At 45.7% G+C, this 144,179-nt stretch overlaps 1 protein-coding gene and 2 long non-coding RNA genes across 9 annotated transcripts in view; 2 read left to right on the top strand and 1 right to left on the bottom strand.

The window, feature by feature from the left end:
- Positions 1-28,902: 28,902 nt before the first annotated feature.
- On the bottom strand, positions 28,903-119,289 carry Atg5 (autophagy related 5). Of its 6 annotated transcripts, none has more exon segments than NM_001399021.1 (9): positions 28,903-30,246; positions 45,956-46,073; positions 67,407-67,501; positions 88,129-88,291; positions 95,476-95,554; positions 100,739-100,866; positions 103,209-103,373; positions 116,997-117,086; positions 119,047-119,289. In NM_001399021.1, coding segments are annotated over 7 exon segments (828 nt in total). In that variant the 5' UTR covers positions 103,317-103,373; positions 116,997-117,086; positions 119,047-119,289; the 3' UTR covers positions 28,903-30,109.
- An 82-nt stretch (positions 119,290-119,371) lies between these two features.
- Positions 119,372-126,861, top strand: LOC102554815 (uncharacterized). 2 transcript variants are annotated; one of them, XR_015645950.1, is made up of 3 exons: positions 119,372-119,717; positions 125,417-125,483; positions 126,394-126,861. It is a non-coding gene; the product is annotated as an uncharacterized LOC102554815 (long non-coding RNA). The 2 variants fall into 2 exon arrangements; XR_015645949.1 differs by having other exon boundaries at positions 125,290-125,483.
- Positions 126,862-135,662: 8,801 nt separating this feature from the next.
- Positions 135,663-144,179, top strand: part of LOC147998746 (uncharacterized) — a 125,583-nt gene continuing 117,066 nt past the window's right edge. The window contains exons 1-2 of the long non-coding RNA XR_015645951.1: positions 135,663-135,855; positions 140,561-140,700. This is a non-coding gene — a long non-coding RNA (uncharacterized LOC147998746). The remainder of the gene's footprint in view (positions 135,856-140,560; positions 140,701-144,179) is intronic.

Here is a 144,179-nt window from a genome sequence, read left to right as displayed (position 1 = left end):
TACATTAACATGTTAATTTAATAAATGTTGGCTAAAGAGAATTCATCAAAATTCTTGATGAAAGACATATTAAAACTAGTCTTTCAATTAGTTTTACCATGGGAGGGTGTCACAGAGGCAGTGTCCCCCCAGGGCCCTTGCTGTAGTTGTGACCCCAGCTGCCTTCGTGCCCTTGGTACCCACAGAGATGTCTTTCTGGCTTAGTCCGGCCCCCACTGCACATTGCTACAGCACCCTCCCTATCTGTTTGCCTCCCATCCATTCAGTGGATCTAGGGATGGATGCCGACTCAGAGGAAGCCGCCAGGCCAGGCCGGGTGGAGCAGGCCTGACCTCCCAACTGAGGAAGGAGCCTCACAGGTTCAAAGCCTCCATGGGCTGTGGAGTGGAGCCAAGATTCACCTGAGTAACTGAGGCCCTGTCTCAAAATAAATAACTAAAAGGTGGGTAGGATTATACCTCAGTGGTAAACACGTGCTTAAGATGTCTTGGCCCTCAACTCCCGGCACCACAAAAATGAATGGATAAATGAATAGTAAATCACACCCTTCTCCTCAGAGCAAACGATTAGTACCAGCAAACCAAACTGAACAACAACAAACCCCAAACAACCAGAACAATTGTGCTTTGATGGAAACGCAGAGCAACCGGCTCTCTACGGTTTGGGATGGTTGAGCTGGGGGCAGAGACAAATAAATACCTTATGCTTCTCGATTTCAGGCCAAAGGACATAGAGAACACTGGGCCTCAGGCACTCTCTAACTCAGGTTCAGACAAAGTGGGCCAAATATTTTCCTTGTTGGGTGGTTATCACGGAGAGAAAACAGAAAACCACGGACAAGTAGCAGAACTGTTCAGTGCCACCCAAGCACATAAGCACCCCTCCGGCAGCCAGCACCGAGTCCAAGGAGAAGCTCTCATGAGGCACAATGCTTGCCCAACAGTGGTAGTTTACGAACAAGTAAAGTGTGTAGAGACTAAATAACAACAACATGGATGTCGAAGTCATTGTCGAGCTTAAGAAACCAAGACAGTGTGCGAGCCCTCTGAAAAGTCAGCGTCTGGCCATGCCACCATCGCGTGACTGATCTCCATCTTTGGCCTATCCTTTGACAGTCGTGTTACAACATACACGTTCCTGAGTGTATTTGAAAACTTGTATAAATAAAATCGTCGGGCATGTGTTTTCCCCATGACTTGCTTTTATTCACACAGCGTTGTGATTTTTGAGAGAGGTCCATTCTAAACTGAATGAATGCATTTGACGTTCGCTTTTGCGGGTGCCGTTTTATACACCTCAAATAGGCTTCCTATTCTTCGGAAGCTCAGACACTAGTTATTCCCTAAGAGTTCATTGTCGTTAGGTTTTCTTCCCCTCGTAGCCACTGGCTCTAAACTATTTTAATGGTCAATTTCCCGTCACAAGGGTTTAGCTTGCTGGTTGTGAGCAAGAGGAAGGCGGGTATCCGGCTCTCTTGGTGTCATCAAACTCTTCAGAGCACTCCCTCCATGACTAGCAGCCAAGTCTAGACGCTTGATTCTTGTTAAAGACAGTTAAACAATAGACCCTCCAAGGATTAAAATGTCTACTGGAATCCCACGGTGGGGAAGGGGAAGGGGAAGGCTGAAGGCAGGTGCCAGCCCTGGGGGAGGAACTTGCCTCCCAGGGAGAGATTTCACACAGTTCTGACAACTTGTCAGACCACCTTGCAGGAGAGAGGCAGCCAAGACGGTGATGGGTCATTGATGGGTGGGACCACACCTTGACCAGGACTGCTTAATTATGCATACCTCTAGCCCTCCCAAGTGTGTGCGGCCTGGGGGGGGGGGGGCAGCCTGCAGCCAAGGATAGCTCTGAGAACAGCACCTGACACAAAACTGTGAACTTATTTAAGATGTTAATGAGCTCTTCTGTTTCGTTTGGTTGGAAATGTCAGTGTTGGGCCACAATTTCTAAAGATTGGATAGATCTGACTCATGCCTGTTTCCCAAAGATAGACTTTGAGGGTCACCGGCTTTCTTTCTTTTATCCTTCCTCCCAGTGTTTCTGATTTTTATTTGTTTGCTTCTATGATAGGCCTACTGAGGACAGGTGCTGAGAACCTGGCCTGTTGCAGCTGCCACAGCCCAGCCCTTCTATCCTCATAACACCAAGAACATCTCTGACCAGAGCTTCCACAGGAACCAAAGCGCCCGCCGGTGACCAGTGGAAGGGAGGTCTTTTTGTTTTTCCTTTTTGGTTCTGTTTTAACCTCCTTTTGTTCCCCCTACACGTACACGCCTCCGGGAAAAATGTTAATGAATTATATATGTATGTGTATATATCTGCAGAGCACGCAGATGGGCCTTCACAGACGAAAGCTCTCTTTTCTTTCTTCCTTTCTTCTTTTATTTTTTTATTTTTTAAATCCTCTGCCAATCTGTGTGGCTCCCAAAGATGTGGGATTTTTTTTTTTTTCTCATTGTAGCCTCTCCCGAGTGCTGAAACCAACAACATGACTCTGTTTTAAGAGAGCAACCATTCGGCTTTGAGGTGTAATTTGAAGTGAGCATGGGCTCTCTGGCTCAAACCTCAGACCATCCCTTGCCACGATTCTTTCAAGTGAAGCATCTCAGGATCGCTCCTGGAGATCTTTAGGTAGTCGTGCCTGAGACTTTGAGAGTCTGGTGGCAAGCAGAGGAGAGCACGGTGGTACTTTACGCTCGCACGGGACGCTGCTGGTGTGTGTCCTTCGGTTCAAGTTTTTGACGAGCAGAACATGTGTTCCCGACTCACTTCTCCTTTGCGCGAAACCCTGACACAGCATTTCTGATTTCAAAGGAAGCCGTGTAAAGGGACAGAGAGGAAACCCCCACCACACGAGACCACCTTAAAATCAAGTTTACTGCCTGAATGGGATTAAGCTAGACTTGTGTTTTAAGAAGAATAAAACCAGAAAGAAACAGAGTCTTCCCTGCACGGTGCCCACTTCTATCTAAACTTTAGCTCTGAAGTCCAGATGCAGGCTGTCACTGGAGCATCTCTGGAGAGCGTGGGAAGTTAAAAGTCAGTGTTTTTGATTAATTAATAATCATCCTCAGCTGTGCTGGCAAATGATAAAAACAATTTGTCTGCCTTTAAAGCGAGGGAGGAAGACGCGTGCTTACCCAGAGCCGAGCGGGAGGAAGAGCACAGTTCTGCAGGCCTGAGTCTGTCCTTGACTGGTCTGGCGGTGAACAAAGGCGACATTGTATGTCTTTTACCCTGTGAAGTCATGACTCGGAAGTGCCAGCCAAAGCTCAGACAGTCAGTCAGGAAGGGAGGCGGCGAGAGTCAGTCTCTACAGAGCCCAAAGCACTGTTCTGTGGTAACCACAGTGGCTACAAGAACAACCCGACTAAGGAACGTGGGCTGTACAACTTCTTCTCTGTCCATCCGTCGTCTGGAAAAGCTTTCTGAACTGGGGACAAGAGGCTTTAGCTGAGTGAGTGAGTGTGTGTGTGTGTGTGTGTGTGTGTGTGTGTGTGTATACACAGGATGAGCAGAAGTCCTACGGATAAATGAGAGAATAATTAAAATACATAGACTTTTGCTTTTTATTATTAATATTTATGAATGTGTGTATTATATATTTTATTTATTTCTTTAGTCAAACCCAGTGTTTGATCCAGTCAAAGGACTTCAAATGAAAACAAAACAAAACAAAAATCAAGGAAACAACACCCTATGCTCCTCTCTCCCGAAGGCCCTGTGGCTGCAGCGGACTGCAGTTCCTCTCCCATCAAAGGGTGGGTCATTCTTTAGTCTTTACTTAGAACTGTAGCAGGTGTGAGAGCGCACACCATTAGTCCCAGCACTCGGGAGGCAGAGGCAGGAGAATCTCTGAGTTCTAGGTCAGCCTGGTCTACAGAGAGTTCCAGGACAGCCAGGGCTACAGAGAGAAACCCTGTCTCAAACATCATCAACAACAAAAGACTTGACAGTTACTACCTGGCATTAGTCATTCTCAGCTCCCCAAATGCAGTGACTTTTGTCTCTTGGGCCCTTGGTGGGGGATAACAGAACTGAGGTGAACGGAGGAAGGCTATACTGAGGGATGGAGGGATGCTGGGAGCCCTATTCATGTTGTCATTCAAAACTCTATGTACGCCATGACTGTGATCTCCCACCCCCGTCCCCCACCCCCGCTCCCCCACCCCATTGCCAAAGCTAATCTGAGGGCTCTCACTCTATCTTCTGTTTCCTGTTGCCTTCTCTTCAATCTACCTCACGTGTTCAGTTTTCTTGATTGCATCTCTCAGCCCCCAGGCCTTTCACGGATCCTCATTCCTAACCAAGCCACTCTGGACGTCACGCCACCTCTCCTTCAAGAGCCTTCACAATGTGGACCCAGAATGTATCATCATCCTAGCCTATGCTATCCTGATGTTGTCAAATGGCTGACACCCTGTCTAACTCAGCAGCATGGTTCCTCTGTCCTCTCAGGGTATTTTTTTCCCTGGCTTTTGCCCTGAAGCAAGCCTCAGTCAGCCTCCAAGGAGGGCCACCCCTGAAGGATCTGGTTCCACCACATTGGGGTGATTTCCTTTCTCTTCATCTTGACCAACATTTTGTTCAACCTCTCCCCCCTGCCTCGCCCTCTGCATGAGGCCTTTTGGGCATTGCTCTTACTGCAAGCGAGGAACCTCTGAGGAAGGAGAAAGCAGAAAAATAGCAAACTCAGGAAGGCCCAGTTCAACTCGGCCTCAGCCAGACTTCCTCGAGCTAAGACTCAGGGATCAGGGAAGACATTTTAAAAATCAACTGGGTGTGGTGACACACGCCTGTAACTTCAGCCTTCAGAAAGTCAAGGTGATTACAAATGGAAGTCAACCTGGGTTGTACGGTAAGACTCTGCCTGAAAGAAAACAGTTCATAACTACAAAACGGTTGACTATGTAGCGGTTACTGCCCGTCACCAGTAACCGAGTGGCTTAAGAAAAACACGTTGTATTAGTTCTCTGTCCTGTGAAGTTCAAAGTCTGAATTAGTATGGCTTGGCCATCTCTTCCATAAAACAGTCAGAGAATTCGTCTGGAGGGATTTGGGAGGAAACACCCTTTAAGTTCTTGTTCATAGATTCTGGCTTCCTGTCATCCGGGGTAAGGTCCCCAATAGTTAGGTGAGACCCATTAGAACAGTCTCTCTCCTTCCTTCCTCCCTCCCTTCCTTCCTTCCTTCCTTCCTTCCTTCCTTATTCTCTCTTTTCTTGCCTTCCTTCCTTTTTTCTTCCTTCCTCCCTCCCTCCCTTCCTGCCTGCCTTTCTTTTTCTTCCTTCCTTCCTTTCTTTTATTTTTTTCTTTCTTTTTAAACATTTTTGGCTTTTTTGAGAAAGGGTTTCTTTGTGTAGCCTTGGCTGTCCTAGAGCTAGCTTAGTAGACCAGTAGGCCCTTGAACTCACAGAGACCCATCTGCTTCTGCCTCCCTGAGTGCTAGGATTAAAGGTGTGAGTTACCACCACCCAGCTCAGTCTCTCTCTCTCTCTTATAGGGAGCCAGCTGTGCTATAAAATACAACTCGGTCACAGGGGTTAGATGCAGCTAAGTCCACAGGGGAGACATGGGTCCATCCTTGAATTCTGCCTACTCCATCACAGGAGTGGACAAACCAGTCCTGTACAGGAATAGTGAAAAGGCTACTGCATTTTCCAGCACGTGCAAGACTAGGGAAACCTTGGGGATTCTTGAAAACTTGGGAGGGGCCTAGAATTCCTGAAGGAGAGTTGCCAGTAAGGGGAGGTAGGGAGACGATAAAGAAGGTTTGGGGGGGTGGGAGAAGCTGGATAATCTAAAGGAACCAGAGATGAGTGTGGGCAGCATATACTCCAGGAAAGAAAGGTACTATAAGCCCCTGCTGGGCTGTGCTTTTGACCTGTAGTGTGGGAGTGTTGGGAGACCACCAAGGGCAGAGGGAGCCATCCACATGTGGCCATGCTGGGGTGCGTTCAGTCTGATGGGAGGCGTACATAGGCCCTCCAGGGAGGCCGACAGGGCTGTACAGGAATACTGAAGCAGACAAGGGCTTTGGCTGTTGAGCAGATGGGTTTAGGCTGAGACCCACAAGAGGGGCAGCCCACAAGGAGCCGCATGGAGGGAGCAGGATTTATTTGCCCCCAGAGTGGAGTCCGGCACAGAGCTCGATGTTGACCCCGGGGACATCACGCTTACATCTTGAACCCAGTGTACTTCTGACCGGCCCTGTGACTGTTGGCACCCAAGAGAATAAGATACGCAGGCCAATCTCCTTTACTATTAATAACTGGTTTATTTGTTTATCTGTTTTTCGGTACTTTAGGTCATATCTAGTGCTCAGTCCTGAGTACTTCAAATTAAAACCAAAACCAAAACCAAAACAAAACAACAAAATGAGCAAGACGGTGACTCAGTGCTACCTTTTCCTGGGCTATAAACCGGAGACTAACGACAGCTCTGGACGGCTCAGTCTATTCCTTGATAGAAAGCCTACTTTGCTTCCAGTAACCCGACTTTTGCCTGCACTGTGACTTCTGCTCTGTGAGTCACTGCTGGCCCTGGGAGCGAAGCCCAACTGAGCACAGCCTACTGGGTCCAATCCCAGATGACAGTTTTGTCCAAAGACTCCTTCCCAAGTCGGGCTCTGAGCCTGAGGAGCTGCAACCCCAGGTGAGTAGGACTCGAAGAGCAATTCTTGCTTAGAAGATCCTTTAAGATGTAGGGTATCTTGCTAGATTCCTTTCTAGAGGAACCGTGTGGGGTTTCAAGGATCAGGAATCGTCTACGGCCACATTTAAACTATCATTTGCTTCTAGACTTTTTGGATTCGTTTGTGAGGCAAAGTCCAAGTGTCGCTGGAATATTAAAAAAAATACAAACTGTGAAACAACAGTCAAGTGTGAAACTTCATCCCCAGATCCTCCACACTTTGGCTGGGTGGTCACCATGACTTTAATTTGCTCCCTTCACACGACAGTATCTCAAAACATCAAGACATGTCTTAGAAGTTTTAGGTCCTTTGGCAAAGTGCTTAGAAAGAACCAGGCTGCCTTTCAAGGACTTGGGGGAGCTGGCAATGGTTCGAATGCAGGATAAACCCAAAGACAAAGGTTTGATGACCACTCCTGGCTCCCAGAATACACTGGGATAAACCCCTTGAGGACTAATCGTGCTGAGAAGACCAGAATGTGAACCAGGTCTCAGACAGTAGTCAAATCTGATCGACAGATTTTGCTTAGCCTCACGGGAGCACACTATTGGTGGCTTTCGATACAGAGTAGGCAGAATACATCTTATGGTCTGAAGGTGCTCTGTCTCTGACAAGGGAGCTGGCCCTGCCCGGGGCACTACTTCTCTATGTAGACTTCCTGAGATAGCCCAGCCAAGCGATGCATTGCCACATGAACATCTCTGTAAGATCCCGCCGTTCCCGGCTCCCAGAATAACCATATAGCCTGTAGGGCTGTGCTGAGTGCCGTGACTGGCCAAGGACAGGCTTTTAAGGCTTTGGTCACTCGGTGTGTTTTTGGTTCTTCTAAAGTTCCTAGGAAAGGCTTAGCCTTGTTCTAAAGCCCAACTTCTCCTTCGAAGGAGGAGCGGTGACCATTAGCTTCCCATCCTGTAATCTATGCCTGAAGTAATGAACTTACAAAGAGAGAGGGGGTGAGGGGTGGGGTTTGTTTTGGCTCAACGTTTTCAAGTTTCAGTCTGTAACGTACTGGCCCCGTTGCTTTTGTGGTAGGAAAGCGCATCACGGCAGAGAATGCATGGCAGACAAAGCCGTTCGCTCACTCACGGTAGGGAAGTATGAAGGCAGAAGCAGTCCAATCCCACCATCTCCTTCAAACACATGCTCCCAGTTATCCAAAGCATCAGGCCCCACTCTTCAGAAAGAAAGGCACGTTGCAGCCTGAGGCTCCCTGCCTTGCTAACTTCTTCAGTACTGGTTTACAGAGAAGAAAATGTCTACTAATTCTTAGCACCGAGGAGCCACGTGGTCTTGACAAGCCAACGGACTGCTCGGTTGGACCTGCGGCTCCCTCTGTGAAATGAGGGCTACCCGGTCTATGGAGCAGACTGCATAATCTCTGATACACCCAGCTTCTTAGCTCCGATCTTACCACACCGCACCGCAGGAGAGCATTGGGTTTTACCCCGTGGATGTCTGTTCAGCAAGCAATGTGTGACGACTGGATCATGGACTAGGGGTGTGCTGTCCGGGACAGGCAGCCTCTGTTCTCAAAAATGTTACAGACTCATTAGAAAGAGGCTGCCAAACGTTAAAAACAAACAGATCCCACCTATTAAGCAACTGGAGCATGGTCTAACAGGTGAGGGCAAGCACAAGGCCCCTCATTCGTTTCCTGGTTCTCGGGGAGCACTGCTCTGTCCTGCCCGAGATCTACTGTTGTGAAAACAAGCGTTTTGTGTGTTCTGTCTGCTCTCCTAGTGAGGTTATTGTGGGAAGGAAGACGGATCGGGTCTGTTGCCCCATCCTGGCCAGAAGCAGAAGTCCCACCAGGCACTCTTGGTCATATGATCAAAGCGTTGGCCCTGCGTGCGTGTGTATCACGTTTATACCCGCTCGTGCCGCATACGTGCAGACTTGTGGCGGTGCACAGTAAATATTAGTCATAGCTGATGCTAGTCCCACTACTATACTACTATTACAGCTCAATTTCTTTCAGATTAAGTGGATATAAATGGAGGTTAAAAGATTTTTCCCCCTTGCGTTTCATTGTGTATCCATAGGTCTAAGACAAGGCTTCTAGGAAGTTCAGCTCTGAAACTTTCAAAACCAGTTCAAAGGGACCTAAGATAAGTACTCAGTCCGGGCAGCCTCACACATTTAGTTCTGACATAAAGACAGCTCGACGTGATAGACTGGTGCACTTTAGTGAGTATCAGTGAAAGCTACAGTTTCATAGAACTAGTTCCCCCCCTTCCTCCTCCTTCCCTTCTTCCTCCTCCTCCTCTCCCTTCTTTCCTCTTCTTCCTCCTCCTCCTCTCCCTTCTTTCCTCTTCCTCCTCCTCCTCTCCCTTCTTTCCTCTTCTTCCTCCTCCTCTCCCTTCTTTCCTCTTTTTCCTCTTCCTCCTCTCCCTTATTTCCTCCTCTTCCTTCTCCTCCTCTCCCTTCTTTCTTCTTTCTTTCTTTCTTTCTTTCTTCCTTTCTTTCTCTCTTTCTTTTTTTGAGACAGGGTCTCTCTCTGGCTGTCCTGAAACTCACAGAGATCCCCCTGCCTCTGCTTCCTGATTGCTGGGATTAAACGCGTGTGCCACCACCACCTGGCTGTCCTTCCTTAATTATTTATTTATCTATCTATTTTCATTTTATGTGCATTGGTGTTTTGCCTACATTATGTATTTGGAAGGGTGTTTGATCTCCTGGAACTGGAGTTATAGACAGTTGTAAGCAGTCCTGTGGGTGCTGGGAAATGAACCCCGGTCCTCAAGAAGTGCCCCCAGTGCTCCTAACTGCTGAGCCCTCTCTCCGGCCCCTAGAAACAGTTTTCTTTGAATTGTGTTTTAAAACCACATTCCCATGTGGCGTGATTCCCATTGTATTTTCCCTTTTCCTCGGGCCCCATTTGCACAGAGTCCACAAACATTAAATATTTCCTCAGCACCAGAACTGGGCCACTGCGAGATCTCTACCAACCTTCAGCCTTGTACTTCGTGGCTGCTCTCTGGCAGGTGTCATGGGAGGGTGTACCCATGGGAGGTGGCTTCCTTTCGTTTTGCCACTGTCATAGAATACCAAACTGAGTACTTGATACTGAACTGAATATGTCTCTGTTCATGGTTCTAGGGACTAGCAAGTTCGAGACTGAGGGGGCAGCAGCTGCCGAGGGCCTTTGTGACCAACATCCTACAGCTGAAGAAAGTGAGTGGAAGACGGCTGAGTGCCCCCTTTTCTGAGAATCCACTCTGCTCTCACAGCTCAATCATCCTTAAAGTAGCTTCCCGACTCAGTGGAGGCCTGACAGGTGAGTTTTAACCACCTGCACCTGAAGAGAAAGGAAGAGGATGCTGGATTAGGTGCAGTTCCTCTCTGGGCCTTGGAAAGTGGCCAAGAGACTTGGCTCACTTTTCTGTCAGCCGGCCTGTTGGGCCTGGCTCTGACGGCCTTTGCAAACAGGCCGGGGCAGGACATGCCTGCAGAGACCCGTAGGCAGACGGAGCTCAATTCGGAAGATCACTTTCACTGTGTTGGCTGGCTGCTGGCTGCAGCAGAACCCCAGGCTGCTGCCAAGGGTTAAGGTAGCAAACCAGCAGTAGACGAGTGCTTGGCAGAAACCCAACCTCTGAGACACAGAGAGGCTTAATTTCCACCCTTGGCCACCGTTGCAAAGGGACACTGCCACTCAGATCAACAAATCTGACTGCAGGTGAGACAAACAAACTTGAATTGTGAGACAGAACCTAAGAAGGTCCCATTCCCAGAAGCCTTGGCATCCGCCCCCATCAACTCTTAACGTCCAGGTTGCTCTAGGTGAACCCTGACCTTTGAAAGGGAGGTCTAATGCCTCCGAGAAACCCCAGACCTGACTTCAAGCAGACCTCTGTATAAGAACTGATTGCACAAGCCTGCATGTGTGGGGTTGAGGGAGGAAAAAGGGAAGAGTGTTTTCTGCGTATGACTGAGACCCCACTATTCGTTTGACTAGCATGTTTCATCTGAGTTCTGTCGATCGTGAAGACAGTCATATATGTCAGCACTAGAAACCTCTGCTCTCGGTTGTACAAGCAGCCTCACCCTCCCTGCAGCCCGTCATTCTACTCAGATCCCTCCCCGCGACCCAATTCCCGTGCTCTCAGATAGGAGCTGACCCCGGGGCTCATGCCCACTTCACACTGGCCGGCTCCCGCCAGGCGCTGTGAGTGATTTCTGTGGCCCTCCCACCTTCCGCCCCACCACCTTGCCCTCTGCAGCGGGCAGGAAAGCGGGACTCGGAGAGAGTTGGCTCTTGGCATCTGGGAAGTGGTGGGGCATCGATTCTGCCCTCGTAGCAGGAAGGGCAAGAATGCTGGCCACACAGAATCGGGAGACGGCTGTGTAACGTGGGAGGCAATGGGTTCCATGTTCCCACACTGTAAGTCATGATGACACTGTTAAAAACGACGGGTGGGCGGGGGGAAAGTGAAAGAAAAAGAACAAGAGGGAACAGAAACCTCCCAGACGCACAGAGGATCGAGCAACTGTAAGGGGAAGGCATGAGGATGGGATGGGGGAGGGCGGCCTGGAAGTCAGTCAGGGAAACAACGGGAAGGCAGGCAGAGGAGACTGGGTAGGAGGAAGAAACCAGACAAAGGAGCGCGATGAGGTAGACTAGACCTTCTGCTTGAGAAAATGTCCTATTCCAGCCGAGGGTGGAGCCAAGCTCGCCCTAACCCCTGCCTGACGACGAGTCACCCTGAGATCCCAGCTCCAGGCCGGAGACACCCCTCACCTTAAATCTGTCTCTGCTTGTTGAAGAAGGCCTGGGTTGAGACAGAAGGAGCTTGTGGGGCTTTTCTGGAGATAACACGAGGGAAAGTAGAGAGCCACGTGCTTGGCAGAACCTTCTCCGGAGTCCCCAAATGGGCTGTGTTCAGCCCGTCATGTCGGGAGTGGTGCCGAGCCCTGGCTTGGGTCTCTGGAAATCTGAAATCTGGGAGGGGGATAAAAGGTCCACACGGAGAGCACTGAACAGCCACGCTGCTGCTCGGACAGGGAACACAGTCAGAAAATGCCAATGGAAGATGAAAGGGAGAAAAAATTAAATGGAGAATGGCTTTCTTGACAACATCACAGAGTTTTCTTAAACATGGGGGATTAAGGTAAACAGTTTGGTCAAATATGAAAAATTGACAACTAGACTAGAACTAGGAAGGTCCAGTACGTGGTCTTGAGAACAGCACAGCAAAACCAAAGTGGAGAGTCCCCATCACTCAAGCCAATCTCCTGGCGAGTTGGCTTGATACAATATGGCATTTGACCTCACAAAGCTATTAAAATTAGCATTCCCTAGGAGTCATGCTTACCATTAAAAAGCAGCAAACAAAAGTAGACAACTCTGAAAGAGACCGGCTTGCAAGAAAGCCAGGCTTACCCTCATCAGTCAGGTTGGACAGAAACAGACTTCAGAGGACAGCTTGAGATCAAAGGTGGCAGGGAAAACTGAAGTTGGTGAAGGGTAGGCAGGTATTGGAGGAGACTGGAGGTTGTAGTGTGTTTCTTTGTGTGTGTCACTGTGTCATGTGTGTCTCTGTGTCAGTGTGTCAGTGTATGAGTATGTGTGTTTGAGTGTGTCTGTGTATCAGTGTGTGTTGTATATGTGTGTGTCAGTGTGAGTGTGTCTCTGTATGTGTCAGTGTGTCAGTGTGTGTATATGTCTGTGTGTGTATTTGTGTGTCAGTGTGTGGGTGAATGTGTCTCTGTGTGTCTTTGTATATGTGTGTTTGAGTGTGTCTGTGTGTCAGTGTGTATGTATGTTAGTGTGTCAGTGTATGTGTATATGTTTGTGTGTGTGTCAGTGTGTGTGTATGTGTTTGTGTGTGCCAGTGTGTGAATGTGTGAGTTTGAGTGTGTCTATGTGTCAGTGTGTATGTGAGCATGTCAGTGTGTGTTTGAGTGTCTGTATATCAGTGTGTAGGTGAGTGTGTCAGTGTGTGTTTGTGTGTGTCAGTGTGTGTTTGAGTGTATTTGAGTATGTTTGTATGTCAGTATGTATGTGAGTATGTCAGTGTGTGTTTGAGTGTCTGTGTGTCAGTGTGTGTTTGTGTGTGTCAGTGTTTGTGTATATGTGTGTATGTCAGTGTGCGTGTGTCTCTGTGTGTCTGTGTGTGTCAGTGTATGTGTATGTGCCTTGTTTTATGTGGTGCTGGCGATGGAACCCGGAGCTTTATGAATGACAGGCAAGCACAGACCAACTGAGTGACACCCTCTGCCTAGGACAGCCGGCATTTATGGGGTGCAAACTGTCATGCATTGTACCAGTTTCTTGTTCACATGAAGTCTTCTCTCCTCCTGCGAGGCATTTCCTGTTAATTGTGTTTTATATACGGGAAATCTGACTAGCCCACAGGAATTAGCTCAGGGCTCTGTGTTCTGCAATTCCTAAATATGAAGACATGTAAAGTCAGGGCGTTGTTTTTGTTGTTATTTCGTTTTGGGTTTTTAAATTTTTTTATTTCATTTTATTCTATTTATTTATTTAGTTTGAGGGTCTATGCCCCTGAGGCTGGCCTCAAACTCAGTATGAAGCTAAGGATGACCTTCAACTTCCGGTCTTTCCAAACGTTGCAATTACAGGCGTGCACCACCTTGCCTGACTTAGTCTGTGCTGGGGATTAAACCCCGGGGGCCTACCTATCACGTGCTGGGTGAGCACTTTGCTAATTTACCTACAGTCTTAGCCTGCTGCTGCTTCTTTGTTTGTAAACACTCACTTTTAAACCCGATTCTGGAAAGGCTGCCAATGATGAGACTTCTGAGAGGAGAGCATGGCTTCATTATGACAGCTTTTGTGCTACCATTAACGTGAGGATTTCCCCCAGAGAACTGGAAACGACTCTTGCTCAGGAGACCTTTGCATTAACGGAGGCCCATCAAACGAACAACCCCCTGGGTGTTCACAATGAGCAACTATGGTCTCTTTCTGATACTCCTCCCTTCCAAACTGTAAAATGCTGTGAAATGCTTGGGAAGAGGGTAGAGCTCTTTTCCTATTTAAAAAAAAAAAAAATGGAGGAGGAGGAGAAGGGGAGGAAGGAGGAAGGAGGAAGGGGAAGCGGAGGGGAAAGGAGGGGGAGGGAGAGAGAGGGGGAGGGGGAGAGAGGAAGAGGTGCCCTGGGCTCTGGAAAGAGCAGCCAGGCTCTTGTCCTCCGGAGAGCATCTCCCACAAGAACCAACGCTGAGGCCCAGGCTCTGGCAGAGCCTGGCTGTGAGTCTGGGAGGCAGCAGATGGAGAGAGAGATAGCGAACACATCTGTTTTCACAGGAGCCTGTTGTTCTCTGTACTAACTGCTATAAAAACAACACGAAACCAGCCACACTTCAGTTTTGGTTCTAGTGACTAAATCAAGGAATGGGGCGATGGTGCTGTGTCATTAGAAATGAAACCGGTTCTTAAACAAGAGAACAGGGGCAACACGTTAATAACCCAGCAGGTTCATAGAAAAATCAAAGCTGAAACTCTACCACCCCGGCCCTGAACACCTGCTGCCTAGGGTTGGTTCTGAACCGATGAGTCCTCTTGCTTGCCGTGAAGACACCGGATGGGCCCCGACTTGCCTCATACCCAACAAAAATACTTCATATCCGATTTTTATTTTTTCAAATATATAATCTCACCCATCCCCCCATAAGTACCTTCCTTCCTTTCTTTCTTTCTTTCTTTCTTTCTTTCTTTCTTTCTTTCTTTCTTTCTTTCTTTCTTTCTTTCTTTCTTTCTTTCCTTCCTTTTTTGGTTTGTAGACGGTCTCACAATTTAGCAGAACTCCCTATGTAGACCAGGCTGGCCTTGAAACTCAAGAGATCTGCCTGCCTCTGCCATGTAAGTGCTGGGTCAAACCTATATTTTGATGCATGAATGTAATCCTCACTAAGGGGTTGCCATTACATTTCTGTTTTTGTTTCGTTTTGTTTCGCAGATCAGTACTCACTCCGTAGCCTAGGCTAGCCTGGTGCTCAAGGCAGTCCTCCTGCCTCAACCTTCCGAGTGTTAAAATCACAGGCACGAGCCTCCAAGCCTGGCCTTCAATCACATTTTTTTTCAGATGAGGTGGCAGAGGTGACTTAGCCAGAAGTAGGCAGCGCAGGGGGCTCTGAACAGAAAGATTCTTATCTACCATCGGGAGCGGTGGCCATACCAGAATCCCAGCAGCACTTGGGAGAGCCAGGAAGATCGTGTTCCCCTACCCGAGAAGAAAGAAAGAATGACACACTCATCTCTGTACTACCCCTGCCCTACCTCGGCCTGTACTCAGTAATGAACCCACTTCTCCCTAATGTTACCAGGGAAGCGCCTCCCCTTTTTTTTTTTTTTTCTTTTTTCTTTTTTTCGGAGCTGGGGACCGAACCCAGGGCCTTGCGCTCGCTAGGCAAGCGCTCTACCGCTGAGCTAAATCCCTTTTTTTCCCTAAATATTTTATTTATTTATTATAAATTCTTCAGACACACCAGAAGAGGGCATCAAATCTCATCACGTGAGCCACCACGTGGTTGCTGGGGTTTGAACTCAGGACCTCGGGAAGAGCAGTCAGTACTTTTTTTTTTTTTTTTTTTGGTTCTTTTTTTCGGAGCTGGGGACCGAACCCAGGGCCTTGGTAAGCGCTCTACCACTGAGCTAAATCCCCAGCTCCGAGCAGTCAGTACTCTTAACCACTGAGCCATCTCTCCAGCCCAGGAAAGCTCCTCCTTACTTCCTCCCTTGGGAACCTGCAACGATGATGGCCATCACAGTATGCATCAGAACAGGTGATTGGTTCAGTTCTGACCAATGAGGTTTGAGCAAACATTTGCTAGCCTTTCTGCAAACGAGCATCTCTGGGTCTCCGTTGTATTACCAGAGGAGGTGATCTCTCTTTGTTGGTCCAGCCGAGGACTCAAGGTCCACATTCCCAAAATGCCCCTGGAAACCAAGCTAGCATACAGGAGAGGCAGTGCTCAGGCATGAAACAGACGTGGTGCCCAAAAACTAGGGCACTATCGAGTTTTCGGAATACGAGTGAAGGCAACCCCTCAATTTGCTTAGATAGTTTGAGTTTCTGTCGCACAAAAACCTGATAATCAGTAAAAACACTGCCAGAGGCCAGTAACATCTGGCTGCTGCCTGGGCCCTCTAGTAGCCTGAAACTAGTCCCTTAACATGTGGCACTAGTTTGGGGCACACACATCCCTCTCCTGCTTCGGATCCCAGAGACTCCATCTTTCTATTCCTGAGATCCGGTTTTGTTTCAGTTTCCTGCCTCATCTCATCCAAGCTTAGACAAAGGCAATGCTCTTCCGAAAGTCCCACCACAGCGACAGGTAAAGGCACTGTCCTCTGCGGGGGACACTAGTTGAGGGGGATGGTCAGACACCCGTAGGCATCGGTCTCCAGCAGTAACGAGAAGGGTGTCAAGGAAGGATCCTGCTTTGCTCAGTTCTTCACATAATATGAAGCCAGGCAGAAGGTTGTGTGGAACCATTATTTCCTTACCAGATCCCAGACAGAGCCTTGAGTCCCAAGGGTTTGCGTCCATCTCTTATTTGCTGGTAGAGGACTCTCCCAGCTTAGACATTTGACATCGTAACTTAGAAGTCATATAGGCTTGAACGTCTGTGAAGAGAACTGTTTTTTGAGATTTTACTCAATCTTAGTTTCTCTTGAAATATGGGCAACACATGTAAAGGAATCACTTCTCCCCTCCATCCCTCCATCCCCAGTCTATCAGCAAGATTTGCCGTTTTCCGAGTATGACTTAGTTCCTCTCCCCTTTCACTAGAGCCATGTAATCTTTTCACATCGAAATCGTTGGGATTAGAAGTTTAGCTCAGAAGTCAGAGCCTGCGTAGCACACAAGGCTCCACGCATGTTCGAGGGGCTCAGAGAACAAAAATATGACCTGGTGACTCCTCACATGACCATGATAAAAAGCCACTTACTCTGCCTTTTGCTCTCTTGTTCCCTTCTCCTATAACAACTGAAAAGATCTAAGACGTCCATATTTCTCTGTCTAAACTGTCTAACTGGGGAAGTGGAGGTGACTCAGTGGGTGAAGGCACCTGCCTTCAAGTACAATGACCAGAATTTAATCCCTGGGATCTACATAGTGAGCCAACTGGCAACACACACACACACACACACACACACACTCACACACACACTCACACACACTCACACACACTGACACATACTCACACACACTCACACACACTCACACACACACTCACACACACTCACACACACTGACACATACTCACACACACTCACACACACACTCACACACACTCACACACACTCACACACACTCACACACACTCACACACACACTCACACACACAATTAAATGTAATTTTAAAAGAAACAAACTGTCCCTGTCCCTGGCTGGCTATAGTGCTCAAGAGGGCGTGTCCCACACCTCGTCTGTGGAGCACAGGAGAGCTGGCACCTGGTAGTGTGGGCATAAACGAGAGGCTAGAGAGCAGGAGAGTTGGCCCTGCCCCTTTCTGGCTGCAGCATTGGGTGAGGTAGCCAGGGCAGTGCTGGAGAGCTTACCCTGTGGTGGGTGTGTGAGAGCTGGCATTGACCAGATCAACCACCACCCAGGCCATATCCAGGTCTATGAATTGGCCACCTCAACGTCTGTCTCATCTGTGAATGCTGGAACACACGAAGGGGCGGGTCCTGCAGATCCAAAAGCTGTAGGATCTCCACGACACAGGGCAACAACAGGATATCTGAAAGGAGTCTTTCATTTTGTCTTATTTTGATGGGGAGGTTACAAGGGCAGAGGGAAGATGACGAAGGGACGGGAAAGATGAGTGGGGTTGGGGTGCATGATGTGAAATTCACAAGGTGTCAATAAAAAGTTAAGAAGATATGTACTAAAAATGGCTAGGTATGGTGGTGCATGCCTTTAATCCTAGCACTCGGGGCCAAGACTGGTGGATCTCTGTGAGTTCAAGGCTAGCCAAGGCTACATGTTGAGTTCCAGGACAGCCAGGGCTAGAAAACTGAAAAGCCCTGGCTTGAAACAACAATGAACAACAAGCAGAACAAAGCATAAAACAACAGCAATAAAAATGGTTCAGTGGCTTCCTTTTTCCTCAGCTTAAATCCCGGTGTGGCCTCTGTGGCCACTGTCTCCCTCCATCTTTGGCTTCTCCTTATCCATGCTCCTCAGAAGCACACTGGCCTTTTTTCAGACTCTCAAAAAAGCCTTTTCTCCCCTCAGAGCAGTCTGCCTATTCTTATTGCTGCCTCAATAGCGGCTTTCCAGCTTTATTATTATTTTTAATCATAATCTCTTTAGAACAAAACATAACTGAATTTTACCACCTGTGGTGGTTTGAATAAAGCTTGGCCCAGGGAGTGGCACTATCTGGAGGTGTGGCCTTGTCAGAGTAGGTGTGGCCTTTTTGGAGTGGGTGTGGTCTTGTGGAAGTGGGTGTGGCTTTGTCGGAGTAGGTGTGGCCTTGTTGGAGTGGGTGTGGTCTTGTGGAAGTGGGTGTGGCTTTGTTGGAGTAGGTGTGGCCTTATTGGAGTAGGTGTGCCACTATGGGTGCCCGCTTTAAGATCCTCCTCAACCTAGACTGGAAGTCAGTATTCTCTTAGTGGCCTTCAGATAGAGTCAGAACTCTCAGCTCCTCTTGCACCATGCCTGCCTGGATGTCGCCATGTTCCCATCTTGGAACTGGACTGAATCACTGAACCTGTAAGTCAGCCCCAATTAGATGTTGTCCATATAAGAGTTGCCTTGGTCATGGTGTCTGTTCACAGCAGTAACTAAGACCCTAAGACATCACCTTTAACTGACACATCTACCCATAGAGGGAATAAGACTTTTTTGTAAGATAACACTTTGGGCATTTTTATTCCTTTTGAAAGTGCACTTAAGTTGTAAAGAACGGTACAAATACAAACAGAATACAATCTGTCTGCAAAGCAAAAGTAAAGCTTGCTGGAAAACAGATGGGATTAGGATGTGTAGTATTAAGTGATGTCACCTACATGCAAAGCTTCTTTTTCCCATGCAGTCTAGACTGTAGCATAGACTTGCTCTACGTAAAGAGCTGGCTGGGTATAGGAGAAGGTTTAGAAGGGAGACCAAAAAAGAGGGCAATGCTAGGTGACAAGGAAGGTTGGGATGCCGGCAAAGGGACAACTGAGTTAGGAAAGAAGACGTAAGGCTAATTGTTTCAACTCTGTTACAGTTTTTTCTTGGTGGCGTAAATCTATAAAAAGTGTAAGTTAGAGTGAAAGTGTAAAATCTCAGTGTGACCCAATGCCTCAGACTATACATTCTAACAGATTAGGAACCCATCGAGACACAGAGCTTGGGGCCAGGCAAGTGTTTGACTACCTTAATCTAGCTGTGTGATGTTCTCACTCATAAACTCATGATAATAAAGCGAGTAAGATGAAATTTTGTATCTGTGTGTATCTGGGCATGCTCGAATACGTGTGTTGGTGGGCAAGTGCAGGCCAGAGAACAACTTTCTGGAATTGGCTCTCTCTTTCCAACATGTAGGTCTCAGGGATCAAACTCAGGCTCCTCAGCAAATGCCACTACCCACTGAGCTATCTTGTCAACCCCATTCCTTTCCTTGAGAAGCAATTCTGACCTACTAATACTCCCCAGTCTGCTCTTAAATGACTTATCTTTCCTCATTTCCAGCTTCTCCTTACGTGTCAGCCATTCACCGGGACTTTCTCTAAGTACCTGATCTAAACTAGACCACAGACCTGGGGTATTTTGAATCTTTGCCAGTTGGCCCTTGTTTTTCCTTCAGAGAATATATCAGAGTTATAATTATGTATTTCTTGGCTAAGAGTTGTTCCTTGTCTATGTCACAGCCCCGAGTTAGCTTCCAGTGCAGGCATTTATCTGCTTTTTCCCCTCCAACCCCCTCCCCCCGGGTGTCCAGCTATTGGACCACTGATAGCATCAGAGGAGAATGCAGTTGTCACCAACTGAGTGAGTAGATGGGTGGGGTCTGGACTTAAAAAACAAATCTTCTCAACAAAAGAAACCAGGGTTCCTTGGAGAAGTGCTGAACTTTAGGGCTGAGGCGAGGATACATAATTAAACGTCAGAAAGTACGAAGCTGCTCGCAGGCAAAAGGACAGAGGTGCATGACAGGAGTCAACTGGAAACCTCCTGGTGGCCAGCATTGTAACATTCTGAGCAGTACAACACAGAACTTACCAGATTGTTATGCAAGGCATTAAATGTTTGAGTTTATATTCATATAACAAGATGGTTCTTTTAAATAAACGAATGCAGAAGTCACAGTTTCCTCCCAAATGAACTTCAAAGGATTCATCTAGATAATAACCCTTAAGAAGGTGGAGTTAATTCTGCACATCGAGGAGAGGAAATGCTGGTTTTCAAGCCACAGAGGTGGCGGGGAGGGGATACAGACAACTCTAAGTCCACGGTAGCAGAGCTGGCAGACAGGAAGAAAAACCCTGGCTCTGTTCAAGGCCGAGCCCATCATGACGTTAACCAGGATGTACTTGGATGCATGGCAGGGTGAGAGAGACTGCTGGAGTGTTCGTCTTCCCAGAACCAGCACCAAACAAGCTCACCTAGAAGACAGTGCTCACCTAGAGGACAGGGCACAACAGAACTGCCTGATACTGTCTGTATCGGTGAGGACAGGAAGACTAGAAACCTTCACACAGCAGAAGGATGACGGAGAGAAGGAAACCGGTGCAGATTGAGGAGGGGTCCTCACTGAGGCGCCATCGGCAGCTGAGGGCTGCTGAGGGAAGGCCACTCTAGTGCACGGCCCCACACCCATGTGTACATGGTCAGTGGGACTCGAAGGTTCTAATATTAATAAAAAAAGAGGACATTAAGTTAAAGGGAAGTGGGTTTAGGGATCCTGGGGAACGTGGCGGCAGGTAGGAAGGTGGATACGTCAATATATATACTGCATATCTGTTGAAATTTCTGGAGGTTAAATAAAAAAAAAATAACAAGGAAAAACCACTCCCATGCAATGTGGTATCTTAGGACTGTGGACACATGGATCAGTATAAAATAGGGCCTTTTAGTTATCAATAATATACCATAGCGGTCAGTTGTGATAAACACACGGTAGTAATTTGGGATGTAAGGAGGGGAAGTGGCGGAGAGGTATGGGGAACTCCACAGGTTCACGGTAGCTCACATTCTACAGTAGCAAACAACTTTTAAAATACGTCCTGGATTGGTAAACAGCACACACTGTCATTTTCTGTTACTATTTCTTGCTAGCCATGGCCGTGTGTCTTGTACCTCAGGCCGAAGCAGGAAAGATGTCTGGGTTTGAGATTACATACCCAAGGCAGTGTGCGTAGTGCACCCCGACAACGGAATAAGCGTTTCTTTGCTCAGTGTACATGCTCTAAAACCATCTCTTACCAAATAAAGCAGAGAGCTGGGCAGTGGAGGCGCACGTCTTTAATCCCAGCTCTGGGAGGCAGAGGCAGGCGGATCTCTGAGTTCCTGGCCTGCCTGGTCTACAAAGTGAGTTCCAGGACAGCCAGGCAGGGCTACACAGAGAAACCCTGTCTCAGAAACAAACACCTCTCCCAAAACAACAACAACGACAAAACCCATACAATCTTAGTAAGCAACTGAAATCATTGATCTCAAATTTGAAACTCGCCCTCCTTAAACAACCAACAATTAAGAATTTTAGTTCAGGGAACTATTTCATCAAGATCACGTGCCGCTTTTAGGTAGTGTCTTTGTCTCTCAGCTTCCAGAGCAGTGTAATTCAAATTCCAAAGAATCGAGGCCTTCTCTAAAAATACTTCTTGTTGTGTGTTTTTGGGTGAGTACGTGTTTTCACTGTAAGGTTAGGCCAAACATGAAAGATACGTTGCTGTTATTATGAAAGGAGGGGGATGTCTTGTGGAACCGAGGCGGTAAGATCTAGGGCCGGCAGCACCAGTATCACTTGGGCGTGGGTGGAAGGGCTGAACCCCGCCCCACCCGATCCACAGAAAGGTGCAAGCAAACAAACCCCACACAGGGTCATCCCTGCCTGTTGACCAGCGGTGGGAACGACTTCCATTCAGTCAAACTGTCTGGTGGAAGCTGGACGGCGTCTTCAGTGACAAAGGCCAAGGGGATCTTTTCAGACCACAGGTCTTAGGAAAGACTGCAGGAATCATCATTCAGGCCTTCGATAGTGAAACTTGTCCAAACCCTCCCTTCCTGGACCATTCACTCCCCCAAGGGTGCGTTCATCACTCTTAAATCCCATTGGCTCCTCCCTTTTCCCCATGATGCCTTGGTCTCCTGGACGCATAAAACTCAGTTCCTTCTCCCCCTTGCCAGGCTCCTTTTCAATATAGGGTTTCTATGTGTAGCCCTGGCTGTCCTGGAACTCGCTCTGTAGACCGGGCTGGCTTCAGACTCACACCGATCCACCGTCCTCTGCCTCCAGAGTGCTGGGATTAAGGGTGCGCCACTACTGCTAGGTTCTAACCTCCTTTTTTTCATCACCAAATCTCATTTCTTTTCCTAAATCTCTGCAGCCTGACAGTTTTCAGCTCAAAACAGCTCTCTCGAGGGTCCCCGAGTATTTACTTGCCAAAGTCAAAGGTTCATTATCACCTTGGGTCTCTGTAAAGTTGCATTTCCTTCAGCACTGTCTTTCAGCATTTGCCTTTTCCCTCTCTCCCCTGACGCGCACTTTGCTACACTACTCAAACTCCAAAGTTCCCTTCGCGCTGAAAACCCAGTCCCTTTAGCAGCCGCCCCTCTCTCTAGACCTCTAGTAAACGTTATTTTTATTTACTCAATGAATCTTCGTTTCTGTTTTTGTTTTGTTTGTCTTTCTAGACTGGGTTTCTCTGTGTAGTTGTGGCTTTCTGGAACTCACTCCGTAGACCAGGCTGGCCTTGAACTCAGAGGTCCACCTGCCTCTGCCTCCAAGTGCCACCTTCCCAGCGTTGTGTTAACCCGTCTTTCTGGCTCTTTAGATCCTACCAAGGAACAGCTGTGGAGCAATTAACACAAGTGGGGACGTGTATGTGAAGGCCGGAAGCCAACTCCAGGTCAGGGAGGCCTCCACATAACGGGCAGGAGACCTAAGTAACTTCAGAGAGCTGATGCACGCTTCCGTGTTACTTTGATCGCACTGCGCAGGGTACCCTAGGGAATACCAAATGGCTTCCGACCGGTTCCGACTCGCCTGCGGTTGACTGGGCTCGGACTTCCAGGCCACTGCAGTGGACTGGAAGAGCTGGTGTCTGGCTGCTGAACCTTGGGTTTCAGCAGAGAGGGCGACGGACTCTCATAGTTGTGTTATATTTTAAGGTCGACAGACTCTCCGAGGCTTCCTGGTGAACGGAGTACGGGTGAGAAGGGCAAGTGTGTGGTTCCATTGAGTCACATATTTTAGGACCACAGAGCTGAGTAGATGTGGAAGAATGGGATTGCGGGGGCGGAGGGGGAGTGTCTGAGGCAGTGGAGTCAAGAATTCTGCTTTGACACTCAAGTACAACTTGCTATACATCTGATGTTGATGTCCAGTAGGTGGTTGAATATTATTTGGAGTGCAGAGGTCAGTGCTGGTGATAACAAGAGCGTTCATGTGCATGTGGGAAGATGTCTCAGCAGGTAAGAACCATGGCTGCTCTAAGGACCTGTATTCAGTTCCCAGCACCCGCAGGGTGGCTCAGACTTACCTCTAACACTAGTCCTGGGGGATCTGATACTATCTGGTTCCCATGCCTTCCAGCATCTCTATATAAGCGCAAACACTTCTTTATTTTGTTTGTTTGTTTGTTTGTTTGTTTGTTTATTTATTTATTTATTTATTTATTTATTTATTTATTTATTTTTTGGAGACAGGGTCTCTCTACATAGCTCTGGTTCTCCGGTTCTCCTGGAACTATGTAGTCAGGCTGGCTTTGAACTCAGAGGTGCACCAGCGTCTGTCTCCAAGTACTGGGATTAGAGCCCCCAGGCCCCACACATACACATTCAAAACAACACAAGAGCCTTGGGATGAGTTCAAGTACAATAGAGGAAGAGGCCGGGGGACACCACACTCAAGGTGAGAAGGGAAGGAAACTGAGAAGGGGCCGAGATAAGCAAAGCTGCAGGGTGCGGTGAGTAGAAAGAAAGTGAAGAATGAAACAAGGTGTGGTCAGCTGTCAAACGTGCCCCAGTCAAATCCAGCCAGTGTCAACCCCACAGCCCGAAGCTAGTCCTTCCTGTGCGGCCTGGATAGCTTTTCTCGTCGCCTCTTCGAAATATTTCCTTGAAGCTAAGTTCTGTCCACTGCCTTCCCAGACACTTTTTTCCCTAGATGTCTGGGCATGTCGCACGGACTTCTCTAAACTCCAGAATCCGTCTAGCACATAACATCAGCTAGTGCACCTGCAGCAATGGCTTCCTTCCACACGCAGCTGCTGGGTGCTGCTTCTCAGGAGGCCAGCGCAGGAGAGGCACGATTTCAAGGCCTACCTAGAGAGATGAGGCCAGGAAAGAAAATCACACACCTCACTCTTGGGTTTGAGGTGCTGGCTGCTAATTCCATCCCCTCCTTATTTGCTTCACCTCATTTTTAATGTCTCATTTGCTGCCCTGCTCCCAAACCAATTAGCCCAGGCTGACTGGCGCTCTAACCACCTTTTACAGTTTGTCCCAGACCTTAGTGACATCTGCAGACGTGAGAACTGGCATCGCTGAAGCCTGAGAGACTTCAGATAGCAGTGAACTTTAAAACACCGACTGGAGTCATGTTAGAGAAATGCAGACACCAGGATAACATTTTATATTTGTGTTTTAAAAAATGACTTATTTATTTTCATGCACACTGATGTTTTGACTGCGTGCATATGTCTGTCTGAGGGTGCCAGATCCTCTGGAGCTGGAACTACAGATAGGCATGAGCTGCCATGTGGGTGCTGGGAACTGAACCCTGGTCCTCTGGAAGAGCAGCCAGTGCTCCCAACTGCTGTGTTATCTCTTCAAACCCCGGGATGACGTTTTAGCGGGAGATGTGGGTAAGAGGGTCAGGAAAAGGCTGGTAGGTATAGGATGAGAAGCTTCCCTAAATCTTTACAAAACGAGAGGGAGTCGACACAGTTCTACAAATCATAGTTACTATCTCTGTAGAAGAGTCAGCCATCAACAGAAAAGAGGCAACCTGTGTTACTGTGTTAGCATTCTGTCTAAGCTCTACCCCCACAGTTACCTGGCAACAGCCAGGTATGCCTGACACTATAAAAGGGGCTGCTTGCCCCCTCCTCACTCTCTTGCTTCTCTCTTACTCTTACCCTCTTCCCTCTTTGTCCCCTCTCTTCCCATTCCCTTCCCTCCTTCTCTCCAGTGCTCAAGGCCAGCCTCTACTCTTCTCTCTCTCCCTCCTACCCTCTTTTCTTTTTGGTTCTTTTTTTCGGAGCTGGGGACCGAACCCAGGGCTTTGCGCTTGCTAGGCAAGCGCTCTACCACTGAGCTAAATCCCCAACCCCTTCCCTCCAACCCTCTTAACTCCCCACTCCATGACCTGAGTAAACTATTCTATACTATACTGTCCTGTGGCTGGTCCCTCAAGGGGAAGGATGTCTCAGCCTGGGCCCACTGAGGTACCACCCCATTTCCCATACCTCATACCTCCACAGAACATATCCCCACGGTATCCTCTTATAAACGCATCAGTATTCCATCAGGCTCCATTGACAGCACACAGGGCCTTCCTGCTGCCTGAGGCTAGTCCAGAGCCAGCTAGAGGTCAAAGGTACCAGTGGCATACACTAGTGTCTGAAAGCTACCTCGAACGATTCCTTTTCTCATGCAAAGGGGTTGGCTCTAAATTCCTGAGCACCCGGCAGACAGCGGATACTCAATGTAAACCTAGTAAATTATTTTGGAAGTGACACTGACAAAATGGGACACATCCAGTGAAGGAATGAGCGACTAGAAATGGTTGGAGATGCCCTCTCGAAGGCTTGAGTTCCCACTGAACAGCCAGAGCTGCCTCAAGTGGGGAAGGGGGGGTGAAGACTCACACTCTGAACTCAAGTCGCTTCCTCCAACTCCAGGGGTTAGGGAGATGCTGGGATTCGACAACTCTCATTTTCAGAAGTGGCGCCTCCAGCCTGAACTCGACACAAACCACTCGCCTGTGAAAAGGTCAGGACTAATGAAGACCTCCAGATGCTTGCTGAGAATAGCAACTGAGGAGCTGCTCAGAGGGAGGCTGCAACAGGCCTGCGCTGCGGTCGACACGACAGCTAAAACGAATGTGGGCTGACGCAGGGACCAGGTCCATGGTGGTTCCTACTGAGAGCAGATTTGAGTAAGCATGTCTCCACGGGTGATGCCAGCCCCAACCAACTGAACTTTGTACACTGATTTCTAAATGACAGGGTCTGTCCTATTTTTGTAGCTGGTAACTGACAGGAACACAAGACCTACTTAAAAATGTCATTAGCCATTAATTTTGCCTTTTCATAGACAGGTTTTTGGCTCTGTGACTGGGGACAGGAAAAAGCCATTCACCAAGCCCTTTTTTAGAGGGTCGGATGAGGTATTAGAGCACACCGAATTGTCCTAAATTCCCAGACCCACCTTTATCAGTTATCAATCATCTGAACACATTCAAGATTAAAAGGGTTCAGTATTAAAACCCCATGAATCCAGTGAGTTTCTTCGCTATGTCTAACGCAGACTGGGATTGCAAGGTCAGTCCTGTAATACCAGACATTAGTGTATTTACTAGCACATCTGGAGAAACAAATGTAATTTGTACTGGAGGACATCTGAAGGATCTGTCAGTCACGCGAAGCATCATGAAGAGCTCTCTATGGCTGCTCTGATTTAGACAGGCAAGCTGAAAATATCCTACTGAAAAAAAAATACATTCGATGCTCACCTGTAATCCTGTAGAGGCAGGAAGCAGAAGTTCCAGGGAACTCTCAGCTACACACAGAGTTCAAGGCCAGCTCAGCAGCAATGGGATTAATTCACATACCTGTGAGCCTGGCGGCTTTGCAACACAGCACACTGAAGAATGCTGTCTGCTCTCAGGTCCTGGGGCCTCCCACTGCTGCCCAGCTGGAGGGAGCATCCCCACCACATGTGCTGGCCTAAAAGCCATCAAAGCTTCAGTGTTGCTCACACTACCCGCCTGTCACTTCTGTATCACAAAAGACGACCTGTCATTACAGGGTGTCACTTGCTCTCCAGTAATCTGAATAGGATACAAGCTTCTTTTTCCTTCATCCTCAGGCCAAATGAATATATCCAAAAACAAAGAGGGCAGTTGGCTCACGCCTTTAATCCCATTCCTCAGAGGCAGGCAGATCTGAGTTCGAGGCCATCCTGGTCCACAGAGTTACAAGATAGCCAGGGATTCAGAGAGAAACCCTGACTTAAAAAACAACAACATCCTGGGGATTTAGCTCAGTGGTAGAGCACTTACCTAGGAAGCGCAAGGCCCTGGGTTCGGTCCCCAGCTCCGAAAAAAAAGAACCAAAAAAAAAAAAAAAAAAAAATTAAAAAAAAAAAAACAACAGAAGAAAACACAGGAATAGAACCTGTACTGTGAACAACTACACCACCATGGTCGTGTACAAACGAGACCGGTTTCAAATACGATCTCGTTTGGTTTTTCTCCCTTAGTGCCCAGGGATTTTAATCCTGTCATTTGAATGATGATGCCACAAGTAACAGGAAACCCGACTCCTCTCAGAACTAAGCATCAACAACGTGGTAAAATGTAACCTGGCATTCTCCAGCGCGAGCTACGTGTACCACAGTTCTGAAAATCAGAAGATAGGTTATCTGAGTAGATTTTTAAGCGAGCGTAGCATGTGGACCAGTAAGATGCGGCTAAGTGGTCAAGGGTGCTTGCTGCCAAGACTGACACCCTGAGTTCTATCTCTGGGACCTACAGTGGAAGGAGAGCATCCACTCCTGCTCATACTGGGGCGCTTCCCTCCCCAATTAAAAAAAAAAAAAGCTTGTTGCTCAGTGTTAAACCCAAATTCTTTCCTTAGCGTAAACCACTCAGTTTCACCGAATGGGAAAATCACAGTGTGGCTAGGGGACACTTCTCCCTCACAGCTAGGAACATACTGTGTATCCGAATCACTGGGGCGGGCTTCCCACAGGTTACTAGGCTATCTACAGTCGGAGGAAGGTCATGAAAGTTCCCAGCAGCCAATGATGGATGGTAAGCGGTGACTTAGGCTTGAAATTCCTTCCTGTCAGGAAGGCCAAGACATTACTGTTGTTTCTGGTCCTCAGGGTGTGAAGACCTGTAACCTGTTCGCCGTTTTCCTTCATCCCTCATCTTCTCTGTAGTCTGAGGGTGAGGGAAGCCTGATCTTGCTCTGTACAGAGTTCGCTTCCAACATTTAGGAATGAAGGCAAATGTATTTACCGGGCTTTTAGTAAGACATAAAACTTAAATGTTCAAATGAAAATTAGGTATTTTAGCTAGTACTAATTCCTGGTTTTATTCTTTCTTGGGTCACTGGGCCCTTAGCTTACCAGGTTTCAGGGGCTCCTGTCAGCAAGAACTAGGAAGGCTGGTCAGTGGTGGCTTGGGGGTCAGAAGCTCTAGTGCCCCTTACCCCAGTGTCACCTGTAAAGTTGCCATGGTTACCCTTCTGACCACACCTCACAGGTACTCCCTGGCATTCACAGTCCTTCAGAGATCTCTCCTCGGTTTGTCAAAGCTCCAGAGGGGAAAATCCCCACCCACACTGAGCAGACGGACAGCACTCATAATTGGAACACTCATATTTAGACCAATGTCGTGCAAATTACAAGTCGGTGAGCTTTCCTTCTGTAACTAATATCAGCATCTTCCCCACTGTCACTGAAAAAGCACGTCTGTTCTCTCAGCCAATGTTTTCCTGCTTGTTTCCACTTCTCTGTGGTTGGAACTCAGTGTTATTTATTTTATTATTATGCTTACAACTTCCCTCCTGGGGTAGCTGTTCTTTGGCCAACTTTATCTCATTTTCGTAGAAAAAAAAATATGCTGAGAAATCAGTGAAGACCATAAGCTGGGGAGGGTAAGAGAGAGGGGTCAGGTGGAGAGGGCAGGGGGAGGGCAAGGGGAGAGGGCAGAAGGCAGGGGGAGAGGGTGGGGGAGAGGGTAGGGGGAGGGCAGGGGCAGTGGAAAGGATAGGGGAGAGGAGAGGAGGAGGAGAAAGGAGGCAAGGAGCACTATCAGGATCTCATTCGAGCCACCACATAATTTTTATAAGAAAACATTCACCTTTATTTTTAAATCTAAAACCATTATTTTATGATATCATCTTTTAGCATACTCAGGTGGGTTGACATTCAATATGGACAGCAAGCTAGCTCACAGTCAATGGCAGGAGTCTCCAAGCAGCCATCGGGAGAGTGCAGCGAACTTCCCTTACTGTGGCAGGAGTTCCAGTCACTTCTGGATGTTTTTTTGGTAATGATAAGGAAAAGCTACTGCAGTCTAGAGACAGGCCACCTTCAGGCTTTAAAGACTGGCTGCCAGGGGCCACAGTGACACAGTAATCCAGGAGCCAAAAAGGAAAAAGGAAAATCAGACACTGGGAAGGAACCGGAGCTTCGAAATACTGAGTTTCTGTAGACAGATACTTGGCATACTATGATTTGACAGGTGTACAGCGGCCAACAGGACAGCAGAGACAGAGTATTATTGATACTTTAGTATCTAGAAGACAGATTTTCAAGTCACAGTAATGAATCCTGTGAGAGCTCCTGAGACGAGTTCCCCTATGCCCTGCACCCTTGCTACACCAGTGAGCACTGGAAACAGAGTAGAAAGAGGCTTACTGTGTGAGATTCAGGAGGTCCCTGAAAAGTGACAGACTGTATGTTATTAAATGACAAACGTAGTTAGAGGCTTTATTTAAAAATCTCTCACTGTTCATTATCAAAGTTACAAGATTGTTTGCATACCAATAGACTGACTGTAAACAGGAAATTCTCATTAAGGAAAGACGGGTTTACTGTAATTTGATCTTTTACAAAAAAATTACTGCAAGTTATTAATAACAGAATTTCTCTTTTACTTTCTTAAGTCTAATTCTATTGAAAATTCAACCAGTGTTTCCACTCTCCAGCCGAAGGTCCGACCACCGTCACCTTAGGAAACACCCCCTGATTTGTTAATCAGACACGAACTGGCACATTTCCAATGTTTTCACTGAGCAAAAGCGTGCGCACTGCAGTTCCCGAGAAGAGAGGCTGCGTGGTCCTGCCTGTCAGCGAGGTTTACTGACGCAGTGGTGGAGCACACTCAGCCCTGCCGGTGCCCTATCTCCCATGGAATCTTCTGCCGCCTTGGCTTGCAGCAGCCCGGGGTTCTGTTGCCTCCACTGAGCCTGACGGGAAGCAAGGGTGTCATGCTTCGGTGTCCTGACTGCGGGTGGTTCCATCCAGTGAGCAGGACACGGCCTTCAGTCTGTTGGCTGGGGCACAATGCTGATGTGAAGGAAGTTGTCTGGATAGCTCAGATGCTCGCTCAGCCACTGCAGCGGGGTTTCCAGCAAGGGCTCGATCCCGTGAATCATCACCTGGCTCTTCTTCTCTCCGTCTGTTCCAAGACAGAAACCCAACAGTAATCAATAGAAAAGCAAACCTCAGAGAAAAGGATGCATCGCCTTTTCAGATTCCTTACTGAATTAAGTAAGATTTCAGACTTGTTTTTATCCCCTCAACAGGAAACGAAGACAAGGAGAAAGTTTAAATGTTGCAAAATGTCTCATCCTAAACAGAAACCTGAGGGTTGCAGTGAATTCTGATAAAAATTCTGTTGCTCTGCGAAAGTGTTTGTTCTTTCTTAATTACTGTGCTTGCCTGAGATTGACGTTAGTGAAACCATCTTGGAGAAAACAGCAGGGTGAATCCACTGACCAAAATACTCTAGGCACATAGTTAAAAACCACCACAGGAGGCTGTTAAAAATGGGACCTCTGCGGAAGGCCACACAACACACCCTCAAATACAGCAGCAACGATCCCGCATCCCACCAGGGCTTGAGACTGTTAGCAGCTGGGGCTCTGCTGGTCTCTGGATGTGCTCACCTATTTCCCAGAGTGTTGCAAGTAATAAAGAGAAGCACAGTCAGAGCTGTGATCTGAGAGAACCAATAATTTGACCTGAAGATTCTATATTGAGTCACAAAGCCTGACCGGTGTTTGCTAATATTTGCTTGCTAATTAAGAGAGGACTATAGGGCCTGCTGCGGGACTCAGTAGAGAAAAGCTCTTGCTGGAAACCAGATGGTCTTGAGTTGGATCCCTTACACCCACACGGCAGGAGAGAACCTAGGCCCCCAAGTCGTCTTCTGACCTTCACATTCATACCAAGAAATGTGGGCAACCACCTCTCCACTGAAATGAATTCAAATGCTACAAACAGTTAAAGGACACTGCAATTAATGTCTTTAAATCCCAATTTTAGTAACAAAACCCCACTGTAAAGAGCACCCCTCCAAAACAACCTCTCCGAACCAAACCAGAATTATAAAGGAAAACAACGAACTGTTTGCTGCCCTATGGTACAACTCCTTAACAGTGCCCTCAAAATACAATAGTGACTCAGCATCCTGGGGACGAGTGACAAAGACTGCCAGACGCTCTGCTGGACAGGAGCACTGCAGCTGCGGCTACCGTTTCTGTTCTACTTCCCACTGTGTAAGGTCTGGGAGGGCCTGGCTGGTCAGCCCCACTGTGTAAGGTCTGGGAGGGCCTGGCTGGTCAGCCCCACTGTGTAAGGTCTGGGAGGGCCTGGCTGGTCAGCCCCACTGTGTAAGGTCTGGCACATGAAAGCAGAGGCCTTAAAGAAACATTCATCCTTCCCACAGAGGCAGAAGGGTGGGTAAGCAACAGAAGATAGGGAGACACTATAGTCAAAAGAGAACTTGTAAATTAAAATCCTGATAAGCATGCTATCAGTTACCGTTTTTTGAACATGACCAAACCAAGCTTCCCCTTATCCTTGTCACAGTGCAGCATTAACTTTGGGGGCAAAGCACACTCTTGGGACCCTGGAACCTAAAAATTGCCTCTCTTGCTTTCCTTTCCCTAGGCCATCTTAAAAACAACCCCCCCCCCCAAAAAAAACCCCTACTTCTCTTCCTTAGGTAATGTCCGTGTGCCTGCATCTGAATTTGTATGTGTAGTGAGGGTCCAGAGGCCAGACGAGGATGTCGGACCTTCTGGACCTGGAGTTGCAGGCAACTGTGAGCTGCCCAACACGGGGGCTGGGATGTGACCTGGGTCCTCCTAAATGAGCAGCACACACTTAAAGGCTGGGCCACCTCTTCAGTCCTTAGCCAGCTTTGCCGCATCTGTGCAGACATTCATTTGACGCAGCTGAACTCAGAGCGCTAATACAGTAACTCAGTGGGCGGCTTCGGAATACTGGTGAGAAGCGTCTCCACAGAGCACAGAGCACTGCACCCAGGCTTTGGGAAGACTGAAGAACTGGCGTTAAGACAGGTGAGCACAGGCTGTCTGCAACGATTCACCTTTCTAAAGTCTATACTGCCAAGGTTTTACTGTATGAAATCTTTCTTAGAATATCTGAAAACATTTCCAGTATGGTTCTTTTAATAGTCTTATATATTTCTTTGAGTTATTTTAATATTCTCAGAATTTCCTCCTACTGAGAAGTGAGTCAAAAGCTGAAAGCGTGGTAAGAGTAAAAGTTCCTTTTGTGTACAGGTTCTCAAGCCAGCCGCTGCTTTCTGAGAGTAAAAACTAACAGGTCACTGCTCATCCTCAGCAGGTTCCTGAAGCAACATCGAACACCAGAGTGAACTCACTCGAGTGTGCCCGTCCACTGCTGCACACGTGCTCGACAAGGCAGCCAGCCAATCCCGTTCGAGCAGCTGGAGTTTGAGTCCCTCGTGCAAGCCAGAGAGCATCAGACTCCTTGTAGCTGCATCAAACTTGCCGAGTCGGGCGACTGTGCACTGGGCAGGCGAGTTCTGATTCTCCAGCTGCAATGGGTGACTCTTAACGCTTGCATGAATTTGTTCTGAACTTGGACTCCTAAGTTGGATGGGCTGGGCCACACGTCTCTTCAGAACTACTGAAGAAGAGCTAAGGCCTGGCTGGCATGCTGGCTCGAGTCTGAAATCGGAGCACCTGGGGCAGAGTCCAGACAGCAGTTCTTACAGTATCTGAAGGCATCCCGCATTGAATATTCTTACTCTTAAGACTACGACCCCATCTCCAAGACAGGAAAAGAAAGGCAGGAGAAGACAGCGGTGGGAAACGCTGTCACAGCACGCACCTGACCCACACTCCACCAGTGTTTCTCCTTTGCTTTGCCTTCTGGCTTCTCTCTAAGAGTAACTGTGAACAGAGGACTTGGGACGGGGCGGGATTCCCTGGGACTGTAACCAAAGCCCCTGTTGTTCACGGAGGTCCTAGCAGCTAGCATGGCGCTGGCACACTGGGATTATGCGATGGCCACCCCTGCCATTAGGCGGTGTACAACTGTGGAGCTGCTGGAGCGAGTGAGGTGAAGGTGAAAGTTCAGGGGAGTCCAGATGGACACTAAGTGCACACGCTCTCACCTTATTTTGGGCTTCCGTACACAACAACAAGGCACCGCTGGGTATTTGGCAATTACACTAACAAAGGGAGGACCAGTGAATTAAGTCATATTTTCCTCTAACAACAGAAAGGAAGCCCAACGAGCTTGCCAGTCAACACGTTTGACAGCCAGGCCTGTTTCTCAGTGAGACTGGAGGCTTCATACTTGAAGTCTTGACTGAGGACTGCACTGCACACCTCTCCCACCTGGGATTTGGCCTTTTGTTGTCAGGCGACTAAACCAGGGCTTGTGAGGCAAGCACTACCCCAGCCCCACTGGAGTTTCTAAACAGCGTGTGGCGGTGCTTGGCCACTGCCCTCTGGGACTGTCTGTGACTACAAGACTGGGCCCATTAGCACAGAGCTGGGGAGGGGCTCCAGGGCGTGCCCCTCCCTGAGGAGCTTTAGACTGGTAGACGACTTCTCACAGCCATCCCACTGGCCCATCAAGCTAGCCCATCTGAGATGAGCCGAAGGCAGCTGTCTCCCCAGGGAAAGCTCACCCAGTAGAAGCTGTAAACTAAGCAAGCACTGAAGGCCATAATCAAGAGAAGCCGCTGTGACCACTCACGTCTCACTTTTTCAGGGAACTCTGACTCTGCCCTAACTTTCCATTTGTGATGTGAATTTTCTAAAAAATGTATTTTACTGAACTATGGTATAGTTAGCAAAATTTAAAAATGAAATTGAAGTATTAGGTTTACAGTCAAATTTATCGACAAGCCCAATGTTCCCGTGCCCAGCCTGGAGCTTGGTCCAGTTCAGTCTCAGGCTGAAGTGCTTTTAGACCAAACACAACCATTCATGAAGGCCAATCATTTCCCACAGTTCTGAGGCCAAGCTGAAGCTGGAGATACCAGCAGGTGGTGGGCAAGAGAGAAGGCAGCAGCCAGTCACAGCCACAGCCCTTTCAAAGGCTCTGACCCCAACAATGCCGCAGGGTGAACCTTCCAGGTCAGGGTTCTGGGACTGTCACACACGGGAAGGGTTCACCTGTGGCACTGCGGTTCCATGCTCCAACCTCCTTCATGTATGAAGGTTGAGGCTCCCGGTTCTGAAAAGGACACATGCAGTATTATGCCTTTCCTCAGTGAAAGCCAGTGTACTTTACAGTGAGCAGTGTCAGTGTGGCTGTACTTCAGGGAAAATACATTCACGGTCTGGAAAGAACACCCCAAGGCTCAGGACCAGTTCTGTTCTTGTAACAGGGGCCTGGGTTTGGTCCCAACATGGTGTACATATTACCCTCCACCTCCCAAATACATGCACACATTAAGAACAAAAATGAACACTGTGTGTGTGTGTGTGTGTGTGTGTGTGTGTGTGTGTGTGTGTGTGTGTGTGCGCGCGCGCGCGTGTGTGTATGCACAATGTTTTGGCTATGTGACAATGGTAAAAGTACACAGAAACAAATGAAAAGGGGAAAAATCCTATTGGCTGAGTTACTAATGAAAAGTACAGGCACACTGATGTATACATGTATAAATGCACACAACGGTATAATCAGACATTGAGGAGAGCGGCCAGTCATGCAGACAGTGCTACAGCAGACACACTAGGAGTTCAGACCCTTGAATTGCCTCCCTGGGAGTGGATGACCAACCTTATTCCTTATATATATCTAGAGACTTCCTTATATAGGAAGTAAAGGTGTCACATAGGTCAGAGTTCACAATCTGATCCACCGCCAGCAGCAGGAAGAAGGTTAACAGAAGACAAACCCACAGGCTGGTCAGTCCCTCTGCAGTGACGTCTATTCTCAGACGTGTGCTAGGACCACTCTGCCCTCACAGCCTTTCTTCGATTGTCCTGAGGAGGCCGGGTTGGTATGCAGTGAAGGCTGACGTGTATTCCAAGGCCACCTTCTCCATGACTTGAGGGTCCCAGGCTGCAAACCTCTGCTCTACAAAGTCCTGGCAGACCTCCCAGGTCTAGGGAGGACCTGGCAGACCTCCCAGGTCTAGTGAGGACCCCACTCTTTCACTCTGCATCAGCAAACCTTTCCTTCAGATGTCAGCCATTAACATTTACTAGCTTTGAGTCCTTATCTTGAGAGAGTGAATAAAGCTCATCTCTAGAGCCGCTTGAAGACTAGAAGGCTGACCTTAAGCAGCGAGCCCAGCTGAAGCGGCAGGAAAGCCTGGGCACGGCGGGCACCAGCGAAGTGGGCTCCTTTCTCCAACCTTCCTCGGTGTGGAAAATGTCAGAGAGAAAACCGTCTGGGCTGTAGCTCATGCGCTAGAGAGGGCGCTAATGTGTACAACGACTCAGATGTGGTCTCCAGCACTGCCCGCGCTGGCCGAAGTGGCACTCTCTCAGAATCCTACCAGTTCAGAGTCAGAAACAAAGGAACCAGAGTTCAAGGCCACACAGCACATTCCAGGCCGGGCAGGGCTACACAAGACCAGGAGGGTGGGGGGGGAGTCAGTATGAGAGCAGGGTGAGAAAAGGGTCAGGAGAAGGGGAGGAACATGCTCTCAAGAATGGTAAGAAGTTATCCACCAATAGATATAAAATAATATGGACTTAATTATGTGATTGACAACCAAGAGGTTATAAGAACTTAGCCTCTAATTATTCAGTGGCACTTTCCAAAGGGGGGGGGGCACAAAACCCCAGACTCAGTAATATATAAATTAACTGACATTCAAAAAAAAAAATTCAAAAGCCATAAAATATATTCAACATAGAAATCCAGTGAAACACCTCACCGAAAAGTCAAGGGAGCCCTGACATGTTATGGTTATATTGTTTAAAAGACTTTAAGATTCTTTTTTAAGAAGATTTAAAAAAAAAAAAAACAAACAAACACCAGGGAAAGTGGTGGTCCATCCCTTTAAACCCAGTAGTCAGATCTATGAGTCCAAGGCCAGCTTGGTCTACAGAGCGACATAGAAAGCCTGTCTCAAAAACCAAACATAGGGGTTAGGGATTTAGCTCAGTGGTAGAGCGCTTGCCTAGCAAGCATAAGGCCCTGGGTTCCGTCCCCAGCTCCAAAAAAACAAAAAAACAAAAAAAAAAAAACAACAACAAAAAAAAACCAAACAGCACCTCCACCCCCCACCCCGCAAAAAAACCCAAACCAAACCAAAATAGATAAACAACAAAACACCCCCCCCCCAATCCAAACAAACAACAAAACCCCACTTAAACAGAGACGGCAAAGCAGGAACAATGTTGCTCTTTTACACTGCTCTACTCTTCACAGCTTCCTGAGCGCTCACACCACACCGCACCACGTGATCACTGGCCCACTGGAGACAGAGCTCGGGGTCCAGGCAGCTGCAACCAGAGGCATAGCAGGGTCTTCAGAACAGGCTGCCTGGGCGGCTTCTAGGGACATCCTGCAGTTCCTTTCTGACTGACCGATGCAACTGGCGTGTTAGTTTAAAACGGATGCTAAAGGAAGGGATCAAAAGGAACACAGCCTTTACTGAGAAGTTTTCATTGGCTTAATAACTCTTTGGAGGGTCACACCTCTGAGTACGGAGGAACAGAAAGCTTAGTCCAAGTGGACTGACATCCACTTTAACTATGTAGCTTCAGGGTTACTTTATGATTCAAGAACAAATTTTTGTAAAAATAATAATTTTAAGAAAGTTTTAAGACCAATAAGGAGACAAGCTTCTTGATTACTACTGACTAGTCTGAACAATTTTTCTCTTATCTGACAGATTCCTCAGATCTGCTCATGAACAAAATGTGGCCTGAAGCCAGCGACATGAGACAGCACAGGCTGAAATCTGAAGCGCATACATCATGCTCTGACTCGGCCTCGGTGGCAATAGTCAGTGAGGTCAGGTCAGGGGGGTTAAAGCAAGCCAGGATATGGCCAAAGGAATACATCAAACACCGATCTTAAAGGGCAATTAATCTTACGCAGAACTGCTTCCTGGGGAGTGAGGTCTTCATCTTGAGAGCACACTACATGGGGCGGTAGTAGAGATGAGTACGCCTGAGCTCAGAGCTTTCATCCGGGATCACAAACAGAAGGAGAGTGCTGTTTATCAGAGAGCCTCGAGCCTTTACCACTCCACTCCATTAACATCTTCCCGGGCTACGCTCACTCTGCAGTTAAAAGGAGCATTCACAGTCCCTGTGTTCCTTTCCATGTGGAAATATATAGTATATACAGTATTTGATTTTTAAAATACTTTCCATGTATTTCTATTATATGCAGTATTCGATTTCTAAAATGCTTTCCGAGCCTTGGCTCTACATCTTATCAGCAACCTCTAAGCACATGCATTCTCCTCGCTTTTGCTTACAGCCTTGTACTTCTTAGTGAGAAGGACATAAACCAACATTTAAAGTTAAAAGCTTATCATAATAGAGACGTCAGTTAGTGACTGTTTAGACTATTTAAACTGATTAAGAGCCTCATGGCCACCATTTAAAGTAAGGTAAAAGGTAAACAGAAAGCCTTGTTCACTTAAAAAAAATGGATACAATTAAAAGACTAGAGATTTCAAAGTATTTTCTTTAAAAACTACTGCTGTTTGTGCACCGCGGCACATGGGCAGCAGGCAGAGAGGGTAAGTTTGGATGAGTTCTTCCCGCTTTGGGTTCTGACCTCACGCCACCAGGCATGGTTACTGCTAAGGACACTACCGCTATGCTTGCACAGAGCTCACAGTTGGCAGTCCATCCACGTGACTGTCACCATGTGTCAAGGCTGAGGGACAGAGAACTCAGAACACAGAACTGTGTGTGCACATGTAAGTTCACTTTCTGGCCCGGCAGCGGGGAAGTCTGCACAAACCCAGGCTTTCAGTTTTCACTGGAGAAAAAGAAGTGATCATGCAAGGGAAATCAGAGGCATCCTTTGCTGGATCCAGCATCACATCACCTTCATTAGTGCAGAAAGAAAATAATGAATGGAGTTCTCTGACTTAAGAAAAGGCCTGTATCAGTGGATGTAGATCTGAAGAGATTCTGGACTATCAGGATTAGTCAGCCTGTGCGATGGACAAAGTGTGGGGATGGAGAGAGGAGAACAATCAGGACTCATTTACACTCACAGTGAGTGATAACTTAATAAACTACAATTACCAAGTTGAGTTGAACCTTATCAAGGATTATAGTAGATCTTCGCTCCCAAAGGGCCAACATCTAAAATGCTTTTAGACTTCCCACTGTAGACAGCGTTTCGTTCACAAAATGTAAATACAATCAAGAATGGAGGACAACAAACACCAGGCTGGGAAGAAACTAAAAAGGAGGGCTCCCTCCCACGACAGGGCAACCCACTGCTCTGTGGATCACTATGGCAGTCTTCCTCTGCCAACGGCAAGCGCCCCCTTAGTGCCTACAGCATCTTAACCTACTTCCGTGCCCCTGTGCTCCAGTGAGTTATATGATGATACACAAGCCTGCTACAAGGAGAGCATGAAGTGACGGTGGGGACGCTGCCATCAAACATGCTTCTCTCTCCTCCTGCGATCACACTTCCGGCATGTTTAAAGCTGGCCAGAAGCTAGTCTCTAAAAGTCAATCAGTGGCATGGAAGTCTTGTCGTAAGTGAAGGTATAACTGGCCTTTATAAGTTTCCTGTAAAACTTTGTGTATAAAAATATATTAACAGGGGGTTGGGGATTTGGCTCAGAGGTAGAGCGCTTGCCTAGCAACTGCAAGGCCCTGGGTTCGGTCCCCAGCTCCGAAAAAAAAGAACCAAAAAAAAAAAAAAATTAACAAACCTAGACAAAAGAAATGCCAGTCTAACTGAAAACCTTAGAAACGAACAAGACAGTGAGGTCTCACATTCTACAGACTACAACAGGAAAGTAACTTATTGCATAACTCAGACACCTAGATCCACTGAAATTCCCAATGACTGTCTAACTTGAATGTCAGAGGCAGAGACAGAGACTCTAGTTCACAGTCAGTGATGAGAAAGTGACTAGAGTTATAAAGTCATTACCTCATTCTTCCACACTGTGTGAGGCAGGGGTGGGGGAGTGGGGACAGGGGCGGGGCCTGCAGTTGTGACTGATGATTGCTCACTGCTGTGGGAACAGTGGCCCAGCGACCACTGTGACGACTGCAGTGAGAACTCACATTGTCACACCGGCAACAGGGAGCTTTAATCCTGTCCACCACCTGTAGGACCTGCCTCGGGGGTTTTGTTCCCACCCCAGCTGCTGTGTGTGAAATCAACACTCCATATGGAGAATTACTGTACAGAAACCATCTAGAGCAAGGAAAAATATGGATTCATTAAAATTCTACTCTTTAGACTTCTGTGGTTTCTCATAAAGAATATTAAAAATAAGATCACTGCCAGGCATGGTAGCCCACCTTCAGCTTCAGCATTTGAAAGGCAGAGGCAGCCGGATTCTTGAGGTCCCAACTAAGACTATCACACAAGTGCACACGCACACGCGCGCACGCACACACACACACACACACACACACACACACACACACACACACACACACACACACACACACCCTGCACAAAGGAAATGATTCTGAAGATAGATCACCTGAGTTGGACATTCCACGTCCCAGCCTAAGTTTTCACTGAATTCAATGGTGACTTGACACTGCTTCTGAGATCACTGTCAACTTCAGGCTTATCTCAAGACTAGGCAGACAAACTCTCTCAGCAAACAGTGGGCATTAGCCTTTAGGCTATACAGCACACAGGGAGCTGGTGACGGTTTCCCAGTGGGCATGGATGTGTGGCCTGAGCCCTGCCCTTTCGCCGTCTACCTTCTGTGCGTCTTCCTTAAGACTCACTCTCTGCTCTCCCTCACCCTCACGGCTTCCGTGTGGGTCACCCCACAGCTCGACAGCTTCCTGTCCATTCCAACGCTTTCTGCAGAGAACGCCACCGCACTGCATCTTTCGTATCTTAGGGCAACAGGACAACATATACAAGACAGAGAAAGCGTGAAGGAGATAAAATTAAGCCATCACATGGGACCCGGAAGGCAAACAGTTGAGAGGAAGGTATGAAGGAGGACGGGAGTGCACAGCTGTGGGAGGAGCTGGGCAGGGACAACAGAGCACTTGCTGAACTATCAGCTCCCCAGTGGGAGAGCCGCAGGACACCAGTACCACCTTGACATGCGTGGACTGAGTCTGTCTTCACCTGGCTGCTTGTGTAATACTAGATATAAAATCATGAAAACAGTCCAATACAAATAATGAATCAATGAAACCTTGAAGGAAATTTCTCAAAAGAAGAATGAAGGTTTGTCAGTCTGACAGGAAGCCATGGGAACAAAATTGTGATGTGGATGCTGAAGTGCACCTCATCACAGAGGACAGATACTGGCGCTTGGGGAGAGGGTGCTCGCACGCATGCACGTACGCACGCAGGGGGTTGTCCCTAAGAGGCTGGCTACTCAGAGTCTGACCGTGCTCCAGTGAGTACATGGGCAATACAAACTGGACTGTATGTATTTTTTCCCTTCTCTTTTGGGGAGGGAAAAGAGTGGTGGTGGGTGGACCTGGAAGGGCTGAGGCGTGTGATAGGAGTACACTGTGTAAAATTCCCAAATAAAAAGAAAGAATGGAGGCTTGTTACACTACGTAGCTTACTGGGTTTTATTATTATATTGGAACATTGGGAAATAAAGTATGACTCAGTGAAATTTACAGGCATTTTATGTTCTCCTAAATAAAAATTAAGCAGTGGCTTTTGGTGTTTTAAATATTAGCATTTAATTTACTCATTCTGTGTGTTAGAAGACAACTCTGGGGAGCTAGCTCTCGCCTTCCATCAGGTGGCTCCCAGGAAGTCCACTCAGGCTGGGGGCGGGCAGCAGGTGCCCAGCCACACCCCAGCCCGAGGCTGGGCCTGCTTCCTCACACTGAGAGGAAGGTGTGTGACTTCCGGCCTAGTACAGAAGAGAAGGTCTCCGAGTCACTTTAGCCCCGAGACCAGCCCCACGTACCTGTGCTCACCTGTGGTTTGCTCCTCCCACTGTGGCTAAGGCCTCTAAGCACTCGCAGATCAGAGGGAGAGCACAAAGGTGCTCGCTGCATCCTCCAGACCCCAACCTCACGGTCATAATGCAGCACATTCCACTGCACGGGGACAGGAGGAGCAGGGCACGGTGCCACAGGGGATCTTGGAGGACTCTCTTTTTATCATGTGGTGACAGCTAGTTCTCATCCACACACACCCACATTTCAAGTCTTCACTCTCAGCTCGAGTGCAGGTTTGTCAAAATGCTCCACTCTGACAGTGGACTTGAAGCTTCTGATTCTTCCCCACAGATTCTAAATGATGTTTTTCTAAACGTAAATATGAAATGAAAAGAGGCAAAGATAAAAGTCTTCCAGAAAGACAGAACTGAGGATATGCCCCACTTCATGGTATGAAGCTTATCATGGCACCCTGATACTATCTATGTGCTGTCAATGAAACATGGAGGGGAAAAGCCTGCTATTCACCTGAGACAGTCTGGTGTTGTGTCTGCATGTTATGTCTGTGCGTTTGTTCCTTGGAGCCTGCAGTGGTAGGGGAAACTGTCTCCTGAAAGTTGTTCTCTGACCTAACATAACATGCATTATGAGAACCCAAAGTCCCCCCCAAGCCCGTGTGTGTGTGTGTGTGTGTGTGTGTGTGTGTGTGAGAGAGAGGGGGGGGAGGGAGAGGGGGGGGGAGAGAGAGAGAGAGAGAGAGAGACAGAGACAGAGACGAGAGGAGAGGAAACATGTGCTTTCATGTGTAATAATTCCTGCCTCCTCCCCACCAGGTCTGAATGAGAAGAGGAGAGCAGAGAAGAGGAAAGAAAAGGAGAGGAGAGCAGAGGAGAGCAGAGGAGAGGAAAGAAAAGGAGAGGAGAGCAGAGGAGAGGAGAGCAGAGCAGAGGAGAGCAGAGGAGAGGAAAGAAAAGGAGAGGAGAGCAGAGGAGAGGAAAGAAAAGGAGAGGAGAGCAGAGGAGATGAGAGGAGAGGAGAGGAAAGAAAAGGAGAGGAGAGCAGAGGAGAGGAGAGCAGAGGAGAGCAGAGAAGAGAGGAGAGCAGAGGAGAGGAGAGGAGAGCAGAGGAGAGGAGAGCAGAGGAGAGCAGAGGAGAGGAGAGGAGAGCAGAGGAGAGGAGAGAGGAGAGGAGAGCAGAGCAGAGCAGAGCAGAGGAGAGTAGAGCAGAGGCGAGGAGAGCAGAGGAGAGTAGAGGAGAGGAGAGCAGAGGAGAGGAGAGCAGAGGAGAGGAGAGGAGAGCAGAGCAGAGGAGAGCAGAGGAGAGCAGAGGAGAGCAGAGCAGAGGAGAGCAGAGCAGAGGAGAGGAGAGGAGAGCAGAGCAGAGCAGAGGAGAGCACAGGAGAGGAGAGGAGAGGAGAGGAGAGGAGAGGAGAGGAGAGGAGAGGAGAGCAGAGGAGAGGCACCTCAGAAGGTAAAGCTCCTGAAGACTGCAGTTCTTAACCTCCTCCCCCAGCTGGAGAGCCAGGAGGTACTGAATGTCTAGAAATGTAAAGCTTGGGCTAACAATGCAGGCTCTGCCCCCACAGCTCTCTACAAATGTAAAGGTGCTCTGACTCCCCACTCTTCCCTTCAAACCTTCCTCAACCACTCCTAACAGCCAGAAACTGGCAACCAGGAAGTAAATGACCTCAAATGGCAAGTCAGAGAAAGAAATTAAAATTTCAACCTATTGCTTGGATTAAAAGGACTATCAAAGGTTCCTTTTAATAAACAAAGCACAAGTGAACCCTGCAGGAAACACAGGCCACTCATTACAGACTCTGGAGACCGGGTTTAATGGTCTCATACACAGTGATCAAGGATCCTATATGTCCATATAAAGAAATACACTTGAATGTACAACAATGCCAAGCAACCAGAGCTTCCAGGGACTAAGCCACTACCTAAAGACTATACATGGACTGACCCTGGACTCTGACCCCATAGGGTAGCAATGAATATCCTAGTAAGAGCACCAGTGGAAGGGGAAGCCCTGGGTCCTGCTAAGACTGAACCCCCAGTGAACTAGACTATGGGGGGGAGGGTGGCAATGGGGGGAGGATGGGGAGGGGAACACCCATAAGGAAGGGGAGGGGGGAGGGGGATGTTTGCCCGGATACCGGGAAAGGGAATAACACTCGAAATGTATATAAGAAATACTCAAGTTAATAAAAAAAAAAAAAAAAAAAAAAAAGAAATACACTTGAAATGACATTTCTGGAAACAGATTAAGGCTAAGCATGATAGCACATGCCTATAAGGCCAGCACCCAGGAGGCAGAGACAGGAGGATGGCTGTGATTTATACAGTGAGTTGTAGGCCAGAAGAGCGCTAGTCAAGGAAAGAGGGCTGTTTAAAGAGAACGTGGGCATGGGAACTGTAGACCTTACCACAGATAAAATGGGGAAATACCTTTTTATTTCACAGCCCTGGAGATGTAGTGAAGACACTCACAAGGTCTGTCATCTTCTAACGAGTGCTGGAAGAGTATGCATGAACCATAAAGGGTTCCAATTTCTAACACTTGAGTGGACAGGAATTAGACAGTGAAAATGCCACTGTGCCTCCAACAGGACCCAAGGCAGAGAGATTGCTCTGAGTTACTGCATATAAACTTTCGTTATTTTGAAAGTACACAAATATATTATCTACTAGAAGATATTAAAAAAACCCTAAACACAGCCCATTAACAACTGACTAGGACTCCATCAGAATTAAAACTATTTACCCTTCAGAAGAAAATGAAAAGACAGACCATAGATTTTGGGAAAAAAAAAATCTCCAGAGAAAGTTCTTCCAGAATATTTAAATATTTCTTAAAACAGAGTATTAGGGAAATAATAAAACGCGGGCTGTTTCATCGAAGGCACCTGTGAGGGGCAGTAAGGGCAGGTGAACAGAGTCTGCTGCCCCTCAGCTTGCTCAGCACATCGCACAGACCAGCTTCCCTACACGATCGAGACAGCGGACAGTTACCAGGAGGAAAATCCGAGAGGGAAACAGAGCCTCATGGCTGTGAGATGCCCACACATAGCCATCAGGGTCAGTGTAGAGCACGTCCCTGGTGCGGCACGGGTGGGACTGGGGGAGACCAGCACATTCCCTGTGGAATCTACCTTGGGTATTGAAACGCGTTCCTGGAAAGATCCACGCCAATGCTCACAGCTGAAAAGTAAAGAGGTGGAAAAATGTGCTGTGACATGTTCACCTGAGCAGTAGGACTCCTCAACGAAAAGAAGCTCCTGACACTTGCTAAAACCAACCAACCAACCAACAAGTCCCCATTATGCTGGGCTGCAGGTCTACTTATCATATTCAGTTTATTTAAATTTATATTAATGTTTATATTATTATATTATTTATATATTTACATGATTTTTAAAAGGCAAATCATAGAGACAGAGAGCTGACCAATGGTTGCTTCTGGCTAGCGGTCAGCTCCAAGAGTGTAGAAGGGAACCTTCTGAGGGGACAAAAATGTTCTACTCCAAGTTCTGACAGAGCTCTGCAGAGGTTACTAAAAAGCTGTGGAGATATCAAACTTACTGAATGGCAGGAAGGCTTCCGAGAAAGTTAACGATATAAAACAGTAGGGTGGGACAGTGACCAAGGCAGACAACAGCTTAGTGTCATGTTAGTTGTCATAGATAATAGCACTTGGGGTAAGCCACACAAGGAATTCAGGAATTCCAATGGTCAGGGAACACTTACCCTACCTTAGAGATAGAAGGCTTTTGGGAGAGCCTGAGATGCCCTGATATAGAGTTTAGGAGCTCAGGTGAGGCAAGTGACACACTGAGACTTCGTAAAACATACTAAGAACCTCTAAAACCAATAAATCTTGTCTATGTTCAGTGATTTTGTGTTGTGGTTCATGGTCTGCTCTTTTTGCTTAACCCCTTCTGATTTAGTCCTGTCCCTATGTCCACACTGGTTCTAATTCTGTTTCTTAGGAAAACCACTTCCTTAGATTATTTCATAAGAAAGTACTGAAGTATTGCTTTCATGTTTAATAATTCCTTGCCTCCTCCCCACCAGGTCGGTGTGTAGATGAGGACGGTCATCCACCACTGAGGATTACTCTTACAAAGGTAATCAATGATGACTCTGTGACAGACCGAAGGCTGCACCTGAGAACTACTTACTTAGTGGGCAGTGGATGGGTACGAAAAGCAGCAGGACACCTGCATCTGTGTCATATGCATGTGTGTGTGTACATGCGCATATATATAGCAGCTCTCAGGTGGAAATCTGAAAGGCCCACACTGACTTTAGCATTGACGTAACAGCACATGTGGAAAACTCCACAGCTGACCGCACGTGACAGCTCACATAAAACTGTAGGCACACTAAAAATACCAGGGAAATCACCTTTACTCTGTGTGTGTAAGTAGGTGGATCCGTGTGCATGCACAAATTTGATATTTAAGCTTGCATTCTATCCCCAAATAACTCATTACATGTATGCAAATATTTAACTTCTGAAAGAAATTTGAAACACATTTCGTGCCAAGCATCTCAAATACATGTTTATGTGTACGGATTTTCAAATATACAAATTCATTAGACTAATACTTACAAAGCCCCAGGCACAAGTCTATTTGTTTTGCCAGACAGAACTGACCTGTTTGTGACAAGTGCTACGAAACAAAAAGACTTTCCCTTAAAGGTAAGGGAAATCCTCCCGGAAATGTGCCAGCATAGAGCACTCATTTACCTCAGCACCAAAGCTTCACAAGAGAACGCGACAGCAACGTGTGGCAGTTGCTAAGAACCTTACCTTCAGGGGCGACTGCGGAAGGACAGACTTCTCTTAGGAGATCTCCAAGGGTATGCAGCTGTCCATCTGCGGCCACAGGACGGAACAGCTTCTGAATGAAAGGCCGTTCAGTTGTGGTCTATCGGAAAATAAAAACCCAGGCGAGTAAGTCTTTGTTGCTGTTGCTGCTGACTACAGACACAGAGATCACAAGCACGAAGGGCATCAGTGTCTTCAGATGTGGCAGAACCATAAATGCAGACAGTAATTGTCAGGATCACTGACGCGAGATCACTGGGGAAAAGGGTAACATAATAAATGCTGGTCAATCAAATTCATGCAAGAATGGAATCTCAGACACCGTAAGTGATATGATGCAACCACCAAGTACAGAAATAATCCTGGCTGGAGGGAGGCTTTTTAAGGGGGTAAAGATACAACTCATGGGTTAAGAGTACCAGTTGCTCTTCCAAAGGGCTGGGATTTGGGGCATAGCACCCACAGGGTGGCTCACAACCAACCATCTGTCACTCTTGTTCCAGGAGATTCCAGGGGAATTACCACCTTTTCTGGCATCCATGAGGACCAGGTATGCATATGGTATATAGGCATACACACAGGCAAAAGGTTCACATTTCTTTGTTTCTTTGTTTTTTTCTTTCTCTTTCCTTCCTTCTTTCTTTTTCTTTCTTTCTTTCTTTCTTTCTTTCTTTCTTTCTTTCTTCCTTCCTTTCTTTCTTTCCTTCTTTCTTTCCTTCCTTCCTTCCCTTTCCTTTCTTCCTTTCCTTTCCTCCTTTCCCTTTCACTTTTTTCCAATCTTTAAAACGGAGCTTTTTAAATGAGTCTATTGTAAGAGAGTTAAGTGGGGCAATAGACATTTCATAGCAATGAATTCACATCAAGGGTCCAAGGTTTGAGAGAGGTAAGGATTTCAGTGCTGGGTGTGGGCTATCTCCCTGCTAGAGTTTCTGGTCAAGGCCCCTAGACTACCCAAACAACACAGCGTACTACCGCTGCTCTTGGTTGCCCACCATAACCAGATAGTGAGGCCACATTGCTAAAGACAGCACACACTCTGGTTGCAGGACGTAGAGAAATCAATTTGGAACTGACTTGGAAATTCCTTCCTGCTGGCTAGCTTTCATAGTTCGGGAAGGTGCTGCACAGGGCCCTGGGGGAGGAAAGCCATCAACAGCATTACCCAGTGGTGGTCCCTGATGCACAGTGACCTGCCACACAAGCCATGCCCAAGATGCTGAACTACTGGCCTTGACCTCTATGGGGTCTCCTGGTCAAACCCCCATGGCATGGTGGAGAACCGCCATGGCTGCTGTGCTAGAGTCACACTGTTGAAGTGGTTTCCACCCACACCTACGGATAAGCGCTGCTCTGAACTGTGCTCAGAGACGCTTTTTGCAGTGATGGAGACACTTGGCTGGTCCAAGGCTTTAGTAAGTCACTGGGTGTTCGTCCCTAAAGAGGAAGTCTATTATCAACCTTCTTACACCCAAGGCTCACAACTCACAGAAGTACGTGTGTTGGCGGGAGGGGGTGGAGGGTCAGACCATGCAGAGGAGTGCGGTGACATGCTGTCCTGTAGACGTGATGTGGACAGTGCACTCAGGAGCACACAGCAGCTGTGGTTACCTAGACAAGTTCAAACCAGTCAACTTTACAGCACGACAGGGGAAGGAGGGGCTCAGAGAGTCCCACTCAGAGCTGAGGAGTGACTGACAGTTTCAAGCTGTTGAAAGAGACTCATTATCCTTTGGGTGTGTGGTACAGCCCCACACCTAAGGTGCATACAGGAAGTATTAACTGGACTGAGTTACTGAAGGAGGAGGGGGAGGGGGAGGGGGAGGGGAGGGGGAGGAGGGGGAGGAGGAAGAGAAGAGAAGAGGAAGGAGGAAAAGGAAGAGAAGGAAGAGGACAAAGAAGGCATGAAGGGAAACGGGATACTGGGATTTGTGTTAAGTATGATCAAGGCAACTGCATTCATGTGGAATTGTCCAAGTATAAGTAAAAATATCTTCAAAAAACAAACACTGCCCCCAAAAGAACCCTGCCTGACGACTGCATTAAAAAGAAATTTCTCACAAGAGTTACAGTGGTGGGGTTCCTGGGGCAACAAAGCAGCAGGATGGCCACTCCGGCAGACTTCATTGCTCTGCTCACCTTCCTTCATCGGTGACCAGAGTGCAGCCTTGCAGTCAGGTCGCTCAGACTGGCCAGGACCTTACCGCCCTGCCTCCACGCCGCCTCAGGAGCGGTCTGTAGCTCCAACTCAACTTACTTCGTGTGTTGTTAGAAGACTGTGCCAAGCACAGTTTATGAAATGAAAATTATTTCTTTTTACCTCAACTGTTAGTCCATTTTATGATGTTAAGTTTTAATTTTAAACCTCTTGGTATGAAAAAAAAGTCCCAAGATATGCTTAATCTAAGAATTTTACTTCAAATACCTGCACAAAAAGATAAACCTTTAGGGATAGGGAGGTGTGTGTGTGTGTGTGTGTGTGTGTGTGTGTGTGTGTGTATCCACACACTTTTAATCAGAGGAAGTTCTTAGTCTTTTTGAAAAAGCTAACACTTTAAGAACTAACAGAAGCTAACACACAAGGAAAACACTATGGAAGTGTGAGCAATTTAGGGGATAGCCAATAAACGCTCGACTATATGTGAACAACATAGCTGAGAGCTTGTGGCAATAATAAAAACAAATTCTACAAAGAACAATAGCCCAGCAACACTCATCAGAAATAATTTGGTTACCTTTACTAACAGTTAAAATTTACTGTTATCCTTTTATTTATAAAGCCTATAATTTAGTACATACATTAAAAAACCCTATCATGTCTTGGTAACTGATCAACTACACAAAGATAATAAAGCTAGGGAAATCCTGTTAGAAAAGAAATGAGAAGGGACTAGGGGCAATCACTTCCCATCGCCACCACCCACTTAGGGCTGTCTGTCTTCCCGGTCTCCAAGAGGCTTTTAAGACGTTTAGTAAGGGAAGTGACCTGATGAAAGAGGCCTTTTCTCCACAGTAATGGAAAGCAGCACGGGACAGCCTAGGTAGGTGATGAAGTGAAGGTGGCACGTTACAGGCTTCCTCAGGCCACCGCCTGCCTGCACAGGCCGGCGGGGAGGTAGGGATGTGGAGGGGCCGCACTGCATTCCCAACAGAGAGAAGCAGCCAGCAGAGACTGGAGCTGAGACCAGTAATGCCACAGTGAACTGTACAGGACTCCGTTCTCACACCGAGCAGCAGCAGCACCCTGAGGTAGCTCAGTTATGAGATTACTTACAAACAACAGGCTAAACAGGAAAAGCCAAATGGTCACAGTCACATGTTAAAAAAGAAACTCTAATTCCAGCATCGAAAAACAAATGTCCACAATAACACATCTTAATTCAATACCATAAAATGGCTACCAAGTCAATTCTCCAAAGGGAAGTGTTGTTTGCACTGACCAGAGAAAATGTAAAGAAAAAGGCTGCCAAACACAGCGGAGGCCATCAGTCAGTAACTGTATCAGTACTGACAGGACGACTCCAGCTTACCTCAGCTGGTTTACGAGGCTCACTCTGGTCATTTAGAGATTAGAAAACACATAAACAGTATAAGAGACACTCACAAACTAGGATCAAGTCTGATTCTCAGGCATCTCTGTCTGATTTTTAAGGCACTGTCAAAGAGTATATATAGTCTCTGAAATGAAAAAGAACTAGATGGCGGTTATATTCTTACAGAACTATGAACACAATGAAAAGTAACTACATTACAAACACACATGGCTGTATACAGATGAGGGCAAAACATTCCACCCTGCAGAGAAGCTTAAGCAGGAAGACAATTGAAAACAGCTTCAGGAAGTTCCTGGAACTGACCAGATTCACAAGGCCTCTCCTACCACAGAAAAGAATAAATGCTGAGAGCCCCTTTCCTTGAAGGGAAGACTATCAGACAGGCTGAGGGGCTAAGACAACTCTGAGACCAGACTAGCTGCCTGGAAGGGGTTTAGACCAACTAAGGCACTTGGAAGGGACACTCTGTAACCTGCTGAGCTGTCTGCAGGCTGTACAGTGTGTTCCAGTTCCTAGCTTTTGCGAGCTGCCATTCCTGCTGGGCAGGCATTGGTGATGCGGCTGCTTTGAGCCATTTCTACTTCAGTGAGTAACCTCTTACCCATACTCCTGTAAATAACCCCAATAAAACTTACTGGTTCACGAACTTGGACTTCGGTGGTATCCATACCCTATCTGGGGTGAACAGACCTGTGTGTTGTGTCTTCCCAGAAAAAAAATTTGTCACACAGCAATAATGCTCAGGGCAGCAAAACTTAGAACTAGCTTTAATTCAAAAGAAAGAACAGTGTTCCAGAGAGGTTTCTACTTAAGACTTCAATTGGGTATAACCTAATGATGAGACGGGGCTGACTTATTAAAGGCTGGGCAGAATTCCCTAACAGTAGTTCTCCAAAGGTTTAACATCGCGCAGGCATTAGAATAACTATGCTTTAAATTAAAAATCCTTAAAAAAATAATAAAACCCAATGCTGCACAAATGATACTTTCTAAAACTAAACCCTTGACAATTGCTAGGTCACAGGATCTCCTTGCTCTAGCCGTTAGTTTTCCCTATACCATTGAAAGACTCCATTTTTCCTCTATCACTGACAGACTCCATCGTTAAAGCACAGCTTCTTCCATTCCATTCACAGTGGTAAGGCCGTCGTGGTGATGGGCACGGTGACTACGCAGGGCAGTGACGCTTCCTCGTAGCACAAGCCCGAGTGGAGAGCCGGGAAGCACTCGGACTCTAGTGTCTTGTACTGGGAGGCTTCATTAAAGCTGTGCTGCACTTCCTTACCAGGGCTCCTCATGAACAGACGGGCGGCACACAAGGGACTGTGATACAGTGATAAATGGCAGCAGAAACACAACCTCGATGCTCTGAGGAAATAAAATAAAGCCGGAACACAGAACTTCACTCTCAGGGCTCGGGTCACGCACAGCTTGATCACTTGCCTACCGTGAGCAAGGCTGGGCCACCAGACTAAAGCAAATCAAACCCAGGTTTCTCACCAATAGGAACAAAAATAGAGAGGGAGAAAAAACAAAAACAAAACCAAAACACCAAAGACAAAAGAAAACTCCCAAACCCTAACAGGTTACACAAGGTTACGCTCTAAGAGTGAGAGACACCCAGTGACTGCACAGCATGTCGTACGTGAACACCATTTCAAAAGACGACGAAAACCAAGGTGAAATCCAGATGGCCTCGAGCTTCCAACTCCTAACAGAGTTTGGTTTATTGTTTTTTTTTTTTTTTTTGTTCTTTTTTTCGGAGCTGGGGACCGAACCCAGGGCCTTGCGCTTGCTAGGCAAGCGCTCTACCGCTGAGCTAAATCCCCATCCTCCTGGTTTATTGTTAATGAGGGAAGAGATAATCGCATTTCAGAATTCATGGGAACCAGGAGTAAAGCGCTTGTTGGAAACTAGTGGCTAGCAAACCCCAGCTGAGGGTCAGTGGACAGAGCCTAGCAGAAGAAACAAGTGTGACTGGAATCCCAACTCCTAACACAAAGCACCGTCTTGGAGAGACCCAACACTTCGAGTCCACTTCTCAATCTGATGAGCTGGGGGACGTCACCTATGATTAATTATGATGATATTTAAATTAGCTTAAGAAATGCACAGTCACAAGAGGCACTAAGTAATCTGAACCGAGCAGTTCAGACGAGGCTGAGGACTTTACAGTCGAGTCTCTGGGGAAGGTGAGAGGGCCCAGGGAGAGGAGCAGGGGCTCGGGCCTTTCATCCCTTACGGAGGGAAATGGAGACTTGAAAAGGAGCACGTGAGTGGGCCTGCTAAAATACTCTGCAGCCCCCTTTCAATATTCCCAACGACACCGAGAAATAATAATTAGATCTGAAAAGCTGTCATTATCAGGGCCAGGAACACTTAATCTCTAAAGCAGCAGGGCCTTAATGGAGACCGTGATTAAACGACAAGCACGCATCCAAATACATCCTCACATCTGGCTAAGGTTTGTTTTGTCTCGCTGAGATTATTATACTTGTAATTCTGTCTAGACAATGCTGAAAATATTTGCCACATGATAGTTAAAGCCAATGCAGTTGGCAGTTTGTGTGCTCCTCACAGGCTTGCACTATAAAATACCTGTTCAGAGCAGCACGGTGGGCTACTGAAGGCGAACCCTTGCATTACTGTGTGTGCGTGTGTGTGCAGTGTACACGTGTACACATAGGCCAGGGACTGATGTTTTTTAAAAAATACCTTCTCCACCTTATGTTTTACATTTTGAATATTTATTCATTTATTTTTATGTCTTTTGTCTGTATGCAAGTCTGTGTACCACGTTCACGCCTGGTTTCCACTGGGGCCTGAAGAGGGCACTGGATCCCCTGGGACTAGAGTTACAGATGGTTGTGAGACACCGTGCAAGTGCTCTTCACAACTGCCACCTCTCCAGCCCCACCTCACCGTTTGGTCTCTCACTGACCCAACCTCCCTGTTTCAGCTGGCCTGGCTGAACTCAGGGTGCCCTGCAGTGGGTTTGGGGCAGCACGGCTACACGCGGCTTATGTGGTGCTAGGGATCTGAACTCAGGCTCTCGCACTCATGCATCAAGTACTAGGCCAGCTCCCTAGCCCTAGCTGAAAATTTTTTTACATGAAATTTTTAGTAGCATGGCTACAGAAGAAGATTCAAGTAAAAATAGTACTGTTAACAGTTCTAGAAAAAGTTATCTTAATACACTAAAGACCTCTCTCCAAAAGAATTCAGAGTTATACTAAGATACTCATAAAGTTTCAGTCTACTTAATAACCTTAACATTTCTGCTAATTGTTCTGAAAGCCACACTAATAAGTCCGATGTATACAGGAATAATATAACTAATTAACTTACTTTGTTTTAAAAAGTCAAAGGGTAGTTTTGCATGAACTTTTTATCTTTACAGACATTAACAAAATAAATTAGAATCACTTTCAATTTGTACAAATAAAGTAGCAAGAGGAAATGTCTGAGTGAAAGCAGCCACGCTGATCTCAGAAGTAAGGCTGTTCTGAAGGCCAGTCAAATATCTTCCCCAGGAGACAAGTTGGGTCTAAACGGGGCTAAGAACCCGTGACTCTGCACAGAGGCAGAGCGTCCGCGCCGCCCACCCCTCCACACACGCTCCACTAGCTGTACAACGAGTGCTGAGGCTTACCATATGGGGATATTACCTTCTGATGATGCATATAATCTTCCAGTGCATCCCAATGAAGTACCTATCAATAGACTATATGAAAATTCCTGTTCAGATTTTGGAAGCAGCAAATAAAAGTGGTAATTCATAGATCTGACTACTGATATAAACTACAGGACAGCAAGTTTAAATAAAGCACTTGACTCTTGTGAAACACGAGAAAAGTAAGAGCACAGGGCGTTTAGAAGGACAGAGGAAGGAGCCTGCGGCCCTGGATTAACAAGGTGAGGTCAGGCCTTCCCAGCGGTGACAATGTGAAGACATGGGCAACAGCAAAGACCAAACTGAAGTTCACAAAAAGCTGAAGTCTGCGCTCCAAATGACACCATCAGGAAAATAAAAAGGAAATCCACGAAATAAGAGGATATATTTGCGGGGTTGGGGATTTAGCTCAGTGGTGGAGAACTTGCCTAGCAAGCGCAAGGCCCTGGGTTTGGTCCCCAGCTCCAAAAAAAGAAAAAAGAAAAAAAAAAAAAAAAGAGGATATATTTGCAAAAACATATATCTGGTAAGACTAGTACTTAGAATATGTAAAGAAGTCTCCAAACGATAGTGAGACAATCTCATTTAAAAACGATCAAAGGGGCTGGCAGGATGGCTCAGCAGGTTAAGGAGCTTGCTGTGCAATCCTAATGACCGGAGTTTGATCCCTGAACCCATATAAGGTAAAGTTACTGGGGTCGCCTTCTGCGCGGTGTGTTCAGATACTAATTTCTGAGCCCAGAGATCTGGTCCAGTCTGGACACTAGCACTGTCATGAGTATTGAACCATCTCCTGGATCAATGTTGTGTCAAGGATGCCCCCAGTTATCTCTGATTGGCTAATAAAGAGCTCACCAGCCTGTGGCTGGGCAGAGAAGGCAGGACCTGTGGTCCCAGGGACAGGGTCCTCAAGAAGGAGAGGAAGGAAGAAAGGAGATGGCCATGAGGACACACATGGAGCAGAACTCAGTAGAAGGGAAGGACCATGTGGCTGGTAAGGAGACAGCTCAGAGGGTTACAACAGAAAATGGCCTAGAGGTGGTTCTCAGTGGGGAGATGAGCGAGAGCTGCGGGACATGGAAGCCTCCTCTTTCGGAGTAAAGACTGAGACTTTGTACAGGGACGGCTGCATGAAGTCTGTCATGGTCTGCATGAAGACATGCATGCGACTAGACTAACAAGAGTAAAACGGCTGCGTACTCAGGAGCAGTCAGGACAAGAAGGGCAGGACACTGCCGCCGCCTGCCACACACACAAGCTTCTGTTTTAGTTCTCTTTTTAATTCTTACGAGATAGGAGTGGTGTGTCCTCTTGGGGAAGGTCGCAAGCTTTCTAAGTGACTATGAGTTCCTTCAAAATAATTATTATATTAAAAAAAAGAAGGAAAAAAAAGGTCAGTAGCACCCAAACAAGGGCTAGAGAACTATTCTTATCCTTATCAGCTCAGAACAGGTCATACTCCCCACCAGAACAAGCAGTGTAGCAATTCTTAGTTAGAACGGAAGAAAACTTGCCTGGTTGACAGAACTCATTTACTATTTTATGACCTGATAATTAAAATACACCCGGAAAGGTTTTAAAGCTTCACGATGAACGCTTACTAAGTGCATGCAGTTAGTAGGGTCACCGTGAGCACATGTGCACCCACAGATGCCAGGGCTCCAGGAGCTACAAGGAAAGGCGGTTAGGAGCTGCTCCAGTGAGTGCTGGGAGCCTAAGTCAGAGCCTGTCTACAAGAGCTCCTAGTCCTGAGCCACCTCTCTGTCCTCGGTCGCTTTCCATCCACGTGGCCTGTCCACTTTATTCATTATCTTGCCTGCCTTTTATTGTCAGTGGAAATACTTTCATAAAATCCAAAGTCACCACGAATGGGTTTTCTTTTAAGATATGGCCATGACCTTGAACAAGTGAGGAATCCCTGGGACTGGGGAGCTCTGAGGTCGATTCCTGGTGGGTACACAGGATGGGGCTAACCTTTGCTCCAGCTGTCCTAACACCCAATAATGAGTGCTGCCACTGCTGGGTGTGACGCATCAGCAGGCCAGGTAAGTCTGGAGCCGCCTCCCAGGGCTTTGTCACCTGGAACTGCCTGTAGGCCAAGTGGGCAAATCGGGACCGAGGAGCGGCAGTTCAGAGGCCTGAGCCATTGCTTGGTGAGCAGCAGGTCAGGCAGCATTTGCAACTTGTATCCATCTAGGGCTCAGTGTCCACTCTGCTACCTGCTTCAGGGTGCGCTCCCAGACACTGTGGTGAGCTGGTCATGGAGGTGGTGACTGCCGAAGTCCAAGTTGTGTCCTACTGCTGCGACAAGGGGCAAGGACACACCGTGCTGCAGTGTGGAGGGAAAGGCAACATGTACGTGTGGCCTGAACTGCAGTAGAAAGATCTTCAAGGATGAACATGCAAAGGTGTTCTTCAGGGGGATCTGGTCCAACATTCTCTGTGGCAGAGGCAAGGGCTTCCTGCTGGCCATCTACAAGGAACTCCCTGCAGTATGTCATACAGAGATGTCACCACTGCAAGAAGCCACCAGGAGTCCTGGAAATGCTCCTGGTAACTGCCATTCAGTCACATCCAGGAAGGGGTGGAGAGAGGAAATTTATTCTTTCCTTTGGTTGGTTTGTTTTTTCCCTTAAAACAGCGTCTCTCTGTACAGCCCTGGCTGTCCTGTAACTCATTCTGTAGACCAGGCTGATCTCTACCTTACAGAGATATGCCTGCCTCTGCCTCTGCCTCTGCCTCCAGAGTGCTAGATTATAAGCATGCACTATTATTCACTGGCTGACGCTCACTCTTAAAATCCTGTAGGATCAGCCTGGCCCATGGGAGGTCTCAGCACTTTAGCTCAGGTCCACAAGCCAGCAGGTATAGACTTAGAATCCAGACACTCATGGGCAGTGCTGTGCAGACAATCCCATGCTCCCACGCTCCCCTTTGCTATGAAGCACTAGCTTCTCTGGGCATGGCTACAATTACAATTATCCTCTCTGTTGGGCCTTCTGCTGGGAAACAATAGCTAGGACCAACACTGGCTTGTTATAATCCTCCTGCCGCAGCCTCCTGAGCACTGGGATTATAGGCATAATCCCCCGGACCAGGTAACTGATTCATTTTCACTTGTCTCTCGCTATTTCTATTCAGCTCCTGTCGCTACCTTTCCTTTCCTGTACCTATAGGAGGTTTCCCACGTACAAGTCTGCCTCTGTAGTACCGAGGACCACGCTGAAGCAGCACGAGCAGCACAGGTGAGGCTCAGGCAGTACTGCCAGGACCAGCCTGGGACAGTGTGAACTTTGAACAGGATTCTGGGAAGATCATGTACATCAAAGATGGACATGAAGTAGGTATTGTGACACTTGCCTTTACTCCCAGTATTGGCAGAAGCAGAGGCTGGCAGATCTCCCTCTGTGAGTTTAAGACTGGGCCTAATTTATATAGTGGGTCTGGACATCCCTATGTGGAGAGACCAGTCTCCAAAGACAAAACAAAATGAAACAGATTGAAGTGATTCTTATGTATCTGAAGTAACAATTTGCCCAACTAAGGGATGGAGGCCGTGGCACTAGCCGGGGAGGACACACTGTGGCTGAGGTAAGCATGGCTTCAGGAACAACTACCAAACTGGAGATGAGCAGAAGAGCATGTTGTTACAACTAAAGTACAACGTTTCCGTGAAAGCATTTCAGTTGCCCTAGAATGGACTGCAGTTAAGGGCAATGCTCCTGCTCATACCGAGCATGAACATGAACGACACCCACAATAGAGGAGTGCTGTTAGAACACTCTGAGGAGTACAACTAATCCGTCACATGTACGACACAGAAGGCACGGAAGTGAAAATCTACAAACTTTAAACGAGCCGTATATTCAGGAAGAAAGTAAATTTGTTAGTTCTACTGCATTAAGCATTCCTAAAGCAACATACAGAAAGTTCAAACTACACTTTGATGTGCAGATTCTTTTGAAGGCCGCTCCACGCTGTTTTATATGAGGCAACTGCAGCTATAAGGAACACCTAGGGAAGAGCATCCCTCCCTGATCCTAGGTTACTTGAAACAGACACAGTCAGAAACAGCCTTGGCTTGCAGTGGTAATCAGCTTCTTCATGAGAAGCGTTCAGTGGAAGCTAAGCAGGCTTCCTTCAGTTTGCCTTCAGCAGCCTGCTCCTTTAAAAGGAAACTTCAAGACTTTCATTAAAATAGAAAATGGTTTACTGTGTTGTAAAACCACTTTTCAGATTACTGAGTCAGAAGGAGGATTCCAGAAGGGAGGGGAAATGCAATGGTTGGGGAGAGAAAAAGGAAAAGAGAAAGAAGCAAAGATCAAGAGAAAAGCCTATTAGAAACGTTATTTAAGCAGGTAGAACAAATTATTTCCTCTTGCATATAAGAAATAACCAATAACTCTCTTATCTATGCTTTGAAATCTCTATGTAAAATAAGTACTACACCGGGTATCTCTGACATTAGCTTTTTATCCCTTCCACGAGAGGGTCTAACACGGGCTGGCCTCCATCTTGCTGTGTACCTGATATGACCTTGAACGTCTGATCATCCGGATACAAGGATTACCACAGGCTTGCGGCACCTGCGCCTTGTCTTCCAGGTCTTTAACTTTGAAAGGGCGCTATTTCTTAGCACACGTTAACTTCCTATATTTCAAATATTATGGTTTACGATGATGACATGAGGCCATGCTGATGAGGCGTAAAGGATGGTCAATCAAGTTCGATAAGTAATGTGCCTTCTCACAATGCACTACCACATCCTATTACACGAGTAGATCAGAGTGGACTCAACAGGCATTCAAAACCTGAATTCAACACCACTTCACAACTAGTTCAGCTTGATTGCATTGGTGTTATATGTAATTGTGTCATAACCTGTGAATGAAGCAGTGGCTTTCATGTAGTATCACACCGGAGGTACACATATGGTCTATTCAAATTTGTCTTCTAAGTTTGTCTCGAAGCCTGTTAGATTGCAATCAGACTTTCAGCAAAGAGCTTTCCCTAACCCCTCAACTCAAGACACTGCTCTCCATCAGCGGCTTCTCCAACCAGCACTGACCTCGTACCCTCTGTCTAAGCAGACCACTACAGAATCCACCCTGTTCAAAACAGTGTGTTCTCTAAAATGTTCCAAGGCATAAAACTCAGATAATACAACAGAATATATCAGACTGATGGCCACTAGGATGAGGGGTCATTTTCCTTCAGGTGTGTGGCAGCATAAACTGGATTCAGGGAGAGCACAAGGTAGGAGGGACACATGCTCGGGAGTGTGTGAATGGAGTGGGATGGAAAGAGAGGAGCTTGGGTGGATATAATCAAGATACTGTGTGTGTGTGTGTGTGTGTGTGTGTGTGTGTGTGTGTGTGTGTATACGAAACTCTTCAAGAATACAAATATTTCTAATGTATGTGACTCAACAACATGTCATACATTTTATAAGACACTGATAGAAAACATACAAATAAAAAAACTGTGCAGGCGCCAATCAGAAAGAATACAAGTTCCTTTTACTTAGTTTGCATGTTTGCAAGTGTGTGTGTGCGAGTGGTACTGGGAAGAACCTTGGTTCTTGGGTGTGCTAAGCACATGCTCTACCACCTGTAGCTGGAGCTACACTTCCAGCCTGCTCTGTTCATTCTATACTGATTTTCCTTCTAGTATTCCTAAGTGAGTGCCAGGCACACAACCTACTTGGACACATTAGCAAACAGGCATCTTAAAGTCTGAGTTAATTCGACCAAAAGCAGCTCTCGTATTCACCCAAAAGAAGGAACCACTACTAAGAATCAGAGCCTGGTAGCCCTGGGCTCAGCAGACAGGTGGTGCTCTGCATGGTATATGGAAATCATTTATGAGAAGAACAGGGAAAAATTAGAAGGCCGTTTTCCCTATCGAAACAGATAAGTGATTACGCACAGAGCTGTCAGCGGGCTGAAGGATCGCCTGAGAAGCAGCATTCCAGATGCTGACACTATGTCGTTTCAGAGACTGGAAGTCCCACGGTGGGTGACGAAGAAACCACCTGCCAGTTGGGATAGCTGTGACTTAAGATAGGGTCACTACTGCTAAGATCATATTAAGTTGGGACAGCTGTCACTTAAGATAGGGTCGCTACTGCTAAGATCATATTAAGAGAAATGGCAAATCAGGCAACTGGAGCCATGTGTCCAGGAATGCTGGGAGAACTGAACTCAGTCACCGAGCCTGTAAAACAGCACCTACCACCAGAGCTGAGGACTCCCCTCAGGAGCATTGGGAATAAACATAGTTTACAGGTGTGATATGTAGACAGCTTTCTGTTTTGTGGTGTTAAATACTAAACATGCTTCTATTTTCAACAGTGGTAACATTTTGAAGTGTCTTATATTTAACAGAAGAATCATCAATCAATTTTTAAAATGACCGTGTTCTTACTGTTCTAATCAAGTTCTCAGAAAGGAGAGGCGCAATCATCATGATAGAAGAGAAAGACTACCAGGAACTGGCAGCAGGGTGTGTGTTACTAAAATAGTAAAACATCTTACTTTAGAAACCCTGATTACTGTGTGTTCTGTGTGCATGTGTGCTGTCACATGTGTGGTGGCCATAGGCCAACTCTGAGGAGTCTGTTCTCTTCTTCCACCTTTGTGTGGGTCCCAGGGACCAAGCTCTGGCTGACGGACTTAAGTGGGGAGTACTTTTCCCTCTCGATCACCTCATCCCAAATACTGTTTCTTACAACAAAGAAGCCTTAGTGAAACTGTTCAAATAGTTTCCTTCCCCATGCCTTTAAGGTGACACTAATGACCGAGGCTTCAAGGTCACTGCAGATCGTCTCACACATACGTGCAAACAACAACATCCTCCTATTCCTAAAACTGATCTTGAAGGGATCAATACAAATTGCCTACTTGGTAGACAAAGAGCTTTCTCTCACGAAGAAAAGGCTCCAGACTTTTAGCTCTGCTTCAGTTTCTTCAGTGTCTGTGGCTTTTCTCTATCAGAAGAAAGGGGATTGAGGCTGGAAGCCACAGAATGGGAAGGGAAATATACATGTGTACAAAATGAACATGATTTCAAATAAGAAGCAGTGACAGGCTAAGAGAACAAAAGAAATGAACCCAATAGTCCATGAGGGAGACCAGGCTCTGCTGAGAGGCTCCACGGTCTCTGCTCAGATCTAATCAGCAGATGGGTGAAGCCAGTGTCGTGTCAGGGATGAGAGTCTCCACAAGCTCATCTGCATACGAAACATGAGCACATACGGGAATAAACACGTGTAGAATAGTTAAAACAGTATTCAGTCCTCAAAAATACAAAATAAATGTTAGCAATTACTGTTATTCATATATAACAGTTTGCTTTCCTTACAAACTTTTCCCATAGGAAGTAACTTAACTCTAAACCATCTGAGATTACTAAGTACTTTAAAACCTGCTGTGTTGGACTGCCCCCTGCAGGCCTCGGTTTACCTACTTATTGTAAAAGGAGCACAGAGAATATAGGATTCAGATGTGTTTAAAATGACACTAAAGTCATTATTCAATCACTCCTAACAGTAAGACACTGTCTACAACAGCTATCAAGATGCAAAGGAAGTTAACCCTTTACCTCATCTCCTAATTACAGGACATCTACACTTCCACAGAACGCATCAGGGAACAGAATAAAAAGCACCGTGTATTACGCGGAAAAGGGGAAGCTGAAGAGAAGGCTGGAGCTCGGCAGGCAACCAGTTGGACACCAGGCAAGTCAGCTTCATGTCAAGCTGTCTTATGCGAAAGTCAGTGTTAAGGTGTCAGTCCCAGTTTCTGCCACGGCCAAGGAGTAATACCTAAGATAAGAGCCAAGAATTAACCTACACACAGCCCAGGTGCAAGGTTAGGAAAGATTTGCCAGAAGTGATGGTGAGGTGAGGCTAAACATGGCAGACAAGTTCTGTGAGGAGGAAGGGTAAGATGCCAATGGAAAGATGAGATTAGATGAGTGAGGCAAAGAAAGTGAACAAAACTTCCTCCAAAGCGTGCAGTGCACCAGCCTGCAGGGGAAGAAAGGCACAGGCTTGCACTGCTCGTGGTAGGAGCCACAGGCTTGCACTGCTCGTGGTAGGAACCAAAATGCAGCAGAGTCTGCAAGCCCATGAGTGAACAGTTCCTCACACATTCCACTGGTCAGAACAGAAGGCCCGACACAACATTAGGAGAGTTTGCAACAAAAGTATGATTTAAGGTAACACAGAACGGACCTGCCCAGGGCACGGCTGAGTGGATACATCTTTACCTATTTATTCTCCATAGCAAACGTTCTTAGACATTTACTGTGAGTCAGACACATTTGATCTCGACAGTAACAAAACATTACAATCCTGTATTTTAGATGAAGAAGATCCAGAATTGAGACATAAATGCCCACGTGGATCTCAGCCTGCCTGGTGCTGCGACCCTTTAATACAGGTCCTCATGCTGTGGGGCCCCTGACCATTCATTCAATTATTTCACGGCTCTGTCATAACTGCAATTGTGCTCCTGTTGTGAATAGTAGTGCAAACACCTGACGTGCAGACTACCTGACCTATGACCCCCAACAGGGCTGTGACGGAAGCACAGCCTGGGAACCGCTGGCCCAGTCTGCCCTGAGATTCCCACCGTCTCATCTGCACACTCACATGCTCATGCTACAGAGCTGCTCTTTCAGTTTCCCGGGGGTGCTCAGTTCTAAGCTGGAAGCTGGTGGAGAAGACGGTCCCTGATATCTGACACAGCAGACTCTAAGGGAACTCAATGGCACCTTCTGAGCCTTAGAAACCATTAACAGCAGAAGCAGCACCCAGGCATCACACCTTCAATGCTAGAGACAGAGCTCAACGCCAACACACAGCAAGTTACAGGCCAGTCAGGGCAATAGTGTGACGCTGTCTTAAAGTAACCTCTTGCCCCAGTCAAACAACAACAACAGCCCCAGAAAACACCTCGTCTTTATTGTTTTCTCCAAATCTCTACAAAACCCATTTATCAGGCCTTGGAGGTAGCAGAGATGCCTTCTTCAATAATGGAGTGTGTCAGCCCATCATATGACTTCCTCCACAAGGCAAGGAGAACACTGACGTGGGTAGTATGAGCTGTCACCAGGGAGACGCCTCTGGGCAAGCCTGTGGGGTTTATGCTGATTACAGCGGCAGGAGCAGCAGCACAGCCCATCACTCTCTCTTCCTGACTGCTTTACTTTCCCACCATGAAGCACTCTACCCTAGAACTGCGAGTCTCAATAAGCCCTCCTCCTTCCTCCCCAAAGATGCTTCTGTCAGGGCATTTACACAAGAGAAGAAACTAAAACACTAACAAGGTCTCTTAAAATGAACTTGTTCTTGGGAAGTTCCAAGAAACGACATCCCACTTTAGCTTTCTTCGATTCTGAGGGCAAAAGCTTTCCAGTGGGCCCTGCACTTCCTCACCTGGGATCAGGCAGCACTGTCACTAGAGGATGGGCAGAACGGGACCGTCTTTGTCTGTCCTAGGAGTCACCTGGTCAGACATCAGGCTTACTCAGTGAAACCAAGTTTTTACCTTCATCGCTACTAGAAGACAACAGCAAACTAGTTAGACAAAAAAACTGAGTAGGGCAATCTAGAAACAAGACATTGAAGTGGTATGAAGGTCCCGACACATCAATGCAGTAGACTGCAGGAGAAGGGTGGGAAGGAGGCACAGGCCTCCATCTCTGAAGAGTCACTCTGTCTGCCTATGTGGCATCTTCCCCTGAGCTGTGCACGGGCAGTCATCACTTGCCACACATTTTTGATAAGAACGTCAGAGAATTAATCGATGCCTGAAATCTGGACCCTCCTCAGATTAGGAAGTACAAGTTAGTCCCAGCCAACCTAGTTTTTGATTAAAATCAGGTACCATGAAATCCCTTCACTGTCACATTCTTAAAGGGGTCACTGGATCACAGCAGAAGGGAAGTAAACTTGGCAAGCAAACCTCTCAATCAAATGAAAGCATCGAAGGCTCTAGTGATACAGTACATGGTTTATACTCAACAATGGGGGGCAGGGTTCTGGTGGGTTCGAGGCGCAGACAAACCTAACTCTGACTGTTTTACAGCTGATAAAGATAGGCAGAGATCGCCCAAGCATCCTTAGGAACTGGGCGCCATTTCCCAACCTTTCCTTATTGTTTAAATCTTAAAATAACAGTTAAATTCTTCCCGAGAGAGTCTCCAGCAAGCCCCAGCACATAGTGACTAAGCGAGTGGCAATGGCAGACCACTGGGTCCCTGAGGACCCCCTTCTTTATCTGACACAGGGACCCTCAATGCGGGAGCCCACTTTTGCAGCTTATTCCTTGACAAATTCCAACTCTTCATATCCATTCCCAAACCAATGTCTCCTTTAGCTACGAGTCCTTCTCAAGTCCTTCGCCTCACTTCCTTAAGGAGGCCTCTTCTGCCCTCCCTCTTGGAAGGCAGGCCCAATGCCACCTACTGGCATCTGACTTACTGCAGCTATTTCTCCTCCTCACTGACGTCGCACTGGTCTGTACACTTTGAGCATCAGTTCCCTTTAACCGCTCTGCTAACAGTTTGTAAGCAGTGTAGTGTAGCGGCAGTCTACACCATCCAGCCGACTCTGTGGTGTGTGGCTCAGGGTGGAACGTACCACGTAAGACAAACGAGTCTGAGCTTCCTTAGTGAGCTCACCACGGAGAAACAGTCAGATACCCCATGCGTCCTGAAAAGACAGCTTCCTCACAACATGCTAACTGCAGGGCATAAACCCCAATGGCTAGAGACTTCCGAGTAAGAGCCAACCCAGACTTTTTGTGACCATTTTACAAAGCTTCTTGGAGGCAACCTCATTAACGCCACCTACTTAGGTATGCAATTCTAAATAACACTGGCTGCGTGTTGGAAACACCTCTTGCCTTTGACCTCATTTCTAGAACACTGGCTCATACTGAAGCACCTGGAGTTCTGGAACACAGACCTGAAACTCACACACTGACTACTATGTAAATGACAGACAAACGGTGTGTGACACCGCTAGAGAATTCTGGAAAAGTCTGACTTTTACCACTGAAATTCTGTCCCTTGATGGTACTCATTCTGAGTCCATGATGAACACTACTGCATATGGAAAACAGCTCCTAACATGGCTGCAGAAGTCCAGCGTAGGAAGAATATCACGAGGAATGTCACAGAATTTTAAATTCCTATTGGCTCATTGGGCCAAGCTGGCTCAAGCTGCCTCATTCATTGTGAAAATTATGTTACAAAAATATGATAACCTAACTTATAAACAAAAATAGTTGTTGACACATCAGAGCTGGGTCTGGCTGCTAGCTTTCTATTTCTTTTGAAGTGTCCTGGATAGTGGCATGAGTCTTTTCAGAGTAAACTAATATTTTAGCACAAATTATTCTTTGGATATTAAACATGGGTTTCTGGGCTTTCTTCAAATACTTTTACTTTGTACTTTTACAAAGTATTGTGTTCACGCTCAGTCCAGCATCTAGGAAAATGCCCTGCACACGTATTTCTGTCGTCTTATTGTGTGTGTGTGTGTGTGTGTGTGTGTGTGTGTGTGTATGTGTATGTGTGTATGTGTGTGTATATGTGCGTATGTGTCTGTGTATGTGTGAGTGTGTCTGTGTGTGGTGTGTCTGTGTATGCATGTATGTGTGTGTCTGTGTGTGTGGTGTGTGTGTGTATGTGTGTGTGTGTGGTGTGTCTGTATGGTGTGTGTCTGTATGTATGTGTGTGTCTGTGTGTATGTGTGTGTCTGTGTGTGGTGTGTCTGTGTGTGGTGTGTCTGTGTGTGGTGTGTCAGTGCGTGTGTTTGTATGTGTGTATGTGTCTGTGTGTGTGTGTGTGTATGTATGTGTGTGTGTATATATGTGTGTGTGTCTGTGTATGTATGTGTGTGTGTGTGAGTGATGCTCACATTAATCAAAATGCTGCATAAATAACAGCTCACCTAATAGATTGTTACAGCCACACAGATCGTCAGAAAGTGGAAGCCAAGGTCTGATGCTACTGCTAGAATATAATTAGGAAAAAGAAATGGAGGCCCCATTTTCCTTTGATCAGGGCATAAAAAGAAAACTTAAAAAATCTAAGAAAGCAAACAAAGGTAACAATAAACAAAAACTATAAATCTAAATTTCGGTATTTACTTACATACCACATTTTTTTATCCAGATTTATTCAGTCAACTCAGAACCAAAATGCCAATGAAGAAAAAGTTGTGAAGCAACTGAGAAACAGTAAAATGCCCTGCCCCCCCCACAGGAAATGCCCTGCCCCCCCCCCCCCCCCCCCAGGAAAGGGTCTGCAGGAAGCTCAGTCCTCACAGAGCCCCCATCTGGCAGCCAGGCCTAGTGAAGTCAGTTCTGAGAAGTCTCTAAGTTCCCACTTTCTATCTGATGACAGACTTGGACAAACCATCCTCTCAGGTCAGGGTGGTAATGTGCACCTGAGATGCTACCATATGCAAACCTCTGAGTTCAGGATCAGCCTGGTCTACACACCCTGCCTCCAAAACCAAAGGACAAGCTCTGTGCTCCCCCACACCCAGCTCTTCTCTATGGCGATACCAAACATGAGGTATAAATAACCCGATTCACATTGTCCCTGAAACAGAACAAAGAGGAGGCTTCTTCCCAGACACCTGCACTACTGGAGCAACTACAAGTCTTAAATTAAATTACACCTCACAATCCAGACCCTCTGTGAGGCTGTGGAATACCTGACAGTGAATTACTGGAGAGCTCATGGCATCTGAAGATGAAAATAAGACTTAACAGAATTACATGCAGGGCATTTTCCTAGATGCTGGACTGGGCATGAACACAACACTTTGTGAAAGTACAGACCTCGGAAATAACCCCTGCAGGGCTAACTCACAGTACTCATGCTGTCAATTTCTGCTATTTAATGACTTGTCATGAGAGTACCCCGCCTCCTAAAACACTGTCAGTACAACTTTACAGTGTCCGCAGCTGAATCCAAGCTCATGTTGGCTAGTAGCGAGCACTCCAGTACTGAGCTGTACCTGCAGGCCCTCAACTTAACACTTGCCACATGCCAAGCGCGGTGCCTGGGACCCAGCCTCAGCAGCAGAAGGACCAGCAGAACTAAATCAAGCAGGAAAAGGATGCTGTAGGTGCTGCTTTGCTGTTTTATGTAGGGAATACACATCAGGTAAACCAAACATTTCTCCCACTATTCGCACCCACATAATCCCCAGCACTGAGTAGGCTATGGGAGGAGAGTTACGAGTCCAAGGCGAGCTGGGCTGCTGTGGGAGGCCCTGTCTTAAAACCTAATAAAAAAGGCCCTGGGGCTTGGGATGCGGTTCAGCGGATAGAATATTTGCCTAACACGAACAAAGCACTGGGTTGCCAGTGTAGGGGTTGCCAGTGTAGGGGTTGCCAGTGTAGGGGTTGCCAGTGTAGGGGTTGCCAGTGTAGGGGTTGCCAGTGTAGGGGTTGCCAGTGTAGGGGTTGCCAGTGTAGGGGTTGCCAGTGTAGGGGTTGCCAGTGTAGGGGTTGCCAGTGTAGGGGTTGCCAGTGTAGGGGTTGCCAGTGTAGGGGTTGCCAGTGTAGGGGTTGCCAGTGTAGGGGTTGCCAGTGTAGGGGTTGCCAGTGTAGGGGTTGCCAGTGTAGGGGTTGCCAGTGTAGGGGTTGCCAGTGTAGGGGTTGCCAGTGTAGGGGTTGCCAGTGTAGGGGTTGCCAGTGTAGGGGTTGCCAGTGTAGGGGTTGCCAGTGTAGGGGTTGCCAGTGTAGGGGTTGCCAGTGTAGGGGTTGCCAGTGTAGACCCAGACATCCCCGGATACAGTCACAGTGTAGACCCAGACACCCAAGGGTACAGTCACAGTACTTGAGAGGCAGAGGTGTATGTTCAAGGCCAGCCTTCACTAGGTAAGTTCCAGGCCAGTCTGTGCAACTTGAGACTCTCAGCAAACGTGTTATCTTGGGGGTTACAAGTAAACTGTAGCTGTAGCTGGATCAGCAAGTACACTGGATATAACCAGTAGCAACTATGAGTCAGACATTGCAACACAACCTCCAATTCCACTACCAGCAAAAGACAGATCTGAGAAACCTGGGTGCAAGCCCAGGTGCCAGGCGGTTCCTGTACACACAGAAGGGCTTTAGACACAGTGCTTCAAGATGACATCCAAAGCGTTTAAAAACATTTTCAATTTATTACTTCCTACCTGATATATTCTAAAAGGGATATAACGAAATCCATTTTCTTCTGGAGGGTATTCCATGAGTTTCCGGTTGATGGTCCAAAACTGGTCAAATCTGTCTGAAATGATATAAACTCTGTTATTAAGAATGAACATCATAACAGATTAGCTCATAAAAGACATAAAACTCTTAACCATTCAGAAGGTTCTGAAAAGCATTAAAACAGTGTTTACAATTTTTTTCTTAATGTTAATATGAAATTAATATTTCTTTCACATCTTTTTTTCTCCCAAGATAAAGCCTCAACAGGTATGTGACTACTTCTGTGACTAAGGCAAAGGCCAGCAGTAGAGACAGATAGACACAGATCTAACTTCTGCTGCTAATCTATATAAGAACAAATGTGCAAAATTTAATATTAGTCAGCACTTATACAGAGAAACAACGGTGTATTAGAACTTAAAGAAAGGTGGAACAGAGTGCTGGGGCAAAGTCTGTATAGAAGTTGCCTTGAAAGCACAAGAACCTGAGGTCAGTCTCCTAGAACCTGAGGTCAGTCTCCTAGAACCTATGCAAAAACGCCAGGCATGGTGGTGCCCGCTGTAATCCCAGCCTTGGAGAGGAGGAGACATTGAATCCCAGGCCAGGCTCTTGGCACGACTGGCACTCTAAAGGCAATGAAGGACTTTGTCTGAAGGTAAGGCAGCGGTGTTCCCGAGGCTGTTGGGAGTGCCCTTCAGTTTCCGTGTGCACTCCAACAGGGGATCAGGCTATGGAGGAGGGTGGATGTAATCCCCTGACTGAACTGGCTTGCCTAACATGCAACTCACAGCACATGAAGGGAGGGTGGGGAACAAACACAGACTGTGCGTGTGTGAAATGTTAACTGCAGTTCAATTTCATACTGATTACACGTTAAAGCTTGTTTCAGGCTGAATTAGAACATTACTAAGTTATAGTTTGTAGGCCATAGACCACAGAGTCTAGCTCTTTCCTAAGTACACTCAAAGGCCATTTTTCGCAAATGCCACCATACAGTATGTGGTCTTTTACATGTGCTTTGTGCACATGTATGTGCATACATATGTACAGTATGTTTTCAAAGTTTGTTCTTGTAATATGTCGTCTTAAAAGTTTCAGTTATTTTTATGAGCCGATGAGCATTCAGTGGTACAGAGTTACAAAACTGTGTTAACTTACAAACATTAGCGTCATGTCTACTTTTGACTTTCATAAATCATATTACTAAGAACATCAGTGCACACATTTTGTATGAATTCTGTATGAATAGGTTTTCAATTCTCCTGGTGGACTTGAGTGAAATCACACACCTGTGACCCCAGCACTTGGGAGACAAAGGCACGAGGATTATTACTACAGGCTGTGGCTACCTTGACCCACATAGCAAGACCCAGGTCAGCCAGAACACCAAGATTCTGGCTTAAGATGCACAAAGCCAATCTTCATTAACATAGATGTACATGGATTCCAACGGAGGGAGAGGGAGAGAAAATCAACCACAAAACAGACTTCCTCTCAACCAGGGCAGATTTAAGGCTGCAGGAGAGACTGGGTAACTGTCTGGAGCCATTACTGGTTGTGTGCCTAGAGATTAGTGGACGGAAGCCAGGGAAACTGCTACACACTACAGCACACAGGAAGACAGCTCTGCCAAGCAACTGTGCTGACACAAAATGCTGATGGAAGGAAAACAGTCACAGGGCACTGAGGGGTGATGAGCAAACGAAGAGAAAGGAGCCCCAACCACCCTCCCTTCCAGTCCACCCTTCAGCGGATGTACTTCAACATGGCTGAGTCTTTACCATGCCAACCGCTTAACAGATTTCTCAGCAAAGCTGCTGAGACTGCAAAAGGCTCTTCTGCAATTCCCAATGGCTGCACTAGGGTACGGACAGTGATGGAGATGTCACTTCTGCCACATACCCGGCTGCCCGACCTTCTCAGGAACACAGGAATCAGCACACAAAGCTTCCTGTTAACCAGCTACATCACCCTGGCTCCTTGTGGGTTCCAGATCCACTCTGCTGGGTAAAGGGGTGAGCTTCTCTAACTCAGGGTGTTAACTACACTCCCAACTGAGGCTGAGCCATTAGTCCACTGTGTGGTCTCTACCAGGTCCTGAGCAGGGGCTGAGAAGACTTGGTGAGTAAAGACACTTGTCACCACGACTGACACCCTGACTTCCATCCTGGGACTCACTGAGGAGAAAATCAGACTCCTCCAGGTTGTCCTCTACCTTCCAACACACACACACACACACGCACACACGCACGCACGCACGCACGCACGCACACACACGTGCGCGCGCACACACACACACGCACACACACACGCACACGCACACAAATTAAATGTAATAAAAACTAAACCCACAAAGAATCTGTATTAGTTACTTTTAAACATTCTTGTAAAATATGTATTTTCTAGTCAGTGCTAAAATTGACCGAGAACAGACTTTTTAAATTAATTAATTTTTTGAGGCAAGGCTTCCAGTCTGTATTCTAGGCTGTCCCGGCAATCAGTGGTAGACCAGCTGGCCCTTAACCTACACTAACACTCCAGGTTCTGCCTCCCAGTGCTAGGATTACAGATAGGTGCCACCGCACTCAGGGAGAGCAATCTGGATAGTTATTAAAAGGCACGAATAAAAGTCAAAGGACGGCAGCCTAAGAGAAGGTGTAACCTGGTGCCTTTGTAATGATGGTCCTTACAGACACCCGGCAAAGATTAAAAGAGACCTAAAAACAAAACCAACACAAAGCAAAAACCCCAGAAGAGCTTATGGAGAACACTATCCATCTGTGAGCCCTGCATGGTGCCTCCCGCCTATGACTCTAGACCTGAGGTGTGTGGTGTTCGACAAGGGTTCTCACACCTAAACGCTGAAGCCAAAGACGGGCATGGGCATCCTGCTCTCACCCTCGCCACCTTAGTCTTAGGACGGGATCTCTCACTGAACCTGGAGCTCCTTCAGAGATGGTAAACCTAGCCAGCCTGTGCACTGCTCTCCACCCCGACCTGGGGTTGCAGGCATCCAGTTGTTAATGTGGGCTCTCAGGATTCAAACCCCAGTCCTGGCGCTCACCCAGCAGTGCTCTTACCACTGAGCCATCTCCCCAGGCCGAAGCCTGGTGTCTCTACGACTGTCCTTCAATTTCTTCTACAAAGCACAGATGGTAAGAGCACATTCTCAGGACAGTACTGAGAAGAAAAATAAACAGACACCAAGTGCTACACCATGTTTCCCACCCGCTTCAGAAGAGCGGCAAGTGTTCTTCAACACTGGGTCATCATCCAAGGCTAAGCTCTAATGCTTACATCACTGCCCACACACTACCTACAGCTGCACAGGACATCTTCAGAGCGCTCCTAAGAGGCACCCAAATAACTGCATTTTTAGGAAGGCAATTATTGAATTCTTAGTAAGAAGTATTTATTTCAAATTTCCTGGGAAACTGAGGATTTAAATGTCAAAACTTCCATCCCAGGCTGATAAGATACGTCGTTGTCCTATGCTCACATTAAAACACTTAACGAACAGTCTTCACCCAGCACCACATCTTCCTATGACCTCAGACACCCTTCAGGTTCCCTGAGCAGGCTGGAGGGTTGACTCCATTGTAAAAAGTGCACACCACCCTTCCACTCAGACAACCTGAGTCCACTCCCCCCACTCACTCCGAATGCTAGGCCTAGGGATCGAACACCCTGCTCTGGCCTCTACGGGCACTGGCACTCTCACGCACATACGCACACGAGTGCCCACGGGCACGCACATAATCTGACAAATAAACCAGCCAAGGCCACGGTGGTGCGCACTTTAACCCAGCTTTTAGGAGGTAGAAATGAGAGCCTGGTGAGTCTGAGGCCAGCCTGGTCCACATGGAGCGCCAGGCCCAGGACTTCGAATGTGAGCCTGTGTACTGAGTAGTTCCTTTTCTGCTGCAGTGGCTACAGAAAGGACTTAGAGAAGGGAGTCGTCGTCTCTCTGATGGGCAAGATCTCATTCTGAGGAGGCATGACAGAACAGCACGGGCAGTGAGGAGCTCACATCCTCAAAGGCAAGCAGAAGGAAGCAGAGAGAGAACGGGAAGTTGGGTGAGGCTACGTGACCTTAAGGTCTGTCCCCCAAAACATGCTTCTTCCAACAGGGCTGACCTACCTAACCATCGCTAAACAGAGCCGCCAACTGGGAACTAGTGTCAAAGACCAAGCATTTGGAAGACAATTCATTAAAACCATCATCCTTGTCCCCAAACTCAGTACTTATTTAACCTACTGCTCAGTTGATGGGGTTTCTGAGGCAGGGTTTCTCTGGAGCCCTGAATGTCCTGAAACTCACTGTGTAGACCAGGCTGGCCTCAGACTCACTGTGTAGACCAGGCTGGCCTCAGACTCAGAGATGCACCTGCCTCTGCCTCCCGAGGGCTGGTTAAGGGCATGTGCCCGCATGCCTGGCTGGTTTACTTCTTTTTAAGTATATGTTTATGTAGATATGTGTGTAAGTATTGGGATTAAAGGAAATTGGCTACCATGGCCAGCCTAAATATATAAATAAATAAATAAATAAATAAATAAATAAATAAATAAATAAATAAATAAATAAATAAATACATAAATAAATAAATAAATAATAAAAATTTAAAAAAGGAAAAAAGGTTCCTAAAAAGACTTACCAAGTCTGATTATCTAAATGTGTTACGAGATCAGAATCTCGTAACCTGATCCTCCATGTGTTGGGAAAGTGTTCTTCCTCTTAGTCTCAAGGACTGGGTCACTTCCTGAGACTCAGAGGTCCAGAAACAAACTGAACAACGAATCAAACACATTTCCCTTCACTCAGGAGGCAGCTTAAGGAAAGACAAAATCAGAAATCTAAGTTTTATATGGTCTAAAGATAAAGATATCTCATATCTAACTTTTTGAAATTGTTTTTATTTAATTTTATGTGTATGGGAGTTTTGCCTACACGTATAGCTGAACACCACATGCGCGTCTGGCATCTGCAGAGGCCAGAAGAGTGTAGGGCCCCCTAGAGGAGAAATATCTGTGAGCTACCAAATGGTGCTGGGAATCAAGCCCTTGTTCTCTGGAAGAGTAACCAGTATTCCTAAGCTCTGAGTCACCGCTACAGCTCTGGTCGCTAAAGTCTTTCCAATGTTTCTAAGAAATCTTCTCTTTATCTAATACAAATTCTTTATGTTAAGTAAGCGGATGTCAGTTAGGACAAACTGATGATTGCCTGTTGACAAGTGTTTGTGACCAAAGACACACTCACTAGTGGTCACTGAGGCTGTAGATGAGCTGTAATCCTTAGGTTTTACCTCCTCACTGGGATCACCTAGGAAGCATCTAAAAGCGCCAGTGTGGGGGACATTCCCTAGATCAATTACCGTGCCTGACTTACTGGCACCAGCACTTTTCCAAAGTTCTCCAGATGACTCTAATATGTAGCCAGAGTTAATAACCTCCAGATGTAATGGAGTAAGCCTTCATTTTGGAATCAGAAGCCATCTAGGCTAGAGTTCCTGGTTCCACCTCTTCAGTAGTTAAGCTCATTTCCTCATTTGCACAGTTGATAACATTTACTTAATCTTCCTAGGAATCACAAGATAATGCATGTAAGAGTATCCAGGTCTAAGACATTACATAATTTTATTAATTATAGTAACATCTAGGAAAATTCCCTTCTACAGGTACTTCATTTAATATGTCCGTAGTGACAGCATGAAAATACCCCTTTAAAAGATGTTCCTAAGAATACCCTTGGCAGGGAATAGAGAGGCAAAGATTAAAACAGAGACTGAAGGAACACCCATTCAGAGCCTGCCCCACATGCGGCCCATACATATACAGCCACCCAATTAGACAAGATGGATGAAGCAAAGCAGTGCAGGCCGACAGGAGCCGGATGTAGATCTCTCCTGAGAGACACAGCCAGAATATGGCAAATACAGAGGCGAATGCCAGCAGCAAACCACTGAACTGAGAACAGGACCCCCGTTGAAGGAATCAGAGAAAGAACTGGAAGAGCTTGAAGGGGCGCGAGACCCCATATGTACAACAATGTCAAGCAACCAGAGCTTCCAGGGACTAAACCACTACCTAAGGACTATACATGGACTGACCCTGGACTCTGACCTCATAGGTAGCAATGAATATCCTAGTAAGAGCACCAGTGGAAGGGGAAGCCCTAGGTCCTGCTAAGACTGAACCCCCAGTGAACTAGTCTATGGGGGGAGGGCGGCAATGGGGGGAGGATGGGGAGGGGAACACCCATAAGGAAGGGGAGGGGGAGGGGGATGTTTGCCCGGAAACCGGGAAAGGGAATAACACTCGGAATATAAGAAATACTCAAGTTAATAAAAAAAAAAAAAAAAAAAAAAAAAAAAAGAAAAGAAAAAAGGAAGGATCCTACCATGACACTTTGAGACAAAGAACCTTTAAAAATGCCATTTGACTTCCTTTTCTCTTGGCCATCTACTAATGGGCATGCAGCCTACCCTTAGTAGTAGTTTGTTTTAGAGTCCCTTGGAGGACTAAAGTTTCATTTGCAAGTGGGTATCAGTTGGAGATTGTTTCTAGGTTAGGAATGGGGACATGTTTCCATTTCTTCTTTCAGCTCTAGGACCCCAATGGATACACACCCATGCAGGTGAACGCGCCGTGCATGCTGCCTCAGTCTCTGTAGGTTTGAGTGTGCGTGGATCCTATTGGTTTAGAGGGCTTTGTTATCTTGGTGTCCTCTATCTCCTCTATATCTTACAATCGTTCCACCTCGGTCTGTGTTTTCTTTATTTCCATTATTAAGGACCTCAGTTATCTCAAGAAGGTTTCTCTTCTCTTTAAATGTGGGAAGAGAGCAGCCGTGAGTTAGCTCCCTCCCTCTTAGCTAAGGAGTGTCGTGTGAGTTAGTTCATCTCAGCTAAGAGGTGTTCCAGATTGTTGAATCCTCAGCTTTAAAACCAAGTCACATGTCCCAGATGAAGGCAGTTTCTCTGTTTCAAGGGCAGATTTTACCTACTAGCCTCTCAGGCTTTCTCTGCCTCGGGGACATTAAGCATGCATGTTGGGAACTGTCACCCATTAGAGAAAGCGTGGCTGGCATGGGACCAGCAGAGAATATGCTGGAAGTCTATGTCTTGGAATTATGGAGAATTCTGTTCAAGTCTAGTCTCGGGACTGTTGACTCAAGAGTGATAAAAACCAGCAAGGACACACTTTCTGGCAGAGGACAGAGTCCATGTGCAAGTCTTCACTTGAACCATTTTGTTCATGTTTTACTTGATTTGATGTTTGTGAGTTTTCTTTTCTTTTGTAATTTATAACTCTCCCTTTTTAAGTGCTATAGACCATATATTTTGAAAAACAGGTTTTGATCACATACAGAGTTCCATGCTCTCTAGTATGCAGGTTTTTTTAAAAGCATCACATTGTACTTGCAATTCTGGTATTAACAGTTTTGTTTTCCTTTAATAGAAGAAAGTGAGAGAAAAGAGAAAGAAGGTAGAGCAATTCAAAATTTAAAAAAATTAAGTTAGAGAGAGAGATAGACTCATGGCAGGTATGAAATCCAGGAGACATTAATAAAACCATACAGTCGGGCTGGGGATTTAACTCAGTGGTAGAGCGCTTACCTAGGAAGCGCAAGGCCCTGGGTTCGGTCCCCAGCTCCGAAAAAAAAAAGAACCAAAAAAAAAAAAAAAAAAACCAAAAAAAACCCATACAGTCTTGAGCTGGAGGTAGCTCCCAGATTTTAACCCAGAATGCCTTTGTAAGATCACCTAACCTATGCAATTGAATGCATAACAGTCAGAAATAGGCCTTAGATTTGACCAACAATCTTTTAGCTTTAGTAAGCCACTTTATCACACTGTCTATGCAAATCAATTATTGTGAAATACAGAGTACAGACTCTTTATGATTTATTTTCCTTCCCAAAGTATTCAGTGTTTTGGAACAAAACCTTTAGAATGAAGGCCTCGATATACATTTCTTGATAAGAAATCTTCATTTACTGAGGACTTGTATTGGAGCTAAGAGTTATGATAGACTCTTTATATTCTTATATTATTCACTGAATGTATCATACTGGGGGAGATAAATAACCTAGTCCTATTAATTAGATTATAAATGTGTACTTTTCTAGTCTAATATATTTGACATGAGAATCCAATCTGCAACTTATAAGAGCATTAAATATGGAATTTTTTCTTGTTCTACTGCTTGGGAGCAAAAAATAAAAAGTATAGCTAATGTAAAAAAAAAAGATGTTCCTAATTTACAGACAGTTCACAATCTTATATTCACTAACACGAAAGAATGGAAACAGTAGACAAAATAGTAGGGCTCGACAACTCTCAATGTGAGTGTGGACAGTGGAGTTGCTCAACTATTCTGCATCTCTTAAGCACAATAGGCTTTCTCCTTCACCTCACACATAACCGAAGAAACCAACACAAAATTAGCCATTTCTAAAGTGTCTTAACAGACCTTTTATTTGCACTACTAGTGGTTGGCAGCTCAGGTCTTCTCTGCCTACCCACGTCCCATTCCCTCCAATGGCAGAGAAGGCTAAGACAAGTGGTCCAGAACTAAAAACGCACACAGATGTTCTGCTGGTGCAGACAGAATCAAAGAGAAGCCCAAAAAGCACCAGCGTGGGAAATCGGATGGCGGCAGGACAGACGCATGTCAGGTGGCACGGGCCACAGCTTCCTACTGTCCAGCATCCTCTGGCTTCCACAGGCACCTGCATGTGGACGCGTGAAGACGCAGCCCCTCTTTGGTTCTGCTCCTCACTGAGGCGGGCGATTATGGCTTATTACTATATGTGAGATACATACAAACAGGCACATGCTCACACGTGTGAGGTACAAACAAACAGGCACATGCTCACACGTGTGCACACACACACGCTCCCTCTCTCAAACACTTATTCAGTAATTGTGTTTTAAATTATTTCAAATTGTATTAAATTGTATTTTAAATTATTATGTGTAAAGCTGTTTTATTTTACACGTGTAACATGTAAAATAAACATGCAGCTTGTGCATGCCTGGTGTCAACACAGGTCAGAGGAGGGCAACAACCCCTGGACTGGAGCTACAGATGACTGTGAGCTGCCTTGTGGGTGCTGGGAACTGGACCTAAGTGCTCTAAACCCCGGAGACATCGCTACAGTCCTTTACTCAGCAAATTTTAGTAATAATATACATGAAACATCTTAAAAGAAAGGAAATTTTAGTAAGAATTTCTAAGGATCCTAATGGTAAAATGAAGTTTATAAAATTTGAGGCAAACCTATTATTTCCCGTATTATTCACTTACAACTCAAATATCTGAACCTCATGGAATATTCTCTTGAGCACAGCACAGGAAAATAAACAGAGCTAAAGACCGTGAGGGTGCTCGTTCTGAGATCCTTGCCTTTGACCCATCCCTCTCTCTTGTCTCTTCTCTTCCCAATTGCTGCATTTCACCTCTCCTTTGTTCTGCTCCTTACTGAAGGCCGTCAATTACTGCTTATCATTCACAAAGTACAATGAGATTTTCAGGCACTTAACACTTTACATCAAACCACCCTTAAGAGCTTGAGAAGTGAATGCATTCGACATCAGTAAACACAAAGCATCCATGGAATCCTGCAACGCCTTCACGGTTTGAATATGATAATGGACTGAAATCTAGAATTACACCTGCAGAAATGTACTTCAGTTTAACACATGGTGGGATCTTTTCATACTCTAAAGATGACAAAGGCATGAGCTAGGTGGGCCCAAGACCCCCCCTTGAACCCAGAGGACCATGTGGAAATTTGGAACTCTATGGGGGAAGATGTCATCAGGACTCACCGAGGTTTGACACAGACACGACAGAAAGAATTAAGAACGAGTGGTCCAGTAGGCTCAAACGGTTCTCAATTTGGACAAAGCATGGAGAGCGCAATCTCTCAAATTATTATGTACTTAATTAGCAGTAGGAGCTGCAGGAAAAATGTAAAGTACACAGAACAAGTACATGATGCTTCTCATTTGCTGAAGCACCTCAAACTCACAAATCTATCCGCTCTCCTGCAACTGGACATTTGCCATTTCCAGCATCCAGAAAGCTGGCGATTACTTGAGTACTGGTTAATTACTGTCACAGTTTTACTATACATAAGTACGATTTGTACATAAAAAGATTTGTGAATTCTCTATGGCTCTAAAGGAATAAAGGAGAAGTCATACAATGAGATACGAGAAACTAGTGTTTATTCCTCCAGTTTAAGGAACATTTTTAAATATGCAGAATTTGACCTAGAGAGTTCACTGTCACCACAGGAACTAATGCAGACTTAACTTACAGAGGTGGAGAGACAGTAAGAATGAAGGCTTGGATGGGAAACGGGCCTGAACTCATGAAATTCTCAGTACAGACAAAGTTAGTTTAAAGCCTCATGCGACAGCCTAGAGATAGAGGACACATTAAGTAGCATTCACTACTGACTGCTGAACAAAAGTGTCACCTGACCACGTAGATCCCACAGAGATAAACGTGGATGGGGCAGAGGCTAGTAAATGACACTCAAGTATCTGAGAGGAAAGTTTGTTTCCCAGTGTGCAGTACTGGGAAGCTGGACACAGAGGACAAGCATTGATTCCTTGCATTCACATGGCCGCTAACAAGCATCTGTAAGCCAGTCCTACAGAGTGAATTCCAGAGCTGCATAGTCGAGGCCACGCCACAAGCACATATATTTCATTCACCTTCTTAAACACGCAGTAGGATAGGGACATGGCTCACTTGCTGGGAGAGCCTGGACGTCCCGTACTCAGATCCTCAGAACCCATCAAAGGCAGTAGCACAGGAACATGTGATCCACTGACCAACGGGGAGATGGGAGGTTGAGACAGGAGAATGGCAGAAGCTATTGGTCAGCTAGACTGGTGGACATTTAGCTGGCCTGGTGGTCACAGCAGTGAATAAGAAAGACTTGGTCTCAGACAAAGCCGAGTGTGAAGCACTCAGGCTGTGCTGTGACCCTTACACGTGATCCAAGGCAGGGAGTGAACACGGTGAGGAAGGATGCGAGAGCGCACAAGCACGCGTGCGCGTGCACACACACAGGCAGACACTTTTTTTTTATCCTTTTGCCTATGTAGTTGCCTAGCATGTCCAGGGTTTAGTCACTAGTACCACCAAAACCAAAACCAAAACCAAAACCAAAAAAACGTAAGTAGGATTGATCTTAATACAATTTGTCACTTAATGGTGATTTGAGCAAATATAAAATCATATCCCAAACTAAACATGATTAAGTTTACAGCCAGGTTATAAGACTTTCTAAGAGTGCGTTAAAGGCCTGTTTATGTGCCACATTCCTCTGGTTTAAAGAGAACATGGAGCCCACTGTTTTGGCCTTTAATTACGGACTTAGGAAAATAGTGCAGGGGGAGCAGAAGCACCAGGCAAAGCCAGGTAACTTCTCTGGACCCCATCTCAGAAAGTAAAACACTAAATTACGATTTGAAAGAATACACCTCCAAGAGTGAGCCAAACAGATCACTGTGACAACTGCACGGACAGATCCAGGGCTGGGCTATGGGGTAGGTGAGGAGCTTTATATGGATGGCCCAAACTTCGTAGAGCCGGCATGACAGCGGTGGCAGCCCAAAGAAAGGCTCAAGTGCAGAGAGGGAGGGAATGGCTCTGTGACATCCAGTGCTTCTGCTGCTCTACGGGAAAGTATTCATTTCTGCCCTCTTAAAGAGAGTCATTTCAATACACACATGTTAAACAATGTATGTCTATGTATTTAGACGGTTCAAGCCTATCAGCCCAGAGCTTAGGAGGCAGGAATATCACCCAAAGTTCAGGGTTAGCGGGGCTACACAGTAAGTTATAGGCCAATCTAGGGTCTGTTTGGAGGCAGTAAAACCCCGTGTCATGTGGAAGGAATGAGGGGCAGGGGAAGGGAGGAAAGGGGAGACAAAGGGACAAAACCACACCACAAAATAAAACCGTGCTCAGATTTCCTTTTCGCATAATGGATCAATCAATATATTTCTAAGAAAATGCTCATGAACCTTCTCAAATATAGTAAAATGAAAGACACCAATCTTAGAACTTAAGAACATTTTAAAAATATTTTAAGCTGACTAAATTTAAGATAAAGGACTAGCAAGTATGAAATTAAATTTCAAAGGGATTATGACAAAAATTAAACTTTTATATGCCTAGAAAACTAACCCTTGGGCTGGAGAGGTTAAGAACTGGCTGCTCTTCTAGAGGTCCTGAGTTCAATTCCCAGCAACCACATGGTGGCTCACAACAATGGGACCTGATGCCCTCTTCTGCTGTGTTTGAAGACAGTGATTGTACACATATACATAAAATAAATAAATCTTTACAATCCAAATATTGCTTGTATTTATTTATTTAAATTTCATGAGCAATCATTTTTCAGAAGTCCAACAAACTATCTTTCCATTAAAGCACAAATGCATTTGATTATGAAATTCATATCACCCTTTCTGCATGTGTGCATGTTCATGTGCATGTAGACCCGTACGTAAGTACATTTGCAGAGGCCAGGAGCCCACTGCACACTGGGTGACTTCTCAATCAGTCTCTGTTTTATTTACTGAGGCAGGGTCTCTCAAAGTACCCAGAACCCTCTACTTTGGTCAAGGTAGCCAGCTTTTCCAGATGACCACTGCTCCTCCTCCTTCCTCCTGGGTGCTGAGATTACAGGCAGGCCACCAATCCCCGCCCCTAGAATTTACAAAGATGCTGAGGATATCAGCTGAGCGATCTCCCCAGTTTCCCACCACTACAGAAAAGAAAACGGAACGACTGAGTTAACACACACACACACACACACACACACACACACACACACACACACACCATTACTTATAAATGAACAAACGAACGAACGAATGAATGAATGAAGCAAGCAGGCATGCATATACAGAGTGCTAGACATGGTGGCATAAACCTTCAATTGGAGAACTTGGGAGGCAGAGAGGTAGGTGGGTCTCTGTGAGTTTGAGGCCAGCCTAATCTACAGAGTTTCAGGCCAGTCAGAGCTAAATAAATCTTTTTGAGACCCTGCCTCAAAATTTAATTAACTTCAAAATTAATTTAAAAATTTAAAATCATATATAGAGAATAAACCGCTTGTTTATTCTGTAATGAAACCTAAGTGAATGTTCTAGGAGGCTAAAACCCTAAATGACTTTCGCACTATGCTGTAGATTCTTTAGTGATACATATAGGCTAAACTTATTCACTGGTCTGCAACCAGAAACTATGACAGCAAAAGATAATTATGAAACAGGCAGTGCTTGTAAAACTGAACAGTGTATGAATTCAGAAGCTGCCGCACTATATCCCAGTCCACCGCACGCTCTACCCACTGTCACATGTGTGTGAACACACTGCTTCCACATAGCTGCCTCCTCGCACGGCTCAAACTCCCAGCCGTAAACGTGAGCTCTCCCGTCTCCCTCAGCTTTGCCGCACACACAGTATCTACGATCGCTCAGTCTGGCATTTCACAGTTCAGTGCACAGAATGTCATTGGGATCCAAAGTGTTTCCTCAATACACTCAATCTGATAATCCTACCTTCTGTCAATCCTACCTTTACAGTGCCCCTCAACTACAGCGGTCTTTCTGTCCTCTGCTGCCCACCACATTCCCCTCTGCCCCCACCCCCCTTTCCATTTCTCTCCCGCAGCCAGGTGCCACTCCAGCACTCCCGGGGTGAAGTCCCTCCTCCACAGCTCTCCCCATCACCCTTAAACCTTCACATTTTAGCCTTGGCCTACAAGTACCTATGTAATAGGTTCTTCCCATGCCTCCAAACTCACTTACCTGTCTTCTCCTCCTGGACACTACATCCAAGACATAACCGTCTTCTGTCAGTTTCTGGAACGTGCCTGCTGAGAACTAAATCATCATGCCCTACACCACAGTTGCGTTCCAAAGCCTTTATGGTAGTGTATTAAGTGGCGAGAAGGTTGGAGATGATGATGTCTGGTGACGAGCCTTTCCCAGTGGGATTAGTGTCTTATAAATGAGACCCTAGGGTGCTTTCACCCTGTGAGGATCAAGGAAGAGAGCTACCAACAGGAATCCCTCCCCTGCGCAGACGCCGAACCTGCAGGCGTCTTGATTTTATTCTACCTTGTCTGCAGAGATGGATAAAGTCAGCATTTACTGTTTTGGGCCTATGGTACTTTTGCTGTAGAATGTGAAGAAGCTACGACCCAAGCCAAGCTTTCTTGAAACACAGCTCTGTGATGCAGCTGGCTGCTCTTCTCGCCCCTCAGAGTTCACCTGATCTTGACAAAAGTCTCCCATCCCCAGTCACCTTAACGCAAGAACACAAGTCTATAGCACTTTCCGAGTGCTCTGTGTGTGTGTGTGTGTGTGTGTGTGTGTGTATGTGTGTGTGTGAGAGAGAGAGAGAGAGAGAGAGAGAGAGAGAGAGAGAGAGAGAGACAGAGAGAGAGAGAGACAGAGAGAGAGAGAGAGCACACTCCAGCCTGTCTTTGGACATGAGGACACAGCAGCAAGGTAGGGTTTTGAAGCAGGACAAGCCCTTACTAGACAGGAATCTGTTAGAGCTTTGATCCTGCACTGTCTGTGACCCGGGCAGTTCCAACACAGTAATAAGGTGTTTATAAGTTTAAAAGGTGTTAAACGTGAATGCCTCAGCAATCAAGAAAAGGATAAGGGCACACTAACAGAGAAGGGTTTGTAAATCCAGCACCAATCCCTCCCTGCCCTTGGGATTATGTTCTGTCAAAGGACCTATAATACTGCAATCCCAGTGTCCTTCCCCTGACATCCCTTGTCCCCATCTGCCTATGACACTCTCACTCCAGATGATATATGAGAATCTCCTGAACGCTTCAGGCTTCACTTAATGCCCGACGTTGGCTAAGGTGTGTGGGTCACCTACATGTGTGTCTGCATATACGACCTATGCCTCACGACTGACTGCATCATCCACTGGGCTCTGAACGTCTCCACAGCATTCTGCATGTTTTGCTCCCTGGGTATTTCCAGCTCCTAAAGCACAACCACACAATATGCAGTCAATAACTATTTGTTAGAATAATTAGCATTCAGTAATGTCCATAAAAGAGGAAGCCTGTCAGAGCAGAGTGGCATGCAGGCCCAAACCAAGGAGAGCTGGCAAAAAGAAACACAGCGAGCAAAACGAACTGTGCAAGCAACACTTGGCAGTGAATGAAGGAACACAGGCAAGAAGACTGTGAAGACACAGCCACAGAAATGAAAAGGAGACAATTCTTTTACAGGAAGAAGATGTCAAACGAAAACAGTGCTCCCTGGGTCAGAGATGCTAGGATTCTGCAGTGGATACGAGGTTTAGACTCATGTATCCTCACGAGCAAGAGTTTCATTAGAAAAGGCAACAGGTAAAAAAATAAATAAAAATCAAGACTAATGAGGGCTGGTAAGAAAGCTCAAGGGTGAAGTCACAAGGTAAGCCTGACACTGGAGCTCAACCCCTGGATCCCATGTTAGAAGGAAAGCAGCAGCTCCCCAGTGCTGTCCTTAGACCCTCGCACGCACACTGCACAGCTCCCCAGTGCTGTCCTTAGACCCCTGCCTGCACACTGTGGCATTACCCAGTGCTGTCCTTAGATGCCCCCGCATGCACACTGCACAGTTCCCCAGTGCTGTCCTTAGACCCCCGCCTGCACACTGCGGCACCTGCACTACCCAGCATGTACATATTCATGTGCACACACAACACAATGATTAAAAAACACCAAAAGAGAAGAGCTGGAGAGATGGCTCAGTCATTAGGAGTGGATTCTACTGCTCTTCCAGAGGATCCAAGTTCAGTTCCCAGCACCCACACAGGGTGGCTCACAGCTGCTGTAACTGCAGTCCCAGGGGACCTGGCACCTCTGGAGTAAGCTAAGAGTAACAGCATCCACGTGTGCACATACACTCACGCAAACACACTCGCAGACACTTTATCAAAGTAAAAAGTGCACTCGTTAAGACAAAAGACCCATTAAAAAGTGAAAGTGGAGAGGTGGCTGAGCGATAAAGGACTGCTCGCCGCTCTGCTGGAGGACCAGAGTTCAATTTCCAGTACTCACAGATGCTGATAATCTCAGTGCCAGGCCATCAGACAGGAACCCTCTCTGGACTCTGGAGGCACCCTCACTCAGGGGCACATTCCCACTCACCCAAACACCAAGAGCAAATGGAATCTTTTTTTTCCATTTTCTTTTTTTTCGGAGCTGAAGACCGAACCCAGGGCCTTGCGCTTCCTAGGCAAGCGCTCTACCACTGAGCTAAATCCCCAACCCCGAGTAAACGGAATCTTAAAGTGGCAAAAACAAACAAAACCCATGGACTGGAATGGTAGCTCCGTGCTTAGCCTGTGCTTGCTGCTCTTCCAAGGTCATGGGCTCCTTGGTTCCCAGCAGGCCGTCAGGCTGCATCTACCATCTGTAATTCTAGCTCCACAGGATCTGCCATCTCTGGCCTCCAAGAGCACCGGGCATGTGGCACACCCACGTGCCGACACATACACCTTCACCAGTCAGAAACAGGTATTAAAACACATGTAAGGAACTTACACGTCGGATTATAAGGCCGGCGATGTTAGACGTTTTGAATTAATGACCAGTGGGGAGGTGACGGGGGAGCTAAGCTAAGCAAATGCTTTGACTGAGAACTGGGTTCATTTTATTACCCGGCAGGCCTGCCAATCTCCCGGCAAACACACTTAGAGAGTAGAGGTGATCACTAGAAAACTGCTCAACAGTTCCTCTGATGCCTAGAACTTAACCTTTACAATACTAATTCCATTACAGCCCTCTTGCTGATTTCACATCTCATTCTTTTAAAAATGCCTTCCTTTGTTTCATCCAGGTAGTCCTGAAAACCACTGAGGAAAAAACAAACATCAACAACCCAGACCCTAGAACCCTGTCTCTGCGTTTGTAAGGGCTCCAGAGAGAAAGTGGTCTGACCTGCTCGCAGGCAGAAGCTGGAGCTGCAGAAGAGAGATGCACAGTGCAGACCAATAAAAGCAGCAGGAAGAAAGCGTACAGCATCAGCCTCAAGCACACGAGCCTCCGCAACGGCACTTGTCACGCATAATTCCCAGTTCCTCTTAAAACCAGTTGTGTGTAAAAAATGGCAAACAGGGCCGCGTGTTCGCACATGCATGCAATCGCAACGTTCAAGAGACTCAGGCACGAGGATCCTAAGTTGAAGTCAGAATATACTCCAAAAAGGAACAACAGTATCGGGGTGATCGTGTGTGTGTGTGTGTGTGTGTGTGTGTGTGTGTGTGTGTGTGTGTCGGGGTGATCGTGTGTGTGTGTGTGTGTGTGTGTGTGTGTGTGTGTGTTAAATAGCACACTGTAAGTTAGTTTAAAAGCCTAACAACTTTTATAAGCAATGGAAACTTTAAGTGTATTTGACAGCCAAATCTTACTTTCAAGTGTATGGGACTTTGAGTCTTTTTTTTTTTTTTTTTTAAAGTGTTGACTCATTCTGGGCATGGTAACATGGTAATGCACGCCCACAATCCCATCCCTTGGAAGCTGAGGCAGAGGGACTAACCTTTTGTCTAGCCTGAACTATTTGAAACTTTGTCTCAGAAAACCAAATAGAAAAAGAAGTAGGTATACAGGCAAAGACTGGCTCCAGCCCAGCCTGGGATTATTCCTGTGATCTTTGAGCATTTCCTCAAATCTCCCCAACAGTGTGGCACTGAGCAGGAATCCTCTGCATGCACTGGCGACTGTCACATACATAAAATTGCTGTTTTCTTTTCTGTTTGTGACCATTAACTGTTTCAGAGAGGTGGCACATTCTCGTATCTGAAATGAAAGGACATAAAAAACTGAAAGGCACACTATGCCTTAAATGAGTTTTCTTGGTTTCATAAGCTTTTCTTATTTCTCCTTCAGAGAGCTTCGAAATTAAAATTAGCATTTGAAAGTATTCAAAGATCATCGTTGAAACTTCTGCTTAGCTTTGCTCTTCTCCAGGTGCAGCTCTGAGTGGAACAAGTGGACCACCTGCTTTGTCTGAATTTGGACAAATTTACAACTGCATTGACAAAAAGGTGACAACAGCCCTATGACCTCACGAATAACCAGGACCTTGTCACCAAAAAAAGAGTCCTTAAATATAAAAATCCATTGCCATTAATAATTTAAGAATATCATACTACTTATAAAACACGTTAACAGTACTTCCTGGTCATGCGAGAAAGAGATTAAAATAGTAGATGAAGACATACAGTTTTTACTCTGTAAGTTAACGAGACGTTTTGAGGATAAAAATGTAAGATCCGCAGCAAGCCCTTGAGTACTGTGCAGTGCAATATAGAAAACACAGCAGTACAGAGAACAATGCGTACACAGGGCAGTGCCCGGCACATGCAGTGCAGGACCCCACCCTGCTGCCTGGAGCTCCAGGACCGACTCTGTCCCCAGGGGCTGGAGAACCACAGTTTCCGGTGCAATGTCAGTACAAGTTAGATACAGTTGTTACATACAGACAGATGGCTCCATACAAAAGGAACTGTATAGACACAAGAAGTTCAACAGCCAGAAAAGGAGAGACAGTTTTCCAGATAGAAAGACAGTGAAGCATCGTCTTCACAAACATTCCATAGTTGACATCAGCGACATAGTCCACCATTTATGTCTGTCTATCTCTACATACTGTGGCATGGACGGACAGGATAATCACGGCAGCTAGGGCTGAGCTCTGGCTGTCAGGCTTGTTGGCAAGTGCCTTTACCCTGATGCTCTATCTCATAACGTTATTCAAGAATGAGGACCTCGGTTCTGTTCCTGGCACTCACATATAAAAGCCAGGCAGAGTAATGTGGGCCTGCAACTCCACTGCCAAGGACAGAAAAACAGGCAGGTCCCAGGGCTTGCTGGCCACGCAGTGTCTAAGATGGAGAGCTCTAAATTCAGTGAGGCCCTGTCTGAGCAAGTGAGGTGAAAAGTAATAGAGAAAGATAGTCAAAGTCAGTCCCTGGCTCTGCAGAAGCATGTGCAAGTAATTGTCCCCCAACACTCCGCACTCACACATTTCTCTGTAAAGCACAGCAAAATTATGTGAAACCATCTTTGCCATACCTATCTGAACCAAATATCTGTTCTAATCAGGCCAAACCTTCTCTACTTGTAGTGCTTATTTTCTGCGTTCTCTCTGAGCACCAATAGTCTTACTTGCTCTGGGCCTGGTCTGCTATCCCCATGATGTTGTTAATGAATTCTCCCTTCTCCCGCATGAGGGAGGGAGGGAGGCTCCTCCTGCAGTCATGTCAACCGTCCTCACTGTCTGCTGGTCAGGGCACACCAGGGCTGCGCTTGCAGTGCCCTGCCTTCCCTCTCATCCCCCACAAATGTGAAGTGGACTCAAGCAACCAGAAGTGCACGAGGAAGCTGCAGCACCGTGTGCCCTGCAGCACCTCCTGCCCTGCAGCACCTCCTGCCCTGCAGCACCGTGTGCCCTGCTGTCCTGCTGTGAATGACGAATGCACAGAGATCAACCGACAGACACTCACACGGAATGTGTCACCCATCATGAGCACATCTGTCATCACATGATGTCGTCCACACTAAAGTGCTAGCAACAGAGGCTGGAGAAATGGTTTGGTGGTTAAAAGCTCTTCCGGAGGACCCAAGCCCATCCACAACTCCGTCTCCAGCAGCTCACAATGGCTGGCAGCTTCAGTTCCAGGGATGTGACACCTTCCTTTGGCCTATACAAGCATGCACTTATAGCATGTGCATGGATGCACGTATATAGAATGTGTGTATACACACACATACACACACACGTAGCAACAAAATTGCATTTTATCTAATTATTTATGGTTAATATGCCATAGTAGCTAAAACCATCCGTCCTGGATCCAGGTAGAGTGAGGTCTCTAAAACCACCCTGTAAGCACCACAGGACAACCAATGTAAGCAAACGTAGGAGGCTGTGGATCTCCCAGACAGGAGTGCAGACGACCTCACATCCCAACCGGAGTATTCTTCCCTCTCTCTACTTGCCCCACTGGCTCTCTCTCTCTCCCCTGTTTCCTTCCCCTCTCTTTTCCTCTCTGAATCCCCCTCCTCTCGTGCACCACAGACGGGCTTTGAACTGCTGTGCAGCTGATGACCTTGTCTCCACCTCCTGAGTACATGAACCACCATGCTGGCTTATGCAATACTGAGAATCAAGCCAAGGCTTCTCTAGCCACCAAGCTGTTGCCTTAGGAGGAGCAGACTCTAGATCACAGCATGGCAAGGGAGAGGCCAGGCTCAAAGCAAACCTACTACTGGGAAGAGGAGGAGGCGGAGGCTGGAGCCCTGGTTTGAGCAGAGACTCTCAGGATGCATCCAGTTTCTGAGTACGATCCAAGAGAGGCCTGTCTGAGGAGTGAGGACCACACTCTTTCTTCAGAAGCTAACAAGAAGCTTTACGCTACCTCAAGTCCTTAGCTGGGTGAGCAGCCTGTGAGAGAGTCAGGAGTGGAGCGACACAGGCAAGCCGACACAGAAGAGATGGGCTTGCAGATTTGAGATGGAGTCGCTACTGTGCGGGTCTGGGCCTGGAGGCCAGAGCTGATTCATCCGGCTGAGGCCTGAGTGCTCACAGGGCTGTGGCTGGAACTGTCTTACACAGACGCAGGCGTCGGGCGCTGCGTACTTACCATTCTGCAGTCCCATCCAGAGCTGCTTGTGGTCTTTTCTCTGCATTTCGTTGATCACCTGACTTTTGTGCTTTAAAGCGTCAGCTTCCTTCACACATGACATAAAGTGAGCCTCAACTGCATCCTTGCACGGACAGTGCAGAAGGTCCTTTTCTGGAAAACTCTGTCAAAGGGAAACACACACAAAACAAGTGTGCAGACCGAAATTAGCTTCTCTGGAGAACTGTATTTCACTACTCACCACTGTTCACGGCACGTCTCATTTCATTATCATCACAGTTACAAATACCTTAAAACTTAGTAAGTATTGCCTACTTGACACAATCTGTACCGTTCCCAATAATCCTCATTGGTGAGGTTATCTTTTGTACGTTCCCAAGCATATCATGACGCCTGTAACCGACACAGCATGTCATGACGCCTGTAACCGACACAGCATGTCATGACGCCTGTAACCGACACAGCATATCATGACGCCTGTAACCGACACAGCATGTCATGACGCCTGTAACCGGCACAGCATATCATGACGCCTGTAACCGACACAGCATATCATGACGCCTGTAACCGACACAGCATGTCATGATGCCTGTAACCGGCACAGCATGTCATGACACCTGTAACCAACACAGCATGTCATGACGCCTGTAACCGACACAGCAAACACAAATGCGAGGCCTTTGGAACCAGAGCTATGTACAAGCTGCTGAGATGCCTCTGTACCCACCTTCAAACGAAGGCCCAAGTCAATCTAGGGAGGCTTGGAACTAACTCCTCAGTGAGAGGGACTCGGGGAGCGGGAGTACAAAACAGCCGAGCTACTTACACAGCCAGCGCAGCTGAATGAAATACCGCACAGCGTGTCAGAAGCCTGGCCACAGCCTCCCTGCCTCGCTCCCACCAGGAAGCGTCTCTTTCACACCGGCCCAAGGGAGAGGAAAGAGCCCGGTGAAATCACTAACAGATCCTGATTCACTACATTTCTATCCTCCCTGTGGGCACATGTGTACACATGCTTCTCTCCTGATCCAAGCACTGCTCACACATGGACTGTAGTGCATGTTTCTCTCATACATCTTCCAAACTGAGACACGGCCAACTAAGTCTAACTTCACTCTTACGGGATACTCAGGAAGACGCCCTTAGAAAGCAGTTCATCTGAGGTGTGGATGTCTTTTCATTACTTTGCCACATCCGCTCCTATCACCTCCTAAGGACCAAAGCCAGGACTCTTGTGTTCTCCACCAAGCTAAATTCCTAGACCCTCCTTCTAGAGATTATAATTGCGTAAATTAAAATATTCAGTGTATCTAGATGGGTTATAAATAACTGAACAGCATTAAATCCAAGCACCACTTACAAGTAAGTGAGGAAATTCAGTCTATTGGCAATACCACGAGATTAAGAGCACTTTGTTAAAACAGCTAAGCAATCCACTTTCCTGTCCTATGTAAAGAACCAAATACCTTATTAAACATGAGCTCTCACTATTGGATAACCAGTGCCTCTAGTAGAAGATACAGCTTTTGGAATTAAAAATATAAAGACACAGTTTATAAGTTTAATAATCCTAAAAAAAAAAGAAAAAAAAAAAGAAGCTTCCCAAGTTACTTTGGTGTACGTAAAAGGGTTGAGAGGGAAGGGCGTTTTCCCCAAGTATTTCTTCTCATGTACTATTTTTCAAGAAGAAAGAATATATTGGGAAAAGCAATTCCATGCCTTTTATACTTCCAGATTCAGGTGGCAGTGGCAAGAGGGATGCAAATGCGAGGCCAGCGTGGGTTACGCAAACTTATAAACCCACTTACTTCTGTGCCCCCCCCACGCTGACACGTTAATGTCGGACACGCTGACACATGCCTGTAATTTCAACATTTGAGGACCATGAATTCAAAGTTTTGCAGTTTGGGGGCCAACCAAGGTTACAAACCCTGTCTTAAAATACAAAAGAAAAGAGAAAGAGAAACAGGTAAACAAGCCAATGCTAATTAATTGTACCAGACCCAGGAAATGTTAAGTTTCTCCAAAAGTTCTTCTCATAAAGTTTTCCAAGATTCTAATTGTACCAAGGTGTGACCTACAAGCTTAGCCTCAGCCAATCATCACTCCTTGCTATAATCTGTAGGATATTGTTTCACCATGTTTCCTAGGTCCTCTTTGTCCGGTTTTTAGACTCTCCCGTCAGAATAGCTTTGCTCACTCTATCCTCTTAGTACTCCACGTACATTCTCTCCATGAAAACACCGAGCTAAAACCAAACACAAACTCCAAACTCAGCTTCTCCTTGGCTACAACTCTTATCGTCTATCACCACAGATGCACAGAAGCCTTCCTTTAGCTGTGTGCTAGCCCTCTAACTGGGAGGCGTATCCTTGGCCAGCCTATTCAGGACAAAACCTCCTGCCCAGGTTATGGCGCCAGTGGGGTGGGGTGGGGTTGGGGAGCTGGGCCCTCCATGTCAGCTAACAATCAAGGTAATCCCCAACATACTTGTGCACAGTCCATTCTGCTCTGTGCAATCCTTCAACTGGGACCTCCTCTCTGGTGACTCTAGGCTGCAACAAAGCAACAGTTTAAGCTAACAAGGGCATATGTCTATACTTAATGGTTCTGAACTGAGAGTCATAGTGACCTTCTAAAAATTAAGACCTTTTAGGATATAATCAAAGCCATCAAGATTCTAAATTACTTTAGGGTCTGCTACTCTGCCCTAAATCTCCCACCCTATTATACACACACACACACACACACACAGAGGCACACAGGCATACACACACACAGGCACACAGGCACACACACACACAGGCACACACACACACAGGCACACAACACAGGCACACACACACACACAGGCACACACACACACACAGGCACACACACACAGGCACACACACACAGGCACACACACACACACACACACGCTGCGCCAACTATCTGAACATTCTTTTCTCTTTGTCTATCCACTTAGATGTCTGATCAGAAAATCCTCAGCTTTGGGTTGCGTTTCTATGGCACACCGTCCAGGACACTTTCCCTTTCACCCAGCAAGTCAAGGTTGAGTTTATGCTGCCCTGACTCTGTAGTTATAATACTGGCCAGAAGTATAATGCCTGTTAACACGCCCACAGGCAACAGAACTCCGGTAGTCTATAAACCAGAGATAATGGCCTGACTTCTCAGTAAATCTTTATTAAATAAGTCAAATTACTGAGATACGATTTATATATGAATTCTGAATGACTATCAGCCAAACACGGTAGAGAACATTACAGCAGATAAACAACATGTCCTCACTCCTCACTGACATTAACCAACTGTAACTACTATCCCTCACTCTCAACCTTAGTTACAAGGCACCCTGTGTCCTGAGCGGTGGGCTCCCCCTCTCTTACTCCAACAATCACTGACAGGATCTGCTGCATCAGTTTGCCTATAATAACACCTCACAAATAAAACATACGTGAAGCAGTCACTGACTTAGCATGCTCCTGAGATTCACTCACGTGACTGACTGCACACATCAGAAACTGACTCCTTCCTGTTCCTAAAGTGTCAGTGAATGACTGGCGAGTTTCATCTTGAAACCCTACTGCTAGCACGATCCTTTCCAACTTTTACTTGGTTAATAAGGCTGCTGTGAACAGTGATACGCAAGTGTCCTAGCAGACAGCCTTTCATCTTTCTGAATACACAGCTACAAACAGCAACGTTGGCCACACAGATCTGGGTGTACGTTTAATGGCATCTAAACACTGCTCAACTATTTCTTGCAGTGACAGGGCAGTGTTAAGCTCTCATCAGCAACCTTCCCAGCTCCGAGCTCAATGTCAAAAGTGCCATCAGCCTTCTTCATTTCAGTCATCCTAGGATGTGTAAAGTAATCTCTCTCTCTGGTTTCCATTTACATTTTCCTGATGACTAAAGATGATAGGCACCTTTCATGTATTTATTGGTAAGTCATAGGTTCTGCACACTTTCTGTTCAAGTCGTTTGCATTTGTTCCAAAGCAACTGAGACACGAAGTAAGAGGATGAGCACAGTGTGACTTCTGTGTATACGCATGCAAATACTGTCCACGAGAAACAGCAGGTGCACATCGCATCCTGTGCCCAGCTGAACAGATCTGAGTAGAAGTGTACAGTGTCTGTAGCCTCCATGTTAGAAATACCTGTCAGCAACCACACTCACAAACAGCCGCCATCACTACTTCTGGTTCCAAATAACCCTCAAACTCCCACCTCAGAGCAAACTTCTGGTCGGCTTCAATGTGAAATGCCTTTCCACTGCAGCACGCACACACATACCTCTTAGCCACTTGTCTGCGTACAACTATGCTATGCAGAGGCTCTGGACTCGCCCTAAAGACCTGTAGTTTTCGACTGCACAATCTTAGAAGCAGTGGCTCGTTTGCTTTGCTTTGTTTTAAGGAAAACATGCTGGATATGGCAGAACTGCCTACAAAAACGGCAGGGCCAGATACCCTGGTCTTCTTGAAGCAAACCCATCACATAGGGGTCTGGAGAGACGGTTCAGTGGTCAAGGGCACTTGCTGCTCTGGCAGAGGGTCCAGGCTGGGTTCCCAGAATCCAAGTGGCTGATCATAACCGTCTGTAAGTCTAGTTCCAGAAGACATGACTACTCTTCTGGCCTCTACAGGTAGCAAGCACACACATTCATCCAGGCAAAATATTCATTCATACAGAATAAGTCTAAAATCCCTATTTTTAAGATCTATTTATTTATTTAGTGTATATGAGTATGCTGTCTTTATGCATACCAGAAGAGGGCATCAGATCCCATTACAGATGGTTGTGAGCCACCATGTGGATGCTGGGAGATGAACTCAGGACCTCTGGAAGAGCAGTCAGTGCTCCTAACCACTGAGCCATCTCTCCAGCTCTAAAAAAGTATTTTTAAAAACATCATTTAGAAAGATTTTTGCTATGCCATTGGTCAAACTGAGTAAACTGTCTTTCGTTCATTTTTCTTTTTAATTTTTAAAATTTTATTTATGTGTATCTGTGTGTACATGTGTGTGTGTGTGTGTGTGTGTGTGTGTGTGTGTGTGTGTAAGCTTGCTAAGGCCTTTCATGGCACTGGTTACCGAACTGTTACACACACACACACACACACACACGCACACACACACACACGCACACGCACACCTCCTGTTGAGTGTCTCGTCTACTTTATTTTGCCGACATAATGGACTATACTGATTGGTGAGTGAGTGCTGGATGACCCCTGTACTCAGCAATGAGCGTGTTGCTCTTTCTAGGTTGGTTTCAATTTGCTAATTTTTATTGAAGACTTTTATATCCATGTCCATAAAAGATACTGAGCTGCAATTTTCTTTCAATTTCTTTAATACTCTTAGGGTCAGTTATTCAGCCTCTAAAACAGACTGTGAGTGTCTTTACTGTGAGTGTCTTTGTGTCCTTCAGTCATGCATCCCAACTCCTAGGACAGAGTTGGCAGTGTACAGTGGACCTGAGTGTTTACTGCACTAATCCTTATCCTTTAATGCACACACATTAAACATCCCAGGGGACAACACTAGGCCTTTCTTTCCGTTGCTGAAAAGCCCATGGGAGCAGGCAGATGGGGATGGAGGGAAGAAGGAAGATGAAGGTGCCTCTACTGGGGACTGCAGAGATATGTGAGGACATAATTGCAGTGACTGTGAGGCTGGCGAGAAGCCACTGAGGTGCCCATGGAGCCAACATGAAACTTGCAAAAACATGCTGGATGGGAAGGAAACAGCCAAACAAAATCAACAACAGAAACGCTTATATCACGTCGAGCAGTCCAGTCAATTTGATGAGATGGAAACCAACCTGGAGGCTCAGTGGTAGGAGCACTCAGGGCTCTCTCAGAGGACCAGAGAGCAGATCCGGTAACCATACCACACAGCTAACCAACTCCTACAACTCGTGTTCTAAGGGGGCCCACACCCTCTTCTGAACCCCCCCCTCACACGTTTACACACAGACACACATAAATAAAAATTTAGAAATTAAAAAGAAAAATGAAATGGGTCTAATTTTAATGAGACCCCCATCACACTTGCTATAATACCTCATTTTGAGGTCTACTTTACAAGGCTGCTGTGCTAACAACTGCACTGAGCCACCGGGAAGTGTGCACTGGAAGGGCGATCAGCTGTGCAGATTATGAAGTAAATAGAGTAAACCTTTAACATTTAATCCAACTGGCAATACTGATGCTCTGAATCTGTCTGAAGTAGTTTATTTTCACAGCACTGCAAACTGCCCATCGCACACTCACCCCATCGAACACTCACCCCGGCGACTGACACTCATGCACATTAGGGCAGTGGCTCTGCCTGGACAGCAGTGGGATAGCTAAAGTGCAGTAACACACTACTTCGCAAAGCGCCTTAACATGTACAGGGAAGTAACACGTGGCCAACAGACTGAAGGATGAAGGAAATACATCATGACAAGGATGGCCAGCGGTCTCCATCGGAGAGCCTGTGGCTAGTGATACCTCAGGCTGTACTTCAGAATCCCGTTAGTCTGTCATGGGAGTAGGAGCGATGGAGCGGTGAAGAGCGTGGAGACCAGGGTGGGGTTGGTTGGGGTTTATTTCCTGTTTTACTTTTACTACTCCTCAAGGTGGATTTCATTCTGTAGTCAAGGCTGGACTCAGACTCCTTATGCAGCATAAGCCTTAGCTGGGCTTGAACCCAGAACCTGTGCACCTCTGCCTCCTGGCCACAGAGCCACTCAGTGTGTCACCTATGACTTTTCAATTATTCAGACAAAATTACACAACGATAAATTTACCTGGTTTCAAAACTACAGAGGCTCGCGAAATCTTTAGACTTCTATCAAAGTGGCCACGGAACTGCTCAACGGTGCTGTCATTTGAATTTCTACTCTTGCCCATATCTACTCATGGGGATTTGTTCTGGAAATATAGCTGTACTATATATTGGTTACATAGCAACCTGTTATAAGCCTAAACCATAGATTACTCGGCTCTAAAAAAGAAAAGATGTTTATATATTAAATGGCTTTCTTGAAAACTTGGGAAGAAACTGGAGAATATTTTGGGGCGGCAGGAAGAGCCGTGGGAAGTGAGAAGTGAAAGACTATTCTAAATAAAGCAACTGGTGATGAAGCCACGCCTGCAATCCCAGCAAAGGTGTGGCGAGGCGGGAGGATCACTGTGAGTCTGAGGCTAACCTAAACCACGGAGTAAGTTTCTGGCCAGCATGGGCTACAGAGTGAGACTACGTCTTAATAACAAACAAAAAGGAGAAGTAAGAAGTAAGTTCTATGAAGAACCAGGAATAGGGAGGAACGGCTGTTTAAACTGTACCTTGAAATGTACTGTGATGTTCCAAGGCAGAGCTGAGCTTGATGCAAGAAGATCGAACAGTAGGCCAATTGGATAATGCCTAAAACGGAAGGAGTGTCTTAGAGAGAAAACACATACATTTGTAACTAAAACCCCCAAACCAACTTCCGCACAACCTATCACGCCCTGTCACAGGCTTTCCTGGCTAATACGGAAAAGTAACTGTGCAGCGCCATGGCCGGTTAATACCTACACTCCCTCCAGCTGCCGGGTGTTTCTCTTCTACACTTTTCATTTCCAAGAACAGTTCAGATGTGCCCCAGGGATCTAAACTATCATCCCAGTACTTCTTCTTCTTCTTTTTTTTTTTTTCTTTTCTTTTTTTCGGAGCTGGGGACCAAACCCAGGGCCTTGCCCACTGAGCTAAATCCCCAACCCCTATCCCAGTACTTCTAAGAGGGACCTAGTCTTTGTAGGGTTATTTAAGCACAGAAACATCTTGTTTCCATTAGAAAGACAACTCCATTATGCAGGACTAGTTGGCCTGCTACTATCTTTACCACACTGGCCTCAAGCACATCGCAATCAACCTTCTGCCTCTACCTCCTAAAATGCTGGGATTACAGCAGGGCACAGCCACATCTGGATTTACAGCAACTGTTTTGTTCTGTTTTTGAGATGGTATCTCCTGTGGTTTAGGCTGGCCTTGAACTCCTGCTCCAACTGTCTTGAGAACTGTGCTGCTGTTTTGTTTTTAACATTAACTTTTATTTACTTATTTTTTCATTGTATGAGTGCTTTATCTTCAAGTAGGTCTGTGGACTACATGCATGTAGTGTCCTCAGAGGACAGAAAAGGACGTCAGAGCTCTTGGGACTGGAATTATAGAAGGTTGTGAGACACCATGGGGATGCGAAGAATTAAACCTGGCTCCTCTAGAAAAGCAGTCAGTGCTCCCAACCAATAAGCCTCCTCTCCAGCCTTTGCTTATGTAGAAAATGTTTAGTGTACAGTCAATCACCTAAGGAGTATAGACTCTCTGGTCTGTGATAGTATTATACATGTATGATAGACTCACTGGTCTGTGATAGTATTATGCATGTATGATAGACCCTCTGGTCTGTGATAGTATTAAACATGTATGATAGACTCTCTGGTCTGTGATAACATTATACATGTATGTAGACTCTCTGGTCTGTGATAATATTATACATATATGTAGACTCTCTGGTCTGTGATAATATTATACATGTATGATAGACTCTCTGGTCTGTGATAACATTATACATGTATGTAGACTCTCTGGTCTGTGATAATATTATACATATATGTAGACTCTCTGGTCTGTGATAATATTATACATGTATGATAGACTCTCTGGTCTATGATAGTATTATACATGATAGACTCTCTGGTCTGTGATAATATTATACATGTATGATAGACTCTCTGGTCTGTGATAGTATTATGCATGTATGATAGACTCTCTGGTCTGTGATAGTATTATACATGTATGTAGACTCTCTGGTCTGTGATAACATTATACATGTATGTAGACTCTCTAGTCTGTGATAGTATTATACATGTATGTAGACCCTCTGGTCTGTGATAGTATTATACATATATGTAAATGTGCAGCCTTTCAACTACAGTTATGGAATCTTACTGCAGATCCAGAATATTACAACAGCATCGGAATCCCCCCGGGCCTAGCTGAAATTGGCTATGGTCCTAGTGTTCTGGAAGGGGAGGCAGGATCCAGAATTCAATGGTTAATCTCAGCAACATAGCAAGTTTGACACCAACCAAGGCACTGTGTAACCCTGCATTCAATGGATGGATGGATGGATGGATGGATGGATGGATGGATGGATGGATGGACGGATGGATAGATGAAGGAAAGAAAGTAAGCAAGTAAGTAAGTAGAGGCTGGAGGAAGGGTCAAACGAGTCTGCCTATTTAATTCGACCTACCAATCCTAAACTGAGATGGAGACCAGACTCCCAAAAGCTGTTCCCTAACCTCCACAGGTACTCAACTGCACGCTCCCATGTGCACACACAGACACAGACAGACACACAAAGCAGAAAAGGATGATCCACTCATTGGAGTACTACTGCCCCAGGTCAGGTCACAGAAATAAATGCTTCTTACCCAGAAAAAAAATCACCACATTGAAGATTCACAAGTTATTTTTTATTGGGTAAACCAAGGGCAACATCAACCAAACCCCACGTAATTAAATGCTCTTGCCTTGCTGTCATGGCTTGAGTCTGATGCCTAGTACTTCCCTGACCCCGAAAAGGCCCATTTTACAGAACAATTTCTAAGATTCCCCCAACCCCCAACCTTACAAAAATGAATGGAAATGGTAAAAACCACAAGGACTGGAGGTAAGGGGTAGTGTCCACGTTATTACAACTGTGAGGAGCATCCGAGGTCTCAAGGGAGCTGAGTGTGAGCGCACACCGGGCGCCCTGCTGGGATGTGCCCCTCAGTGCCCCTGCCGCTCAGCCTCTGTCCTAGGTTCAGGGCAGCAGTTTGCTTTGTTTTTCAATTCACGAGTCAGTCCTAACGTCTTACTTCTGCAGTCCGCATTCTGAAAATGTTTTGTGCAGTATTTAAAAAATCACATCAGAGATGTGCCTAACTTACAGTTACCAAAACAAAAAGAAAGGTGAAGGTCTAATTCACTCTGTCCCTTCTCCCCACTGTCTTTTGCTGCAGCAGGGAAGATGAACCCAGGGCCCTGTACGGCCAGGCCAGCGCTCTCCTATTGAGCAATGAACCCAACCCGACTTCACCCACTAACATGATGTGCTGCCAGAGCGGTCTTCAGAGCAGAACTGGCCTCCAGACAATCACAGCATCAGAGTATCAATACAAGTGATGACCAGTTCCGCTCAGTGTAGAAACTCCACTCCTTAAGTGCAGTGTTACAGCACCCTCTGCTGTCTGCTTAAATAATCCCAAAAGACACGGCTTTCAGATGGATCAACACTTCCGTTTCTCAGATAACTTTTTAAAGTTAGCAACACAAACACATGAGGGCTGGGGCTGGCCTCCATGATAAAGATAAATCACTGTAGCCTATGGAAAACTATGGCCTAGAACCTGTCTACGCATCAATAACATCTTTTCTTTCTGAGACAGAGTCTCTCTACACAGCTCTAACTGTCCTGGAACTCACTATGTAAACCAGGCCGCCCTTAAACTCAGAGATCTGCCAGCCTCTGCCTTCTGAGTGCTGGGATTAAAAGCATGACCATTGTGCTAGGCCTGTACCTTTAACGTACTGGACATTCAGTGTGTCTTCTACTTTTCTTAAATAGCTTTCTGCTATAATGTGGGCAAATTAAAATAAGCAACTAGGAAATTAGAGAATAGATGGGGGGGATTAAATAGACCTTCTGTAGTTATGGCACAAGAGCTCTTAAGATAAGCATTTGGAGCACACCCGTCATCACAATAGCTGAGCGGCTACAGTCAGAAGCACAGTGATTTGACACAAGCTTGGATTACAGGGCGAGCCTCCCACTAGCCTGGGAAACAAACATATCCTGTCTTGGAGGGAAAAAGACTTTCCAGAGGGCTGAGAATAAAGTTTAGTGGAAGAGCAATTGCCTAGGATGCCCAAGAGCCCTGGTTCAGTCCCCAGTGAAGGGTGGAGGCAGGGTGCTTTCTCAAAGGGTATACAGGAAGATGATATAAGCCAAATCACTCTTCTGCGGTAAAAAGAAGGAATCTGTCCAAAGATTACTGTGGTATCTAGGAGCTATAACCTTAAAAAAATATAACCTAAATCCTAGAAGTTCGCTCCTTCCAAGTTGTCCTTGTCAGCTGCACAGTAAGAAGATTTAATTACTTAAATTTCCTTTTCTTTTCTAAGTCTCTTTCGAAGCCTCTTCATTGTATTATTTCCACATTGGGAGAAAGTACTTTAACCTATTTAAACCATTTTAGCATATTTCTGCAATCAACTGCATACAAATCCAAACATACGAATACAGGATCCCAGTATATTTTGACCTCTTCCACGGCCTTCTCTTTGTAACTTCTCTACTTCAAATATTTTAGAAGCACAATAACCAAAAACACCAAAACTGTATCTGCACATGGATAAAACCCTGATTTAGGAGTTTTGAAGAATCGTAAATCGCACAGAAGCCAGGGTGTGGTGGGGCTGGAGGGATGGTCTCAGCAGCTAAGAGTACACACTGGGGTCAGAAAGGTGCTCAGCAGTGTAAAGCACTTGCTGTTCTTTCAGAGGACCCCAGTTCAATTCCCAGCACCGAAATGGTGCTCAAAACCATCTGTAACTCTAGTTCCACGGGATCCAGTGCTCTCTGCTGACCTATAAGGGCATCACACATCCATACTAATAAAACAAAACAGCCTGGTCTTTCAGAGATCCCAAGATGAGCTCCCAGCGTCCACACGGAGTGGCTCGTACCCAGCTGTAACTCTGCTCGAGGGTATCTGATGCCTTCTCCGTCCTCCACGGGCACCTGCCCTCACTTGCACATGCCAACACACACACAGCCATACACATGATTAAAAACACTTTTTTAACAAAGAAAATATGCTAACCTATCATCCAATTATCCATCCATCCAAACAGAAGGCAGATCTCTCCCCTCTTCTATGATGCTTTGAATGAGAAATGTCACCAAGATTAGGCATTTGAACCCTGGGCCCTATCTCTAATGGCTCTATTGAGAAAGGCAGAGGTTTTTTCCTTTCTGTTGTTTTTTGTGGGGGTGGGGAGTGGAGGAGTGGCGTAGAGTGGCGTGGAGTTGAGAACAAGGATGGGCCTTGTCTCTAATTCACATAGATTAGGCCAGACTCATTATGGAACCACGGATGATAAACTTCTGAGCCTCCGGCTCTGCCTCTGAGTGCTGGCATTACAGGTGTGCCTCACAATGGCTGGTTTCTGACATGTTAGGAGACTGAATCCAGGGCTTGGAACATGCTAGACAAGGCAGGGTACTGTCTACACAGCATTACACAATGGTTTAACTCTCACTTCTTTTCTGGGTTTTTTTTTTTTTTTTTTTTTTTTTTTAGGGTCCTGCTGTGTGGTCCTGGCTTTCCTGGTATTCGATACATTGACCAGAGCAGCCTCAAACTGGTAACTTTCTGCTGCAGTCTCTTGAATGCTGGGATGAGAGCTACCATGCGTGGCCTTCTTTCTTTGAGGAACTTTGCACACCTGTTCTAGCACACTATACCTTCTTAAAGCATATACTTAGTGCTTAACAAAGAAGAAAAATGTACTCACCATTTCAGGGGTGTGCCTTCATATTCAAACCAAATCTCACTAACATCTTCTTGTCTCATAACCTTCTGAAAGTGCTTTTTCACTTTGTCAGTTACCAGCGTCAAATAGCTGACTCTTGGCAAAAGCAACTGAAATGAAAATTTGAAAAGCCATATTTACTTATTCATCATTGTTTCAAAATAAAGATGTTAAGTAAGCCTTTTTAAAAATTTTTAATTAATTTTTATTCATATGAGTACACTGTAGCTGTCTTCAGACACACAGAAGAGGGCATCAGATCCCATTATAGATGGTTGTGAGCCACCATGTGGTTGCTGGGATTTGAACTCAGGACCTCTGGAAGAGCAGTCAGTGCTCTTAACCGCTGAGCCATCTCTCCAGCCCCCCTTAAACCTTTTCATAGTAAGGGAAACAGTTGTGTTCTTTGTATTACTTTGACTACTTAATCCCAAGTAATCTACTTTCTATAGAAGCTAAAAGCTAGAGGTTAAAACAGCAAATGTTTCTGATTGGGTTATAACTTCTAAGTAGAGCTAAGGGAACATATGTTTGTAATTGACACAATCGATAATTTTTCCTTACCACTCTATATAATACATAATTGCGTATCATACTAATTAAGGTATTCAGTTCTATTAAATTTATTGTAAATATTAAATGATTTACATGAGTATTATCACCTCTCTTTACATAGAACTTAAATGTTTAAAATATCAGTTATATTTTAATAATATGGCTAATAAATGACAAAGATACATTAGACTCTTTCAAAAACTAAAGCACCAGTACACAGGATACACTGAAGGATATACAAAATCAAAGGAGTACACATGGCAGCCATCTTTACAGATGGGATCCACTGGTGTAAAATACATTGGTGCGATGGTTGGCTTTGCCAACTCAATGCTATCTAGAATCACTTGTCCACACAGACCTGACCTGTGGGTATGGTTAGCAGTGGTCACCTTGACTTTGCTAACTGAGGTCAGGGACCCCATTCCCCGGGTTCAGGTTCTGGGCTGACAGAGTGGAAAGGGCAGTAAGCTTGCAGGCATGTGTTCATTTCTGTCTGTCCTGACTGTGGATGTGGTAACTAGATGCCACTTCACCTTCTCTGCCTGCCTCAGCTTCCCAGCAATAATGGACTGGAGCCTGAAATTCATAAACACCTGTGAATTATTTATTTAAAAACAACTCCCTTCTTGTCAGGGTATTTTATCATACCAGGAGAGAATGAAATTAGCATAGTAAACTAAGAATTTTCAGGCAGGCATGGTGGCCCATGCCTTTAGTTCCAGTACTCAAGAGGCAGGCAGGGGCAGGAGGACCCCTCAAAGTTTAAAGCTAGCCTAAGGCTTTCCAGTGAGACTTCTCAAAGAGGGAAAGGGGGAAGGGAACAGAAGGAGAGGAAAGAGGAGAGACAGAGAGAAAGGGGAAGGGAACAGAAGGAGGGAAAGAAGACAAGGGTCTGGCATGGTCGGGGGAAGGGCTCAGGGAGTCTCAGGGAGTCGCAAGGAGTCAGGACGCTCTGCTGCACTGCCTTTCCAGGATAATGAGGCTATTTGGGGCCTTGACTCTTTGTAAAAGATTTTGTTTTCAAGGAGTGAAGAGAGGGCTCAGTGGTTACAAGTGCTTTACTGCTTTTACGGAGGACTTGTGTTTCACTCCTGACTTCCACACAACGGCTGATAATTGTCTATAACTCTGGCTGCAGGGTACAGGACACCTCTTCCTGACCTCCAAGGCTTCCTGCACAAGTGGTGCACACACACACACACACACACACACACACACACACACACACACACACACACACTTAGGCACAGAGAATAAGATGAAATAAAAGTTTAGAAAAAGAATTCTAGTACTAGGCATAGAAGCCAAGGCAGGAGGATTACACATTCAAAATCTGTAATATAATCTTTTCCTCAGTCACTCTTGTCATTTTATTTGCATTTATTTGATGTGGTGTGTGTGCCATTTGAGTGCAGGAGGCCAGAAGAGGGAATGGAACTGAGGTCCTCTGCAAGAGCAGCAAGGTTCTAAGCACTGAGCCATCTCTCCAGTCACCGTCCTCTTTACTGAACATCCCCAAATCTGGAGCTCACTGGCTTGAAGGCAGGGTCTGCCTCCCCAGAGCCCACGCTCCAGGCACATGGCTGTTTCCATCCATGTGGGTCCTGGGAAGCTAAACTCGGGCTAAGCACCCCAGTCTTCTGACTGCCCACAGCACAGAACAGCTACGCAGGGAGTGGGACGGACTGCAGAGAGGGGGGTCTGCAGTCAGGATGTACTGTATGAGAGAAGAAGACAAAAAATTAAGAAAGGAAAGAAAGACAGAGGGAGGGAGGGGGGGAGGGGAGAGGGAGGGAGGGAGGGAGGACGGAGGGAGGGGAAAAGTGAAGCCTTCAGGCTCTGAAGCCTTCATTTACACTGGGCCAAGTTACAGGTCCCCTCGGCATGCACTTACATAGTAGGGCTCTGCTTCTCGTTCAGTTATCTCATCCTGATAGAGAGTAAAGCACGTTGGAATCCGTCCAAACCACACGTCTCGAAGCACATCTTTGTCATCTGTCATTCTTCCAGTGGACAGAGCAGTACATATAGGCTAAGTGCTTTCTTCAACCAAGCCAAACTGGAAACAAAGAAACAGCATTAGCGAGATCCTTACAGGAATTAATGAAACCATTTCACAGGCAAAAACTTCACAGAAGAAAAGGTGGAGCGGGGTGTGGGGAGGCCTCACTGATACACACCTTTAATCCCAGCACTTAGGAGGCAGAGGCCAGCCTGGTCTACGTAGTAAGTTCCAGGACAGCCAGGGCTAGGTAGTGAAGGGGGCGGGTGTGAAAAGAGGAAGGCAGGGAGAGAGGGAAGGAGGTAAAAGCCAGGAATGGTACTACATGTCTGTAATTTCTATATCAGAGGGGCCAAGATAAGAATTTGAAGCAAGATTAAGCTATTCGGTAAAACAGAATCTCAAAATTGTCTCTGTGTGTGCACATTTGTGTGTGTGTGTGTGTGTGTGTGTGTGTGTGTGTGTGAACTACATATTCAAGTAATATGTAATATGAGCCACATCAAAATAGAAACTATATATCTGCAAAATGTGTGTTTTAATGTTTCTTTTAATGTCTCCTTTCTTACAAACTACGATGTTACAAACTTCCAAACTCCTGTCCAGCCCAAGCCCCTTCAAAGGTCTCCCCCAACCGTTCCTCCCTCAGTCCCTCACAGTCTGCTTGGACAGTCCCTTCCCCCAGTTCTCCCAGCACTAGCAGTTCTAAGCTATAGCAACTGTAACTGTTCTAGCTGATCTGCTCAGCTCGGCTTCTGGCTTGGCTGTCACCAACTGTCTCCTCTTGTCACTCTGCTAGTCTTTCTACTGTCTCCTAACAATATGGTCTCTGGCTCAGCTCAGCCTCTGCTGGCTCAGCAGGCTCCCACTCTCCCTGCTCAGCCTCTGTTCTGACTGACTGTCTTCTCTCCTCTAGCCTACTCAGGCCTCTCCTAAACCAACTGCCTTCTCTGGCCTGCTTTCCTGCCACCTGGACCCTGGGCTCCCCTCAGCCTCTGCTGGCTTCTCTGACCCTGGGCTCCCCTCTCAGCCTCTGCTGGCTGACCCTGGGCTCCTCTCTCAGCCTCTGCTGGCTTCTCTGACCCTGGGCTCCCCTCTCAGCCTCTGCTGGCTTCTCTGACCCTGGGCTCCCCCAGCCTCTGCTGGCTTCTCTGACCCTGGGCTCCCCTCAGCCTCTGCTGGCTTCTCTGACCCTGAGCTCCCCTCAGCCTCTGCTGGCTTCTCTGACCCTGGGCTCCCCTCAGTCTCTGCTGGCTTCTCTGACCCTGGGCTCCCCTCAGCCTCTGCTGGCTTCTCTGACCCTGGGCTCCCCTCAGCCTCTGCTGGCTTCTCTGACCCTGGGCTCCCCTCAGCCTCTGCTGGCTTCTCTGACCCTGGGCTCCCCTCAGCCTCTGCTGGCTTCTCTGACCCTGGGCTCCCCTCAGCCTCTGCTGGCTTCTCTGACCCTGGGCTCCCCTCAGCCTCTGCTGGCTTCTCTGACCCTGGGCTCCCCTCAGCCTCTGCTGGCTTCTCTGACCCTGGGCTCCCCTCTGCCTCTGCTGGCTTCTCTGACCCTGGGCTCCCCTCTGCCTCTGCTGGCTTCTCTGACCCTGGGCTCCCTCTCAGCCTCTGCTGTCTCTTTCTATCCTCTCCTATTCCTAGAAGTTAGGGGCAACCGAAGCTGAAGGTCCTGGGATCAAGCAGCTCTCTAGGGCCAGGTGACCAGCAACTGGGGATCTTTTAAAGGGCCAGGCACACAAAGTAAACCACACCACATACTCCTGTTACTTTTTCAAGCCCAGTAGACTCTTATCACTCACCTAAGAGAGAGCCTTGTACCTATGCCCTATGATCTTAATCTAATTCCAAAGATTATTCACATAGTTACACTCGCCTCATCCAATACATTTAACCTCTCCTAACCACACATATCATTCCTCCTGAAAGAAATAAAGGGTATTTGCTTCGAGCTGCAGATGAGCTCAGCTGACAGTGCATAGCAATCAAGAGCTGGCATTGGTGATGCAAGCCAGGGTGCAGCCTGGGCCACAGGAGCCCCTGCCAAGCAAGCAAGCAAGCAAGCAAGCAAGCAAGCAAGCAAGCAAGCAAGCAAGCAAGCGGCAAGTAAGCCAGCAAGCCAGCCAGCCAGTCAGCCATCAAACAACAACAAAAAGCCCTTTATTAAGCCTAGTCCCCTTTCTAAATTCCATCAGATCCATGACTTGGCCCCACCAGTATTTCCAGCCCTAATGATCACTCTCCTCTCTGTGGCCCCCTAAGTATCTGGTCCCTGTGCTCCAACTTCCAGCCTAGTGCTTACGCTGCTTTTCTCCAACTCTCTCTCCATTGTGAAGTCAACACCCTCAGCCCCCATGAGATACTCTTCCAACTCACAACAGTCCCTACTCTCAGGGAGCGCTAACTGCACACGAGGAGGGTCTGAGGACCAGGGAAGGGCTGACGTCCGAGATGCCCCAGAGTCCACCCATGCTCACGCCCCATGCCACCTGTGTACATGATGAGAGACACACGGCTGGTAACGCACAGAACAACCCAAGGAAGTGCTACCTGAGTGTAAGGGTCACTACACAACCGATACAGTGTTGGGCAGTTGATTCCATAACTCAGTATAATGCATAATGAAAAATTAATTGCATGGTTCCCTCCAAAATTATGGGCCTAGGTGGTTATCAATTTAAAATTCTTTTTAGATGTATTACTTTATGTTTATGGATGTTTTGTCTACATACACACATGTATGTGTATGCAACACATGTAGTCTGGGTGCCCTGAAGAGTCCAGAAGAAGGTGTCAGATCCCCCTGAACTGAAGTTACAAAGGTTGTGAGCCACCACGCAGGTGCTGGGAACTGAGCTTGTTGCAAAAGCAGCAAGCGTTCTGGTGGCCGAGCCATCTCCCGCACAACATCAATACAACACTGAGGTGCATCAGGAGCTGGTTTTCATCCTTTCTCCAGGCAAAGAGTTAGGGACTGTCCCCAGCTAACCCACAGTTAAAGATCAGCCAGACGCAGGTCATCCACACGTAAGCAGACTGCAAGAGGTTTGTCAAAGCACTGGGCATCTGTCAGCTCAGGAAAGACCCTGGTATGTACTTCCCAGTGCTAACGTTTACTAATCTGTACAAGGACCTTAAACAAGTGATATGCATATGCCAATCTCATTCAGGACCACAGTCACACTTCGAATTCATGCAAGCCTGAATTCTATACATGAAGAAAAACTTCTGCATGTACGAATCATTCGAATCAGCATGCTGAGAACAGGAAGCCCCTCGTTACTTCCCCACTAGGTCAGCAGCTGATCTTTAGAATAAATGTCCAGGCTGGAGAGATGGCTCAGCAGGTCAGAATGCCCACTGATCTTCCAGAAGACCTGAGGTCTTTCCAGCACCCAGTCTGGATGGCTCACAACTGTAATTCCAGTTCTAGAAGATCCAATTCCCTGTTCTGGCCTTTCTGGGCACCCACAAATGTATCATAAATTCTAATGAAACACTGAAAAAAATAAACACTAAACACCTAAGTAAAATAAATGGACACAGGAGGCAGACAGCCCACAGAACGGGGGGTCATTACCAGCTACACTCAGATGAGGGCTAACATCCAAACTTACAGAGAACTGCAGAAATTAAACACCAAGGAAAGAAAACTGCCAGTTAGCAAGTGGGCACATAAACATGAGTATTCACTGCTCAAAAATGAACACAAATGGCCAATAACTTTTTTAAAATAATGTGATTTTTCTGGATTTATTATATTTATTTAAGTACACTGTTGCTGTCCTCAGACACACCAGAAGAGGGCATCGGATCTCATTACAGATGGTTGGGAGTCACCATGTGGTTGCTGGGAATTGAACTCAGGACCTCTGGAAGAGCAGTCAGTGCCCTTAACCGCTGAGCCATCTCTCCAAGGGAACACAAATTAAAAGTACTCTCAGAGCACCTCACCAGTGGCCACCTACCATGAGTAACTATGACAACAAATGCTGGAGATGATGTGCAGAGAAAAGAACCTCAACCACTATTAGTGGGGTACAAAACAATGCAGCTGTTGTGAAACTCAGTCTGAAGACTTCTCAAAAACTTTTGAATAGAATCGTCCTGTGAGCCCTTTCGTTTCTGGTTACACCCTAGCACAGAAGTATCTGCAGCATCATCTTTATTATGGCTTTATTCATTACAGCAAGAAGTGAAATCAACCTCACTTCCATCAACACATAAAGGGACAAGGAAATTGATATATATATATATACATACATATATATATATACATATATATAATTATATGTACATACACACACACACAAATATATATATATAATGGAATACCGTTCAGCTCTAAAGAAAAACGAAGTCACAAAATTTGCAGGAAAATTGACAGATTTAAAATATATATTATTAAGCAAGGTCACACAATCTCAGAAGAAAAAAACCACATTTCCTCCTTACATGCAGAATCTAACATGTTCTCTCTGAGTGTGTGTGTGAATACACATACATGTAGGTACAGTACCGTATGAAAGAGAACAAGAAAGGTTAACATTAGGGATGAAGAAATGAATGCAGGCAGTAAACACACCTGGAGAAAGAGGGCAGAATGTTAGCTGGTTTTCAGTTCTAACTCTATCATGGCTTTTGTTTTTGTTTTTAACCTCGGTGGTGGGTAAGTACACAAAACAGTGGAAATATAAAATCCAATATGGATGGGTGATGTTGGTGCACACCTTTAATTCCAGCAGTGGGAGGCAGAGGCAGGCAGGGATGTGTGAGTTCCAGGCCAGCCTGGTCTACAGAGTGAGTTCCAGGACAGCCAGGGCTACACAGAGAAGCCCCGTCTAAAAACCAAAAAATAAGTAAAAAGTAAGGAAACAGTAAATGCTGGCTTCTCTGACCCTGGGCTCCCCTCTCAGCCTCTGCTGGCTTCTCTGACCCTGGGCTCCCCCAGCCTCTGCTGGCTTCTCTGACCCTGGGCTCCCCTCAGCCTCTGCTGGCTTCTCTGACCCTAGGCTCCCCTCAGCCTCTGCTGGCTTCTCTGACCCTGAGCTCCCCTCAGCCTCTGCTGGCTTCTCTGACCCTGAGCTCCCCTCAGTCTCTGCCACAGCTTCTGTTGCAGACGACCATTCTGTGCAGCCCAGTCTGGCCTGGGATCCACAGGGATCAGCTTGTCTCTTCGGGTCTTGCTGTTAGTTTTTTTTCCTTTGTTTATCAACCTGACACCAGCTGGAGTCACCTGACAGAGGGAACTTCAACTCAAAATGCCACCATCAGATTAGCCTGCAGGCAAATCTGTAGGGCATTTTCTTGATTTGTGACATGGAAGGGTCCAGCTCATTGGGGGCAATCATGTCCCTGGAAAGGTGGTCCTCGGGTGTATAAAGGAAGCTGAGGCCTGGTGCTGGCCCCACAGATCTTTAATCCCAGCATCCAGGAGGTGGAGGTAGGTGGGTCACATAGTGAGCTCCAGTACAGCCAGGGCTACAGACAGAAACACTGCCTCAATAAAACAAAGAAGAAAGCAAACTGAGTAAGGCAGGAGGAAGGAGCTGGTAAGCAGTATTCCTGGGTGGTCTCTGCTTCCGCTCCTCCCTTCAGGTTCCTGCCCTGACGTCTGTCTGACCAACAGTTACTTGGAAATATAAAATGAAACAAACTCTTTCTGCCCCGAGCATCATGTTTTTTCACAGCAATAGAAACGCACCTAAGACACGCTAACAGGTACATCTAAAGTCAATGCTATAAAGTAGTTCTGGGAATACTGACATATCCAGTCAACTGTCAGCTATGACTCTCTCTCAAGAGAAAACAACTAAAAACCTCTTTAAAGTAACGGACTTGAAGAAAACGATTCAGTTTTAGAGTATTCTGTTTGTTTGTCTCACTTGCTTTCTGTAGTACTGGAGTCAAAAGCACCGCCTTAGACAAACTAGGCAAGTACTCTACCATTTGACTTGCAACTTAAATGTTCAAAGAGGCCTGTAATTAAAGCTACTCAACAGGCTGGGCAGGAGGACCATTAAGTTCAAGGCTTGGGGCACAGAGTAAAGTCAATGCCAGCATGGGAAACTTAGTGAACCCTGCTGCAAAAAGAAAGCGAGCCTTCGAGATAGAGCTCAGTGATAGCGTGCTTGCCTAGCAAACTTGATGGCCTATATAAAGTAGGAAGCCATAGCATTTGTAACCAAACGCCTGCTCAAGAGGAAACAGTCAGAGTCCCTTTATAAACTTAACTTGTTTACGGTCAAGTCGTGAGACACAAACAGTAATTCATGGCACATGGGATGGTGTCTCCTTAAATTCACAAACGCTGAATTCTAGATCTTGGGTTCAATCCCCGTTAAAACACACACACACACACACACACACACACACACACACACACACACACACACACGTACGTCACTATCAATATGCTCACAGCCTTTCTTCTCAGAAAATAATTGACAGTAAAGGCCCAAGGCTACACTGAGAAGACTCTTTCCCTTCCCAAGAAGTAAACACCCAATTGGTAGGAGGCCAAACGCTGTTCTAGACAGATGATCACACAGACCAAAGCACCGTGCCTAGGCGGCTTCTCTCCCTGTTTGACGCCCAGGGCACTTGACCACTGTTCTCTCCCTGTCTGCTCTTCTCCTTCCTGTATGAGAACAAAGAACAGTCAACACTCTCTCCTCCAAGAAGATACAAGGATAGATTTTTTGAGGAATGAAAAATACCTCAAAATTCAATTACAGGCAAGGCTTTTTGTTTTGTTTTGTCTGTCTATTTTTTAAAGAGAGGGTTTCACTTGGTAGCCCTGGCTGTGTTGGAACCCACTCTAGATCAGTCTGGCCTTGAATTCAGAGAGTTCTGGGAGGGCAGCACCATGCCTAGGGAGGCATGGGCTTTGACATCTTGTAATCCAGCCATGTTTATGCACATTCTATAGTAGCTACACACACCAAGAAATAAATTAGACGCTCATATCCTATCTGCACTTCTGACTTTTTGCTTTTAGTTTTTGAGACACGGTTTTAAATTGTGGCCCAGACAGAACTTCAACTCTCAATCGCCCTGAAGACCCCCCATTGCTGGCCACACTGGCTACTGTTCAATGTATATATTTGGACTAGGGAAGACGCTGACTGAGCAAGGCAGACCAGCTAAGTGGAGCACGGTATTGTTGACATTCATTTTGTAAACCAAACTGCTGAAGAGATTAGTGGAATGCAAACAGGGCTACTCATTATTCATATGCACTCAATATTAATAAATATTCATCTAGGGGCTGTGGGATGGTTCAGTGGTTAAGAGCACTGTCGCTCTTCCAGAAGAACTAGGTTCAATTCCCAGCACATCACCAGGCAGATCATTAATATCTGCAATTCTAGCTCAGAGATCTGACACCTCTGGCCTCCATTGATACTGGAACACAGGCGCACACACCCAATATGCATGATATTATTATTATTATTATTATTATTATTATTATTATTATTCGTTAGAGAAAAGTTTACCTATAAGAATTTTATATCTCTGGTCTAATAAATCTACTTTAAATGTATAAGCAAAATTGGTGATGTCATTTTCTATTGACCTTAAGTAAGTTAACACGTATGTTTTCTCACTTGTGAAATGGAAAACAGCATTACCACATTAGCCATGAACGAAGCAATCAATTTACTCGGCATACGACTGTAATTTCAGTACCTAGGAAACAGGAGTACAAGTTCCCAGCAAGCCTGGGCTATCAACAAACTATACCCCAAAAGCGAGTGGGGAGAGGCAGAAGGGACCAGGAATGTGGCTGAGTGGCGGACACCTGATTAGTCTTCATGAGGTTCTGGGCTCAAATTCCAACACACACACACACACACACACACACACACACACACACACACACACACACACACAAAAGGCTTTAGGAACTAAGAATAATTAAAAACATAAAGACAAATGAGAACTTTATCAATAAAGTATATTAGGGTTTCTATCGCTGAGACAAAACGCCGTGACCAAGAAGCAATGTGAGGAGGAAAAGGCTTATTCAGCTCACACTTCCACATCACTGTTCATCATGAAAGGAAGCCTGGGCAGGAACTCACACATGGCAGGAACCTGGAGGCAGGAGCTGATGCAGAGGCCATGGAGGGATGTTTCTTACTGGCTTGCTCCCCCTGGCTTGCTCAGCCTGCTCTCTTATAGAACCCAGGACCACCAGCTCAGGGACCACAATAGGCTGGACCATCCCTCCCCCACTGGCCACTAATTGAAGAAAAAAAAATGCCTTACAGCTGGGTCTCAAAGGAGTCATTTCCTGAACTGAGGATCCTTCCTCACTGATGACTCTACTTTGTGACACGTTGACACAAAACCAGCCAGTGCAGAAAGTAAGTAAATTCTAAAAACTATGCATCTCACACTGCTAAAATAAAATTCAATATAACCAAGCTAAGAGATGGCTCGGCCGTTAAGAGCAGTTAACAACAGGTGTCTGACCACTGCCTCTAACTCCAGCCCCAGGAACCCAGTATCTCTGCGTCTGAGCGCCTACACTCATGCTCACATACGCTTAACTAAAGATAGTAAAATGCTTTAAAAACCATTAAATCTAGTCAATAAACCCTGATCCTTTGATAGGCCAAGGTAGGTGGTATGTGCTAGGTGAATACAGAAACACTTATAACTTCAGGCACGCGGGGCACTGGTGGTGCACACCTTTAATCCCAGCACTTGGGAGCCAGAGGCAGGTGGATCTCTGTCTGAGGCCAGCCTGGGCTACAGGGTGAGTTCCAGGACACCCAGGGCTACAGAGAGAAACCCCGTATCAAAAACAAAACAGAACAAAATAAAAGCCTAACCAATCAACCAACACCCCTCAGTCACTAGCAGGACACAGTGGCCCCTTTGAACCCTGTTCAGAGAGCCTAACCCCATGTGTGGATGAGCTCCTGCCATGACTGCATGTGCTGGGCTCCTCGGCTTCACCTTCCAATCTGGCCGATCACTCAGTGCCCGTCTCTAAAAGCCTTTCTCCTACGCACGGATGGGGTGGGCCACCCTATTCCTCCACGGACGCACCATTATTTCTCCTCTTCTACAGAACCGACAAGCTTGTTTAAAGTGTTCATCTGTACACACGCCACCTTCAGGGGTCAGTACAGCATCCCCTGGGGAAAGGACTGTACGTCACACACCATCTTCCTCCTGACACCCGGAGCACTGTCACAGCAGGACACAAAGACATCATCCGGATCTTTCAAGTATTTTCAGAAGGAGTATGTGAACCCACAAATTATGTGGAAGAATGGGATTAGAAGAAAACCAGATAGTCACATGTGGGAAAGGGGTCAGGAGTAGGGTTTGTAGCCCCGAGAGGGTGGGGGCCACGAAACAACAGAAACTCACCATGTAGCATAGGCTTGCCTTGGATTTCTATCCTGCTTCTCTCCCAAACTGGGATTACAAATGTGCTCTGCTCAGCCTCAGACCAGTTTCAAATCTCTAGAAACACTGCATTATTTCATACCACCTCACGCTGGCTGACAGCCTCTATGTTCTCATTTGATGATATGAGATAAATGATAAACCGTTCTATCGTACTGCACTTTGCTTACAGTCTCCGCCCACCCCCTCCCAGCTTCCTGAGCGTTTCAGAGTCCACCCATGGGCTCAGGGCAACCTGAGGCACGAGCAGCCTCTCTTGGTAGCTTTATTCCTGAAGAAAACGGTCTCTCCCTCTCCAGAAGCCACAGCTGCTCACCTCCAGGAACTTCCTGAGCCTCGCCCCTCCCCTCCCCTTCCTGGGATGCTGGGTGCCTTGCTCTGATACAGGTCTTGCCCATGGAGCAGCAGTAAGATCATGTATGTAAAGGTTCTGTCCTGTCCAACAAGTCTACTTCCTCTGGTTCTGTAAGAGCTTATGAGGAGGAAGAGGAAATAAATATTAGTGGATCTGTAGTATTCAAAGAATTCTAAAATACTTAGAACTTTGGGGTTGAGGAAAGGCTGTTGGTAAAGTACCTGCTGGGAAAGTTCAGATGCTCAGTCAAGGGTGGTGCATCAGGATGGAGACACCTCAGTGACAGCACCTCAGCAAACCCCTACACACTCACGCCCCCCACATGTGTGCAAACACACATGTATACAGCACACAATCACACAATCAATAAGTAAACAAAATAATAAATACATTTGGCACTTAAAGGATGGCAATGAACAGTCAAAGAAAGCACCACACGCTTCACCTCACCTCAGACGAGAATTTAAATTAAAAAATACAAATGGAGCAAGGTGTGGTGCTCAATACCCATAATCCTAGTGCTCAGGAAGTGGAGGCAGGAGGATTGAGAAGTCACAGCTGGCTTTGGCTATCTACCAAGTTCAGGGCCAGCCTGGGCTAGGTGAGATCCCATCTCAAAAGTGCAAAAGGAAACTAAGGTAAGTTGGAAGAGTATCTAATATGCAACCTCCTCACACCGCAGCTGAGGCGCATGGCAAACGCGGAGCAGGCTGTGTCCCCACAGAGAATCTTAACACATCTGGCTCCCAGGCCTGAAGGGAGCACTCCAAAATCCAAGTACAGGGTACAGCGTAGCAGAACAGTGCTTGTCCAGCGTATATGAGACCCTAAGTTCAATTCCCAGCACTGAAGAAAGGGGGCAGGGTGGGGGGGGACTGCTTGCCAGAAATAGTGACATGCAGTTAATTCTGGTGCTTCGGAAGCTGAGACAGAATGATCACTACTCTTAGGTCAACCCCGGTTACTGTGCCTGGATTTTTGTCAACTTGACACAAAGTTAGACATTTCAGAGAAGAAATTTTAATTTAGAAAATGTCCCCATAAGACTGGCTTTTAGGCAAGTCTACAGGACATCTTGAGAAACAGTTGACGTAGAAGGGCCCCTTCCACTGAGGGCAGGCAGTGCCACACCTGGGCAGATGTACTTGCCTGGTCTAAGACAGCAGGCTGAGCAAGCAGCGAGGTAAGCGGGTAAGTGGTTTTCCTCCAAGGCCTCTGCTTCACTCCCTGACCCAGGTTCCTGCCCTGACTTCCCGTCAAGACCTCTGTGATTTCAGGATGGAGCTGAAATAAACTCTTTCCTCCCCAAGCTGCTTTTGAACTCAGCAGTAGGGTAATGCTGAAGATACAAATGAGTAAGACAGAGCCTGGGCTACATGACAAGACCCTATTTCAAAGATCCTAAAAATCCAAGTAGTTCCTAACTGTGCCTGGCACTGTATCACAAAGTCACCATAAAGCTGGAAACAGCTCTAATGAGCCACACTCAGGACCGTATATATCTAAAGGTGAGCATGCAGAAGCAACACAGGCCAACACTTTAGTAAGCTTTGCCTGGGAATAGTATTCCAGAGTTAAGGCTGTAAAGGCTTCAGGAGCACATGTGACCCCAGCCCAGTCTCCTTTTCCCATGGGATGAAATTACTTCTCAAATCACAAGGTTGTTCCAGTGGGGAAAACCTACAGTGAATAAAGAGAGATGGTGGCCGATGCAAGGAAATGCAAGCAATTCCCTTACTGTCAACCCTGTGGAAGCTCATGGAACACATCACAGGAAAAGCAGGAAGGATGTCAATTCTATCCAGCCTAGAGAACCTGTGAGGTTTGTAAGAGGTGAAACGGGACAAGGGTCTCAGAGCTGTGCATGGAGGGCAAACCTGGGGGTAAGAGGTTAAACAGGAGCAATTTAGCAACTGAGGCATTGCTAACATGTGTACTGGACCTAGGACAAAGTGGGCTGGCAGGAGACACACATCTTCCTAGGCATATGGCAGGAGACACAAGCCTTCCCAGGTATATGACAGGAGACACACACCTTCCCTTTATGGCAGGAGACGTACGCCTTCCCAGGTATATATGGCAGGAGATGTACGCCTTCCCAGGTATACATGGCAGGAGACATACGCCTTCCCAGGTATATATGGCAGGAGACGTACGCCTTCCCAGGTATATATGGCAGGAGACATACGCCTTCCCAGGTATATATGGCAGGAGATGTACGCCTTCCCAGGGATATATGGCAGGAGATGTACGCCTTCCCAGGTATATATGGCAGGAGACGTACGCCTTCCCAGGTATATATGGCAGGAGACATACGCCTTCCCAGGTATATATGGCAGGAGACATATGCCTTCCCAGGTATATATGGCAGGAGATGTACGCCTTCCCAGGTATATATGGCAGGAGACGTACGCCTTCCCAGGTATATATGGCAGGAGATGTACGCCTTCCCAGGTATATATGGCAGGAGACATACGCCTTCCCAGGTATATATGGCAGGAGATGTACGCCTTCCCAGGTATATATGGCAGGAGACGTACGCCTTCCCAGGTATATATGGCAGGAGATGTACGCCTTCCCAGGTATATATGGCAGGAGATGTACGCCTTCCCAGGTATATATGGCAGGAGACATACGCCTTCCCAGGTATATAGCGGGAGACGTATACCTTCCCCAGGTATATGGGAAACTGCCCAGTAATGGACAGTGGTCAGTCTCTCCTTCAACTGCAAACAGCTTCAGACATGGGTCTCTGGTAATGTCTAGTGCCTCTACATTCCTCCAATCCACCCATTCCCCCACTTTCCTGTACCGCTCACCCAGAGCTTCCCCAGTTTTCCAGTCTCCTCCCTTTCCTTCTGCTGTCTCATGACCCTATTTCTATTTCCTCTTAAACCTATGCTTCAATCAATCTCAGCGAGGGATTCACTGACTGGTTCTATCTACCCTGGGGTAGGGAGAAAGAGGAGAGGATTTTATGTTCCTACTGTGTCTCCTGTGTGCCTCCCTCCCTCCTAAAGGAAACATGCACCAACTTTCAAACAACTTTAAATACCAAATATACTTGTTACAACTTCCATTTTCACCTTCATCTTGGACTCCTGAACTTGTTTCACAAGTGTTTTCCTGTACACTGGCAGTGCCATTTGGAAGTTTAACACCTGCACAACTGAGGCTGGCCTCAGGTCTTTCTCTCTCCCACGCCACATCCTCCTCCACTATAGAAGCAGAAACCCCATTAGTCTGTTGCTCTGTCCACCCACCTTACAATTATCCCTAACTCTTCTTCCTTAGAAACTAAAATCTAATCATTCCCAACCACACAGACCCAAGCCACAATGACCTCTATTTCTGCAGTCAACATGGCAATCAGATACTTTCAAAACTCTACTTAGGTCAATCTGCTCCTGACTCAAACTTTTCTCATTAAAAATAAAAACTGGAAGCCAGGCAGTGATGGCCCAAACCTTCAATCCCAGCACTTGGAAGGCAGAGGCAAGAAGATCCCTGTAATGAGCACAGTTAAAAAAGAAAGAAAAAGCCTTTTAGCCACTACACCTAAGAACTCAGTTATGTCACTTACTCCAGATAACCAGACACAGCCCTAGAACCCCACTAGATGGTATATAAGCAGAGACCAAGAGCAATACTCTGCTCTTACTTCTGGAGAGATGCCACCTTGACCTGCTCAGTGGCTGTAGAGCAGATCACGCCCCCACATGCTGACCATTCAATCAGAGACTTCTGTTAGAGCCTGGACCTTCACCTAAGATACGCAGAACAGGTGAGCAGCCTTAGGAAGCAAGGCGTAGGACCACAGTTAGGAACTGAGAATGTGAACATTGTGTAATGACCCTCAGCATGATAAAATATAACTTTTGTATTCTATGTGTAACTACCTTCTTGCTCCCGACAATCTCTGTGAGTTCAAGGCCAGCCTGATCCACAAAGCAAGTTCCCGGACATCCAGGGCTGTTACACAGAGAAACCTTGTTTGGAAAAAGAGAGAGAGTAAAAGATAGTAAAAGGTGATGGTGGTGTATGCTTTTAATTTCAGCTCTGGGAGGCAGTGGAAAAGTGGATCTCTGAGTACAACTGCCAGCCTGGTCTACACAGCAAGTTCCAGAACAGTCAGGAATACACAAAGGAACCTTGTACAGAGAGACAAAGAGGTAGGGAAGGAAGAGAGAGGAAAGGAAAGGAAGGGTGTGAGGAAGAAATCTGAACCTTTAATCCCAGCCCTGAGAAGGCAGAGGCAGTTGGATCTCTGAATTTAAGTGCGGCCTGATACAAGGTCACAGAGTGAGATCCTGTCAGAGAGACGGAGAGAGAGCAAGAGCGAGAAGAATGAATACAGGCTGCACTTGCAGAGGACATGGGTTTGGTTCCAGGCTAGCACTCTTCAGTATACAGCTCAGGGGACTCCTTGATGGGACTGGGCATGAATACAAGGGGCATTCGTATATGCTCACATTAAGAGTTTTTTTTTTTCTTTTCTTTTTTTCGGAGCTGGGGACCGAACCCAGGGCCTTGCGCTCGCCTAGGCAAGCGCTCTTCCACTGAGCTAAATCCCCAACCCCTCACATGAAGATTAAAACGGAAAAAATTAAGTTTTTACAGAGTCCCACAAGGACTCTGTCTCATCTCTGAGCACTCCTCTTTGCCCCGGAACTGGCTAGTAGGCCCCAACGGCCTTTCCATGTGGCTTAGCTTCACTTGAATACCTTTTCTATGGACAGCACTAACCCTGTGCATTCCATTTCATTGGTTTATTCTTTTTCTAGAACTTTCTATCACCTGGAATATACTCTCCCCCCCCCCCTCCCCAGACAGGGGCTCACTGGGTCACCCTGGTTGGCTTAGAACTCACTATGCAGACCAGGCTAGCATCCTGAGTACTAGGGGTTAAAGACAAGCACTGTGAGTGAGTGAGTGAGTGAGTGAGTGAGTGAGTGAGTGAGTGTGTGTGTGTGAGAGAGAGAGAGAGAGAGAGAGAGAGAGAGAGAGAGAGAGAGAGAGAGTGTGTTCCTTTTTGAGTCAGGGTCTTGCTCTGTAGTCCAGGCTGGCCTCCAACCCAAGGCAATCTTCCTACCTCGGCTTGTCTAGCACAAGGACTAGAAGCTTGGGCCATCACAGTTGGGTTTTGTTGTTTTCCTATGGGCCTCAAAACTGGGCTCAAAGTACATTTAAAGTTACTGTGACATTCTACCTGTCACGACAACGACCATAAAACAATGATCTCAAATTCAATTCATACAATAACTTTAATGAAATCAGAATATCTGACTCAAGTACTTGGTATCAAGGACCCAAGATAGTTATCAGGTGAATTCTAGAGTGCTTTAGACAGTCAGTTGTCCCTGGGGTTCTGATTAGTGAAGACATGCTATGCTTCCTCAGGAAAAAGAACGCTACATGCTTCGGGAGAAAAAATCTACACGCCACCCAGCTTCTTAGGTTCCTCAAGTTTATATTCTCTGAGAGCAATTCCAACAAAGTAAATAAACGAAAGTGTTCTACTAACAGAAAAATGCATTTTTTTAGTATTAAGTACTATTTTTAAACTGGGACTCAAAGAACGGCATTGAAGATAAAGTCTGCGTTTAGATAGAACCGATAAGCACCGAAATAATTCCGATTTAAATACATCGCACTAAAACGCAAGTTTAACTTGAGCTTCGGACTCGAGGCTACATTTCCTACCTTAGGAAGGAACTGACATACTACCTACCCAAAGGGACAGCTAGGCTGCCCAAGGGCTCCGGGGCCCGTGTCTCGCCAACTCCACCTCCGCCCAGCGGCACCGCCTCCCCCGCCATCGCCTCCGGGTGCGCTCTTTACACCGGCCGCTTGCCCGCAGCCCTTGCCCGGTCACCCTCTGCCACACACTTCCGCGCCCCGGACACACACACACACACACACACACACACACACACACATGAGCTTTACCCGAGGTGCCGGCTCTGCTCCGGCTTCCCGCAGCGCGGAAGACGCTCGGTCGGGTTGGGTCTACCGGGATCACAGCGTCCTGCAGAGGCGCAGGAGCAGAAGTCCCAGTGCGCGCGCAGCCGCACAGAGCGCCGCCGCCGAGGGTCAGAAAACAGCCCAGCGGGCACTTCCGCCCTCCGAACCAGAGCGAACCGCAGCGCCCGTAGCCCACCGTAAGTCCAGTCACCCTCGGCGCCCGGAGATGACGTCACCCGCCCACGTGGCCAGCGCCCCGCCCTCTGAGTTCCGCCCAACCGGGCAAGACCCGAGCTGCTCCTGAGCGTGCGCAGAGACAAGGAGCGCCTGAGCTCGCATTGAGTCCGCTGGTTTCCTTCTTGGACCAACAGAACGCGTATGTTGGTGTTCCCGGTTGTCAGTTGTAGAAGAACAGAGAAATAAAGGACCCTGAGACGTCCGCTGCCGCGGTAGCGGCATTTTTCTCTTCCTCACAAAACAGTATTGTAAAAACCTTACTGTTAAGAGTGATTGGGGTGGTTTGGTTGGGCTAGAGTCAGGACAGAGGTGTCAAGCTGCAACTACAGCAGATCTGGGACTTAAGGAGTTTGTCTCGGGCTGCTCAGCCTCCCAAGTGCGAGAACTGCAGACGCGAGCCACCACACCTGGCTTTCAAGGTAAACCACATTCATTTGCTCAGGAGAACCTGCCCACTCCTGTAGGACCACAGCAGCCATTAGTGGCTGTATTTAACCCCAACTGGTAAAAGTACCAAAGCCTCCCTTACCTCTAAGAGTACCTTTCCTACTCTTCTTGTTTTGAAAATAAAAAGTAAACCTATCTCTAAAGAGTACTTGAGCTGGGTCTTTACTCACCAAACATTTTAACAACCTCCTCCTCCTCCTCCTCCTCCTCCTCCCCCTCCTCCTCCCCCTCCTCCTTTCCTCCTCTTTCCTTCCTCCTCTTCTTTTCTCTCCCCCCCTTACCCCAGGAGCGAGTGGGGTTCCAAGCAGATCATAAGAGATGGTTATTGGAACCCCCGGTGCTGTAGTTACAGGCAGTTGTGAGGCACCCAGTGCAGGCGTTGGAAATGATTTTAGTCTTTTGCAAGAGCAGCGAGCATCTTAACTACATTGGTGTGTGTGCATTTCTCTAGCCTATTTTTTTTTTCTTTCCGTTCTTCCTCTCTCCTTTTTCCGGTTTGAGACAAGTTCCATGCAGCGCTGCCAGGGCAACTTGCTCTGTCGGCAGCACCAGAACATGGTCAGAGCCATGAATCTAAAGGCAGTGTTACCTTAAGAAACCCAAGGTGATCTTGTCAGTCTTCCGTTCAGGAGAAGCTGGGTTGACTTTTCTAAGGCTCTAACTAATGTAGTTTGGTGCCATAGTCTGGTAATTCTGGCGATGGATCTTGTACCAGTGTCCATGTCCTGGCCAGTATTTAATAAAACTGCTTCGAATTTGGCTCAAATTTTGTCGTAATGGTCGTACTCTCGCCCCATGGAATTAACACCGTTCCTTTGTGAGGTTCCCTGAACCTTGGTGTCCCTTTTATGGCTGAGCATACAATAGTCATTTTTTTTTGTCAGTGCTTAGACCAGTTATGATCTCAGCTAGTCACTGATTACTGAGTTTATAGTAGTAGGGATTTTTGCTTTGAGTAGGTGGAGTGGATGAGAACTGTGCCTTTTGAACTTTGGACTGGTATTCTTACAAAAAAAAAGCCCCTACATTTTCCCCAAGTATTATAAACATTTATTAAGGAGTCTCGTTATAAAACAAGCCTGTTTTTCACTCAAGGTAAATCACTGATGATACTGACGTGTTCAATCACTCAAAGTCCCTTGGAAGCAGATTTTACTTTATTACTTCTTTTTTTTTTTTTTTTTTTTTTTTTTTGGTTCTTTTTTTCGGAGCTGGGGACCGACCGAACCCAGGGCCTTGCGCTTCCTAGGTAAGCGCTCTACCACTGAGCTAAATCCCCAGCCCCTACTTTATTACTTCTTAAATTCTAGAGAACAATCACACTATTATCCAGTGTGATTTCTACACATTTCCAAACAGCCTGTACCATATTCAATAATAATGAAGAAATATTTCTTAATTCCCCTTAGATGACTTTTGACTCGCCTCTGGTTTAGTTTTAAGTACCTCAGGCAGGAGGATCTCCTGAGCAAATGAACGTGGTTTACCTTGAAAGCCAGGGGTGGTGGCTCACGTCTGCAGTTCTCACACTTGGGAGTCTGAGGAGTCTGAGATCATGATCTGAGCTTGGAGTTAGAATCTAAGGTCCACACACTTGTTAATACTGTTAATATTTCACCACAATACAAAAGGAATTAAGATTTAGCAGTATCTAAAGTATCCCTCATATCAAAGGGATCCGAACTGCCCAGTTATAAAATTATCCCGATGCATAATAAAAAGGGGGATGCAAGATGCAATCCAGGACCACAGGAAGCTCAAGAAGAAGGATGACCAAAATGTGGATGCTCCCACTCCTTCTTAAAAGGGGGAACAAAAATATCCATAGGAGGGCATAGGGAGGCAAAGTTTAAAGCAGAGACTGAAGAAACACCCATTCAGAGCCTGCCTCACATGTGGCCCATATATATACAGCCACCAAACTAGATAAGATGGATGAAGCTAAGAAGTGCAAGCTGACAGGAACCGGATATAGCTGTCTCTTGAGAGACATATCCAGAGCATCTCCAATACAGAGGTCAATGCTAGCAGCAAACCACTGAACTGAGAACGGGACCCCCTTTGGGGTAATTAAAGGAGGGATTGAAAGAGCTGAAGGGGCTTGCAACCTCATAAGAACAACAATGCCAACCAACCAGAGCATCCAGGGACTAAACCACTACCCAAAGACTATACATGGACTGACCCTGGGCTCCAACTGCATATGTAGCAGAGAATAGCCTTGTTGGGGCACCAGTGGAAGGGGAAGCCCTTGGTCCTGCCAAAGTTGAACCCCCAGTGCAGGGGAATGTCGGGGTGGAGGGTAGTAAGGAGAGGTGGATCAGGAGGAGTACCTTTATGGGGGAGGGAGAGGGGATGAGGGCTTATAGACAGGAAACCGGCAAAGGGAATAACATTTGAAATGTAAAAAAAGAAATATATCCAATTAAAAAACCACAAAAATAAAAAATAAAAAGGGGAGTTTTGGGGGCTACTGTTTTGATATACTCAGTTCTAGTATAGATCTAAGAATTCTAAAACATTTAAATGAACCCACAGTCTTCTAAAGATCTCTAATAACTCAAAGGGGAAAAGATGAATGAATTCAACAAAGGCCATCTTCAAAAGAATACAGTGAGGAAGAAGGTAGAATAGAAAATTCATCACACAGATAAAAGTCAAAGCTTGTAAATTTCCACAAGCAACCTAAAATTCTAGTTTGCTGTAGCAGTAGCTGCAATCTTTAGAACACAAATATATAATTAAGTAGCTGCAGTGATTAATCACTTTTCTCAAAAGTATTAGTTATGTAACTGTAGAATTAATTTTCATTTTTTTCTCATACAATATATTTTGATTATAGTTTCCCCTCTCCCTCCCACTGTTCCTCCTAGTACCTCCCCAACTCCCTTGTCCCCTCTGGATCCATCCATTCCCTTTCCAGCTTCTAAGACAGAACAGCCAAGCACAACAAGATCAAATATAATAAAATGAAGCAAAACCACCCATATCATAGTTGGACACTGCAACTCAACAGGAGGAAGAGAGTCCCAAGAGTCAGAGATTCACTTGTTCTTACAGCCAGGAGTTTCATAAAAGTACAATAGCATATATATATATATATATATATATATATATATATATATATATATACATACATACATACACATACATAGATATATATACACACACATACACATATATACATACACACACATACATATATATATACACACAGACACACACACATATATATACATACACACACACGAGTGTGGGCGTGCGTGCGTGCATGCGTGCATGCGTGCATGCGTGTGATACTAAGCACTGGTACAGACTGGTGCAGGCCTTGCGCTTGCTGCTTCAGTCTCTGTGAGCTCAGATGCACCCTGCTCAGTTGATTCTGAAGGTCTTGTTACCCTAGGATCCCCTATGACCCTAGGCTCCTACACTCTTCCTGCCTCCCCTTCACAGGCTTCCCTGAGCTATGAGGAGAGAGATTTGATGGAGGTCTCCAATTCAGACTCTCTCCACATACTATCTGACTGTGGGTCTCTGCATCTGTTCTCATCTTCTCTGAAGATGACTGGAAAAGGCACGGATCTATGAGTATAACAGAGTATCATTAAGAGTCAGTTTACTATCTATCCACCCACCCATCCACCCACCCACCCATCCATCCATCCACCCACCCACCCACCCATCCACCCGCCCATCCATCCACCACCCATCCATCCATCCACCCACCCACCCATCCATCCATCCATCTACCTATTATAGACCAGTAGTGTTTGGTTTTACTCTGGGTCTCTGGGCTATCTAGTCTCTGGTTCTTAATTACCCAAGCAAGCTGTGTTTGGTATAGGTTTGTTCTTGTGGAGTGGACATTAGTCAAATGAGGCATTGGTTGACTCCTGCCACAAGTTCTGAGCCACCGTTGTCCTAGCTTATTTTTCAGGTAGGACAGATTGTAGGTCAAAGGTTTTGTGCCTGGGATAGTGTCCAAGTGTCCACATTTCTCTTCCAGTAGCACTGAAGAGATTAGAATGTAGAGGGTGAAGGTCTCATGTAGGTACCAGCTCTATTTTCCCCCGTTAAATGAGTTCTGTGCTTGGTGTCTGTGGCAATGGGGCACTTATTTGCATTAACAACAGCCTGGGTAGTTTGGGGTTTTCCGTGGGACCCATTTGGCTGACAACTCAATCGATTACAGCTCAGTGCCACCATCGAAAGCCCTGCCTGGCTACAAGAAATGGCCAGTTGAGACTCCATATCCCATTACTAGGACCTTTATAGATTGCAGGAAGTTTCCACTGCACTGTGTTTACACAGTGTCCCCCAACTGTCCCCAATTTCAGACATCACTCCTGACACCCACTTCCTTCCATCTTCAGCTGCCTCTGCCTTTCCTCTATCCTCTCAAAAAATCAATTTCCCCCTGTCAGGAAGAGACAGTCATTTCCCCTCGATCCCTCCTCTTTACCTAACCTGAGTCTGTGGATTGTAGCTTGGTGTATTGGTTAGGGTTTTCCTGCTGTGAAAAGACACCATAACCAAGGCAACTCTTATAAAAAACATTTAATTGGAGCTGACTTACAGGTTCAGAGGTTCAGTCCATTATCACGGCACTAGCATGGCAGCGTCCAGGCAGGTGTAGGGCTGGAGGAGCTGAGAGTTCCACCTCCTGTTCTAAAGGCAGCTAGGAGAAAACTGCTTTCCAGGCAGCTAGGATGAGGGTCTTAAAGCCCATGTTCACAGTGACACACCTACACCAACGGCGACACACTGCCTGGACCATCACACTTGGTTATTACTTAACAGCATATATCCATTCATAAGTGAACACATACCTTATTTATCTTTCTGAGTGTGCATTGCCTCAGGATGATTATTTTTGTAGTTCCTTTCATTTTCCTGCAAATTTCAAACTCTTTTATTTTTGACAGTTGAGTAATACTCCACTGTGCAACTGCATCACATTTTCTTCTCCATTCTTCTGAGGAGGGACATCTATGTCGTTTCCAGTTTTTGGCTACAAAGGCACAATGAACATGGTTGAGTGTTCTTGTGGGAGGATGGTGCATCCTTTAGGTATATGCCCAAGAGTGGTATAGCTGGGTCTGTAAGGTTGTTTATGAGGAAGTGCCTTAATGACTTTCATAGTGACGTATACGTTTGCACTCCCACCAGCAATGGAGGAGTGTTCTCCTTGCTTCACATCCTTGATAGCACGAGCTGTCCCTTGTATTATTGATCTTAGCCATTCTGACAGGTTTAGGATGGAATCTCCAAGTAGTTTTGATTTGCATTTTGTTGATAACCACTACGGTGCTGAACGTTTCTTTTAACTGTTTCTAGGCCATATGCAATTACTCTATTGAAAATTCTCTGCTTAGTTCCATACCCTGTTTTAAAATTTGATTATTTGGTTTGTTGATGTGTAGTTTTTGGAGTTCTTTATATATTTTCGATGTCAGTTCTGTGTCAGATGTACAGTTGGTAAAGATCCTTTCTCACTCTGTAGACTGCTGCTCTGTGGGGTTGACTGTGTCCTTTGTTTTACAGGAACTTTTCGGTTTCATGAGGTCCCATTCACTAACTGGTGTTCTCAGTGTTTGCCCCGTCTGTGTTCTACTCAGTCATCTCCTACGGCAATGCACCCAAGCTTAGTCACCACTTTCTCCTCTGTCAGGTCCGGTGTATCCGGTTTTCTGTTGAGATCTTCGATGCACTTGCACTTGAGTTCTGCAGGATGATGAGTACGTGTCTGTTTGCATTCTTCTGTATGCAGACATCCAGCTTGGCAAGCAATATTAGTTATGGGTGCTTTCCTTTTGCCAGTGTGTATTTCTGGGTTCTTTAGAAAAAAATCAGGTGTTCATGTGTGTGGATTTATGTCTGGGTCTTCAGTTCAGTCCCATTAGTCAATGTGTCTATTTCCATCCCAATGACATGTGGTCTGTATTACTATAGCTCTGTAGTACAACTTGAAATCAGGGATGGTGAGAACCCCAGCAGTCCCTTTATTATTCAAAATTGTGTTTTTCCCATAAAGAAGGGGAGGGGGAGGGATTAGGGGGATGTTTGCCCGGAAACCGGGAAAGGGAATAACACTCAAAATGTATATAAGAAATACTCAAGTTAATAAAATAAAAAAAAATTGTGTTTTTAGGTATTCTGTATATTTTTGGCTTTTTTTTTTTCAAATAAAGTTGAGCATCGTTTTTTCAAGGTCTGTAAAGATTTTTGTTGGGATTTTGATGGGGATTGCATTGAATCTGTGGCGAATTTTTGGCCCTTTTTACTATGTTCATTTTACCAATCCATGAGCACGGGCGTTCATCTTCAGATATCGTCTTTAGTTTCTTTCTTCAGAGACTTGATGTTTTTATCACACAATTCTTGCTTGCTTGGTTAGTTACCCCAAGACATTTTACATTATTTAGGGCTATCGTTTCTCAGTCCATTTGTCTTTTATGTATAGGAGGGTTACTGATCTTTTTCTTTTGAGATAGCCTTGTATCCAGCCACTTTGCCAAAAGTGTTTGTCAGCTGTAGGAAATACCTGGTGGAATATTTAGGATCACTTACGTATACTATGATATTGTCTGCAAAAAGTAATACTTTGACTTCTTCCTTCCTAATTTGTTTCTCCTTACTCTCTTTCAGGTGTCTCAGTTCTCCAGATAAAACTTCAAGTACTGTATTAAATGGATATGAAGAGAACAAACAGCCTTGCTTTGTTCCTGATTTTAGTGGAGTTTCTTAAAGTTTCTATCCATTTTTGGAAAATAATTTGAGGAGTATTGGCATTAACTCTTCTTTGTGCTCTGGGCTTGTTTTGGTTGATTTTGATGACTGCTCTTCAGTAGGAATTATAAGTCTGTTTCAAATGTTTACCTTATTGTCTTAGTCAAAGTTTGTATTTCTGCACCAAACATCATAACTTGGCCTTCTCCCTTGCAGTTTTAATATTTTTTCAGTATGTTTTGTGTTTTTATTATTATATGCTGAAAGGACTCTCTATTTTGGTTTGATCTATTTCGTGTTCTGTATGCTTCTTGTATGCATCTTCTTCTCTAGGTTGTAAAATTTTTCTTCTATGATTTTGTTCAATATATTTTCTGAAACTTCAAACTGCTTTCTGTCTTATTATGAGGCTTCCAGGACCCACATGCAATTTAAATAAGACACAGAGACTTCTATGTAGTTTAAAGCTGTTGGCCTTGTCCTGGGTCAATCTCTCAGCTAGCTCATCTAAATTTATCCTAACTTCTCTGCCTCCTGTCTCCTCATGTGATTCTCACTATCTGCTCTCTCCATTCTGCTTCTTTCTGTGTCTCCGTCCATCTGTGCATCTCTTTGAGTCTCCTGCATCTCCTTCCCTCTCTACCTAGGAGTCCCTCCCTAGATCCAGCTCCAGGTTTGGCCATCAGCTCTTTATTATACAAAAAGCATAGTCCAGCCTTTACCAATCAGCAGCAAGATGATCTGGTCCATCTCTTAGGGTGGCCCTTAGGCAATGAGGCCCATCTGACCTTCATCTTTGGGCAGGTGAGGAAGGGCAAGCATTTCCATATAGAAAACCAGTGATGGGCTAGAAATGACAGTACCAAGATCCTGTTAGGTTTTACAATTAACAATTGAAAAATACAGGGACATACCTTCAAAGGGAAGATCACCCCGACATCTTCCCCTTTGTCTTAGCGTTTTTCATTGCTGTGAGCAGATACCAATGACCAGGGAAATTCTTATTAAGGACAACATTTAATTGGGGCTGGCTTACAGGTTCTGAGGTTCAGTCCATTATCATCATGATAGGAAGCAGTGTCCAGGGAGGCATGGTCCTGAAGGAGCTGAGAGTTCTACATCTTGTTCCAAAGGCAAACAGGACACGGCTTCTTTCTATAAACTGAAGTTGCTTGCTGTTGGGGTATTTGTTGCTACTACCCCCCCAAATTACTGCAAGCTGTTTACCAATCTTCACAGATGACATAATTTTATCATTGATATACAGTATTTTAATCCCTACTGGGTCTGTTCCTGATAATTGACAAAGTCTTAATCTTCCTTTTACAATCAAGTCAGGACCTTTTACATAGGTCTCAATTTTTTTTACTCTGTTTATATGCTAAAAATATCCATTCTAAGATAATAATCTTTCCTCTGCATAAGAATTCCTGTGGGAGAATGAGTAGAAGGCAAAATAACTAAAATCCCATCAATCTTTGGATCCAAGCACTCCATGTGTGCTTCCGGTAATCTCTTTTCTACCAGAGCCAATTTTCTCTCAGTTTTTACTGATAATTTTCCCAGACTATTTAATTCTGACTCACCTTGTAAGATTTGAAATAAATTACTTAGCTCTTGAATAGTTAATCCGGTTTTAACCGATAGCCAGTTAATATCTCCCAGCCATTTTTGAAAATCATTATGAGTTTGTAATTGATCTATTATTATGTATATTTTCTGTGGATGAATTTTCTGTAAACCTATCTTATATCCTAGATAATTAGTAGAATCTTCTCTTTGTATTTTTTTCAGGAGAAATTCATATTCCCCAACAAGGCAAACTTATCCTTCCTTCATCAAATATTTCCCTGAGGAATCTGAATCAGCCAGTAATATATTATCCATATAATGATAAATTATAGATTCAGGAAATTGTTCATGGGTATGAACATTGTTCATTCTAATGGCTGTTGTACAAATATTGACATAAGGTAGGGCTACTTAACATTCCTTGTGACAAGATGTACCAATAGTATTTTTAGGCTATCCAGTATTTAGTATTCATGGTGAAAGCAAATGTTTCTCTATATTGTTCCTCAGGGGGTATTGAGAAAAAGCAATTATTTTTTGAGTTTTAAAAATTGATATTCTTTTTTTAAGTCAATCACTATAATAGACCATGCATTAGGTGACAAAGAAGTTAAAAGGATTCCAGATTGTAAAGAACCCTTAGGCAGAATTACTTTATTAATTGCTCTCAGATCTCTCATTATCCTCCATTTTTTTAGATTTTTTTAATGACAAATATAGAATTCCAAGAGCTGGTGACTCTTCTGTATGTTGAGCCTGCAGCTGCTCTTGGATCAGCTGTTCTGCGGCCTGTAACTTTTCCTTATTTAAGGTCTGTTGACCTATCCAAAAAGGTTAGTTAGTTAGTTATCACTTTAACAGCAGGGCACTTGGTACTCTATCAGCAGTGGAACCTATGTAAATTTAGAGCCATCTTCTCCTGTGTTCTACCTATGGACTGCCTTGATGGTCTGTAACTGATTTTGATACCAGTTTTCACTTTATCAGAGTGATAACTTTATCAAAGACATCTCCTGTCTTCTGACTTGCCCCTGAAGTCGAAGGAATGCTAACCTGTGCTTCCCAGCGTTGCAATTGATCTCTTCCCCAGAATTTCATGGCTATAACAACTAAATATGGACTTCATTTCCTATCTGACTTTCTGGTTCTATCCATTCAGTCCATTTTAGACCTTTTGTAAACCTGAGAAAATGTCCCCAGGGGCTGTGCAGTTACAATATGAAGTGGCCAAGTTGGGTTCCAGCAATCTTGAAAAATTATTGTTACATCTTCTCTGGTATCCACTAGGCCTTCAGTCTCCATTCCGTCTAATTGTAATCTCGACTTCGGTCTCTCATCATTTGTAGCATTAGTTTCCTGGTGTCTTCAGAACCTCTCACTCTGTCCATCAAAGTAGTTAGGCTTGGCGTACCAGACTTCACTTTCTATTTGCTCTCCAGAACAGCTTCTCCTTGGCTGACAGGAACCAATAACTCATGATGTGTCTTTGCAGGACCTGAGCAAAGCCCCATAGACACTTTTCTTATAGTAGGGCATGGCCTCATATATCACTGAGTGATCGGGTTTCACAAGCTCGTGTCTGCCTTGTCCACGTCTTTGACATAGCCCAGGAAGCTTTCTCCCTGGGTTAGCATTAGAGAAAAGTTATACTCGGGAAGTGTCTACAATCCTTTAGGAGAGGACTTGGGCTTCCACAGCCAAGGCTTCTGACATTCTGAGCTGTCATGCATTTAGCAATTTCCTGCCCAATTATAGAGGAATTGGAAGCATTAGATCCAACAGCACAGTAATTTTAATCCAGTCATAAATGGGTGTGGATCGGGCCTTTAAATGTCTAACCTTTTTGCATTCAGCATTAGCATTCTCAGAACTGAAGGCCCAATTAAAATCTCTCTAGCATCTGAGTCTGATATTGCTCTGTTTACAGCTGGCAATAATCTTTGTAAAAAGTCAGTAAAAGATTCATATGTACCCTGAGTTATTTTTTAAGCGATCCAGATCGTTTCCCCTGTTGTTCAACCTCAAGCACCTAAAGCTGTCGTACGGCACTGCTATAAGGTGGTGTCGTTATGAATAATCCACATTTGTAACTGTTGACTGACCTTGATCTAGCCACTGACCCTTGACAGTATCATTACCATTAGTCCTACTGCATCGATCTGTGGCTGAGGTCTCTTCTCTCCATCATGTCAGCCATTGTAATTGATGGCCAGCCTCCAAGACAGCTGACATTAAATCTTTCTAATCTTTTGGATCTATATGATTTTGCAGGGCCCAGTAATTAAGTATCTGTTTCATATAAGGGGAAAGGCATAAGCTACCATTAAATCCTTTTAGATCTAGTATCTCTATGGGCTTCCACTCAGATTCTTCATAGCCCAGTGGGTTTCCCTCATCTGGAGCTAAGTCTCTTACAGTAGCTGGAAAAATTGTAGGTCCTCTAATGGGCCTAGGCTGCCATCCTGCAATCTCATCACAAGGTGGCGCCATGGGATTGGATTCTTCTGAACTAAAGAGGAAATTGTGTATTCTGATTTTTAAAAACCCTCTAATTTCTGTTCTATATATTTAATTTAGCATTTCATCTCTCAGGCCTCTCCTTATCCAAGTCTACTTCCTGTGAATTTGAGGGAGGAAGGCAAGGAGGTCCTCCCCCTTCTTCTTCTGCTCTTTCTTAGAGAGGACATAGAAAACTGCAGTTATTATCCAACATATCGTTAACTCTATGCTGATAATTAAAGCAAAACTAAACAGGGCCCAAATACCCTCTGCTACAGTGTTTTCCTTTTGTTAACGCAGAAAGTGTTTTTCTTTTTATCTTACTCTCTACTTCCTTCACTTCAGTGTTTAAAGTTAGTATTTCCTCCCGAGGCTGTCTCTACCAAGTTTCTTCCCCTATTTCAATTCTATTTCTCTTCTTACCACTTCCAAACTTTAATGTCTATTTCTATACTTAAGTTTCTCTAAATTCTGTCCTCTGGGGATTGCCTCCTCTGAGCCTAGGTCTTTAGCTTCCTGCCCCACTGCAGACCTGGGAAAGTGAACCTTTCTTCTGAGTAAGGGACCAGGTCTGTCCACCACCCAGCCCTCACAGAGTCGTGTGCCACAGCGGACTGCCACTCTCGTACTGGGTTCTCTCATCCAGGCCGCACGTCTGGAGCTTGTCTCGGGCCTTAACCTTGGATCTCACACCCTGTGTCGGTTTGCCAGATATCACAGGACTTTTGTGGGCTGAATTGTGGTTTAAATAAAACACAGAGACTTCTCTGTAGTTTAAAGCTGTTGGCCTTATGTTTGGGCAGTCTCTCAGCCAGCTCATCTAAACCTATCTCAACTTTCCTGCTATCCCCTCTAATCATGTGGTTCTTACTCCCTGATTACAGCTCAATTCTCTCCCTTCTGCTCCCTTCTGTGTCTCCCTCCATCTGCAATGCTTTTCTAATCCCCCAAGTCTCCTTTCTGCCTCTGCCTGCAAGTCCTGCCTTCATACCTCTAACCCAGGTTTGGCCATCAGCTCTTCATCATACAAAAAGCATAGTCCAGCCTGAACCAATCAGCAGCAAGACGATCTGGTCCATCTCTTAGGGTGGCCTTTAGACAGTGAGGGCTGCCAGACCTTCATCTTTGGGCAGGTGAGGAAGGGCAAGCATTTCCATATAGAAAACCCAGGATGGGCCATAGAAATGACAGTATCAAGATCCCGTCACCACTTAGCTCTCTACTGGTACAGAAGTAGCAACTGAAAATACAGGGACACATCTTCAAACAACGTGAGGGAACGTGGGGAGGGGGTCCTAGGGAGAAAGGAGCTTCTCCAAACTTAAGCTCAGTGTTTGAGATGTGACATTCAAAACCCTGGATGTTCAGATGAGGTTTCGATAAAAATCCTAACTTTTTTAAATTCATACTTTAAAGTATGAGGTAGATGATGTGATTAATGCACAGTGATCATTGATGCAGATGGAGTCATTGGATAAACATAAAGATGAGTAGAAAATGGCAACTTCTAGTAGTTTTTAAAGGCAAAGATATAAATTAGTGGTCATTGACTTAACCAGTTATATATCCGAGAAAATTAACGGATGTCAAATGTGCTCATATGCTACTTAAAAATTACTTAGAGAGAAAGTAGGCAAACACTTAGTTACCTGACATCTCAGTGTGGGCAAATAAAGTACAATTATGAGTTTCAAGGGACTTCATTCACAAGGCATCGCCTTTTAAGAAAAAAAAATGAGATCATCTTCTGAACAAATGAAAAAGAAAGTCAACTCAAATGGATCAAAGACCTCACCATAAAACTGGATACACTGAGTCTAATGAAAGAGAAAGTGGGAAATAGCTCTGAATACGTTGGTACAGGGGACAACTTCTGAACAAGTCACCAATGGCTATAAGATCAACAATTGATTACTGGGACATCATAAAACTGAAAAGCTTCTGTAAGGCAAAGGATACTGCCAACAGGACAAGATGGTAGCCTACAAATCGAGTAAAGAACTTCACCAACCCTACATCCAACAGAGGGCTAGTATCCAAATATGTATAAAGAACTCATGAAATTAGACCAGCAAACCAAATAACCCAATTAAAAATGAGGTACAGAGCTAAACAGAGAATTCTCAACAGAGGAATCTCAAATGGCCGAGAAGCACTTGAATGTTCAACATCCTTATCAGCAAAGTGCAAATCAAGGCAACCCTGAAATTCCTCCTTATGCCCATCAGAATGGCTAACATTGAAAATTCAAGCAACAGCATATGCTGGCAAAGATGTGGAACACTCCTCCACAGCTTGTGTGTGTGCAAACTTGTACAACCATTCTGAAAATCCGTTGAGCAGTTTCTCAGAAAATTGGGAATAGTTCTACCTGCAGACCCATTTATACCACTCTGAGGCATATACCCAAAAGATGTTCTGTCAGATCACGAGGACTTGTGCTCCACTCTGTTCATAGCAGCTTTATATGTAAAAGTCAGAAACTGGAAACAACTCAGATGTCCCACAACTGAAGAGTGCATGCGGAGAATGTGGTTCATTTCCATGGTGGAATAGTACTCAGCTGTTAAAAACAAGGACGTCATGAAATCTGCAGGGAAAATATCCTGAGTGAGGTAACCCATATCCAAAGGAACACACCCACACTACAATCCACGAACCCAAAGAAGCTAAACAAAAAGGAAAGCCGAAGTGGGGACACTTACTGTCCTAGTTGGTATTGATTGTATCTTTACACTGAAGTCTAGGCATCTTGATCAGGATGACTATAGTTCTAGGTGTTGATATCTATTTCTGCTTTTAGGGTAGATATTTTTGATCCTTAGTTTCTTTGTCCTCCCTGGACTCCAGGACAGTCTAATGGCTGTGTGCTGCCAGGTAGAAAATGTTCTGTGACCTGTTTCCCTGGCCCACTCATCTTGTGTGTTCCCAGGATATGCCTGCTGGTATTGTAGGCTTGTGAGTGGGATAAGTTGGGGGAAGGAAGATTGGAGGAGAAGATCTGTGTGAGATCCGTTGGAAATTGGGTCAGAGAGGAAAGGGAGGCTCCAGCAGGTGCAGTCTCTGTAGGAGACAACAGTGTGGGAATGAGACTGGGGTGTTGGATCTAGAGGACCAGAAGGTGAGGTGAAGATCAGCAGCTGGCCATTCTGCTCTCTTGGCAGGAGAGGCCTTTGGATTAGTGGGGGTGCCTTCAGGGGTTGGAGCCTGGGACAAAGTGAGCAATGAGTGTGTGTGTGTGTGTGTGTGTGTGTGTGTGTGTGTGTGTGTAAGATCTGTGGGATCCACAGGAGATGGGAACAGCAAGGGGTCAGAGAAGGCTACCACAGAGGTGGTGCAGAGCTGGTATGAGAGCTAGATGAGCCACTTTTGAGGGAGTAATGGGAAGCAAGAAGTATTGGAGTAATAGAATAATTTTAAAAATATAAGACGCATTAATAAAAAACAATAAGCAAGAGATATAGCAAAGAAACTAACCGAAAACAAAGCAGTTGGCCAGAAATTATATACACAAGCAACTCATCTGGTTCATCAGTTTACATGTCAGTTTAGAAGAGGGGATGAATCTGAGTGCGGATGGAGAGTCGTGGACTGGGTTAGAAGGATGTGGATATTGGAAGGGATCAAGGGATAAAAGGGGGCAAGTGATACAGTTTATGCTTTAATTTAAACATGAAGTTGAAAACGTTTATAACTTCAGAGTTGGAGAGAAGGTTCATTGGTTCAGTGTGCTTCTGCCTCTTCTAGAAAACCCGTTCAGTTCCTAGAATGCCAGTCAGGTGACTCACAATTGCTTCTTATTCTAGCTCCTCGGGACCGGACACCATATTCTAGCCATCTCAGGTGCCAGCACAACCATGACAAATGAAAGCTTACATATATAGACAGACATAAATGAAAATAAAATTTAAAATAAGAAATATAACATCGACCATCTCCAAGAGGATGCAAATAAGCAGCTGAATGTTTAAGGACGAGACAAAATTTGAATGGGAAAGGACGTGAAAAGTACTGATGTCCTCTACATGACAAGCCCTGTACATTAAGTGTAGTGAACGTCAGCATAGAATAGTCAAGCAAAACAGGGCTGGAAGTCAAGGTGGGTGTATCACCACATTCACACACTAATAAGTGTTGGTCACGTGTTTCAAGATCTCTGGCATGCTATTCAGAGATTGTATCTGTTAATTTTCTATTTCTGTGGTAAAAACGCCATGGTCAGAAGCATTTTATGGAAGGAAGAGTGTGTTTAGATTCCAGTTCCTGATGTGTGTGGGTCTGTCTTGGTGGGAGGCCGTGTAGCAAGAGGCAGTCATGGTGGCAGGAAAGGAAGTTGAGAGATCCCACCTCCAGCAGAGACAATACAGGAAGTGGACAGAGACTACATGCTCAATGTTGGCCTCTGGGGATGGATTTCATCTCTCAAGGCTCCATCCAAGCTCCCACAACCTCCCCAAACAGTATCAAACCCTTGGAAACAACCCTCTAATTCCCCAACCAGTGAGGAACAGTCTTATTAAAAGCAGCACAGGAGCCGAAATAAAGATCTGACCCTGAAGACAATGTGGAGAATCTCAGAGTAGAGAAAACATACTCCGTGGAGTATTAGTAGTATTCTCTGTAGATTCAGATAATGTGTGGGAAAACTGAAAGCAGGGGCAGTTAGAACTGAGAGTCATGGCTGGAAATAACCTCTCCACATTATGTCCTGATCAAAGAATTTCACTTTCTTTTTCTCCTTGAGACGGGTGGTCTCCCTCTGCAGCTCTGGCTGGCCTCTTCAAATCCGAAGAAGGAAAGGGCTTGCAAGGTAAGCGCAGACTACAGCCAAACAAGACCACCAGGCTCACACTGCATATGTGCACTGACGTTGTCTCCTTCAAGTGCTGAACCAATGGGCATGCTTACACTCACCAGTGTTGCCTGGCGACGGTTGTCATGTAAACAGCTTCATCAGGACTTGAGCAGTTGAAGAGGAGAGTTTCACCTCTGGAGCCAGCAGGCTTAGGTGCTGGTTGTTGACCTTTTTGCTCAGTGGTCAAGGGTCCTATAAGTTAAAGATACACAGAACTGAGCTGACGGGGTGATCACAACCCCCCTCTTTTGTTCTTGGATAGGGAACTTGGACGGTTGGGAAAACAATGATCCAGAGAGGCATTGCCATCCATACGATTCTGACAACAAGTTCACTGTGCTGTGTCCAGAGGCGATGAGAAAGAAGTGATGTGTCTCCACTTGAAGAGTCATATACATGACAAGGATAACAGACAACGGTCAGGGGCTTGGAAGCAAAGGATGAGGGGCCATGAGGTACGTGGGTGCTGGGAGCTGCTATCTTTATTGGCTTCATTGAGTCAGGCAGCAGGGTGTGGCATTGGTGATTGGACTGATGGGGAGCAGATAGCAACATCACACACACACACACATGCAACACACACACACATACACAGACACACACACACTCACACACACACATGTAACACACACATACACAGACACACACACACTCACACACACATACACACACATACACACACATACACACATACACACACATACACACACACACTTACACACACACATACACACATACACACACATACACACACATACACACACATACACACACACATACACACACACAGACACACACACAGACACACAGACACACATACACACACTCACACACACATACACACATATACACACACATACATACACACAGACACACACACTCACACAAACATACACACATATACACACACAGACACACACACACACACACACACACAGTAGTTGCAGCAAAAGCAAATGCCAGTGTTTTATTTTTTCTTTTTTTATATTCCTTAAGACAAAGTTTTTCTATTCAGAAAACTACTTCATAGCCACAAGTTACACATTTTCTAAAAACATTCACCACAAAAACATATTCTTCAAAAGCAGATTAAAATCATTAAGAGGAAATTACAACAGGAATACTGATTATGTATTTCTTTTTTGAGACTTATCTCTAAACAATTCTCATCAATCTTCATACAAATGCATTGTAACTTCAAGACAGTAATTCTTTTGTCATAGATTAAAAAGGTCATCCTGAGACAGCAGAACCGAGGACTCTTCAGAGGAAGCCTCCTCAGCGGAGATGGTGCAGTTCCTAGGGGAGTGTATCCCCAGCTCAGCTGAGGAGTTCAGGAACCTCAGCTCTGCCCCTCATTTTTTCTCTTCTCTCATTGCTTCTTGAGTTTTCCGGATTGAGGATTGATGGGAGATCAAATTCTGTGCTTGGGGAGCACAGCAATTGGTGGGTTTTCCTGAGCAGGGATTGGTGGGGTTTTGTGGTAAGCTCAGGGGTTGGTGGGGTTTTTTTTCACACCCCTTTCCCTGCATTGGGTCCAAGGGTTAGAGTGAGAAGTCCGTCCTAGCTGGAGCTGGCTTTTGCCGAGGCGCCATCTCTGCCGGCCTGCTTGCAGAGTGAGGAGTGGGAGTGCTGGAGGGGAGGTGCAGCCAATGTGGACAGCTCCTGTGGGACAGCTGCTGCCGTGGTGTTTGAAGAAAGCTGTAGGCCGATGCAGAAAAGGTGTCGCCACCATGGACAGATCTTTATGACAGCAGAAGGCTGAGACAGGAAAGGTGCCGTCCCTATGGCCACTGTGAACAGCTCTTGAGGGGTAGCACCTATTGAGGTGGGAAAGGCGGTGTGACAGTTACAGGCTGAAGAGATGTGCTGGTGCCATCATTTTAACAGGAGCCGCCACTTTGGACATTATAGCCTGTGAGACATTTTACTCTGGCTATAGGTTAGGGTGGCAAGGAGGGGCCCTTAGTTGGCTTTTGTGGTGCACTGCTCTGGGACTTCAATCATGCTGATCTGAAGGAAACTTGCCCAAAAGGTGGACTCTCACCCAGGAAGTTATCACAGCAGGTTATAGTCAGTGAAGGCCTCTGTGTCCACTCACAGCAAGCCAAACAAATGAGTATGGCAATGGCAAACATGAGAAGGCGCGTCAGTAGCAAAAGGCAATCCTGGGACGAAGTCTCTGGGGCCACACCTTTCATAGTGCACCAATCATAGCCAGGCAAGATGGTGGGCCACCTCCAGGGAGCTTGCTTGCCCACTGTAGCTCTTCCTGCATGGTGCCTGCTAATGTATCCCAGTGGCTCAGCAGTGACAGTTTCGTCTTGTATTTAACCTACAGATGTCTAACTAGTTTTAAGGCCTGTTCAATAAGAGGAAACTTGTGCTAGTTTTGTAAACCTAGCCAAGCCTTGTGGTCAGAGAGGTCATCCACCTAGAGGAGAATCTCCTACTATCATTTTTCTAAGTTAACATAGTTTCTAACTGTATTCCAATTATGTATGTTTATGCCCACTGACAAGTGTAGCTCTCACCATCACCAAAATAGCCTTTAGGTGCTCCAGATGGAGACTATTACAGAGATCCACAACTGGTCAAAACTTAGAGAATGAATGATCAGGGCTTACCTAGTTCTAATTAGTACACCTACAGCAGAGCCCTGCGTCTAAGGTGGAATATGGGTCAGAAATACTTTAGAATTAGGAAGCTCTGAGAATTCTATTTCACAAGCAGCTCCTTCATATGCTAACGTTTGCCCCACAGAGAATTTGGCAATCTGGAATTTGCAGACAATCGTTTTTAAATATTGCACAGGTTCAAGTTTTGACATAATTCTTTAAAGCAGGTCGTTGAGCTTTTATTTTAGGAAATGGTACGTCTGTCACGTGAAAGTCTTTTTTTTTTTAAACAATGGAAATGATGCTTTATTTAACACTGTACTAGCTTTTCTATTGTGACTGTAGAATATCATATGGAGACTTAAAAGAATAAACATTCATAACCTCTCACAGCTCCTTAGATCATAGGTCTGAAATCACCTTTCTTGAATATAATTAATTTGTCAGCATGATTGGTATTTCAAGGAGTCCTTACAGGAGACCACTAATTTTGCAAACACTATTACCTTTTCATATCCTTTGTTTGCTTTATTAACTCTTCAAAGACAACAATGGATGATTTAGATCTCACCCAGTTTTTTTTCATCTTTATTAACTTGGGTATTTCTTATTTACATTTCAATTGTTATTCCCTTTCCCGGTTTCCGGGCCAACATCCCCCTAGCCCCTCCCCCTCCCCTTCTATATGGGTGTTCCCCTCCCCATCCTCCCCCCAACAATCACTTTCACTGGGGGTTCAGGCTTGGCAGGACCAAGGGCTTCCCTTTCCACTGGTGCTTTTACTAGGCTATTCATTGCTGCCTATGAGGTTGGAGCCCAGGGTCAGTCCATGTCTAGTCTTGAGATGCAGAACTTCTGAAATTGAGAAGAAAACTTAGCTCATCCATACAATGAAGGGTTGCAAACCTTTGCTACTGTGTATTTTGTTTCGAGTTCTTTTAGATTGACCTTCAAGAAACTTCCATTTGATGTGTGCATTAAGATGACTCCAACATACCACGATAAATGCTGCAACAGGATCATGGAACAAAAGTGTCTCACTTCAGTTTTGAAGTGGACTAGGGATTTTGTGATAATTGTAGGCAGGGTTGAAGCATTGCAATGCTGAGAAACACGAAGATGTGCAGTGGGCTGGAAGGAAAGTAGCACTGCTGCCCATATGACAAGCATTATGTCCACAGGGCTAAGCTGATGGTTTTCAGTTCAATTGTGGAATAGTCAGGCTTGTTATTATTAATTGCTGTCATTACAGGATGGACTTATTTTGCTTTTATTGGCACTCTGAGAACAAAACCTTATTTCGAAATACATGATAACACCTGATGCAAATGTACACACGTGATCAGTCTCCAAAGCACTGTACTTTGACTTTTCAGAGCTCTTCGTAGTCTACAACAGAAATCATGACTCAAATCAAATATATTAGGGAAAAATAAATACTAGAACATATCAGCAAAACCATCAGTTATCAAAAACCCCTACTTATTGAAATGATTCAAAGCCTCACATATAGTCATGTTCATGACCTTATGATAACAACTGGTTTCTTATTTTGAATCTTGTCTTTTGGTAGTCATATGATCTTATATAAGTCATTAGTCTTCATATCAATCTGTAAATTATGTATTTTAGTTAAATTTTTGATTCATAAATTCTTATGAATTATATATTCTATATATTCATATTTATAATATGATAAGTATGAATAGAAGTTAAAATCATAGGATCTTAAAGGGTTATTTTTTACTCTTCTTCTTCAAAGCATATTAATGCCAGGTTTTTACTAAGTGACTGTTACTCACAATCAGATGCTATCCCAGTTTCTTTTTCTCCAGTAGTTTGATATTTTAATTTTTATTTGGCATTGGTTAAACAAAGAAAATGCCACTTAACAGATACACTTTAAAAAGATGAGTGACAGGCGAATAGTAGAGAAGGCTTTAGACGTACACAAGACAGTGCTTCCTCTGAGTGTTCTCATTCTAAACACATGCCATGTTGTAAGCATCAACCAACTCACGTGCTTTCTAATGGGAAGAGAAGGAATGCCCCCTTGAAGAGAGCATGCAGCCTTATTTATATGGAATACAGGGCTCACTGATTAGCAGATGTTTGCTATAGATCAGTAAACAAACTTACCATGGCCATATAACATTAACACAGTTTATAACACACTGAGCACTGCTTTAATCATGCAAACGACTACTACTAATGTGATAGTGAGGTGAATGCTGTTAGACGGGGAGGCAACAGAATCTTCTAAACACAATTCCTCTTATACAACTGATAAATAGTCTCAGTCACCATGAATAAGACATTAATATAGGGATATGTAGTATATATATTTTTCTTAGTGGACCAAGAAGCTTTCTGCTTGATTTCATCTGTGAGCCTAGTAGAGAGAGCCAAAACACTTACCATTTCAAGCTTTTTTTTTTAACATATGTTAGTAAATGATCAATTTTCCATAAGCAAGTACGCTATTTAATTATAAAATAGACTTAACTATTTCAATCATTTAATCCTGTTTCTATCCTTCTAGACATCTCGGATGCACCCAGGAAAATGTGACTCTGATTCCTTGAAGCACTGCTTATTGAAGCACGGTGTTGTAAGGACTTCCTAACAGATATATTTACACGGAGTGCCTTGCAGTATACCAGAGTCCCAAAACGACAAGAAGTAAGTCTATACAATAAAATGCTAATTAACAAAACATTTAGATACGGTTAATTACACCAGATAAAACTTTATTGTTTGAACGCCGTTGGAATGGGAGGAGTTTTAACCAACTGTATCTGCCAAGGAGCAAGCAGAAGGAAGTACTCAGAAGTAGCAGTGGTGCAGGGGACATTTATGTTCAGCTCCCATTTGTAATGATGCCTGAAATCAAACACAAGGGCCTGCGTGTGCCAGGCTGGTGTTCTACCCCTGAGCCGCACTCCCAGCCTGCCTTTCTAAAGCTTTGAGGTCTTTATCCTTCTGGAGTTGTGCCATCTTCATTTCTTTCCACCCCATGCATGGGAGATTGTTGTCCTAGTCTCGGTTTTCTAATTAACCGTGTCCGTCTCGGAATGTACAGTTTTACAGAAAGTTGTAGAGAGAATCTCCTGTGTCCTATATGGAACCATCGCCTCTCAATAAAAAGCAGATTGTCCAATGAGCTGAGGCAGGAATTAGGAGGGGGGAGTTCCAGTAGGGAGAGAGGAACTCTGAGATCGAGTAAGGCACAGAGAGAGAGTCACCACAACTCTGAGACAACACATAAAACTGTGAGGGGGTAACTAGTCATGTGTCAGGCATAGAATGCAATAAATGGGTTAATGAAGTTATGAGTTAGCCCAAGCTAATGGTATAGGCATTTATTTATATAGATAATTAAGTTTCACAGTAGTTATTCCAGGAACTGGGGAACAGATGGAAAAGCCCGCAGATACATAAAATCCTATAGTTTCTCCCTGTGCTCTCTATTCAACTCCTGGAGTGACCAACAACTTAAGAGATTCCCTAAGTCCAAGGAAGTCAAGTGTCTTAATTTTGTCAGATGAACGTGGCACTCATGAGGCAAACCTAGTCATTTGTTCTTTGTGATTTGGTGCCAATAAGTCTGTCCTTCAGGCTAATGGTGACTAATCTTGACTATTAGTCTGATTATGATATGAATATTTATCATAATAGGCATGAGGTCTTGAAAGGTGGCAGTCCACATGCCCATGTGTTTATAAACTCAAAATTGTTTTCTTTATGATAGCATTGTACTATAGGGTGTAGTTTCTACTACCCCTCTTTAAGCTCTGGGCAGACCACACTACTACCACTGCCCTGGTTCCCTTGGATCTGTGGATGAAAGACACACACACACACACACACACACACACACACACACACACACACACACACACACAGTGTTCATTTTTAACCTGCTCTATGGCTCAGTGGCTGGGCTCTTCTAAGCCTCCCATACCTAGTATGCCTTTTCCTTTCCTCCTTGCTTAATATTTTAAATCTGCTCTCAGCTTCGTTGTGTTTCTAATCTCCAAATGGAGGAAGCAGCCAACAACCACTCCACCTGAGATCTCACATGGTTGGTGACTCTCCTTCCAAATCATGGCAAATTCCCTTTCCTCATCAGGCATCTCTTAGCATACCTGTAGGAACCTAGAAATTCCACCTCTTCAGCCCAGCCTTTGACCACTGGTATCTTTATTGATCAATCAAAAACCAATTGGGGAATGGGACCTTCAGTGTTCACATGCAGGTTCCTGATCAAAGCATCAGATCCACACCCCCCTGCTACATCTCAACTTTTCTGTCCAATGGGGACAAAACAAACACTGAGCCTCCTCTATCCCAAAAGAACATGTCCTTGGTCCAGTAACTGGAAATCATTAAACGTTTAGTTTGACCTTTCTCCCGGAGGAATTTTAATATAACCACCAAACTCATAATCATACTCATTTTGTTAATTAAAACAATTCAAAGCAAATAGTGGAATATAAACAAATATTAACCAACGAGACAGTGATTTTGCTGCCCCCTGTTCTTCATGAGATCAAGGCTTAAATTATTTATATAATATAAACTTAAATTGCATTCTGCTTACTATATATGCCTATTTCTTGGCTTTCTCTTTATATAATTCTCAAGGCCTAAATTTCTACTGTTTGTGATAGCCAATCTTCCTACCTGCTGCCTTCGACCTAAATTTTTAAGATTGAATGCCTTAATATTTTTTTCTTTTATAGGATATTTTTAAATTTGCATTTTAAATGTTGTCCCCCTTCCTGGTTTCCCCTCCAGAAACCTGCTATCCCCTTCCCCTTCCACCTGCTTCTAAGAGAGACCTCTGTCATCCACCCACCTACCCTCTCCTTCTCACCACCCTGCACTGACATGCCCCTACACTGGGGCATCAAGCTTTCACAGGACAAAGGGTCTCTCCCCCCATTGATGCCCAGCAAGGCCATCCTTTGCTTCATATGTGGCTGGAGCCACAGGTCCATTTCTGTGTTCTCTTGGGATGGTGGTTTAGTCCCTGGTGGCTCTGGGGGGGTCTGGTTGGTAGATATTTTTGTTGTTCTTATGGGGTTGCAAACCCCTTCACCTCCTTCATTCCTTCTCTAACTCCTACATTGGGAGTTCTCAGTTCAATGGTTGGCTGCCAGCATCTGCCTCTGTATTTGTCAGGCTCCAGCAGAGCCTCTCAGGTGACAGCTATATCAGGCTTCTGTCAGCATGCACTTCTGGCATCAGCAATATTGTCTGGGTGTGGTGTATGTATATGGATGGATCCCCCAGGTGGGGCAGTCTCTGGATGACCTTTCTTTCAGTCTATGCTCCACACATTGTCTCCATATTTCCTCCTGTGAGTATTTTTGTTCCCCCTTCTAAGAAGGTCTGAAGCATATTCCCTTTGGTCTTCCTTCTTGTTAAGCTTCATGTGGTTTGTGATTATATCTTGGGTAGTCTGAGCTTTTGGGCAAATACCTGCTTATCAGTGAGTGAGTGTTCTTTTGTGTTTGGGATCACTCAGGATGATATTTTCTAGTTCTATCCATTTGCCAAAAAATTTCATAAAGTCATTGTTTTTAATAGCTGAGTAGTACTCAATTCTGTAAATACACCACATTTTCTGTATCTATTCCTCTGTTGAAGGACCTTTGGGTCACTCTGAGATTCTGGCTATTTTAAATAAGGCTGCTATGAACATAGTAGAGCATGTGTCCTTGTTATATGTTGCAGTATTTTTTGGGTATATGCTCAGGAATGGTATAGCTGGATCATCAGGTAGCACTATGTCCAATTTTTTGAGGAACTACCAGGCTGATTTCCAGAGTGCTTGTACCAGCTTGAAATCCCACCAACAATGGAAGAGTGTTCCTCATTCTCCATATCCTCACCACCATCTTATGTGACCCCAGTTTTTGATCTTAGCCATTGTGACTGGTGTGAGGTGGAATCTCAGAGTTGTTTGGACTTGAAATTCCCTGATGACTAAGAATGTTGAACATTTCTTTAGGTGCTTCTCAGCCATTCAATATTCTTCAGTTGAGAATTCTTTGTTTAGCTCTGTACCCCATTTTTCAAGAGCGTTATTTGATTCTCTGGAGTCTAACTTCTTGAGTTCATTGTATATATTGGATATTAGCCCTCTATTGGAT

The sequence above is a fragment of the Rattus norvegicus genome, chromosome 20 (assembly GCF_021556685.1).
Source record: "Rattus norvegicus strain SHRSP/BbbUtx chromosome 20, alternate assembly SHRSP_T2T, whole genome shotgun sequence".
NCBI lineage: Eukaryota > Metazoa > Chordata > Mammalia > Rodentia > Muridae > Rattus > Rattus norvegicus.
This window is presented reverse-complemented; position numbering and strand designations above follow the sequence as displayed.

What these genes read in the sequence shown, in the direction of transcription:
- Atg5 (XM_087597916.1), bottom strand. Translation starts at nt 103,316, where the DNA reads ATGACAGATGACAAAGATGTGCTTCGAGACGTGTGGTTTGGACGGATT. An exon ending in GAAGGCACACCCCTGAAATG is followed by an intron (nt 95,555 to 100,738) that starts GTGAGTACATTT and finishes CTTCCGTTTTAG; the next exon opens with GCATTATCCAATTGGCCTAC. An exon ending in TCCCTTTTAGAATATATCAG is followed by an intron (nt 46,074 to 67,406) that starts GTAGGAAGTAAT and finishes ATTTTCCGATAG; the next exon opens with ACCACAACTGAACGGCCTTT.